We start from the raw sequence: 142104 nt of genomic DNA on the forward strand, positions 1-142104 counted from the left end.
ACTGGGCTGGGGCAGAGGCAGAGGCTGGGTATGGGCTGGGGATGAAGCAGGAGCAGGGGTTGGACTGGGGCAGAGGTTGCTCAGTCTGTGTTTATTATGCTTTCCCGGTGCCTCGGGCAGAAAAGGACCAGAACTTTGGAGACCACCCAGCTTTTTCCTCCGCAGAGAGCTCTCACACTCTCCTGCCCTCCCCACCAAAGCCCGAGCCTGGGGCTGTCCAGCTGCAGGAAGGTGGGGTGGAGGGGCTCTGTGCAGAGCTGCAGTGGGAAGAGGCTTCTCTGCCAGGAGCTCCTTCATTCGAATCAGCACCTGATAACACAACCTGGTGTCCTGGGGTGACCTGCCCGGCCCACACTCCCACCCCCGACCAAACAGCATCTTCCCTTAATTGATAAGTCAGATGGGGCCTCCTGTGGGGAAGGCACATTCCATGAGGAGGGGATGCTGGTGGCACAATTCAGAGAGGCCTCACCCTCTTGATGTTTCCTGTAGGGTCTGCACAGCACGCCCTCTCCCCGAACCGCCCCATGCCCCACTCCCACTCCACAGGCAGGGCTCACGGGTGTGCAGGAGCTTTGGACAAGAAGCGTGAGGTACAAGGGCTAGTTCCAGCAGAGCCTCTCTTCTGCGGGGTGACCTGGAGTAAGCTTCCTAACTTCCAAGCCCGAAGTCCAATGCTCCGAAAATTCTTGAGAGTGAACACGTGTGAGGACCAAAATAAGCGCAAAAAGTCCCAACGATGCTCATACAAAGTTTGCATGTTGACCCAACCATCCGCTTCCTTAGCCTAAGAAAATAATTTATCAAAGGTGCTAAATGCACAAAGGTATTCATTGTAGCATAAAATATAAAAAACATAGAAACTTCCAGATCTAGCAGCCAACAAATCTAGTTAAATCATGATACACTGTGCAGCCATTTGAAAAATGGCATTTGGAAGGCTGCACAATGTGGGAATGTGTTTACCTTGTCACGTTAAGCGAAAGAGGCAGTGCGCCATATTACGTGCATGCTCGTTTCCACTCTGCAAGTGTAGGTATGTGTGTGGAGGAGGATCAGAGGCGAGAAGAGAAACTGGAAACAGTTGTGGGAGAGCGGGAGGCTCGGGGGGTGACGGACGATGCTTTTCTTTCACAAAATGTCCTTTAATGTTCTTAAAGAGCTGTTTGAACAATAAATAAATGTCAGAAAAACAAACCAAACTTTTTTTTAGAAAGCAAAGCCAAATGTAAGATCCAAAGTGTTTTCACTCTTCTGCGCTCAGATGTCTCCAGTTCCTTGGCTCCACCTTCACCCCAGCACCCCACAGCCCAGACACATACACGTGAGGTCATGTGCCGGTCCATCCCAGGCCTGTCTGGCCTGGCACACAGCCTACAGGGCCTCACCTCATCCTCTCCTCTTCCTCTGTCCCTTTTCCTTCACGTGTCTCAGAAAGCAGTTTCCATCTATCTCTGCTGGCCATTGGACTCTGGCTGGAGCTTCTGCATCCTCTGCTATGAAAGTTCCTTCACTCACAGCTGCACTGAGTCCCTGGCCAAGGAAGGCGAATATGTTTCCTCATGGGTGCCAGCTCCAACTAATTGGTTGTAGCTGCCAAAAGTATAAGAAGCGGAGCTGAAATCGACTAGTTATGTCTGCGATGGGCCCCGGATAGAGGGTAGTGGTATGTGTCTCAGGTATTTGCCATCCCAGAGTAGTCTGGTACTAAAAATAGGGCTCTGACATCTGGGTTTCATCTCAACCCTGCTTAGTGGTTCTCTGGAGCATGGCAGCTGCTGTATGTACACCTTTGTCCTGTGTAAGGAAGAGTGGAAGCACCCAATGCTCCAGGCAGTACGCTGGTGTGGAAAGAGGATGGGCTTTGCAGTCTGACAGACCCAGATGGGAATCCCAGCTCCACCATTTATTAGCTATTTGACCTTAGACAATCAACTTACCTTTATAGAACCTTCAAATCTGCCCCATAAGTGAACATATTTGCAGAAAGGTTGTGTTATAAAAATTAGAAATCATGACTAGAAAGTACCCAGTCTGCTGCCCGACACACAGTAGGCGTTTCTGTGGCTATGATGGGGTTCAGGGTTGTGGTGGGGCTGTTCAGGCAGGCGGTGTGCCAGAAGGGCCACTCAGGAGCTCTGGGCTGCTGCCCCTGGGTCCATGTATTTCTTTATGGCTCCCTCGTCCACAGCTATGCATGCACACACGCATGCATGCACGCTTTAACCACGGCCTTGTGGGCAAATAACACAGCTGCTTAAGACATAACTCATTGAGAGACAAAGGCAACCAAATTTTTCACTTGATTATGCTATTATAAATGAAAACACTCTGTATTCTGAGCCAAGCGTTAACATTTATTAATGACTAATCATGGTACATGTTTTTAATTGTGTATAATTTAAAGTAAGATTTAAGAAAAATAGATAGCCAGGGGCAGTTAGGTTCCTAACTGATTGTTAATATATCCCAACCACTCCTCCACATAACCCAGCTTCCCCTCCAGGCCTGAGTAAAGCTCCGCTGTCTTACTCACCTGACATCCTGAGGTTTGAGCCTTCTTTGTTGCTGGTCTTCAGCTCTGGGCTTCCATGCCTAGTGCAAGGAGAGGGCCAGAGGGGAGAGAGGTAAGCGCTCTCGAAGGTGACATAACCAAACAACTCTGCACAGGGTTAAAGCTCATGCTCAAACACAAGTCAGTTTCCAAGCACTGTGATGGCATTGTTTTTTCATAGATCCTTAGTTCAGGTGTCAGCCAATGGACCTGCCCACACGCTCATTCATGAATTCAGCAAGGATTTACCGAGCACACCTTCTGTGGAATTGGAACATGTCGGGCCTGGAAGGCCTCCCCCAGAGACTGTGTATTATGAGGTCATATTATGAGGACTGCATATTATTGGCGACTTGCGGTCCAAATACACCTCCTTTTTCGCTTGCAGAGTAGCTTTTTTCTATTTCTTAAATAATTCATAAATGTTCAGCATGGTTTGAAAGTTATCTAAGTTTGTAGGACCAGATAAAACGAGGACCCCTCCTCTTCCACTATCTTGCCTCCTCCTCCCTCTATTTTCTTAAATTAATATCAACATTTAGAAACTAGAAAATTTTGCATAAAATATCCCATTTTTCTGGAATATTTTCAAGATCTGACAATAGTGAGTCGCCTTCCCACCCTGGCAGTATCTGGTTGGAGCTGATGAGTGGTAATTCCATTGTAGGCACACAGGTTAGCCCTTAGAACTTTGCTACAGTTCCTATCCTGCCCTGTGGCACTACAGTTGGGCTGTTTCATTTATTTATTACTTATCTGGCTTCTTGCGGGCACTGGGGTTTGCAGCATCTAATCTCCCTCAGCTCTTCTTGGACTTGGGACTAAAAAATAAATGAGCACACCCATCAGAAATCTTACATTCTAGGGATCCCTGGATGGCGCAGCGGTTTGGCGCCTGCCTTTGGCCCAGGGCGCGATCCTGGAGACCCAGGATCGAATCCCACATCGGGTTCCTGGTGCATGGAGCCTGCTTCTCCCTCTGCCTATGTCTCTGCCTCTCTCTCTCTCTGTGACTATAATAAATAAATAAATAAATAAATAAATAAATAAATAAATAAGAAATCTTACATTCTAACAGAAAAGGCAAGGAAGGAAAACAGAATTGGCATCTGTACATAGAAATGAGAACAACAACTAACTGAATATTTGGAGGGCTTGGGAGAGAATTGAGCATGGGACCACGGGGTCTTGGTAAATCAAAGCCATGGTAAATCAAAGCCAACTGCTTGGAAGAGGTGGTGTGCAGCTGCCGTGTTTATGCTGCGGCCTTTGCTGGAGAACTGGTTGTGAGTTTTAGATGTGGCAAGGGAGCAACATTTGCTCAACTGCTGACTTCCTCAGCTGCTCACTTCCTGGGAAGGACCTGAGGAAAGGCGTGGGGGTGGAGTGGGAAGTAACTCTCCTTGAGAGCTATCTCCAGGTCACTTGGGAGGACCTCACTGCTTCTTAGAGATACGGTGACAAACTTGTCAAAGGTGACAAGTTCAAGTGAGACTCCAGATCCTTATTGAAATAGGGTCGAGGGGGGGGGAGGTAGAGCCAGCAGAGCTTGATGGGCACCCCGTCCTTGATTGCTTTCCACCCCGACTACACAGGGGGTGCCTTGATGGGGACTCTCTCTCCAGCACCCGGCCCACTGTCCGCAAGGGTCTTCAGGCAGCTCAGCCCCTCTGCCCTGAGCCCGAGGCTGTTCTGGGAAACGGGCCACGGAGAACAATGCTGGCGGCCCTTGGCCCAAATCTGCAGAATTGGGCCTGTAATCTCCACCAGCAAGACCTGCCCCCCAGACTTCCTCACTCAGGACTTCTGATTCTGACCCCAACTTGGAAGTGTCAGGGGCCCAAGGAAGTGAGAAAATGCGTAATTTGTCCCACTGGTTCAAAGCTGGCGACTGTCATCTGTACTATTTTAGTCAAACGGTCACCCAGCCCCATCCTGCTCTACTGATCTCAGCTTGCTCTGACCCCTGCCTGTTTGGTCTCCCTGGTTTCCAGGGATTCAGGGGCTCATCAGGGAGGCAGTCCAGGAGAGAGATGAACAGCCAGGACCCTGCAGCCTGTGGCCCCGAGCAAGGGGATGCACCGCACTGCGCCTCTACTTACTCATCTATAGAATGAAAGCGATAAAGGTGCCACCTGATAAGGCTTAGGAAGGGTTGAATAAGGTAGTGTCTCTAAATCACAAAGAACGACGCTGGGCACATGGAAAGAGCTGAGTATCAGTTGTCCTTCTGGTTAGAACACAGAGGAAGGGGATCCCTGGGTGGTGCAGCGGTTTGGCACCTGCCTTTGGCCCAGGGCGCGATCCTGGAGACCTGGGATCGAATCCCACTTCGGGCTCCCGGTACATGGAGCCTGCTTCTCCCTCTGCCTGTCTCTCTGTCTCTCTCTGTGTGACTGTCATAAATAAATAAAAATTTATTAAAAAAAAAAAAAAGAACACAGAGGAAGGTAGCACGTCCTTCTGGGACAGGACATCGTATTCAGAACCAGAATAACCATCAGACCTATCATCTGCTGAGCGCTCGCTCTAAGCCAGGAACCGTGCTAAACCCTTTACCAGTATTCTCTCATCTGCTCCCTGTAACCCAATGAGGTTGATACTCTTGTCACCCTGTTTTACAGAAAAGGACACTGGACCTCAGAGAAGTTAAGCAACTTGCTCAAGGTCACACAGCCAGCAAGCAGCAAAATTGGGATTTGAACCAGTGGCTGTCTCGCCCAAACTGATGCTCTTACCCATGGTTCTGGGCCAGAGCCCCATGTGATGTGCAAAAGTCCCAAGTTGTCAAGTCACATTTCTATTCCGTTACTTCTGCATAAAGGAAAGGATGAATGGTTCTCAATGAAACCATGAGACCATGTATGCATGTGGCTGGCTGGAGCTCCTGCTCAGATGCGCCCCTGTCCGTGTGGGGTTAGCAGCCAGTCCTCAGTGGGGGCTCTCGGGGCGCTCACTGCAAGAAAGAGATGAAGGCAGTCTGAAGTGAGCCCATAGATGAGGTCTCGCAGTCCTCAAAGGGACAAAAAAAACATACGCAGATTTTCTTTCTCTACAGTCTGACCCCCTTGCCCCACCATCTAAGCTTTGTTGACTCTTACTGGCTTCCACAGTTGAAGCAATTAATGCACAGGTTAAAAAGAAAAGCTTTTGGGAGTAGCTAATTTTGAATGCCAGCTCTGTCCCTTACCAGCTGTTTGACCTTGGAAAAATTATGTGACTTCTCTGGGCCTCAAGAGCCCCATCTGTAAAATGGAACAGTAATAGGACTGCACCTGCCTGCCAGGATTGTGGTGTGGCTCTTGGGTGAGGTACTGCCTCGCTCTGGGGCTAAGGATATGCTTGTGTGCCCCCGTCTGACTGTGGGCCTGTAACTTTGCCTGTGTGCCTCAGTTCCCGTCTCTGTTGGGTGTGGATGATAGTAGTGTGACCTGTAGGACTAGTGTAGACGAGACGATGTGTAGCACACCTGGCCCTTGCTGGAGGTTGGGGAGTACTCAGTACCTGTTAGTGTTTACAACCATGCGGAAACAGAAGACTCAGGATGCCAGCCCCTCCTGGGTCATCAATAAATGTGACTTGAAAATAAAAAGCCCTTCCCCTGGAGGTAGAGGCCTGTTTGTAAAGATAAGGCGACAAAGCCTAGGGCCTGTCCTAGGGCCTGAGGGATAATGTCCTGTGTGGGTCTGCCCAGGGCCGCGACCCCTGGCTGCCCGCCCCCACCCCCTCTCCTTCTAGCGCTTGCCCGGTGGGGCCCTGCCAGCAGAGAGGTGACGTGTGAGCTGCCCCAGGCAGGGCCTTCCACGGGAACATCGGATACGGCGGCAAGGCGGCAAGATCCGGTGTCAGGAAGGACAGGGTCAGACGTTGGTGTCTCGGAGGCTTATCGTCCTGCAGGGACCGATGTGACAGCCTGCGGAAGAAAGTGAAGCCTGGCTGGGGGCTGGGAGTGGCAGTGGAGGGTCTCATGGGGACCCCCTGCCCCTGCGGTGCTGTCTCAACACGGGTCTGCAGGGGGGGACCAGGGGAGAGTTTCGCTGGCTGGGCAGCCCCAAGAGGCTGTGGGCAACACGTCCCCTGCCTCTAGCCTATTTCGCCACCCATAGTGGGGCTGCTTTTACCTGCTCCCACCTATTGGGGATTTTTTTGGTGGGTCAAATGAAGAAATATAAAACAAGAGCCTTGAAAAGGCAGGATCCAGCCCCATAGCACCCCAGGTGGGAGCTTGAAGGCCGTGAGGGGGAGGGGACAGCTTCACTGCAAGACCCACAGCAAACCTGGCCCAGATGGCGCTCAGGGTCTGGGGCTGAACCCGGGGGTCAGGGTGGGGGCCCCGGGCTGACTGGGGTGTCTGGGAGGACTGTGGGAGGCAGTAGGTAGGGTGACTAGCAGCTGAGCTTTGCTGGAGGGAGAAGCTGGTTGGAAGCTCAAGCCCAGGGACAGAGTGTCGGGGGGTCACTTGGGGGTGGGGAGGCATCCCCTGAGCTGGAGAAGCAGCCCCTCAAGAACAGCCACGGTGCCTGATTTTCACCCCATCCAGCACAGCTGGCCACATGGCTGGCATCGAGCAGATGTTCGCAATAAGAAACATGTGCACAGTGAGCATGCTGGGGACGCAGCTAAGGATGCCAGGACACACTCTTCCCCCTCCTAGTGCTGCGCTCGGGGCCGCCCTCAAGCCCCTGCCTCCGCCGAGGGCGGCCAGCTGACTCAGCCGCTGCCTGCCTGCTACTCAGCCTTCCAGGCCCCCTGTTGCCCCAGGCTGCCGGGGCTGCAGCTGAGGGGACACGGGGGTGGCGGGTGGCCACCTCTGGTCTGAACTGTTGTCCATCCTGCGGGGCCTGGGCCTGGCCCTCTGTCCCCTGGGTAGGGCCCCCACGGCCAGGTCCCCAGGCTCCTTCTCCTCCCTGCCTGTGGCCTCCTGCAGCCTCCCAGTGGCTTCCCGGGGCCTCAGGGCTGCTTCCCCGGGGACAGGGTGTGGTGGAGAGAGCTGCGGTCATTCCCTGGGGAACAGATCCCCCGTCCCTTGGTGTCCTCAGCTGCAGGCTTTCCCCCGGGCCTGCTCAAGCTGACCCCACCAGGGCCATCTCCACCAGCATCCCGGCCCTGGGCACTTCACCCTCACCCCTTCCTAGCTCGGTGTGGGGGGAGGGGGGCTTCCCTGCAGACATGGGGCCACGTGGAGCACAGTGGAGACCTGAATAGAATCGGGGTCACATTAGGAAGGATGCGAGGAGAACCAGGTGCCGGGGAGGCAGCCGAGGAGAATCTGCTACCCCGGCATGCCCTCTGTATCCATAAACACCAGGCAAGGTGTCGAGCCTCCCCTTGTCCCACCACCCTCTGCCTATCCCCGGGAACTCCCCAGGAAGATGGAAAGCAAGGACACAAAAGGGGATTATCTCCAGATTGAAGGGAAGGGTTTGCCAGGGGCAGAGTGCTCCAGAACCCACTGGAACTGGCCCCAGCCCCACCCCCACCCCCCCAGGGACAAAGGCCACTTCCATGGTGTTTGCAGGAAGGTGGCCACTTGAGTTGTTCTGATGACCCCAGATGGGGCAGCGATAGGTCCCCTAAGGACCTCCTGTGGCCAGAGCAAGAAGGGAACTGGAGGGGCATCTTGATAGCTGCTCCCTTCCCTGCTCACGCCTCCCATGCCCTCTGCCATTCTAGACAGCTGGATGGGGATGGGGGAGAGGCCTGCCGTGAATGTTAATCTCTACCCCTGGTGTGAGATGGTGTATCTGGGGGGTCCTGGGTACCCAGCCTCCCCCCCTCCGTCTCTGCTGTGCCCCAAGGCTAGACCCAGCCCTCCTGATAAGTCAGAAAAGGACCCTCGTGCTTCTCCCACTTGTTTCCCCGTGTCTCAGCCCCCGGGTGGCTCTAGTTCTAAGATGACTAATAGGTTCCACCTCACATGCCAGTTCCTGCTGATTTATAGTGGCTGTGTTGGAAAGAATTATGAAGCCTTGTCAAGGCTCATTGGGGAAAGACTAGCTGTGATTGATTAGCAATGTCTGCAGTGAGTGCAGAAGGAGAGCATGTGGTGTGTGTGATTTTAACTGCTGCCCACTCCTCTCAGGACCTGTTACTCTCCACCAGCCCAAACTGGAAAGGTCTGTGGATGTCTCATGGCCAAGAGACATCATCATGGGACAGATCTAAGCTGCACCGTGCTGGGAAATGATTAACACATGGCTCCTGGGGTGGGGGTGGGGTGACTTTGTAGCTTTTGCCAATTTCTGTGGTGCGAATACTCCCATAATGGCTAATTTCCCGCTGCCAATGTGAAGTCACTGAACACAGAGCTGGAAAGAGATGCGTACAATCGACTCTCGCGAGGCTATGGACAAGCTGGCTTCAGCACACCACTCTCTGAGTAGTTGTGTATTTTTTTCTCAGAAATGTAAAGCCCCCATCCTCCCCTCAAATCTCTGCCAATGGGAGGCTGCTCTGGGAAGAGCACTGAACTAGGAATCGGAATCACGTACCAGCCATGGACCATAGGCAAGTGTGTCCCTTCTGAGCCTCAGTGTCCTCATCTATAAAATGGGAGTTGGGTTGTGGTGAAGCTCAATGAGGTCAGAAAGCTTGATTTGTCAGGTGGGCTCCCAGAGCACCACATCCAGGGGGTCTGCCCAGAAATCTGCCCTGGCCCTCCCTTCAGAGCAAGTGTTCCTGCCTCGGGGTGTAAGGGAGAAGGGCTTGTTGTTCTCTTTGATGTCAACCTCAAAGGACAGAGGCTGCCTGGGAGCTCATTTAGTTTCCCTTAAAAGGCCATCATGCCTGTCACTGATGAATTTCTCACGATGTTTTTTTTTTTTTTAAAGATTTCATTTATTTATTCGTGAGAGACACACAGAGAGAAAGAGAGAGAGGCAGAGACACAGGCAGAGGGAGAAGCAGGTTCCATGCAGGGAGCCCAATGTGGGACTCGATCCTGGGTCTCCAGGATCACGCCCTGAGCATTTTTTAAGCTACTCGTGGTTTTCTCCTTCACCGCTCCTTAGGAGAGAGGGGGCTCCATTTATTTCTCATGCACGTAACTTCTTCAAGCTTCAGGGACCCCCACAGTCCTGGAAGGCTGTGCCACGCTGTGTCCACGCCATGGTGGCGTCAAGGCAGATCTGGGTTCAAGTGCCAGCTCAGGCATGCATGAGCTCCCGACCATGAGCATATGTCTTAAACTCTTCCTGGGCCATGCCTTTCATCTGTAGAATGGGAATAACAATAATGATAGTAACTACTTCACCGGGCTTTCGGGTGGACTGAGTGACATAAAATACATTACGGTTCTTTGCATAGTGCCAGGCAGACTAGATACTCACTACATGAATTATTATTTGTCCTAACAGGGTCTTGAACGGAGGTAGGACAGGCCAACCTATAGAGGAATGGGATCCCCAATGTTGGCAAACCATAGGGTTGAGCGAAGGCTGGGGCCTCAACTCAAGGGCACAGGCAGGACTGTAGGTGCACGGGGAGCCCCAAGGCAGGACTGGTCCCATTAGTCTAGGGCAGGGCTTGTCACCCCCAGTAGAGTTGACATTTGGGACCACCCCATTCTTTGTTGTAGGAAGTGGTAGCCTGTGCATCACGGGACGTTTAGCAGCAACCTTGGCCTCTACCTACTGGAGACCAGAAGCAGCCTCCCAGTCATAACAATCAAAAGGTCTCCAGATATTGCCAACTAACAATCCCCTGGGGTGCAAAATTGCCCTCGCTTGAGAAACCGTGCTCCAGCAGGCACAGCATGACCAGCACTGTCCGTCACCCCAGCTCCAAGGAGAGCCGGAGGCAAAGCATTTGTCCCAGCAGAATGGGTGGGTCGGCACGTGGCAGAGCCAAGTGGCAGGTGGTCAGCTGCAGGCGACTGGCAGCAGGCACCAGGAGGCATGGGTCGAGGCTAGGACCCCAGCTGCTGGGAGCCCAGCGGTCAAGCAGGGTCAGATCGCAGCTCATATGACATTAAACCCTATGGCTCTTTGCTTCCCCCTCCAGGACCAGGACTGGATCCAGGGTCTAGGCAGGGCCAAACCCCCAGAGTGGGGCAGGAGGCTTACCTGCCCGCATCAGAAAGGTGTGAGGCTCAGGGCCAAGCCTCCCCTCCCACCCCTTATGACTTTCGTGACTTCTAGCTCAACAGCACAGGCTTCTGGGTAAGAGAGACCTGGTTCAAATCCAGGCTCTGCTGTATGGAAATTCAGCCTAACAAAAAACAAAACCTACACACATAAAACCCAGACTCAACCACTTAAGATAAGGAGACCACCTTAGGCTGGTTGCTTAATCTCTACACCTCAGGTCCTCGTGTTTGATGTGAGGATGAGGGTGGCGACCTCAGAGAGTTGTTGCAAGGGTTAAATGTGCTACTTTAATGACCGTCCTCAGTGGGATGCCTGCCACATAGTAGGCGCTCAGTTAATGCTGTTGATTGAATGGGTGCATCCTCCTGCGCAAGCCTTTCTCCCTAAATCCTTTTGTTCAGTTCATTCCCTTCTCTGGAAATTCTCCAGCTTTCTAACAGAGCAAAACTGTTGATTTCTCAAGGGGAGGAAATGAGTTATTCATCTCTGTGTCACTAGAGCTTAGCCTGGGGCCGGGTAGGTATTAGGTGCTTAAATAATGAAGTCTTCCTTTCTCGAAGGGCAACGACTGCGCCTTACGCTTCTCTGTATAGCCACAGCCTGGCACCGCGAATGACACACGGCAGGTGATCGTCAGGTGTATGTTGAATGAATGAATGAATGAATAAAAAGAATGGTTGAAGAAAAGTATGATCCAGAATGCTACCCCAAGATCCTTCCTAGAAGTCCATTCCTCCATGTCCATTCAGGAGGAACATCGCTGCTTCCCTGGAGGTCAGCCAAACCCTGGAGAAGACAGCAGCGTCCTCACTGAGATGACAGTTGACAGACAGACAGAGGGAGGAGGGTCTCAAGCAGAACCTCTGCTGTGGATGCTGCTACACCCTGCTCTGCTCGCCCCAGGGCACTGCTGGGCAGGCCAAGGGTGGAGTCAGGTGGCTTTCTCCTCTTTCCTCCTTCGGGCTGTGGCAGCATGGGCATGGGTTGGTTAGGAAGCCCCAGTAGCCCTGGGTTCTGACCCCATCCCTGTCACCCACCCACACCACGACAACATGGTCACTACCCTCCCTGGGCCTCTGTTTTCCCCTCTGTACAATGAGGACTTGGTGCTGCATTGGGGTGACCCTATCCTTCGGTGCCTGGCCGTGGGACAGGCTGGTCAGCGGTCGTGGTACTGAGGATGGCCAAGTGACCACATGGGAGACCCGTCTGCAACATCAAGGCACTGCTGGGTTTCACAAAGCCATGAGCTCCAAGCCACCTCTGAGCTGCTGGGCCTTGAATCCAGCGTTGTGGGTAAAGGAGTCCAGTGCTGACAGGGGTAGGGCAGCAGTTAGGGCCTGAGGATTTTCCAGGGGAACGCTTGAGGATCATCAGTGATGGGGAAACGTGTTTATGACAGAAAGTCTTTTTTTTTTTTTTTTTAAATAATTCCTCTAGCCTTCTTTCCCTTCCTAAGTTACAGAATCAAGTAACAAACCGGGGCTCTCCTCATTCCTCAAGTCTGGGTGGGGAAGTGGTGGCTGGAAGAGATTGACACAGCCAGATTCCCTTGCATAAGAAAAAGGAGCCCATAACAGAGAGAGACAGAGGGAAGGGAGGATCTAGAGAGAGGAGCCAGAGGCTGAAAAGCTGGGCATGCAGGCAAGGGAGCAGATCTGTGGGCAGTTTGGGGGTAGGCATGGAGGGAGGCATCGTAGCGAGGGCCTGGGGACGGTAGCCCAGGTTTGCTGTGCCCCAGAGTCTTCATCTGCAAAATGGGGATAATAGAACCTTCTCCATAATGAGAAACACTTAGAACGATGCCCAGCACCTGGTAAGGACCACGGAGGTGTGTGCAGTGACAATGGTGGTGATGATCATGTGGAAACCCTTGACATCTTCGGTAGAATTTTTTTCACTCTGGGGTGGACCCAACAAACGGCTCTCCTGGGAGCCGGCTAAGCGCCAGTCCGGTGTCAGCTGCCCAGCCCCATCCAGCTCACCCAGGCAGCGGGGACAGCTAACAGCAGGCCAGGCCATCGCCGAAGCAAGGCCATGTCACCAGAGGTTCCTCCAGAGCCACCGGCTCTGGCAGGCCCGGAGGGTGCAGGGCATCTGTCCTCCATGTGGCTCAACCGTCCCAAACTTGTCGTGTACTGAACTTTGTCACCAGCCTGTTTCTCATGAGGACGCTTCCCCGAGGCGGGAGGTATGGACTTTCCAGCTGGGCTGGCCCCTCTGGCAAGCTGCACTCAGGGGATATTTTCAGATTCTGGGTGACATTCCCCTGCCCCTCCACCTAATAGGTCCCAGATGCTCCCCTCCTCCGTCAAGCTCCCTCCCTCTCGCTGTTCTGCAACCGTGCCAGGCTGCCTCGGGCCTCCCTACCCAGTCACTACTCCTCTTGACTTATTATTTTCTTAATTTAAAACATTTTGTTCCCCCTTAACACTGATGGCTTGACAGGGGCCAGCATGAAAGGGGCTGTTTCCTCTTGGCCGGACGGAGAAGCAGGCAGGTGAAGGCAGAGAGAAGGAAGGCGGCCTGGGGAACGCGAGGAGTCAGGGGAACATGAGGAGTCTTTCTTGGCCGAGCATGAAAGAAGCAACAGGAGTAGCAGCTGTGTTAACGTGGCCAGGTCACCGGGGGCCCGGCAGACGCACCAGGCCCAGCTGGGAATCCCACGGGCCCTGGGGGTTTCATGACTCACGTGGGGGCAGAAATGCTTTCAGTTCACTCTCCTGCAGCCTCTGCTCCTTCGGCACCTTCCCTCTGCACCCATCGTCCTGCCGCCTTCACGGAGCATTTGAATCTGTGATTCTTGGCTGTCGTGGGCAATGAGATTGGGCGTTGCTGAGACCTAGAGGGGGGCAAGGTAGACAGAAATAAGAGAGGAGAAGGAGAGAAGCGCCCAGGGAGCGGGGAACCCCTGGGCACAGGAGGGCAGGGAGGAGGAGGAAGGAGTGAGTGGGCAGCAGACCCAGGGGGTAGAAACGCCTGACTCACCGCTCAACAGAAATCAGGACAGGCCAGAGACATGGGGGGAGCCTGGTGAGGAGTGTCCGGTCGCCCCTGCTGCTGGCCGGCGTTGGAAGCCTGGAGGGGACAAGTGAGCTAATAACCGCCCTCTCTTGAGGTTCTATCACACGGTTCACATTTTGCAAGGTGGCCTTGGTGCTCGGGACACCTGCGCTCTGGAAAGCAACCACCACCGTGTCCCTAAGTCGGGGCGGGGCCCCCCAAGGAGCCCATCTCCTGGGGCGGGAAGTGAGAAGGGACCATCCTCGGGCAGTTAGGGCCCTAGCCGGGCTCCGCCTGGGGCCCAGACCTCTGGATTTCTCATCCAATAATGGAAATATGGAGATGAAATAAAGGGGAAGAGATTATATTGGGGAAAGTGGGCCAGGAAAATACAAACTTCGAAGACCAGATGGAAACCCCTCAGCCGAGGAATTCTTGGACTCAGTTTCTAAGGCAGCTCTGCGTGTCCTCCCCGCGGTGACACTGACCCTGGCATTTTCTCTGTCTCTTTCAGGACCTCCTGTAAGTAACTCCGGCCGCAGCCCAGGCTCACACCTCTGAAAGGCCTTGCTCCCTGCTGGTAACCGGGCCCCGGGTGGGGGTCTTCCGGGGGAGCCCCTGTACTCTCTGCAGAAGTTCTGCGGGGTCCCTCCAGGATGTTGACACAGGGGAGGAGACTTCCATTTTGCTTTCCAACCACCTCTGTGCCTCTCCTCTCTTGGAAGGGGACAAGACAATGACTAATGACTGCCCCCGGGGCACAGCAGGTCCCAATTTCAATCTGAAAGGCTGGCTTGCCCCATTGTCAGGCCAGCTCCTGTGTCCCCAGAGGAAGCAACTGGACTCACAGAAGCTCCAGGTATTAGAAAGAAGAAAGAGATCATCTCTACTCACTTCTGGTCCCGAAAGGTCTCCTGGCCTTTCAGTAAACAGGTCGGCCAGTGCGCTGCTCTGAGTGAGGGCTGCTCCCAAGGCCGTGCTGTCCACACGGCTGTGTGCGCAGCTCCATTCCAGCCAACCTACTTGAGGCCGGTGGTCGTGGCTGGTGGTGGTAGTGGGGGGGGGGTGGTAGTGGGGGGGGGTATTGATGTGAGGGATCGGTTTCAGTGGGCTAGACAGCGGGAGACAGCACAGATTAGAGCAGGTCAGGCTCCTTCCCCGGCCCAGGGCGGGGCACGGGAGCCCAGTCAGTTCCAGAGAACCTGAGAAGAGCCCACGGAGACTGTCTCCCCGAAGTAATGGATCCAGAGAATAGGAGCTCGTCTTCTTTGAGGACAGCATTTGATACCCCAACAAAAGGCCCCAGAGGTTGCCAGGAGGGCTGGGGATGGGAGTGGGAAGGGCGGAGCGCTCACAGCAGATCTTGCCAGAGTTCCTGACAGCAGCGCTATCCCAAGCCTTGCTCAGAGCTGCCATCGCACGGCGGGTCCCCTCTTGGCCTGTCCTTCGAGAGCAGCCGGCCCAGTTTGCCGTCAGATCAGTACTTACCACTCGGTCTGGTCCTGAGAGGCTCACTGAGGCCGTGCAGCCGGCCCAGCCCAGCTCTCTGGCCGCCCGGTTACAGGGAGAGGAAAATCGTGTCAGTCCCTGAAAGCAGGGGGATGATTTATCGTGGCATGTTTTAGATGTCAGATTTCAATTCCTGTCATCAATCTTCCAAAATAAACTCCGCCATAGGAGAGATTTCAACAGACCACCTGCTGGAAATGGGCTGCTTTTCCCCTTCTTTCCTGACAAAGCCAAAAAGAGCCCTCCTCACTTCCTCCCACGCCTGGGATCTCCCCCATACGCCCGGCCCCCCCACGGCCAGGCTGCTGGGCCAACCTGCCCCGGTCGGCCTGACCAGGGCCTGCCCCCCACCCCCGGAATGTAGCCTTCTGAGAGCCTCCACCGGCCTCACCCCCAGGGGGTTCCCAGCCCGAGAAGGTGCTGCTGCCTCTGGGGGCTGTGCAGTGCAGGAGCGAGTGAGGGGGATGGATATGGGTCTCCCTCGGTGTCCCTGCCCACCTGGCTACCACCTGAGCCCAGCGTAAGGGGGAGAGCCCAGGTGGCTCCCCGACACAGCCTCCGTATGTGTCCTGCACTCTCACCTTACCCTGGTTGAAACCACAGGGAGGAAAGGGGAAGCTGGCTGGGGTGGGAGTCACCTCCTAGCCCCGTTCTATCAGCTTCCTGCAAAGGAACAATGCTGCGGAGGGAGGCCAGGGATAGAGAGATGGCAGCTGGTGGCAAGGCCTGTCCCCACCCCTGAGTGTCTCTTAGGAAACCCTCCTGGGGTAGCTCTGTAGTCCAGTTGGAAGACCCAGGTTCCCATGGATACAGGATGGCCACTGCCCAGGAGGATGGATTTAAGTAGCAGCAGGAATCACCACTGCCCCACATACTGCACCCGTGGCAGACATTGCTAATCAATCAGGAGGCTTCTTGCCATAATGCTTTACTCAGCGGCTACCAACCCATTGGAGTCTGTGCATTGGCGGTGGCACCTGCGGCCCATGTCTGCCTTAGATTTCAGAGAGAACTTCTTTAAAAAAAAAAAAAAAAGATTTTATTTATTTATTTGAGACACACAGAGAGAAAGGCAGAAACACAGGCAGAAGGAAAAGCAGGCTCCATGCAAGGAGCCCGATGTGGGACTCGAACCCAGGAATCCGGGATCACACCCTGAGCCAAAAGCAGGTGCTCAACCACTGAGCCACTCAGGCGTCCCCAGAGAAAACTTAATGGGAAATGTAAGGCTGAAACAGATGGCGGAGGGAGGTGGGGAAGCATCTTTCTCCGGAGGAATACAAGGGAAAACGTGATGTCCAGCTGCCACTGTGGCTGAAGGTGATCCTTACTGAAATCCTAGCTCGCACTCGCTGTGTGTTAGGCACTGTTGTGTCTGCGTGGAGGCAGTGTAGCATAGTGACTCCAAGCTCGGGCTGTGGAGCCAGGCTGCCTGGGTCCGAATCCCGGCCCTGCCACTTCTAGCTGTGTCAGCTTGGGCAGGTTGCTTTGCCTCTCTATACCTCGGTTGCCTCATCTGTAAAATGGGGATAGTAATACTGTCTGCCTGTTGTTGTTTTTTTTTTTTAAGATGCTCTTTATTTGAGAGAGAGAAAGTGAGCATGAGCAGGGGCAGAAGCAGAGGGAGAGGGAGAAGCAGACTTTCAACCGAGCAGGGAGCCCGATGTGGGGCTGGATCCCTCTGGGATCACAATCTGAGTCAAAGGCAGATGCTTAACCGACTAGCCACCAGGTGCCCCTAGCGTCTGTCTTTTCCAAGAGTTGTGAGAAATATATAAATATGTAATTATATGCATATATGAGTGTATATCTCTGCATTTATATACATAAACACACAAATGTGTGTTAGAACACATTTCCGGTTAGAATATATTAATCCATTTAAATCCTAGATTTAAAAGATTCTGATAAGCCTTTAATTTTAAGGAGGAAATTATGATTCTGTGCGTTTTCATTAATTTATTATTTCATCTATTTCTACCCACCTTATTTTAAAATACATTGTGGGGTGATTTACAAACTAGATATGGAAACAGTGGAGGAGAGTGGAGAGCAGAGGCAGGAAAGCAGAGGGATCCAGAGCTGATGACATTACAACATTCCATGCAAGACGAGCCACTGACTTGGCTCCGAGCTTCTTGGTGGTCGGAGCAAAAAGGAAAGCAGAGTTGTTCAAGTCAGGCTGCGGTAGGGTAGGAGCACCCCTGCCACTTGAGTGGAACACAGCTTTTCCTGGTACTGAGACCCAAGAGAAGTCCCTCCTGGGTGCAGATGAGGTAGGATGAGTATAGGTGGTTGGTCCACAGGAGCTGTAGGTAATCTGTCCCTCTGTCCCTCTTTGGGGCAGACCCACTGTGTGCGTCTCCCTTCCCGGGGATGTGGAGAAGGTGGCTGCCCTACCTCTTACCCCACTCCTTGGTGGCATCAGGGCCAGGCAATGTAGAAGTGACAGAAGGCGGCATTGGCTCGGTGCTAAAAGCTCTGGGTTAAGGAGGATGCTTGGTGCCTGAGCTGTCTTTGTGGGGACCTGGGAAAGGAGGCTGAGCTCCCAGGCTCAGGGCATCCGCCCTCAGGTTCATTTATGCACAAATAGGAATTAAGAACCCACTAATTGCTCAGCACTCTGCAAGGCACGGGAGGCACATTCATGAGCAAAACCCAAACAATCCCTGCCGTGGGAGCTCACAGTTTAGTGCCGTGGAGGCAAAATCAAGCAGAGTGAAGAGACGGGGACCAGTCATGTACCCATGAGAGCCATTACCCCGCATTCCCCAAGGACTCCCTCCCTGGGCCCGACCTGGGCTCTCTGCGCCACCGTCTCCGGGATGTCCTCAGGGATAAGGGACAGAGGGGGCGACTTATTCCGGTGCTGCCTGGGTTTGTCCGAGCAGCCTTGCCGCAGACGGCCTTGTCTTCCAGTGAGCACCTTGGACCCGCTCCTGGTTCTGCCTTGGGTTTTACAGGAAGAGCAGGAAGTCTGGAAGGAGAGAAACCACATCCGCTGGCAAAGTCTCCGAAGGGAGAAACCGAGGCCAGCTCCACACACCTCCAGCCAGTGCTCTTCTCCAACAACCCTAACAGCTAGCATTTATGTGGCGTTTGCCGTATGCCAGCCCCCGCTCCGTGTGGCCCACATACGCTGTCTCACGGGATCCTCAGGGACAGCTCTAACTGTTCTCCCATTTACGAGATGAGGAAACTGAGATACAGGGAGGCCTAGCAGCTTGTTAAGGTACCAAGGAGGAAGTGACAGAGCTGGGAACGAGCACAGGCAGGCTGACTCCGAGCCCGTGTTTGTCACTAAATCCTTCCTGCTGTCTCTGTTACCATGTCCCCGGGACCCGTGCCCCAGCCCTGCCAGTGCAGCATCTCTGCGCCAAAAGCTCTCTCCAGGTGTTTCCTCCCCTTCACCAGGTGCTCCCTGATGCCCCCAAGGCCCCTTCTGAGCAGTTTCTCAGCCACCCTCTTGTAGCAGAGCCACCTGGAAGTTGAGTGCCAGACCTAAAAAGACATGATTTTCTTGGGATTTGCTTGGTTCTCAAGCCATCGGCTCTGCACGTTGCTCCGTGGTCGTTACCAGCACTAACGTACATTTTGTTAAAGGTCTTCCTTTTCCACTGGGATTTCAGATCCATCACACGGAGCCTTTAGTCTGTGCCCAGAACTGTGCCAGGCAAGAGTACTGGGATAATGGGGATAGGGCTGAAAGACACTGCTGTGGTCCATGAAGACAGGCTTCTGGAACCACACAGGGCCGGGCCCCACATATGATGGGAACCAGGTTCCTGCCTCGTGCCCAGCACTGGCTCATCGTGGAGAGGTCTGAAGCTGGTTGGAGGCATTAGAGGAGGGACGTCCCACTGCCTCCCTCACCAACCCAAGAAAGGGGAAGAGGCCCTCTGGGGTGCCCCCCTTCCCCTGGCCCCACAGCCATGTTCCAAGGGCACAGCTTGTCCAGCAGAAGCATCTCCTGGCAGATGTGCTTCGCCAGAGTGGGCATCTGACTTCTGCATGGTAGGACAGGGAAGACCCAGCCCCCTCAGGCCCTTTCCAGGCCAGCGCCAGCATGCACGCATGGTGGACAGACTATCGCACTGACTGAGACGGACAGGCTTCAAGGAAGGGGAGGTGTTGGTGAGGCCCACGGCCCTAGTGATCCTTGAGTTATGAGGAGCAGAGACATGGGAGGGGACATTCTTGTCTTTCTTTTCCTTGCACCTTCCCTGGGTCTGACACAGAGGAGACCCCCCACTAACTGCTTTTCTGAATGAATAAATGAATGAGTGAATGCTAAAACTGAAAGGAAGCTTAGTGATCAAGGTCCTGCCTTCTTTTCATTCATAAAATAACAGAGGCTCCTAGAGCACAAGTGACATCAGGCCACATAGCTAGTTGGGCAGTGTGGAATGCTCAGGTGTTAATACCTTGACCTTCATAAATCTCTCTCTCTCTCCCTCAATTTCAGGGTCCCGCTGGAAGACCTGGCCTCCCAGTAAGTAGCTTTCGTTTCTTCCTTCCTTCGTGTCTCTCTTGTCTGCTCTCCTCAACCCCAGGGCTGGCTAGGTTGGGTGGCTGCTTTCCTTCAGGCGTGTCTGGGTGAAAGGCCTCGCTCTAGCACCTCTAACCTCCAGCTGAGAGGGAAGCTCCTGGGTAGCCCCTCTGGGGCCCCAGGCAGGCAGATGACAGCACACAGGCCCTTCCAAGGCTGGACCTGACCTCTAGACTGAAGGTCCTCTAAGGGGGGGCTGGAAGGGGAGGCAGCCCACTGACCTTCACTGGCTATCCTCCTACCTACCAGCTTAGCCTAAGACCACTGTCCTTCCTTTGTCCTATGACATCTGGTAAGAAGAGACACAAAAACTTTGTCATCCCCCCAACCACCCGGCCTAGTTACCATTTCTGGATGCTAGAGAGGCTGAGTCCAGTAACCATGGAGACTTTGGATTGAAAGTAGAAGTAATACTAATAGACTAAGAGCCACCTCTTATTGCAACCCTACGATAGGCCAGGCACTATGCTAATCGCTCTTCATATATTTGATTTGTTTGACGACTCAGTGAAATGGCTATTATCATACCCATTTTATGGATGAGGACACTGAGGCCCACAGAGGTAAAATACCTTGTCCAATTGTCCAAGCTTCAGTTTAGACCTATGGAGGGGCCCATGCTGTCACACACATTTCGTACCTCTGTTTCCTGTGGTCCGTGCTTGACACCTGAGAACAGTCTTTAAAGTCTTCAAAGACATGGCTCTGTGGGATGTAGCCTGGGGCATAGATGCACTGAGTGCTAGATACTGTGGGCCCTGGGATGGCTGGCGAGTCAGGCAAGATGTGGTAGCCAGGCTGAGGGCGAGGCCAGGTATGGAGCGTGAGCCAGGACTGGCACCGGGCTACCCTTCCGGCACCCAGGGCCACATCCACTGGATGCCAGACCCTTCTGGGCATCCCAGCTACTCTTCTTTTAGACATGAATTATACCGTAACCTCTTGACTAATCTAGCAGCTTCTAGAATTCATGTCCAGCAGTGACTTTCTTAATGAAATGCATGTGGGAGGGTGTTTAGCCTCGAAACTGGAAACTCTCCCGGTAAGGATGAGCCCCGGAGCAAAGGAGGATGGGCAAATCGGTCCCATGAAATCCAAGGAGGGGAAAAATCAGATGACTGGGGAGAACGTGGGCAGACTTTGGGGTTTTTTTTGTTTTTTGTTTTTTGTTTTTTGTTTGTTTTTTTTGTTTTGTTTTGTTTTTCTGACAACGTCCACCTTTTAAAAGCATTTGGGGGCAATTCACAGAGCAGGGGCTGCTGCACAGAGTTCCCAGTCTCTGGCCATTCCATGCCTGTCCCTAACCCGAGCATTTTACGGCCAGGACTGCAAAGAACATTAGTTTTTAAAAAGAACCCAAAGAGAAACCAAAACACACATGCTGCAATATCATTCAAAAGCCCAAGAGTGCGTGGGCCGTTGGGGGTGTCACAGCCAGTGTGCGGCAGGCCTGGTGTCCCCAGCAGGAAGGGCAGACCACTGGTCCACAGGTCATGGTCCCGTCCCCCTTGTGCTTCTACGTGGGGGGACCTGGGAGTGACCTGCAAGATCTGCTGCTGGCAGCCCCTTGTGAAGTGCAAAACGTGTGAAGTACAAACATGCTTGTAAAATTCACTTGCCCGTGGCCGTGCTGGGCTCACTACCTGTAGACACAGTTTATGCAACACTCACCAGGTGCCAAGCCCCAGGAGAAGGCTTTCCAGGCCCACCTTCTCATAGCATCCTCCCAGCTGCCCCTTGAGAGAGACGTGGGGGCTCAGCAAGGTACAGAAACAGATGTGGGCTTACGATCAACGCTGCTACCCCCGTTTACTTTTTTGCAAAGGGTGAACTAGAGACACCACTGACTGGCCTGTGTGTGTAACAAGAACCTAATTTCAAAGCTACTTGCTGTTCTCGCGTACATCTACGTACATCTTGAGATGCTAACTGTCCCTCAAGGTTGCTTCAGTGGGGTCAGCAGTCACAGAATTGCCCCCCAGAAATGCCCACACCCTTCAGGGGAACCCACAAGCCCATCTCCCTCCTGCCCAGGAAGCCGGGACAAACACTGTCTGATTTTTGGCCCCGTTTGCTTTCCGTCCTTCTAGACTCCTAGCAAACCCCAGACCCCACCCCAGATTTTATGATGTCTGCACACGTATGATTGCAAAAAAATATTTTCTACCAAAAGCGAGAGGAACAAAACTTACTAAACAGATTTCCAGAGTGAGAAAATGTAACCCCTGGCTACAAAACAAAGTGGTTCCCTCTGAGCAGCTGAACCTCATGATGCAGCCGCATCCACATGGCTCCCCATCCTTCCTGTCGGTGCAGGGGGGTGGCCGAGAGGAGGGCCGGGGAAAAGGACTGTCGTAGCCTTCTCAGACGGAGGGCCTGGCGAGGAGCAGGGGGACATGGGCACTGCACCTCGGCTCTGGCACACATAGACCACTCGCCTGTCACGTGGGGCCACCACACCCCCGGCTCTGCCTCGGAGTTGAGCCGGTTGAGGATCCAGCACATCCTGGCGACAGCTGGCCTAGACTGTGACAGCAGAAGTCTAAGGAAGGAAGGGCCTTGGACCCCGTATGAAACACACAGGACAACCGAGGCTCAGGCTGGGGACCAGACTCCTATGTTAGTGCATTTTCCTCAGCACCACTGAGTGCAGGTCGTCACAGGGTGGCTGCTTGCCTAACAGTCCTTGGGGGCTGAGTGGGCAGCTTCTTCCACACGACACCTGGGCTCCGTCCCGACTGCCCACGCAAAGCAGGTCTTGGGTACGTAGCCAGCCCATGGGGTCCTTCACGTGCTGGCCCTGCTCCTGCCACATCTAATTGTTTCTGCCTCCTTCATCAGGGGGACAAAGGTGCCATTGGGATGCCTGGACGTGTGGTGAGTTGGTACATTTGCACCTGCTTGGGTGACCACTGCTTGCTTCTTCGTGCTGGCTTGTCCTCCAAACTATGGCAACCTCCCCAGCCCCAAGGAGTGGTCAGACCTCTCTCTTCCCCCTACCCAAGTCAGCTTCAGAGAGGGACAGGAGGGAAGAAGCTTTATTCCGGTCCTTCAGATCTTGCAGTATGACTTTACTCTCCAGACAGCTGCCATGGCAGAGGGAAAATCCAAGAAATGGCACTGAGAAAGTTCTTTGTCGATCACCCACCGGGTGACAGGATGAGGCCCAAGCCGCTCCTGACGTCAGGAGGACTCCCACCCCCTCCATCCCCCCCACCCCCGCCCCCATCACCCTCAGATCTCCAGCTGCTCTGCAACCACCACCACCACCCCCCAGCAAGGGCAGCAACAGATGGTGAGAAATGCAGCCTCAAGATGCCCTATGGAAGCTGCAGTGGGGCTGGCTTCCAGAAACATCCTCCGTAGGCAGAGGCCAGAAGCTTCTGGAGACAGGGCTGGCTCCCAGGTGGTGCCTCCAAATCCTCACCAAGAGGCTGGAAGTTAGACACTGAATGTTTCCTGCTGAAAACTTAAGATGAAGACAGGGAAACAGGAATGTTCCACAGGGAGGGTACAGCTCAGAAATGGGGAGGCTGGCACTCGGCCTTGGGGCCCCAGCACCAGGCGTGTCCCGGGGTGGCTGCTAGCCCTCCAAGGAACTAGAAAGGGCAGCCCAGGCACTGATGGTGGCCCAATGGAGTGCTGGCCACACACTGGCCTCACCAGCACCCAGTGAGTCTAGGATGTGCCCAAGCTACTCTCCCCGTCTACCCCTGACACCCTGCCAGCCATCAGCCTCATCCTGCACCCTGGCTCCCGGGTGGCCCGAATACCCCCCACATCATCCTTCCATGCCACTCACATGTCTTGCCTCTTGACCTCACCTCCTCATGGGTTGGCCTTAAACCTGGTGTGGGTTTGCTTGCCTGGGGTGAGCCCCGTGCTTGGAGAGAAGGCACCCAGATCTCAGCTAACACTGGAGAGCGCTCACTACATGCTGGGTGTTGTGCTCAGAGCCTCACATGCATTAGATTAGCGGGTTCAGGGTCCCCAGAACTGCCCGCAGCAGGCACAGCTTCCACCCCCATTTTTCAGATGGGACCCCCGAGGCTCAGATGCTAAGTGACCCTGTCCCTCTGCTTCAGGTCTCTAATTCCAAACCCCGGGTCTCCCAAGCCATCCCTGGTCCTTTCCCATGTGGAGCAGAGAGAAAGCAGCCAGCCAGCCCTTCTCAGGGGCTCGCCGTGCTGCGGCCTGGGCCGGGCACGTTCTCCACTGTAGCCTTCCATGTTGAGACTCAGTCGGCCTGGGTTGGGGGCGAGTTGTGGAGCTGGACGTTGTACCCAAGCTGACTGTCAGAGGCCAAGGTCCTGGTTCCTAACAAGTAGGCTCCGGGACTCTCCACCCTGAGCGTCGCTGCCAGCCCACAGGGACAGCTGCAAAATGCAAAGGCCTGCCCCCTCCTGCCCTCCTTCTTGGACTCTTGTGGACGTGGGTCTTCGGGAAGTGTCCATCTGAGCTGAGTTCTCACCCTCAGCGGTGGGGGCATGGGGTGGGAGCACAGGAGGTCCCCCATTTTTTGACACAAGGCTGTTTTCAAGCCACTTGGGGGTTTTCACGCTGCTTGTGCTATTTTAAATGTGACAATGGACCCATTTGGCTGCCCAGCAGGAGTCCTGGCCCTGAGCCTTCTGATAAGGCCTAGGGTGGTCAGTGGGTGTGAAATGCATGAATTGCTCCTGTGGTTCAGCAGAGTTGGCCCCACTGGCTTCAGTGGATTCGGGTAGATTGGAGCTGTCTGTCTGCTGATTGCACCCCAGACCCATCCCCCCATCCTCCATCCTCCCAAGTGTCTATGCCCTACTGTCCATCCCGTATTCCTGTCTTCCCTCCCCTACCACCTTGCCTGGCCCACCCCGATGTCTCCCGGCGTGTGTAGCTCGGCAAAACTTTGTGCTTGGCTCTCAGCTGGACCTTCAAACCAACTAAACTCCACCTCACAGCACAGTCCTTGGGCAAGTGCCCCTTACCCTCACCACCCCCAACACCTCAAGTGACCCAGTCAGCTGGCAACATGGCTTCTCAGGAAGATTTTCTGACCTGGGTGGGTCTCTCTCTCTCTCTCTCTCTCACACACACACACACACACACACACACACACACACACTTCGAGAGGGTCTCTTAAGGCTCCTGCCACTGTTTCTCTCTGTTATCTGGGACAGCTGGTGGCTGGGGCCAGGCCCCAGGGAGAGGCAACAGCCATCGTGCACTGTGCTTGTCGGACATGGGACCTGTCACGTGTCAACACCTATGTTGTGTTTTGTTCTGTTTCTTATCTCACGGCGATTTCTTTCGTTTGGTCACTGTGCCATGAGCACAGACTCCTGTGTGTGTGCCTCTCTCTTACCCTTTCTTTTTTCTCTCCCCCTCTCTCCTCTACACTCTGTGTTGCATGTGGCTGCCCCAGGGAGTAAAGGGCCAACCAGGCGAGAAGGTGAGTCCTCACTCTGCCCACCACCCTTCGGCCCCAGTGTCTTCCCCTTGGACTCTTGGGGGTGCTTTCAGAGGCCCCCATTTCAGCCTTCCCCCAGCCGGCAGGCCCCAGCACTCTGCCCTCACAGGCTCTCCTGGCCCAGCGTCCAGGCCCCTGACTCCTGGCCAAGGCCCCAGCTTCCCTGCTGCATGGGTCTAACCAGTTCACTTTACAGAGAAGGAAACTGAGGCCAAGAGAGGAGGTGGGGCTTGCTGGAGATCCCACAACAATAATGACGGCAAGCACGGGCTGGAAGCCAGGCCTCCTGATGCCCAGCTGGGTACTTCCTTGCCTGTACGTGGCAGTGCGTGTTTCTTGAGCGTCTCCCTATCTCCCAAATAATGACAGTGGCGGTGAAACACTAGCACTATGATGTACTAAGCACAAACTGCCAGGTGCAGAGGTTTTGCCTCTGTTCTCCCAACTAACACAGATACAGCCCGTCTACGGAGGCTTTGATATTCTTCTTCACATGAGGGAGAACTGAAGCACAGAGAGGCAGCTTCACAGATCCAGGGTCACACAGCAGCAAGTGACAGAGCCAGAGAAGAGCCCCGGCGTGTCTGACTCCAAGGCTGGGGTTCCTCACCATTGCACTATGCTGTCCTCCAAACGGGACAAAGGCTGTCGCTCGGTCCCACCCCAGAGGGTTCCCTCCTGGGGCTCCAGGCTGCCTGGGAGAAAGACGAGGGACATGATCGATCGATCATTGCAAAGGGATAATTGCAAACATTTGCTGGCCCCATCATGCGCCAGGCACAGTCTGAAGCTCTTTACAACATTATCTCGTGAAACTTGCACAGCCATCCTATGAGACAGGTGCTATTATCCCTCTCCTTGCACAGATAAGGAAACTGAGGCAGAAGGAGGTTAAGTAGCCCAAGGTGACATAGCGGGAGGGAGCAGAGCTAGGCTTCATTACACTATCCTGCCTTGTGTAACAATTGCTGTATCATTGCCGTGGTACAGACAGTTACAAATTCGAGATCACTGCTCACCTACGTGTGAGGCATGACAGTCACAAATGCATTTAGGTCCTTTGCTTCCAAAGGTAGCAGCAGAGCAGCCCTCAGCACCCAGTTCACAGAGGACGGCTGGGGGCTGGGAGAGGGTTTGGGACTTGCCTGGGAGACCTGGGAGTGAGGTCCCGGGCGTTTCCTCTGCCAGGAGGGGGGATTCCTGGTGGGAAGCAGCATCCAGCCCTCCTCCCAGCAGGGCCGGGTCCAGGTCCTTCCGCCAGAGCATCATCTCCGACCCCCATCTGCATCCCATACACCTTCATCTTTGTGTCGCCCCTCCTGCCCCCAGCACCCACATGCGTGCCTGCACACGGTGTAGATATCTGGGCAGCTCGGCCACCCTCGGATGGCACTGGGAGCTCCCAGCTCAGCAGTGGCCGCCATCCTCTCGGGGCTGAAAGTGTGTGTCTTGCCCCCCCCCCTCTGTTCTGAGCAATGCCATCCACGGGGCAGCCGGGTTCACCTGTTGCCTGGTGTGCGCCACACAGGCATTTGGGGGCTGGGGTGGAGACAAAGGCCTCAGGGGCTCTGAGCTTGGGTGGGGCCGGGGCAGGTTGGAGGGCGCAGGGCAGGGCAAGGGGGAGGCCTCTGGGGCCCGAGCGGTGTGGCTGAGCTGCGTGCCTCCCCCTCCCTGTGCTACCTGTTGCTCATCCCTGCGCTGCACCCCTTCCTCCCTCCTCTGCCTGGGGTCTCACCTCCCTCTGTCCCTGGTCCCGCATCTTATGCTACCGCTCACTGCTCTTCCCTCTTCATTCCTCCTGCTTCCTGCTGCCCTTCTCTCTCCCTCCCGGATGCTCCATGCACCCTGTGCCTCCTCTCCTCGGATCCTCCCACCTCCCTCCATACCCTCTGCCCCCCTGTTCACCTTGCCTCTGGCTGGGTACCCCACCCACCCTGCGCCCCTTCCCCACCTGCCAGCTCCTTCCTCTCCCCTCCCATCCCTACCCCTCTCCCTCTCCCTCTCCTGTCTCTCTCTCTCCCACAGGGGGCCCCAGGAGATGCCGGCATGTCCATCATCGGCCCCCGCGGCCCCCCTGTAAGTGGTTTTTCTCTTCTTCAGGGTGGGGGATGGGCCAGTTAATGACAAGGGCTCGGGTGGAGGGGCAAGTCCTGGCTGTGCCTCTGGGCCTGGTGGCCACCGCCTGTGATGTGGTCAGCCAGGCCAGGCCTGCCTAAATAGACCTAAATTACACCCTCTCAGGAGGGTTCGCGAGGGCCACCCTTTGGCCAGGAAACCGGCAGCTATGAGGTGGCCTTGCTGTTTACAGGCAGGGGAGAAAGCACTTGTTCCTCCCCAGATGGCGTGCTCCAGCTTTCCAGGGGACAAGTCTTGCTTCCAGAAGCCCCTGGAGCAGATATCCAGCATCCAGATCCGTTGCCCCAAGCACCCACTCCTGGTGTCAGCAGAGGCCCGACCCACCACTCGTCTTCAAAGTCTCCTTCCTATGTACACTGCTGGGTCCTGATTCTTAGTAGCCTCTATCCAGTGGCCCAGAAATCAGAGGCTTCCCCTCAGATAGGTTTCCTTAGGGACCAAAAGGGAACATAGGTGATGATGTGGGAAGATATCATGACTATGGGAAGAGCCCAAACCACAGGGCTTCGGTACAATCACCAAATGTCAGGTAGAAAGGACCTCAGTGATGATCTAGCACAGCCCCCTCAGAAGGGGAAACTGAGGCCCAGAGAGGGGCCAGAGGCTCACACACAGAGACTGGGGCAGGACTAGAACCTAAATGCTTGACATCCAGGGCTTCCACCATAGATCAGGCCATCATCACCATGCTCTGCTGTGCACTTTTCCTTCCCTACACAGTGAGAGGGTGAGGGAAGCAGACAGTTATCCTCTGGGAGTGTGAGGCTAGCCCAACGGAAGTGTGGAGTCCAGCCTGCCCATTCCCCTGCCTTCACCAGAGGGAGCCAGTGGGAAGCAGGAGCATCTCCTACCCCTAGTCTAGGGATAGGGTTCAGAGAGCACATTGCTAAGTCACACCCAAAAGAGGGGCTGTGCTGAGAGCGAGGAGCAGAGGGTCAACCCTTCAGGGCTGCTTGGAGGTGGAGGGCGGGTCAAAGCAGAGAGCCAAAGGGCAGGGCTAGGGGCTGGGGAGCAGGGCTGGCAGGCAGGTCAAGGGCAAAGGCTGGAGGCAGGCTTGGAAGGGCTGTGAGCTGCAGAGATCCAGCCTCCTAGGCAAGATTTCCTCTGATTAGGGTCACCCTTGGCAGTGAATCTGGCAGGCAGCATCCTAAGACCATTACACACTGCAACTCACTGAATCCTCACACCAACCCCACCAGTAGGTATGATCAGCACCTCTGTTTCATGGATGAGAAAAGCCCGGCACAGAGAGGCTGAGTGACTTGCCCAGGATCCTTCACTAGAGTGTGGCCACGCTGAGATTCAGTGATTCAGCCAGGCCGTGTGGTTCAGAGTCTGCCCCTTGGGCCCTCACTGCCGTAGCAGACCCCCAGGCCGCTTGCTTACCAGCATCTGTGTTTCTGAGCCCATGTGGCCACTGCACCGATGGGCTGTAGCTTCTGTGTGTATTAGAGGAGCCACCCTGTGGATGCCCCAAGCCCAGCCATTCCGGACAACGGTGGTACTCAGCCAGGGGGCCGCTAGAGAGGAGCAGGTCTCAGAGAAGGTCTCAGAGAAGGTCACAGAGAGAGCCAGTCCCCAGGTTCTAAAGGCCAGGACCAAGTGTGGGCAGGCCTGTTGGGTGAACAGAAGAGCAGCAGAACATAGGCCCTACCCCCTTGGCCACCGCCTCTGATTGCCGCCCAGGCTGACCCCAGATTCCATTGTGTGGCTCACGCTGGTCCTCCAATACCCTCTCGGTGGTATGATGCCAATGAGCTACCTAAGAGTTGTTGGAAAGGCCCCCCGTGGAGAACATACTCAGGGGCAGCGGTCTGCCTCAGTGCCCTTGGCTCCAGCCCAGTGGGCCCAATCAGGAACCATAGCCCCTCCACTGGGTTTGACTCTAGTGGTGAAAAGTACCTTCTGTTTAGATACTGGTGATAAATTCCATCCCCTGGGCACCCGTCCTGCGCTGAGAGCCCACCTGTGCCCGGGCCTCCATCAGCCCTCCCAACAAAGCTGTGGGGCAGGCCCACCAACCCATCTCCCAGAGAAGGAGATGAGAGTTTCATAACTCACCTGAGCTCACTCAGCTAGCCAATGCTGGAGCTGGGGTTGGGCCAGGTCCATCTCATTCCAAAGCCAGCATTCTTGCTGCAACCCTTCCTTCCAGGTTTCAAGCTCTACTGTTTAAAAGAGATATTTACCTTCAGGAGAAGAAACAGTTCTCCATGTGGGTACAGACTTGGTGGTAGGAGAAGTGTATAGGGCTGGGTTAAGCCCAGCCTGCTTCTACTTTGGCCTTTGTGGGTGACCATCACCCAGGTGACTGGGGCGTCCCTGCTGAGTCCTCTCGAAAGACCAGGGAGACCACCTCAACTCCTCCCGGGAAGCCACCCAGAGCTGGTGAAAACAGAGGGTGAGGGGAAGACAAAGGGGACGTCTGTCACTAAGGGAGAGAGGTCAAGTGGGCAAGCCCTCTGTGGCCAAGGATTATAGGGAACATGTGGCTTTCCATTCAGCCAGAAGGGGCTCAGAATAAATGCAATGGGTGTTATTTGCAACTAATGAATTATTGAAAACTACATCTGAAATTAATGATGTACTATATGTTGGCCAATTGAATTTAAATTTTAAAAAATCAAAATTAAAAAAAAAGAAGAAATGCTCCTAATAAGAACCAGCCTTGCCACTCTCAGGGGCCACCTGCCTCCTCTCTTGGAGCTTCTTCTGAAATAGTCTGAGCCAAGGGGGAACCAGCCAGGAACTTTGGAAAAGGATAGTTCACATTCCAATGAGGCAAGATGCTAGAGTGGTGTGCCACATTAAAGCAAGGGGAGGCCGGAACACTGGCTGGCCCAGCAGACACTGGGCAGGTCATCTTCCAAGCTAGGAAACACCCCCCCCCATCTCAAGGGGAGCTCACTCCCTCCCTGAGCCCCCCAGCTTGTCTTCAGGGTCTGGGAGGAGCCATCTGAACTTCCAGCCCTCATTCACAAGGAGGTGCTCCATGCTGGGTTGATATATCTGTTGAATGTTTCTTCATTTTTTCATCCCATTAATATTTTTTAGGCACCAACTGGAGGCTAGGTGCTGAGTAGACAATGAAAATCGGACCACAGCCTGCTTGTCCCTGTGCAGAGAGACGAGCAATCCCATAGTGATTATAATATAGACCATGCTCAGCCGTGATGGTTAGGGATCTGGGCAGACAGGGAAGAGGGACCTGAGTTGGAGTGGAGGTGACAGAGAAGGCTTCCAGGAAGGCAGGATAACTAAACTGTGATCAAGAATGAGTAGAAGTGCCCAGTTAGTAAGGCGAGGGAGGAGACCCTGAGGTAAGAGAGTTCCTTATAAGTTATCGGGTGAGGCCAACGAGGTGAGCAAGGGCCCAGTTGGAAAGTACTTGGACAGGGTCTTCAGGAGTCGGGACTTTATCCTGAGGGCAGGGGAGAACACTTGGCTTGTGTTCAGCTGAGGATGGACATGATCAGATTTGTAGTTTATTTATTTTTTTAAGATTTTATTTATTTATTCATGAGAGACACACAGGGAGAGATAGAGACAAAGGCAGAGGGAGAAGCAGGCTCCAGGCAGGGAGCCCAGTGCAGGACTCAATCTCAGGACCCCGGGATCATGACCTGAGCCAAAGGCAGATGTTCAACCACTGAACCACTCAGGCATCCCGCAGATTTGCAGTTTAAAAAGATCTCCTGCCCCTCCCTGCTCGGGCGTGAAACATGTTTAGAAGCGGCTGCAGGTCAGGGACTGGCTGGTAGGCACATGCATTTAGCAAGGGCTGGTCTGGTAGGACCTCTCGTAGGTGGAATTGGCCAATTAACTGCCCTTCTCCAGAGAGGGGAGCAGATTTTGCTGGGGAACATGAGTCTAGCTGGAACATGATGAATTGGATGTCCTTGTAATGTCCAAAGGGACATCCCATTTGCTGCTGGAGGTCAGAGCTGGAGCTGGCTCACTCAGCTCACAAGAACACCCCCTACCAACTCTGTGTTCGGTGGCATCATGTTGATAGCTTAAAATCACCCAGGGTAGGAGATATATTTACACCCCAGAGACTGGCAAATGCTGTACAAATCAAGACTCTTCTCTCCCTCTCACTGTCACCTCAGCTGGCGATTAAACACTGACCGGCATGGGGTCTTGTTTGAAAGATAGTCAGCATTGACTTGGAATGGGAGGCCGGGGGAATGGGATATATCTGTTGAATGTTTCTTCATTTTTTACCATTTATCCCAGCATTGACTTGGAATGGGCAGATGGGGAGTCCAACTGAATAATATTCATTTCATTTGGGAAAAAAGTTAGCTTTCATAAGGATGTCAGGAAAATTCTGAAAAATAGAGCAAGGGGAAGAGGGGAGGACAGGACCAATTGTTCTACTAGATATCAAATGTAAAATAATAAATGTAATAAATATAAATGTATTATAAAAACAGAGCAGCTCTATGGAACAGAACGAGGAGGCCAGATATAAAACCAAACTCATCTGGGAAGTTAGTCCATGGCAAAGTTTTGTTTCACAGGAGGAAGAAAAAAATAGATTGTTTAGGAGATGATGCTGGGATAGGGGACAAGCCATTCACCAAAAGGTAAAGCCAAAAAAAAAAAAAAAAGCTGCATCTGTGCCTCACTTGTTATATCAGAATAAATATCAAATGGATGTAAAACATGAAACCATAAAATATGAGGACAAAGCGTGAGCAAACATTTATGAAGTCTGCACCAGGGAAGGCCCTCGGAAACATGGCATAAGACCCAGGAGCCTTAGGAAAAATCGATAAGTCTGTCGACATAAACGTAAAACTTCCATCAGGCAGGAAATACAGCATGAAAAAGACAAATGCCAAAGTGGAAGGAATATTGGCGACACACGCGACTCTCAAAGAGTTACCAACCTGGACAAAGAGCTCTGTCCTCAGGTTAGTGGGAGACAAACAAGCGAGGGCAGATTGTCGGTAAGGAACACAAACAGGCGGTTCGCAAGTAAATGACGGGCCCATAAACACTGGCAGAGATGTCCAGCTTCAGCGTGTGATTGAAGAGATGTAAATTAAAATCCAGTTCCAGGCCTCCGAGAGTGCCTTCCGCAGCCCAGCATCTCCAGGAAGCAGAGTCCCAGTTTCCACTCGGTCAATGACAGCATTCTTCCCAAGATCCCGAAAAAGCCCTGGTTGGCTCTGGATTTGGCTCTGAGCCGGGGAGATGCATTCTGCTCCCGGGCAGGCTCTGTAATTAGTAAACCATGTGATTATCCCTACTGTGTAAACATTATCCGGAGTGGGACTTGAAGATGTTTCTTGGAATCCTCTCCTGCTGACCTTTTTCCTCAGGCCTCTCGGCAGAGTAGTTGGAAGTTTACACTGCGAGGTTCCAGAGGCCACATCGCACGGTTTCAGGGTTCTCTCCTTAGTTCTATTCTTAGCATCACTTACCTTTGAGAAGAGCGAAGCCCGGGGCCCTCTGACATGTGAGTGGCATCTCCTCCCTCCCCCCCCCCCGGGCTGCTGCCACAAGCCCATCCCGACCCCGTGGGCCACCACGGCTCGCTCCCCACTTCGATCCCCCCACCCGGACGGCAGAGTCCCCGGCCCACTCAGCCATGTCCCCTGAGCAGAGGCTTTGGGACACTGCCTGCTTGGGCCTCAAGGAAGACCCCTCCGGATGGGCAGGGACAATCGTCCATAGGTTCAATGGTGACAGCTGCCACTGAGGGAGCCTTTACAAGTACGATCGGATGTGATGGAATGACCCTGTGTGGGTACGCTGTTGTCCCCATCCCGTAGGGATCAGTAGAGGGAAGCCTAAGGACTTAGCCCCCAGCCACGGCTGCAGGAGGTGGGACTGCAGCTCCGCCTGCCAGACTTGGAGGCCCAAGCTTGGGAGGACGTTGTGACCGTCTCCGTCAAAGCCAGACTCCAAGCTGAGGGCTGACCATGGGGAAGATGGGGTGTGTGTCCAGGGAAAGCAGGGGAGCCATGTGCACGAGCAAGGCATGGGGGAGATGCGGCGGGATCAGGGCTTACACGGTGAATGACCCATGAGGCGAGGGGACCACCAGCCTGACCTCCCGCTCAGCCCCGCCAGCCCTGGGTCCCCACGGCCCCACCCTTCTTCTGACGTCTCAGCACATCTCTGTTGTCCCGAGGCTGGAGCAGAGGCCACCGGGGTGTGACCAGCGGCGTCTAGCCTCCAGCCTAAACTCCTACTGCGTGGCACTCTGCACCTGCAGGAGAACAGGTGTTAGTGGGCACAGAGATTGTCCAACCCAAGGGGCTGGCCAGGGTGAGAAAAAAACAAGCCATCTGACCCGTGTGGCCTGCGAACGCACACTGTGCAGGTCGGCTTCTGCGTCAATATAAAGGACTCAGGAGATCGCAGCCCAGGAGCTCAGGGTGCAGCAGGCCAGTCCCCGCTGTCCTGCTGTCCAGCCACCTGTTCACACGTGGGGTTCAGGGCAGGGAGGCAGGCAGGAGCTCTTGGGGCTACTTCCCAAGAAGACCTGAAGGATGCTGGGCCCCTCCTCCCTTTCTCCCCCCCACCCCCCAGCCCCTGGAGGACGTTTCCCTGGTGTTCGTGTCCATCCTTCTCCATCCTCCCTGCTAGCCAGCTCGCCGTGCGAAGTATCTCCCATGGAGGACCCCAGGAGAGGGGGACAGAAACCACCTGCCCGCTGGGGGCAGAGGCGAACCTGGGGACTCAGATTCGCTTCATCCCCTCTTCACCCATCCTCACTCTTCTCCCGCTCTTTCCAGGGTCAGCCGGGCACTCGAGGTTTTCCTGGATTTCCGGTAAGTCGGGAGGGCTGAGGTTAGCTGTGTCCCCGGTGACCCCTGGGCCTGACTGGGTTAAACTTCATGTGGGGCCAGCTCTTGACCTTCCAAACTCGGGTCAGTAAGGACCCTTTCCTGCAGCCTCTCACAGAGAGCAACTGAGAGTAGCTGGCACTTGGCCCAGAGTGCAAGAGAGGACAGGGAAACCCTTAGGGAAATGAAGAGACAGTAGGACGGGGACAAGTGAGCAAAGTCACAGGCTAGGTAAACCCAGCAGGACACTGGAACGTGAAAGAGATGATGCACCTCCGGGAAGCAACCCCCAAGCTGGTCTGGAGAGATCCACCTACAGGAGACAATGAGGTGGCCACCTGGATGTCCTGTGACCCCTGCCCCAGGGATCTAAACCCGGCTCTGAGAGGGAAGGCAGGGGAGCGGCTAGCTCTCCTTTTCTGCAGGCCCTGGTGCTGGCCAGCCCCAGGCTTTCTAGAAACATCCAGCTCACTTGCCACTCGGAATGAGGAGGAGGTCTGTGATTGCCACAGTGACTCTCATCCATCAGCTTGTCTCTCGTGCCGGGCACTGGACAGGTGGCATTTCGTTCACTCCTCACAAAGACACTCTCCCTTCATGGAAGACTCTATTTTCCCCATTTTAGGATAAGAAATTGAGGCCTAAGTTTACCCGTGGTCACATAACCAGTAAGTGGTCAAGCAGACACTTGAACTTTTCTTGGGAGTCCAGAGCCTGTGTCCTTGACCACTGCCCAGGCTGCCTCTACGGCAGGACACCTGTGATGCTGTCTTTAATGTGGCTTCTTTCCTCTTTCAGGGTCCCATTGGGCTAGACGGCAAACCGGTGAGTAGACCCTCTGGGGCTGTAAGCTCTTCTCCCTGACTTAACCCAGGTCACTAACCCTGGGTCCTTAGCCCTCTGCAAGACCCTAACTCCATGAGAGAAGCTCCAGATGGAATGACAAGTTCCTGGGGTGGGATATAGTCATCAGTGGGAGGCGGGAAGGGCCCCCCAACCCCAGTGGGCCTCCCCTGGGCACAAGTCCATGACCGTCAAGCTGGGCTCTCAACATCCTGGGCAAGAGACACCCCTAGAAGCTGGTGTTTCTGAGGTGCCCTTGGAAGGGGCTATGTTAGGGAGTGAGGCAAGGACGCAGCCTGGAGGGAAGAGGGGTGGAGGGCTCAGGCTGCTGGCTCTAACTGGAGCCTGAGCACCCGCTCACACCTGCCCCCTAGCACCACCAGGTCGCCTGCCCCTCCCTGTCTCCTCGGGTCTCCCATCCCTGTTGGGACCCATGTACACCCAAGTCCACATGGAGTCTGGGTCCCCATCCACAGCTCCTGTCTCTGTCCATTTTAATCCTTTGGACTTGGACCCTAGACCCCAATGTTCATGGGGGAAAGGAGACCCCTGCCCACTCCTAGGAAAGAGTGAGCTGGGGAGAGCTCGACCCCTCTGATGCCCTCAGAGATTACAAGGGAAGGCAGGGGGTGCCAAGCCCAGCTCTATGCACTCACTTCTCCCCCCAAGCAGCTGGCATCCTCCAGATGAGGGCCTGGTCACCCGTCTGGTCCATCCCCCACTGCAGACCAGAGCTAAGCACCACGAGGGGTCTGGAGGCCATTTGCACTCAGCTCCCAGGCCCCGGCATCCCTCCACCTCCCCCGGGTGTGCGCCTGGGGCAGGGGCTCTGCAGGGGCTGGCAGCTGCTAGTAAGACCCAGCAAAGGGCAACAAGCAGATGCCCCACCTGAGCCAGCGGGCCCAGGACTGGGAGCCAGAGAACTGGGGAGGAGGAAAGATGTGTGCACAATGAGCGGCGGGTGAGGGAGGGGGCAGGCAGGGGCTTCTGGGCTGCAGCCTACCTGGCTCTCACGCTCTTCTCCTTCCAGGGCCACCCCGGACCCAAAGGGGAGATGGTAAGACCCCAGCTTTCCTGCCTTCCCTTAAGGGGTGGAGAGGTCAGCCTGGCCCTCGTGGGCCATGGCCAATCGCCACCCGGCACAGGGGACCCACAGGGACGGTCCTATGGCTGCCCCCATCGTCACTCCCTAGCGTCCTCACATCAACACAGGGAGGAGAGGTGGGCAGGGGGCTTTTCCACCTGAAAAATGAGGAAAAGGAGGTCCAGAGAGAGTTCAGTACCACCAGTGCTCCACAGAGGAAGAGGCTGGTGCTCCCAAACTGCCATAGGTCTCTGCCTCTGCCTTGGGGTTGAGTTTACATTCGGTCGCCCGTCCTCGCATTGGGGGTGTGAGGAGCCCATTGAGCACTTTCTCTACACCCGCACCCCGCTCTGGGCGGCCCCAGGGCTCCAGGCACTCCTGTCCCTGCTGGGCATCAAGCAGACTTGGAGAAGGGGACGGTTGCCCCCACCTTCCCCCTAACCCCTTTCACCTCTGCAAAGCCTTTTAAAGAAATTTTCTGTCCCTACAACTCCTCCAGGCTACTCCTTCCAGAAGGGAAAGCCTCCCCTTGTCAGGGGCCACCCACTGCAGGGGAGGCGGCCAGTTCTCTGGGGACGGGGACAGATGGGCCATTAGGAGTAGATGGGCCAGCTCCCTGGGCTGCCTTCCAGGGTGGTCACCTCTACAGTGTGAGGTCCCACCTCCTGCAGAAGGGTCTGGAATGTGCAGGGCGGTGAGACTGGCATGGCAGGCTCCCCGGCTCCCCGTCCAGCCCGGCTCAGTGCCTGTCCTGCTCCAAGGGCAGACATGAGGACACTCTCCACTCACAAGTGGGGCACAGCCACAGCGCAGGAGGCCAGAACCCTGCCTGCTGCAAGAGGTGGCCAACTTTGTGGATGGGAAGGGAGCCCCGGCCTTCACCCTAGCTCCCCCTAAATTGTGTGGGACCCTTGGAAGCTCAGCTCCCTCTGGGCTTCCACCTGTCCCATCGACTCAGGCCCAGCTAATATAATTGAGGGTTTTCTATGTGGTGGGCACGGGGCTGGGCACTATGCATGTCTAACCTCCTCTATGCTCAGCCTAAGCCTGGGCCCCAGGTCCTACTAGTAGTAGCCACTTGACAGCTGCGGAAACGAAAGTTCAGAGAGTCTAAGTAACTTGCCTGAAGTCACACAGCTAGAGAGCATCAGAAACAGAATCCGAACCCAATTCTCTAGGTACTTCCCTCCACATTTCATTGCCTTTCTCCCTCCTTCTTTCCCCTCTCTCCTGCCCTATTTCCCTGCCTCCTGCCTTCCCCTTAACACATTCTTAGGGAGTATCTGCGCTATGCTGGGCACTGAGCCAGGTGCCAGGGGTAGAGACAGGAGTCAGAAAGACACTGTCCTTGCCGTCCTGTAGCTCACCGTCTACTGGGGGAGCAGGTATTAAATAACCACTCACATAATTAACAAACCGCCTTGGCAATCAGTGCTGTGCCGGTTAGCCTGAGAAACCTCCGTGTAACAGCACCTCACCCAGGCTGAGGGTCAGAGAGGCTTTCTGACAAAGGCTTCAACTGGGGCCCGAGGGATGAGGGTTTCACAAAGAGAAAAAGGAATGGGAAGGAGCATTCTGGACATGGGAGAGCAGCATGTGCAAAGGCCCTGGGGCAGGCAAGTGCTGAAAACATCCACAGAACTGGGAAAAGGGTAGTGGGGTTCTGGAGGCCGTGGGCAGAAGAGCTGGCTTTGGAATCCAGGTGCCCAGCCAGCTTTCCTGCCTGTCACAGCCACCACCACTGCAGGTGCATGTCCTGCTGCCCCTCCCCTGTTCCCAGCATGGCAGTGCACATGCACGAAGCGGTGGAGACTAAGACAGGAACACTTCCATGCTGCCATTGTTCTAGAGGCACAGGGGTTTAGATGCCAGGAGTTTGGGGCCCTTGTTCCCTCAACCCCTCCCTGCCACCTTCTTCCCCTTCCTAGTGGCCTGGCCCTGCCATAACACAGTCCGTGGCAACCCAGAAGTAATAGTAACGGTCAGCTAGGCACTCTTGTGTAATCCTCACAGCAGCTTATTATCTCCACTCGACGAAAGGGGAGATGGAGGCACAGAGTGGTTGAGTATGTTGCCCAAGGCTACCCAGCTTCTAAATGACGGAGCTGGGATTGAGCCCCATGTGGTGGGATCGCACCACACCTCCTTTCTGCTGCAGAGCCCTTTGTCCTGAAGGAGAGGAACGCTTCTACGGGGCCTCCTCTGCCATCTGTCTGCCCCACCCCACTGAACGACCCATGTGTCCCCCTGTCCGGAGCTAACCCAGGGGGGAAAGGGAGAGGCCATCCCTTGTCCCGTGAGCCCGCATCAGTGTGATAGATCCTCTGTCTGCCTCTCAGTCATCCGTCAAAATCTGACAGGCCACGGAACCATTAGGCTTCTGTTTGGCTTGGCGCAGGGACCCCGCGCTATTAATTCAACACACTGTCTAGTGTAATTATCTTGGCCTGCTTATCATCTGTCTTTCTCCCACTCACCTCCATCCCCAGATGGCTCCCCCTCTGCTAGGCATCCAACATGGGGGGCTGGGGCTCACTCTCACATGCTTACCCTCTGTCCTCACTTCCAAAGGGGATCACCCCCAGCCCACCCACCCCATAGGAGCCCCCAGAACCCAAGGAAAGGTGTGGACAGGATTGGGGATCCCACAAGTGCCATCAAGGAGAGCCGGGACCCTGAATGCACATCTTCTCCCACTGCTCAGGGCTGCCCTAAGGGTGGGAGGAGTTCATTCACACCAAGTGCTCACAACAGTGCCCAGCAGAGCAGACGGGAGGCAGGACAAGCGCCCTAGCGCATCACCCGTGACCTATCTTAAAGGGGCAGCCACTATTCAGCAAGAGCTAATTGGTGCCATGTGTGGTTGGGCCTTGAAATATTTAAGAGAAACTTGAAATCCAGACTCGTGTCATACTCTCCTTGCTCTTAAATGTTGGCAATTCATTGAAATAAAACTGTGTGGCAGCAACACAATAATACCTCTGGGGACCACTGTTGTGACACGGGCCACCATCTGGGACATCTGGATTGCACCCTGCAAGTCCCTGCAGCCCCAAACCTTTGTATGGCTTTCTTCAGCCGCGGGCCCTCCCCTCCTCATCATATGCCTCTGTTCATCATGAGAGGGGGTGGCCAGTCACCTGCAGGCTGCTTCCCTGCCATGCATCACACTCTGCTGGCCTTGCGCTGAACACATGGTCAGCCACATGGGCTGTGATGCCCCATGGATTGTCCCAAAGGCCACTTGTCCCCTCCCATCGTGAGAATTTCCCAGGTTGTTGGTTGGTCCCATTGACAAGTCAGGGACAAGAGAGGCTCTTTTCCCACCCACATGGGCCCTTCCCAGGAGATCCTGAGTTCTTTCAACCCCAAAGAGGATGGTGCAGCAGATGGATCCTCACAGGAGCCCAGGATGGTGGCTGGAAGGGACCTCTGGGCCCCAGGGGCAGAGCACTGCCCGTGGCTCCAGCCAAGTCTAGAAGCCCTGCCTTCAGGGGCCCAGTTCAGAGAGTGTGGCTGAGAGGAAACAGCTGGGCCTTTGCAGTCAGCAAACCTGGGCTCTCGTCCCAGCGCCACCGCTCACTGGGCTGCAGGGCCCTGTCTCCATCACCTCGTCTGGGAAGCGGAGCTGACGCGAGCGTCTTCTCCATGGGCCAGTGCGGGTGTGGGTTCGGCTCATACTGAAAGCCTGCCTCAGAGCGCGTCCTCAAAGTATCCCCTCTTCCTCCACACCAGCCTTGGGTCAGCTCCTGAGACAGCCAGCTGAACCCTGTGTCCTCCTCAAAGGACTAGGGTCCACCCTGACCCCAGGCTTCTTTCTCAGCCCTACAAACTTGACAAGACACCCCAGAGGGTGCCCCAAGGCCCCTTGTGTTCCTCTCAGGGGCCCAGAACGTGGCTTAGGTCACCAGCTCCCTGCTCCCTCTCTTCACCAAAGGTTTCTCCAAAGGCCCCATGTGTCAGCAGCATCACTCCCAGCACCCCCCTCCACTGCGCATACCCCAAAGCCCTTCTGGCTCGGTGGGTTTCCTGCTGAGGCAGTGCTAGGCAGAAGATAGAATGGGCCAGGGTCTCCTAGAGGCTTTCGACCTCTACTTCTTGGCCCCATGAGGGGAGGAGATGGACATGCATGAGGCAGGGCAGCCCACAGCAGCAGAGCACCACTTGATGTGTACATGCAGCCCCCTTCACAGCCAGCCCATGAGAGGGTGATGGAGAGGAGGAAGAGGAGGGAAGGCCCCTGGGCTTCCCCACAGGGGCCCAGGGCACCCTGAGTCACACCCATTGACGGAGGAAGAAGCTGAGACTTGGTGTACAGGCCACATCACCTAGAACATCCTGGGCACAGGAGCACAGGCCATGGGTGGTAGGAGCCCAGCCTTCAGGACTCCGTGCATTCCCTGCAAGCCCCGGCCCCCAGCACGCCCCGCGCATCTCTGATCCTGCCTGCCCTCTGCGCGCCCACTGACCTCTGTGTGTTTCCTCCCTGCAGGGCCTGACGGGTCCCCGAGGACAGCCGGTTGGTACCTCGCCCTAATGTTCCTCAGCAGGGAGGTTTTGGGCCCCTGTGGCCTTAGCTTCACTTTCTAACTGCCTTTTCTGTCTCTTCATAGGGACCTCCAGGACAAAAAGGAGAAAAGGTAAGCCTGATGGAGGTTTTCTAGAATTTTCATCATAGGAAACCGCCTCCCTAAATGTAGAAAGCAGTCCAAAGCGATGGTTTTCGGATGTTAGTATTCATTAACAGGACCAGGGCATCCCTGGTGATGCTGCGGTGGATGAGAGACAAGAGGGAGGGTGTTCTGGGTGATGTTCTCTCCTCGGGAGGAGGGGAGGCTAGGAGCCTGGCCCCTCAGACTCCTTCTCTGCCCCTCCTGCACGTACACCCAGGGTGCTCCCTGATGCATCCCCACGGGCCTCTAGGATTTTGAGGTGTCCATTTGTAAACCACTCACCTGGTTCCCTTCTTGGCCTCATACATTTGCCATCTCCTTAAATTTCTCATGGACACTCTGCTGGGCTCACCCTGCACACTCTGCTGGGTGCACCTGGCACCCCCAACCTCAGAGAAGGCATCTCCGAGGGGTCCATGCCCACAGCCCCCCTTCGTGTCTGCACTTCCCATCCAGAGGCTCCTGCTTGGGGCAGTGCGATGGACCCACCCAGAGGTTTGACCTTTTCTGGAAGATACCGCCAGCCAGGCATGGAACATAACTCCTGAATGCGGTCATGGCAAGTGGGATATGGCAGGAGAATCCTGCCCTGTGTCCCACGTCCCACGGGACCATGTCCAGGCAGGCCTCAGGGGTCTTCCCCGCAGCCAGCCAGCGGGAGGGAGTGAGTTTGATCTCCTGCCTCAGAGAGTTTAGTCCAGGACCAGAGCAGGGCTGGTGGGTGGGGGTGGGGGTGGGGGGGATGAGTACGTGTGGTATGTCCCCAGGTCCTGAGGATGCCTCTGAGGCACAATTTCTCCAGAGTGCCTAACACGGTCCTCTGCTTCCCTCCCTTCCCCAGGGGCAGTGTGGAGAGTACCCACATCGGGTAAGTGAACCCCTGACACTGATCCATCCCCTGGGCACAGCCCCCAGCTCAGCCTCGTCTCCCTGGGGCCCCCAGCACCCACAGAGGTTGGCCAGAGCAGTGGCCGTGGGGGTGGCCGTCCCCCAGCCCTGGAGTGTGCCTGGTGGTCAGCAGCGCGCTTGTGCAGGGCTGGTCTCCAGGGCTCACGTCCGCCCGCCCGTGCACGTCTCTGTGCATGTGCCCCTGTGCTGGCTGGCCCGCAAGCCTCCCAGCGTGTGCGTACTGGAACTCCGGGTATCTGGTCCTGCGACTCTCTGCACACCGCGCCCTCTGTAGGGCTGTGCAGCTTGTGTGAGTCTGTGAGTCTGACTCCCTGCCCCGCGTGTGTGTGTGTGTGTGTGTGTGTGTGTGTGTGTGACCGGGTGTGCATGCCTGGCTTCCTGCCCCGGCTGAATCAGAGGGACTTTCAGCTTAGTCATTGTTGCAGATGACCCAGACCTCAATGGTGGGAGATAACTGGGGGCTGGCTCTATCAGTTCAAGGATAAAGTCTCTGCTTTGCCTCCTTAGGAATAGAGGAGGCCTTCTCCAAGCAGAGTGGGGACTCTCTGGGCTGGGATAGCCTCCCAGTCACCCCCATGCCCTAGCTCCTTCCTTTTCCTTGCTTTGCCCCAGGATATAGGGCCCAAAGCCTGCTGTAGTCCTATTAGGAAGCTACAAACATAATAGCAGGAGGGCATTCTTGGAACACAGAGGGCAAAGATGTGGGCCTTCCAGTAAGACCTGGGACCAGAAAAATATTGCTCTCAGACCCTAGGATCTTTGGGTGCCCAGCCCTACACCATGGCCTCATTGTGCCCAGAAACACACGCACAGTGTGGCTTCCCTGGCTGCCACCCCCATCAGGCAAGGGGACTAGAGTCAGGCTTAGAGTCGACCTGGCTATAGAGGGCCACTGGGAGGGCCTTGCCAGCAGCATCCAGCCACTTGGACTCTGACCCCGGAGTTCCTGGGCTCCTGGGGAGAGGCTGCAGGCGGTCTTCAACATAAGCAGTGGGGATTGGGGGTTGAGGCCAAAGCTGGGTTGGGCTCTGGGCAGGGGGCGCAGGCCGGTGGCCACGCAGACAGAGCTAACCTGTCAGCGACATGTGCTCCAGGAACGCAGGGGCGCTGGTGTTCCGGCCAGCCTGATCCTGATACAATAATAGAAGGTCAGCTGTGTTTATTTGAAACGATGGACTCACAGGATTGTTATGTACCCGAAAGAAAGACAGCATCCCCCAGCACAAAAGACAACACGACAGCAGACATGTTGGCGGTGTGTCATCCGTCCTTAGTGAGTGCGGGGGAGGAGGAGTGGAGGTGGGGAGGCTCTCTGCCCCCTCGATTCAACGAGAGACAGAGAGAGAGAGAGAGCAGTGATGGAAGCCTCCAGAAGCATCTTGGCCACAGAGTGCAGCAAAGCTATGACTATGGCAGGGTTAGAGACCAAGTCAGGCAGAGGTGAGAGCCGATTTGGACAGGGCAAGGCAGCTGGCACCCCCTGTTGATCTGGAAGTGGGTAGGAAAGCAGGGAGCATCTAGGGAGAATGGTCTGTTGGTGTTCTGAGGGGTCTGCAGGCATGACGGGGGTGGCAGGCCTCCAGGATCCTGCCTCTGCTCCAAGAGCTAACCAGAGATCCTGCCTCTGCTCCAGCCTGTAGCATCCCAGGGAGGGGGTGAGAGAAGGGGGGAGTGGGGCGTGGAGTACCCCGGGACAGGGAACAGGCAGCTGGTGTCTGTGGGCTCTGGCACTCACGCCCCGGTCGCCCTGTCTCTGCCACCTCCGTCCCCTCCCATGCCAGGAGCACCTGAGCAGCACCCTTTCGGCTCTGCGCTCCAACCAGATCATTACCTTGAAGGTTTGTGGCTTCTGGAAGGTCTGCGGGCCCCTCTCTGCTGAGAGGCTCCCTGGACACAGAACCCAACATTGCACGTCCCCAGGCCCCACGGCGGGAAGCAGTGGGGCTCTCGGGGCAGCCGCTGCCCCTCAAGGCAGCAGGACCCGGAAAGGCCACAGCAGGCTCCCAGGTCTCAGTCCAGGTGGGCCCCCGGGTCCTAACACTCATCCCAGGGGCCTCGTGTGAGGTAAAATGCTTTCGAAAACAAGGGGTCAATGATACGCCACCCTTGTCACACAGCCTCCAACTGCTTCCTGAAGCCCTGGGGTGCTCAGAGAGGCTGGAAGCAACGAGAATGTCCAGAAATGAAGATCACAGTAGCTAATGTGATTGAAAGTTGCCTGCCCCAAAAAAGTGGTTGAACATGCTGGAGACATCTTTGCCCAGCCTTTATTTTCCAAACCCACCAGCCCCGGGGAGGGGGGGTGGCGGGGGGGTGCACGGAGAGACCTCAGAAGCACTTAGCTCGTGCCCACACTGGCCACACCCTCGGCCGGCTCAGCCCCCGGGAGCCCGACTTGGCACTGCCCGTGACCATCCTCCCCAGATTCGCTGACGCTAGCCTTTCTCGTTCAACCAAAAAAGAGCCCAGAGTTTGCCACACACCAGCCTGGCCTCAAGTCCCAATTTAGCTGGTCCTGTGGGTCCCTCCGAGCCTCTGCCTCTGCTGCCCCCGTCCACCGCCAGGGACAGACGAGGGGCCGACAGCGCAATGGTGGGCTGTGTGCCAGGGGCCTCTGTGGCCCAGCCGAGGGGGGCCACTCTCCCAGTCGGGGGTGCTGCTGGCCAACACCCCAGGGGACCGTGTGCCGTCCAAGGGCAGGCTCGGCGCTGCGCCCCTAGACGGCGAGAGGGCCCACCCACACCTTCCCTCCCTGCGCCTCATGCTCGCTAATCACTCTTTTCTCTTCCTCTCCTCCCCTCCCACTTGGCCACCCTGCCTTCCTGGCGACATTCGGCATCCTTCTGAGCATCTGCGATCTTTGGCCTTTGCCCTCTGGCCTTCCAACTCATCTTTCTCCTCAGCTGCTGCCTCTCCTCAATTCTGTGCGACTGGCTCCACCCCCAGTCATAAAAAGACGGACCTTCCAGGTAGACACCGTCCCTTTGTCGGGACCACGCGTGGCTTCCCCGGGGGCTTGGCAGGGCTCCGGGCCCCGACGGGCCAGCTGGGGCTGGAGAGAAAGCCAGGACCTCACTCTACTTCAGTTCGATTCAATTAGACAAAACTGGCCCCGTGAATGGCACAGATGTGGAAACACACGAGGCCTGAGCCCAGGAGGTCCCCCCACTGGCACACGCCACGGCTCCCCAGAGCCGTCAGCAGCAACAGCAGCGCAGGGTGCCGGGTCTCACAGGGCCGAGCTCGCCTCATTCCTCCGACCACTTTATGGCTTAGGCACGATCATGCTCATTTCGCAGATGAGAAAGGCAAGGTTCAGAGACACCCAGTCGGTTGCCCGAGGTCACACACCCAATAGATTGCAGAGCACCCAGCTTCTGTGACTCTCATTAGCTGCGGGGTTGGGAGCAAATTGCCTAACCTCTCTGTGCCTCCGCTTTTTCATTTGTCAAATGGGGACATTAAGGGTCCCTGCTGCGAAGAGCTACAGTGTGTGCAAAGCACTTGGGATAGCTCCTGCTATTATTAAATTGAGGCTCAGAGGAGTGAATTTGTGCCCAAGGTCACACAAGCAGCGAGAGGCAGAATGGGAACCCGGCAACCAGGTCTTCAGACCCCACATTTGTGGTCTCCATTGGACTACACCCTTTATATTTAGAAATGGATTGCTTAGCACTTGATCACTTGTAATCTGAGTTTGAGGAGTGAGGGAATTTGCCGAGGGAATGTAGCCCACAACCAACAGGTGTAATCGTTGTGAGCAACTGCTTCCTTCTCCCTGCCTTACGAACCCAAGGAGGCTAGGGTAGGGCCAGGTTACAAAGAACAGAAAACAAGAGACCGCAGAGCCAGGGACCCAGGCACAGGCATTGCAGCTTGATTCTGGGCCGGGCAGCCCACGGCCGCCACTTACACCCCAGCCTTCCTCACGCTGTGCGGGAGTTAGGTGACCCCCAGGGCCGAGGGGATGCTGGAAGGGGCAGGGCTCCGAGATGCTCTCTGAAAGCCCGACGGCAGGGCCCGGAGCCACCATCTGGCCACACTCAGGAGTCAGGAGCCCAGGGGCCAGCGGTTCAGGCACCTGATTGAACAAGGCTGAAGAATCACTCCAATTAACAGCTAAAAATACAGAGGGCCACGTGACGCGTGTGCCACCCGAGCCTGCATATCCCATTACAGCAGCCAAATCCTCGAGAGCCTCCATGTGCTCCCAAGGCTTACTCCAGGCACGGCTCTTCAGGGGGCCCACCGGCAGCTCAGAGAAGCACCAGCACCCCCCTGTCACCCCCCCTACCTGTGTCAGACCCCATTCCAGAAGAGCTGCCCTTGCCCTCACACTGGCCATTCACCTCGGCCCCCAGGAGCCACCTCCTGGCCTTAGTTACGTTAGATGCTGTTCGTTAAGCCTCGCTGGGCTCCAGGCGCTGCGGTAAGAATGCCACATGGATTATCTGGTGTCATGTCACACCGGCCAGCGGGCGGCGCAGGTGCCATCATAATCACGCCCACCTTACGGATGAAGAAATCGAGAGGGTGCCCAGGATCCCATCCAGGCCACTGCACGTCACTGTCTCCCTTTTCAAGGGCAGGGCGTGGGAGCGCCAGAACTTTCTGTGCTGCCCTGATCTGGTTTCCAAAGTAGAGAGGGAAGCATAGGGGCCCCTTCCCCACCCGCCGTGGATCGTGCCTGGAGAAAAGGGTTTTTCTGCGGTCGCCCATCACAGGACGTAAAAAGGCCTGCCCATTTCCTATCAATAAAGCAATATTGATTTTACAGGCTCTGTAAGGTGCTTAAACACTGGCTTAACATTTGCTGAAAGAGGAAACTATATGAAATATGATGTACTTAGCAGATGGTGTTGGAGGCCATTTCCAAAGTGCAGAAAGTTGGACAGTGAGTAGTTTTTTCTGGGGGCTTATTTGGAACGAGTAGGAACAGTGTGGAGTTCCGGGTTTGGGACCTGGCTCCCCACAAATTCTCCACGTGACCTCAGTCAGGGAGCTCACCTTCTCTGAGCCCGTTTTCTCTTCTGTGAAATGGGACTCGTGACCCAGGCTGCCCCTGCCTCCTCCACCACGGGCACCCTGTGCCCTCCCTCGCGTGGCTTCTCAGAGGGTACGGCAGGATGAAGCCCGGGACCCAGCATGACCGTGCTGGGTGCCATCCGGGCGAGGATGTCCCGGCCCAGGGAGGCTCAGGCAGCAGCTGCTGGAACCCGACAGTTCTCGTTCTGAGGTTGCCCACCCCTGTTTCTCCTCATCTTTTCCTCCCGTGGGGTTGCAGCAGGCATCCTCGGCTCCTCCGTTCCTACAGACGGTAGGAGGGTCACAGAGGGTCACTGGGAGCACACCGAGAAGGCTGGCCGGCCTGCAGCTCCGGCCGCCTGTGTCCCCCCACATCCCAGCCCGGAGCTCGCATGCCTGCCAGGTGGTTCTGCCTCAGTCTGTCTGCAGGGATGGGCCTCTTCTCATAGGAGCTGAGCCCAGACGGTCCCCGGAGAGGTCACTTAGAAAGTAACATGACAGCTTTGGTCCAGATCTATCTAGGATGACTCCGGTTGGCCCCCGGCCCCACAATGTGGGTCACATGGACCAGGCTCTCTCCTCTTCCTGAGGGAACCCCTAGCTCTCTGGGCCCTCGGCCCTTCCTGGACACGGCACGGTGGGTGACAGGGGCTGGGCTCAGAGCAGCTGCCTGAGGAGTGGGGGCAGGGCACAAGAATGCTAATGGGGACCCCCGACAGGCATACAGCCCTTTATAGTTCCCAAAACTCAATCAGCTCAGGGTTGCCAACTCAATTTTTGTCTGAGGCCAAGCACAGATGACGTAAGTGACAGAAGCGGGCGGCCTGCAGAGAGGATGGGGAAGCGGGGAGTCAGCCTGCCTCTGTCACTTACGGGGAAGGGGGGTGGCCCCCGCCAGAATGCAGGCCTCGAGTGCCAGGGCTCCCAGTGTGACATCAGAAGCCCCCAGTCCAAATGTTTTTACACAAGAGCTCTTGCCCAATTGTCTAGTGAGCCAGACCAACTTCTGTGGCCTCTGACCCAAGGGCCTCCTTTGACACTCGGGGCCAGAGAATCAGACAGCAAAATGCTGCGGCTGGAAATAGGGGACCGCTGCTCTCACTCAAAGCCTGGGAGGCCCGGCCCAGAGAGAGGATGTGACTGGCCACGCGGAGGGAGGGGCCGAGGCAGGCCAGGCTGAGGACCACGTGGACTGGACCCCGGCTATCTGACCAGGCCCGGAGCATGCCCACGGTCGGGCAGGGTCATCTTGCTCACTCCTCTACCCCTGCCCCCTGCAGGGTTCTTGCTCTAGGGCCAGCTGCTTGTGCAGCAGGTCCTCCCTGGACCCTTCCTCTCGGGGGCCTCATGTCTTGGCCGTCTCCTTGCTGCCACTGGTCCCTGCATGCAGTCACCACCACAGCATCATCACCATCACGCCACACCGCCTTCCCACCAGAGCCCCTGATGGGGCCTTCACTGGGTGCATGGCACTGGGGTGGGAGCCGCTCCCCAGCCCTGGGGCTCTCCCTCTAACTCTCGTTTTCACCAACATCAGGGTGAACAGGGCCAGGCCGGTATCCAAGGCCCACCAGGGCCACCAGGCCCCCCTGGACCAAGCGGACCTCTGGGGTACCCGGGACTGCCAGGGCCCATGGGGCCACCCGTAAGTTTTCCCTTTCTCTCTCTACCACCTCCTCTCCCAAGAGTTATCCAAAAATTCTCTGGAAGCATCCAAACCGTGCATAACTGATAAGAACCTGGGTCCCCACTAAAGGGTCCACACCTTGGCAAGGCCACTGGACATGGGTGGCTCCTGTAAGAAGTTACTGGGCCCCGTTCACCTGTTATGCTCTGGTTCTGAAAACCCAGCTTCTGGGGCCAGGCCTCAAGTCCAGTCATTGCCTTTCAGAGGCCGCCCCGTTCTCAGCCTCAGCAGAAAGGAGTTCGGAAAGAACGTTCCCAGGGCCCACCCTTTGATGGGTGTCCCCTGACCCCTGAGCTGGAGGAGAACCTGAGCTGGGGGCAGTGGGTTCTGAGGCAGATAGCAAGGGCACACCTGACCACCTGGCATCCTAACGAACATGCCTTTGCTGCTGTATGTGCGCTTTACAGTCTTGGGCCACCTTCCAGCCAATCTGCATGTCTAGTAAGCCAGGGAGATACCGGATCAAGCCTGAGGATCGGATGGCTACTGTGGGCCAAGGGGGGCGGACAGGTGCCCCCTCCAGGCGAGACCACACTCAGGCAATAGTAGGTCAGGTCGGGTGTCCATTAAGCCATCGGGTTTCCAAGCTCTGGCCAAGACCCACGCTCTCGGCCTACTTGGTGCAACAGAGCAGGGGAATCACTCAGCAGGCACCTGGACCTCTTTGCCGAAAATGGGTTCTATCAGTCTTAGAGCCAAGACCAATGTCCTATGTTCCTGAAGGAAGCCGACCTTGCTCAGCAGAGCGTCGGTTTTGTCCTTGGCCCTGCCAGCCTTCGAGGGAGCCTTCTGTCTCCTTCGGCCCAGGGTGCTGCGACCACAGCACTCAGCCATGGTGGGGGGATTGGGGGCAGGGGTGGGGGTGGCCCAGGGCCTGCGGGAGCCCAACGGAGAGGCCAGGGCAGGCTGGCTCCACCGTGCTCTGGGGCAGAGGTCTGGGCAGCAAACACGGGCAGGGACAGGGTTAAGGGGGAAGTCTGTTTAATAGTGTTTATTTCACTGGGCTGAAAAAAAACCCTATTTTTCCTTTTTTTTAAGATTTTATTTATTTATTCATAAGAGACAAAAAGAGAGAGGCAGAGGGAGAAGCAGGCTCCCTCGGGGGAGCCCGATGCAGGATTCAATCTCAGGATCCTGGGATCACGACCTGAGCCAAAGGCAGACACTGAGCCACACAGGCGCCCCCTGTTTTTCTTTCTTAGGACAAAAGCATCATCCACGCATTATGAAAAATTTGGAACACAGACAAAGAAAAAGCTTTAAATTGTCTGTTTTGCCATATCCAGAGTTCACCATCATTAACATTTTGGAGGGCCCCCTTCCATTTTTCTCCTTAGACACATCCACATGTAAACATCTTCCAGGTTGGTAACAGTCTGAAAAAGGTAACAGGTTGTGTCCCGTTATGTTTTTCACTCAACACCATAAACCACACCCTTTCCTAGAGCAGGAGTCTCCCATGGTGTGGATTGTAGGGCTGCTGGGCCCATTTACAAGTAGGTAATGAGCTCCCTTCTGTAATATATATCCTTGAACGTAGATGTTTGTGTGCATCTCTGATGCCTTCACTGCAGTAGATTCCCAGAGGTGGAATGGCCAGGTCAGCGATGTCACTGCCAGGCAGCCCTCCACGAGGATGGCCACCTTCCAGGTCACTCGGCCTCGCACCTGGGCCCATCAGCTGCTCCAGCTGCCAATGCTGAGGCTCGGTGCGGGGACCCTCCAGGCTGGCCCACAGCTCTGGCCACCCGGGGCACCCAGCTTGGCAGCTCAGCTCGGTGTGAAACCTGACTTGCCAGCCCTCCTGCCCAGCTTGACTTCCGTGATAGATGTTAACTATCGCTGTGTCGTGGGATCCCAGGAGGAAGATTAGTCTCACTTCCATGGGTTTGTGGATGGGAAAGTGGAAAACCTGAAAGGAAGTGAAATTTAGGGAATGAAACCAAACCAAACCAAGAGAACCAAAAAAACTCCTCAAAATCCACTTCTTTGAGGACCCTTACCACCCAGACATGTTGGGTTCCCACGCACTGAACCCAAGCCAGGTGGTTTTCTTTGTTAGGTTGTTTATAAAGAAAAAAACCAGCAAGCATGTTTTGAAGCCGGCTGAAACAGCCCAGACTTGGGCATCTTGCTTTTCTCCTGCCCGTGTTTGCTGCCCAGACCTCTGCCCCAGAGCACGGTGGAGCCAGCCTGCCCTGGCCTCTCCCTTGGGCTCCCGCAGGCCCTGGGCCACCCCCACCCCTGCCCCCAACCCCCCCACCATGGCTGAGTGCTGTGGTCGCAGCACCCTGGGCCGAAGGAGACAGAAGGCTCCCTCGAAGGCTGGCAGGGCCAAAGGCAAAACCGACGCTCTGCTGAGCAAGGTCGGCTTCCCAGGGAGGGGTCCCAATCAGGAGGTGGGAGGGTGGGGACCCGGACCAAACCACACTGTCAGTTTAACAGGCTGCCGCTGACCTATTTTCCAGCGGGTGAGCACAGCAGAGATGCCCACAGCGCCTGCATGGCTCCAGAGGGAGCTGTGAGCCTGTTGTCCCCACATGTCCTCAGCAGATTTCAGATACCGTTCCAGAATCTTCTAGATCTAATCTCTAGCATATCCAGAACTCATTATAGCTACTCGAGCACTCCTCTGCTCCCAGCCTCCACAGTAAACACACCTAACCACACTGTTTGCCAGAACTTTCCATCTCCACTCACCTTCTTCTTGCCTCCACAGGGCTTACCCGGGCCTCCTGGACCAAAGGTGAGGGCCCTTCGGGTGATGCGCTGCATGGGCGGGAGAGCTGTCTGCGGAAGGAGGGGAGACAGCACTGCAGGCTACTGGATGAGGAGCTGAGAGTGACCTCAGTGAGAGATGGGTCACATTTGACTCAATTCCAAAGTGCCATTGTCCTCTGGGGAACCACCTGGGTCCCCCAGAGATTGCACTTTGGTGTCCCCAGGCACACTTCCATATGACCAGTATGGAAGCCATGGTCCCATCCTCCAAGGAGCTTAAGGTCTGGTTGGAGACTCCAAGGAGCTTAAGGTCTGGTTGGAGACTCCAGGTTGATGCCCAGGACACTGTCACAACATCTCAATGAAAGGGTGTATCATACAGAGTCAGAGCTAGAAGGGCGACCTTTGGGATCATCTGGTCTCTTGTGAGACCTTGTTTGTAAGCCCACCGTGTTAACCTGACTGTCTCTCTGAAGCTGGGGGCCCTGAGGCCCTGGGGACACAAAGTTGCAAAGCACTGCCCCTACCCAACCATTTTATACATGTGGAGGCTGAGAGCCCTCAGGAAGAGTGACTTGTCCAGGCTCGACAGAGAGTCATTGATGGAATCAAAACCAACATTCGGGTCTCCTGGGCCCCTGCCAAGTTGACCCTGTCCACCTCCCTCTGCCTCTGCAAGCTGGCGACTTGTTCTGAAGAGAATGGTCTCTGCTGGCCACACAGGAAGCAGAGCTATTGTTCCAGGGAGGGCCAGAAGTCGGCGGGGCGGGGGGGGGGGGGGGGGGGGGGGGATTTGCAGTCATTGAGAAGAGGAATGGCGATGTGAGGGGAAGAGTGCGAGCCAAAATTTGGCATTTGGAAAATCCCACTAATGGTCTTCTCTTTGTTCCCCCAGGGAGACCCAGGAATCCAAGGCTACCACGGCCGGAAGGTAAGCAAGAAGGGGAGGGGAGGACCCTACCCCCCAGTAGTAACCCACATGGGGCTTCACCACAGTGCATACAGGGTCAGGACTTGGTCATGCACATGTATTTTTGCACACACACTTACTTGCCCAGTGTGAGCCTCACATTTGTGAGGTTGACCAGACAAGAGTTCATGTCTCCACTTGGGGAAGGAGAAGGCTCAGAGGGGCAGGGCCTTAGGCAATCAGGGGCCCAGTCAGACCTCAGGACCAGGTGAGTCTCCTACCTCCAACCTGGGTCGCTATATCTATACTGAGGCAGGCCAGGTTGTCACTGGCCACCGAGGGCCTGGTAAATGGGAGCAGATTACCAGGCCCCGCCCTAGGCAGAGATCCATGCTAAGCACGGTGAAGGATTCCGAGATAGGGATCCCAGGCCTGCTTTCTGGCAACTCATGGTCCAGAGAGACAGATTCCTATGAAGGCAGATCGTGCTAAGCTCTCATCACAAAGCATCATGTGAATATGGGTGGCGGAAGGTAGACAGATTAATTCCAGGTTGGGAGGAGTTTGGGAAGTCTTCTGGGAGAAGACAACCTGTGAGCTCAATCCTGGCAAATGGGTGGGTGTATCAGTTATCTAAAGCTGTGTAACAAACCATCCCAAACTTCCTGGCTTAAAACGAGGATTTATTTCCATTCTGGTTCTGTGGATGGGCCATCCGGGAGTGCTGCTACTCTCCTCTGGACTCACTCATGCAGTTGCATTAGATGACAGATGGAGAAGCCTCCAGATGTTGGGTGGCTGGTGCAGGCTGTGGGCTGGGTGGCTCTGTTCTCCCCAACATGGCCCTCTCAGCGCCCCCCAGTAGGCTGTACAGGGTTTCCTACAGTATGGTAGGCCCAGGGCAATGTTCAAACCTGCCAAGTCTGAGTGCAACAGGAGCTTTTCCAGATTGGTCATGGGCATCATGCTTTCTGATGTCCTATCGGTCAAAACAAGTCACATGGCCAAGTCATGCACGTCGGTGGGGGGAGGAGAGGGGACTCAGCCTCCCCTTCTTGAAGGAGGAATAGCAAAACATTAGTGGCCTTTGCCAAGCCACCACTGTGGTCCTTCAACCAGCAAATCTGAGGGGACCTGGCCTTTCAGACAGGGAAACAGTGTGAGCAAAGCCCAGAGGTGGTCATTACAGTAACAGTAACATGCAAATCATCTCAACAGTAGTCACCACTTACTAAATGCCTACCGTGTCCCGGGCTGTCCTTCGATGTGACCGAGCTGTGGGGCTGTGGGGCCAGTACTGTTCTCCTATTCAACAATTGAGGAACTTGAGGCTTGCCTAAAGTCTCGAGGCTCTTAAGTGGCAGAGCAGGAACTCAAGCCCAGGCCTGGGTCCTTCCCGCGGTACCACCCACTGCAGGGAGCCTGTGCAGACCTCCAGACCCCAGCACCAGGAGAAGAAAGGAGGCAGGAAGGAAAGGGAGGACAAGAAGGGGGAGGGATTTGGGAAAGGGAGAGATTGCTCCGGAGAAGCACATTCCTCGGACTCTATAATCCGGGGCTGCCATCACCGCATTGTTTTATGGGTGCTTGGGGGGTGAATGGCAAGCCCGGAGAGACCTTTAATTAGTCCTGCATAAACTGAGAAGTTTGTATGGTGTCAGGAAGTGGAAATTATAGCCTTTGTGGTTGCTTCCATCCACGCACACAGACTCAAAATGTACTGCCTCCTGGTGCAGTGCAGGCACAGAGGTTCCCCCAGTGGCTGGCCACCCTACTGTGGTGGGCATCTGCATTCGAGGGCCAACTGGAAATCTGGTTCATCCAGAAAGGAGCTTGGGGGTCTGTTGTCCTGAGGATGGGAGGTCTCAGCTTGAGGCTGGAGTGTCATGTGACTCTCCGGAGGCTACAAGTACCCGTCCCACTGTCCCAGCCCCCCTGGAGCTGTGGGTGTCTTGAGCCAGTGACCGCTATATGCAGGCAAACGTTTGCTTCCCATCGGAGCTCTGAGATAGAGGCTCATGCCCAGGGGCAAGTGCAGCAATACTTCTCATCTCTGGTTCAGCCAAAGTTCACTCACTCCCGGTCCCACCTGGTCCTTACCACGGCCCATTAGAGCTCATTATCCCCCTGGTACAGATGAGAAGTTCAGAGAAGTTAATGCTTTGCCCAAGGTTGTACAGCTGGCGAATGTTCATGCTGGAACTGGAAGCCAGGTCTCGCGAGCCCAAGCCCAGAGGCCAGTCTTCTTGTCCAAGCACAGAAGTGAGCGTCTACTCAGAGGGTCTCAGCCCAGCCTGAGCTAACTGTGCACAGACCATCCTCTCTGTGCCTTGGCCAGGATGTGGGGGCCTGTCTCCCAAGCTCCTTCTCTGTCCGTCAGTTCTTTTTCTCTCGCTTCCTCTCTCTGCTCGGGATGGGGCACTGGGGTGGGGACAGCTAGAGACAGCTGGAGGCTGGGCAGATGGGTTTGCCCCCACCCCACCACCCAGGGAGGAGGGAGGGCTGGCGGTGAGGACACCAAGCTGGGACAGAAGCCATGGGACCGTCGCCTGTGTTTAGGGTGTAAGGGGAGCTCATGGGGTAACCAACAGACCCTCCACATCTGCTTCAATTGCTCTGTCCCAGCGACTTGATACACATGCAGGGAGGCCTTTCTTTCAGCATCGGTGGAATTTTACTCTTAGCAAAGATGTTTCCTGGCCTGCAAAGTTTGCTAATGATTAGTTCCGTCCATCACCACCCCCACCCCCAGGCAGCTGGACCCAGCCTAGCATCCTCTCAAAGGCCAGCCAGGCCAGCAGGAGCTTCTTCTCTAGATCCTTAGGATCAAAGCCCGGTGTGGCCAGCAGGCCCCATGCCGCCCCCCAGCCCTGCTTGGGACCAGCCCTTCTGCCTAGACACTGCAAGTAGTGTTGCACACCCATGTGGTACCAATTTGATCCAAATTTATGGCCACCGATCTACTTTAAATATGTTGTAAGATGCAAAGTGTGTTTAAAACATTACAACCTTGGCTCTCTTTCAAGGGGATGGATGGGTATTGTCAGACTATATGTGGATCACAAAACCTGGTGAGAGCTTATCTGCAAGCGTGTCGGAGCTGGTCCATCTGACATGGCAGCGGGGGGGTGCATTGACGCACGGGCGGTCTGGGTGGTAAGGCTTGGGGTTCGCATGAAGGACCGTGACTGAAGCACACAGTCCCTTCCCGCAGGCTGGGGACTATGCGTTTTCAGGCCAGGGGAGGCAGGATGTGAGAGCCTCACGCCAGAGCTGCTTATAGCTGCGGTTACTTCTGCTGTTACTTACTGGAGGCTATGGGGCTCCCAGGGGAGAAGGTCAGATGGGCCCTAAGGTCAGATGTCTAGGGCACCAGGGTGAGGGCGAGAGGACCAGAAGCTTGCCCACCCAGCCCAAGTAGGCCCCCCTGACTCTACAGCCATGCCGGTCCTTCTCACCCCTCCCCAATCCTTCTACAAAGGAGCATGATCATTCCTAAACCTAATTTACAGATGAGTAAACTGAGGCCCAGAGAGGTGAGTCCAGGAAGTAGCAAAACCAAGTCCTTACCCCAAGGGACTTTACTCTGTGGGCCTTATGAGCGAGGAGAAGGGGCAGATGCCATCATTTCCAATTTCCGGGAGGCCCCTCCTCCCCTAGAAAGAAAGAAGGTGGAAGCTGAGCTGATGTTCCTGAGAGAAAAGAGGCTGTAGCTGGATTCGGGCCTTTCTCAGAGCTTCCTAGCCTCTCTGCGAGCAGACCTTGGGGCCCTTGATGCATTTCAGTCAAGGAATCTGGAAAGTGGAGTGTTTTGTTCATTGGCACTGATCCCCCAAATTATTCCCCCAAGGAGTTTGCATAGTCCCGCGACTTCCATTAAAGGCAGGAGAAGACAGCCTGAATCAGGCCCCCACCACTGCCATTCCTGAGGCCCCCGTACCCCTCTGGCTCTCAGAGGGCCTGAGGAACCCCAAGCCGCACGCAGCATTCACGTGCATGCAGCAGAGCACTCCATGCAGACGGAAGCCATAGATGCAGGAGCCTTCTGGGGTGCGGACGGCACTTTCTTTCAAAACCATGAAATCCCACCGGGGACATGCAGACCATTTCAATTAAAGCAGATCAGGGATCTGAGACATGGGCCTCAGATCGGAGGCCTCGTGGGGGCTGAGAGTCTCACCCTGCCGGCCTCCAGCCCCCAGCTTGTGCTCTCTGGGCCCTGTTTCTCCCACACTCCAAAGCCCACGGATTAATTAGAGCTGACTTTTCTTTTTGGAGCTAACTACAAAATCAACCGATCTCAAATCGAGATTACAAGCCAGCCGCCCTTCCAAAGCCCCGGCCTTCGATGGGGCGCCTGACCCCGGTAATTCCCCAGTTTACTTCCTGCCGGTCCTAATTACCAGAGGACCTGGCATCTCCCTGGTTCCAGTCCTCTCCTGTCTGAAGCTGGCTAGGGCAGCGAGGAAGGAAATGAGCTGCCTTTTCCTGGAAGGGAGTCCTAGGAACCCTTTAGGGCAGAAGGAGACGTGAGCCCGCCTTGCCCGCTTTCCCAGCCCAGGGAAGGGCCCTGGTCCAGGCAGAGGCCAGAGCCGCCCGCTGGCCTCCCCCTGCAGCCCTGCGCGCCCAGCTCTCAGACAGGCCTTCCTCCTCCCTGCAGAGAACAAAGAGTCTGTGTGTGGAGCTGCTTCATCCGGGCCCTCCCCTGGTGCAGGGCTGCAGCGGGAGCTCCACACGAGGGAGGTCCATTCATCTCCCCACACTCCCCTGGCCTGACCCCTGCTTAGCTGGGGAGCTGACCTTGAAGCCCCCCACCTTCCTCCAGACTACGTCTTCTTGCCAAGTCCCTGCCCTGCTCATTCAACAAACAGTAAATCACCAATTAAGAGGCCACTCCCGCAGGACAGGAGTGTGGCCATTTTGTGCTCCAAGGAGCTGGCTTTCATCCTGTGGTCTTGGTAAGCGGTGGGTCCCTCCACGGAAGCGGGGACCAGAATAGCCAACGTACTGAGGCCGCAAGGCGCTCCTGTGCCAGGCTCAGCTGGAGAGGCCCCGGCATGGTACAAGTCAGGACTGGGAGGGGCCTTCCAGGTCATGGGAGGCAGCCCCCTCCCTACCCACCTGTGCTCACCCAGTGCTCTCTGAGCCACAATGACTGGAATCTACCCCTTCCTGGCCAGCAGCGAGGCACAGGTTCTTGGCAGCCTCTTGGCTAAAGAGCCAGGCTCCTCGGTGGTGGGATGTCCCAGCCTGGGGTCGCCGGCTTGATTCCACTGCAGCCTGTGCCAGCCATGCTCTGAGCACCGTGCAGGTGCACAGAGTGCCCACCTCCCCAGCTGCAGAGTGGCCCAGATAGCATCACTGGGGGCCCACTGGGGGAGCCCCAGAGTCCTACTGGGAGGATAAGGAAAGGCAAAGATAGAGGGGAAAAATAGGAGACTTCAGACTTGGACTGACTAGGAGAACGCCCTCTGTACCTAAGACGAAGACACTTGACAGTTAGTGAATCTAAATTCAGCACAATTCCAAACTTAGACCTTTCTTTTTAAGATTTTATTTATGTATTCATGAGAGACAGACAGAGGAGAGACATAGGCAGAGGGAGAAGCAGGGTCCCCTCGGAGTGGGGAGCCTGATGCAGGACTCAATGCTAGGACCCCAGGATCATGCCCTGATCCGAAGGCAGACAGTCAACCACTGAGCCACCCAGGTGCCCCTCCAAACTTAAAACTTTTAAACAGGAACAATTTTAAGAAGGGAAATGTGGAAAAAGGAGCCTGTACATATGCCCTCACAAAGACAAACCGAGGGGAACCTGTACAACAGAAGTATCATGGACCCCCTTTTAGCAATAACCACCAGAAAGCCCCTTCTCGTTCCCTGCAGACAGGTGCCCTTGCCCACGCCACCCTCAAGTCCTTGACAATGACTCTGCTCTGTCTCACCTCACAAATCCAGGCATTGGCGCTTCCTGGCGTAGAACCGGGCCGGTCCCCAGGTCAGAGGTCAGGCTGGGGTAAGCCCAGCCTGATGAGAGTGGAATGAGCCTGCAGAGTGGGGTCAGCCTGGGGCACCCCTGCTTCCTGCCCGACAGAGGGCTGGGAGTGACGGAGGCCTGGGACGGGATCAAGAGAGCCTGGGTCATCTGCAGAATTAAGAGACTTGACCCAGAGGGCAAGGAAAGGGCAAAGGTCAGCCACACTAACGAGGAGGGCTGCCTGCTTAGGAGGCTCCAAGGGGCCCCGATTTCCCTGGGGCGGGTAGTTTTGTCTTTACACACAAGCCAGCGGCCCGGACTGAGGACAACCCCAATTAGCGGGGAAACCCTCACTCCCGGGGTTCGCTCTGCACTGCTCCTGCTGAGACTGGAGACAGAAGCCCAGAGATGGGGCTCCAGCAGACTCCACCACCCCCCTTGCCAAAGCATCTGTGGCCATCCCTGGGTGAAGGGGAGGAAAGCAGAGACCCACTGAGACCCCCTCCTACACCAGCATTTTCCCCACAAGCTCAACTCCCACCTCAGTGGCCTCGCTCTGGAGCTGCCCACAGACCCAGGGTCCCCTCCCCAGCTCTGACCTCTCTTCCCACTAAAGGCCTCAGGTAGGCGGGGCTGGGGGTGGCTGGAGAGAGGGTCGGAGCAGAGGTCTCTCGTCTGGGTGGGTGGGAGCTCTCTGGTCTCCACCCAGAGAGGGAAAGAGGCTTACCTAGGGTCACAGGGCCTCTCCTGACTCCCAGCCAGGTCCCCCAGCTGGAGGCGAGAAGAGGAAGGCGGGCACCGAGAGAAGGCTAAGGGGAAGAGGAAGGGCCAGGCTGAGCTCCCCCCTGCACCCCCCACCTCAGGGGACTCTGTCCTGGGGCTAAGTCAGTTGGGTTGGGCCAGCTGGAATGGCAGCAGGAGATCCTGGTCCTCTGAAGGAGAGAGTGGCCCTCAGCTGGCGCCTCTGAGGAGGGGGCTCTAAGGGATCCGCTACACTGGCCAGACTTCTGCCGAGGTCCTGTGGCACCCTCTGCTGGCCACAGAGAGACCTGGGCTGGCAGGCGGAGCCCTGCCCGGCTCCTTCCTCCTGGCACAGGGCACGCTTGTGGTTAAAGACTCAGTCTGCCCAAGAGCTGCCCTCCTATGCTGATCCCTTCACCCTCGTGGGGCACGGACCTGAGGGCCCTCCAGCAGAGAGGGGCTTTAGAATCAGCCCATCCGATGCTTGGGGTCGGCTTAGAGAAATGGGTACTTGGGCTTTGGCAAAGACCTGTGTTCAAATCCCTGCTCTGCATGTCCTTGGCCGTTGTACCTGGCCCCTCTGAGCCAGTTTGCTCACCTGTGAAACAGATAAAATCCATGGCCACATTGGAGAGGAGTCTTGGAGACTGAATAGAAGAGAGATGTAAAGGCTTTAGCCCTGTGCCAGGCCCCTGGCAGACACAGTAAATGGCCTATAAGAGGCATTTCCCAGAATTTGGCGGCTGGGCCAGACCTCAGGCCCTGACTTGTCTGCTGCACTCACTTCCTGAGGGCGGCTCCACTAACCTTGCCTGTGGCTCAGGGGTCCTGGTGGGCCAGGGTGAGGAAGGGCTCCTGTGTTTGGAGCTAAAGCTTCTGGGCCTTTTTGCAGAATTAAGAGACTTAGCCCAAGGAGGATGGAGGTGAACCATCCCAGGCAGGCATTAGTTCGTGCCTGCAGATCACAAATGCCAAGTGGTCCCTGCTGCGCCCCGGAACCAGCACTGGTTATGGAGCACAGCAAAAGGCTTCACAGAGGGGATGATATTTGACCAGGGCCCCCAACAATGAACAGGGTGTTGAGTTGAGGGAACATCAGAAAGGCATAGAATTCTGGGGCACCTGCGTGGCCCAGTGGGTCGAGCATCCAACTCTTGGTTTCAGTTCAGCTCGTGATCTGAGGGTCGTGAGGTCCAGCCCCCCATCAGGGCGTGGAGCTTACTTGAGATTTTTTTCTTCCTTTCCCTCTGCCCTCCATCAAAAAGCACAATCATCCTGAAAATGAGTGGTGTTTCCAGGGAAACAGGGAATAGGTATCAGGATGTGAGGAAGGCTGGGAAGGAAGCGAGGACGGAATGCCTGGCCCCCTTTCTAGAGTCAATGCCAAGGAGCGGTTGTTTTGAAATAAGGGAATGTTATTGTCCGGCCTGGGGAGCTTACCCGGGTGCCAGCGTGGAGACCCAGTCATGGAGGAGAGAGGTTGGGAGAAGTTCCAGCTTTGGCCAGCAGAAGGGTGGATAGGACTTCCCATAAGATGGCAGAGAAGGGATGAGGACAGCGGAAAAGATGCAGGCCGGGTGGGACCTGTCTCGCCCTCTGCCTGTGAGCCTGCGGCAACTGCAGCCTGGCCTGAGGCCACCGCTCTTGGGTCCTGAGTGGGGAGGCCGGTCTGGGACACGTTCTGTCAGGACCCCATGTTGCCAACCCCAGCCTTCAGATGCCTTCAGAGGCCTTCAGATGCTGGGAGCTGCAGCAGCGGATGGCAGCCACCTGTCGCTGCAGGGCATTCAGAGCCCTGGCTGGGGCTTATCTGGGGTTCAGCTCATGGAGACGGGGGCTGCCCTCCTTCCTCTCCTGCGCACCACCCCCTTCTCTGACACAGTAGGTTAGTCTGGACTCGACTTGACCTCCATTTGTCACCAGCTGTCCTTCCTGAGCTCACACCTCCGCCCCACAGATTTGGCATTTTCACGAGGAGGTAAAAGAGGTCAAGGAGAAAGATGGGACACTGCTGAGGTTGAGAGCAAAGGCCACAATGTCCTGAAGCCCAGCTCTCTTGGTATCTCTGGATGAGTTCCAGGCAGCGCCCTGCCTCCACCCCTCACCCCCCACCCCGCAAAGCACCGGCTGGCCTTCTGCCACATAGGGCCAAGACCCACATGCCCTCAGAAGGAGTTAGATCCAAGGAAGCTGGGAGGAAGAGGAGCCCAGATGAAGAGGCAGGGGGGCAATCTGCCCTGTGGCCCCACCAGCAGGTACCACTAGAGCAAAGCTACTGGAGTGATAATGGAGCAAGAGGTGCTAGGTGGCAATGAGAAGGAGGGGTGCACAGCTGAGCAGTCACGTGCACCCAGACCAAGGCCTCGGGCAAGTAGGGTCCTCTTCTCAGCGTTTCTTTTCTTTCTTCCTTCAGGGAGAACGAGGCATGCCAGGGATGCCGGGCAAACAAGGAGCGAAGGTACCTGCCCCTCACCCCATCCCCCGCAGCCCCTCCCTGAGCCCCAGCCAAGTTCTGGAAGCCCAGCTCCTTCTCCTTCCCATGTCGCTGCGAAGCCATGAAGACAGGGCACACATTTCCTCCCCCGCCCTCTCCCCTTGCCGTGCCAGCCTGCTCTTCCAGGCAGGGGTGCGTCTGTCTGGCTCACCAGTGACATTCACCGGCGCCCCCCTGGTGGCCAGACCTCCTCCTCCTGGGCACCTCTGGGTCATCCAATAGTTTCTCCAGTAAAGCCTAGGTCTGGCTGCAGTCCCCTGCGGGGAGTAGGGACTCCCTACAAATCACCTCCACTTGGGATTTATTAAGTGGTGCGTTTGGCAGCCTCAAAGTGGTTGGTTTGAGCTCAAGATGTGAAAATCGGGTTCACTCCCAGCTGCTCCCTAGTGCATGAGGGCACAGGTCCGGAGAATTCTCTATAAGAAGAATCCCACCTGCACACCCAGAAGTCAGCCATCTCCCATTCTCCCCGTCCACGCGGCTCTCCCTTCCACCCCCTTCCCTTCCCATCTCCTCCTCCACCTTTCCTATCCCACTGAAGCCCTCCCCACATTGCACCCCAGAGATGCACCCCCACCTGGACACGCATGGGCTCCCCGCCAGGAGGGCCTGGATGCTGAGGATGTGGGCAGGGAGCCTGAGGGACTCACCTGTGCTGCTCAGAGCCTCTTCCTTCCTCGGGGCCCACGCTCCCTGTGCCAGACTCAGCCACCCACCTTTGCTGAGGGATTGCACCTCACATCCCCTTGAGGGGAGCCTGGGACGCTGGCCGCTCCCTCTGGTGCTTTGCCCCAACTGCACAAAGTCGCCATGCCTTTTTCTTCTCTTGTCCAGGGAGCTCCTGGAATTGCTGTGGCCGGGATGAAGGTTAGTGGAACGTTATCACTCAACACATTAGGGGCAGGATAGGAGGAAGGGGAGAGGAAGACAGAGTTGGGGCTTCAGGGACTCAGTGGGGTGGTCACTGGACCAAGGAGGGGACAGGATTCAGAAACCTTCCTCTTAAGGCATTATGCACAACTTGAACAAGAGACATTTAACTAAGCCTCGCAGAGTAAGTAGGAAAGATTTATGAGCCTCAACGAAAGGGCTCACCACCCTGCCAGTGTGCAAGGGAACCCAGCCCTTTCCTTTATGCTTCGGAATTTGGCAGCTCTGTGCTTGCAAAGCTCCCAAGAAGAGAGCAGGAGTCCTGCCCCTGAACCCCACCCTAACCGCCCATTTGGTTGGCAAGCAGATGGGTGAGGACCCCCAGAAGCACAAATGTAGATCTCCCGGCAGGTCCGTGGACAGGGGCCACTGTACTGTGCCCAAAGCAGATGGCCATTCCTTCCTCTCCCTCCTTGTGGGGTACCTCACTGGCCCTCACCCTTGCCATATCCCTCACTATAGGGAATTGAGGCCCAGAGGCCTCCTCTGGCCTGGGACCTGAAGCCTAGGCAGAGGGAAGCCCTGGGCTGGCCAGATGCTTCACCCACCCCGTGAGGACCTTTGCTCATTTACTCCTGCACTGGCTCTTACTCCCTCTCCCTCACCTCTTTATCTGAGTTTTCTTTTTTTCCACACAGGGTGAGCCAGGGACCCCAGGAGCCAAGGTACGATACAGAGGGAATGTTCTGGGCTACACGGAGCATCACGCATGGGGTGGAGGTGGCAGTGGCTGCTGTCGTTATGCTCTCCGTCCCCCTGAGGCTGGCCCGGAGCTGGGGACCTGACTGAGCAGAGGAGGGCCCACGCAGGCAGGGCTTGCTTGTCAGGAATGCCTTCCCCTCCCCAGATCCTGGCCTGGAGCTCGCTCAGTTTGCCTGCACACCAGCTCCAGCACGTAACTATTGCCCCCTGTGCCTGCAGGGCTCTCTCTCTTGTCTAGTTTTATAAGGGATGTCACATGAAAAAAGTTTTCATGCCAACTATGTTTGGGAAATACAGAGATAAAAATATTTCACAGGGTTGTTTTTCCCCCTCTCCCCCCCCCCCCCCCACTGCAAGCCTTTTTAGAGCCTTTAAGATGCTCTGTGTACATTGGGAAGCTCTAAAACTGTTATCTCTGACGCAGCATTTTCAAACTACTTGACTAGAGCATCCTTTTTTTAAGAGGAACATTTCATGGGGCCAGTATTCTGGAAATGCTGGTTTACAATCACTGTCCACCGTACTCTTCACCACCACCACCCCTAATCCTCTTATCAGTGACTCTCTCTTCTTACCCCAAAGGGAGACCCAGGAGCAGCAGGGAAGCCGGGGCCCCCAGGTTTGCCAGGAAAGAGGGGGCAGAGGGTAGGATACTGTGTCTCTGATTGTGTGTCCCCTTCATACGGGCCTCTGCTGGTCCTCCCACCCCCTGCCCTACCCCCAAGGTTGGAGTGCCACCTGCAGTGTGTCCCTGGGAAGGGGGGAGTGCCGAGATGGCCTAGCACAGCTTCAGAAAGTCTGCGCTCGGGAGCACACCCTCCCTCCTCTGAAGCATTGCTTTCCAGGAGGAAAGAACAGCAGAAGGAAGGCCTTCCTTCCCTCCATCCCCACTCCCTGGGGGCCTCTGTAGGGCAGCACCTGCATCCCTTCCCTTTAGACTTGGCCTGTTTCAGGGCGTGCCCAGCTAAGGCACAGCAGGCACAGTCCAGGCACAGCCCAGGCAGGCCTGCTGGGGCCCCAGGACCCACTTCCCTCCAGTCACCTGGGCCTCCCCTAGCTTCCTCCCCTCCCTTGACGAGCTTCAGGCTATTTTGTCATTCAGCTTCTACCCAAGGGCAGGTGGCAAGGGGATGACACTTAAAGACCTGGTGTGGCACCCTCTGTGTCTCCAGGTGGCAAATTATGCCCCGGAGCCCTCAATTTATAATATTACCTACAAGAACCAGCAGCCATCAGGCTGTAGGGAGAGGGGCTCTAGCGCTGACCTGGTGGGGTACTCTTGGAGCGCTCTCCTGATATGGGACACTGTGAGTGCACATGCCATCTTCACGGTGTTGAAGATGGAGCTTCAGGAGGCTTGGGAAGCAGACCTGCCTCTAACACTTGAGGCGATGAGGGGGGCTCATAGCCACAGAGCCTCTTCATCTGTACAGTGAGAGCAGGGCTCCATGATGCATGTCATGGTGGGGAAAGTTCTTCAGGGCAGAAGAGGATAGTTGGGGGGGGGGGGTATTAGTTTACTGGAGCTTCCATAACAAAGGACCACAGAGGATGTGGCTCAAACAGAATCTGGAGGCTGGAAACCTGAGATCAAGGTGTGGGCAGGGTCGGTTCCTTCTGCAGGTTATGAAAGAGCAGCTGTTCCACGCCTCTCTTCTCGTGTCTGGTGGTTTGCTGGCATCCTTGGTGCCCTGTGGCTTGTAGAACTGCCACCCCAATCTCTGCCTTCATCTTAACATGGTGTTCTCTCCGTATCCATGTCCTTGTCCAAATTTCTCCTTTATGAGGACACCAATCCTCTGGGATTAAGGGCCCACCCTACTCCAGTAGGACCTCATGACTCCGCTGATTACAACTGTAATGACCTTATTTCCCAAGAAGGTCACACTCTGAGATACTGGAAGTTAGAACTTCAACATACGAATTTTGGGAGGACATAAGTTAACCCATCACAAGAAGCAAACTCCTCAAAATAGTCCTCCAAAGGAGAAGTCTAGCTAGATGGGTTTTGTCTTCCCTGGAGGCGGGGAGGAGGTAGGCAGAGACCGGGAGCCTCTAAATGCTGGACATTTAAAAAAATGAAAAGAGCAAAGCGGTTAAAAAGAAAAGCTTCCCCCAGCTACTGGCCTTCTAAACTGCTCGCCTCTCTCCAGGAGATCCCCAAAAGGAGCTAAATGCTCTTGCCGCCTCTCGCTTCGTAAATGATGAGGATATGGAAGCAGAACAATGATACAGGTCCTCCCTCATCAGTGTGAAGTGGCTCAAGGAAGGAGTCGGGTGCAGGTGGGGGTCTGGGGGGAAACGGAGTCTTTCAGGAAATGGCCCACATAGGGGCAGGGAGGCAGCAGAGAGGAAGCCAAGGCTAGATGCTGGTGGGGCTGGTGCCTTCCCAGTCGGCCTGGAGAAACCCTTCCTCACCTTGCACCATCTGCATTTCCCCCACAGGGCGAGAAGGGGGCTGCAGGCCCCCCCGGGCTACTCGGCCTCCTGGGGCAGAAGGTGGGTATTGGCAAGCTCTGAATGGTGGCTTCTATGCAAAGGCCTTGTGTTCATCTGCACCCACATTCCCGACCCTGAACATTCACATGGGCCCCAGCACTGGAGGTGTCCCTTCCAGACTGGGGGGAAGCAGCTAGAACACAGCCGGATTAGTGTCTGGGGTACCACATGGGAGGCCCAGATGGGCAAAAATGCTCATATGCAAAGACCAGTAGCTGTACCTTGTCAGATTTCTTTGCACTAACTCTGAAAATGTGCTCCCTAGTACCTGAGTTCCATAAGACATTCCATTAAAAAAAGAGAGAAAAGAAAACACTTGAGGTCAAATTAACGTGGGGAGAGCTGCATGAGGCAGGCCCCCTTGCAAGGTCCCAGGGCACTTTAGCCAGGCAGAGGCTCAGAGCACCCTGCGGTGAAGGAGCCTGTCCTGCCTCATTTTACTGCGTCTTCCTTAACAGTCCTTTGGCCACCAAACCCTTTTTGTCACATTTCAAATGTTCCCCACCCACTGAAGGAGGGGTTCTGTGGACACACTTTGAGAAACAGAGTCTAGACCCAAGGCATGATGGGTCTCTGGTTTCAGTTCCATTCCTGTTCCCCAGCGACAGCCAGAGGTCCATTCTCTCCTCAGTGCCCATAGCCAATGAGACCAGGCCGGGCTTCTGAGTGCCTCTGTGCCCAGCCTGGGCTGAGGGGCGGTCTGCTGCCCCCACTCCTTGGAACTGGGAGGGGAGAGAAGACAGGGATCGGCCATCCCCCTCTGGAGCTAGGCAGACCAAAGTGACGGTTACTCTCCCACTCTCCCACACTTCCACCCCCAGGGAGAAAAAGGTGATGCTGGCAACTCCATTGGAGGAAGCAGAGGGGAGCCGGGCCCCCCAGGGCTCCCGGGGCCCCCAGGCCCAAAGGTGAGTTTCCCTGGGGTCTGCGCTCAAGGGGGACGCTGACTGTGGCCTTTATCTTCAGCCCATTCTTGGGGACTCTGTTCTGGGTACCTTGTCTTCTATTCTGCTCCAGATGTGTGGTTTTCCCGTGGATTCTAGAAAGGCGATTTGGGCTGAGCTCCTGATTTTTTTTTTTTTTTTAAGATTTATTTATTTATTTATGATAGAGATAGACCCAGAGAGAGAGAGGCAGAGACACAGGAGGAGGGAGAAGCAGGCTCCATGCTGGGAGCCTGATGTGGGAATCGATCCAGGGACTCCAGGATCACGCCCTGGGCCAAAGGCAAGAGCTAAACTGCTGAGCCACCCAGGGATCCCTGAGCTCCTGATTTTAAGTGGTGACAGTTTGACTATCCAAGAGAAACAGTCAGAGGGCAGATGGATGGTCCCAATGATTCAAACAGCTACAAGGTAACCAAGTCAGGGACAGATGGCCGCAGGGCCTTAGGACAGCCACAAGGGCCTCCCACCCAGGCTCTGAATACAAGATCAGTGATCAGCTGGGCCCCACCTGGTGCTGGCACACGGGGGAGGGGGCTGGTAGCCGCAGGGGGTCAGCTGCCCTCACAGTCCTTAAACTGGGGGAAACTGCTGGGATGAGACGTGGGTTTCCCGAAGCAGACGCCTCCTGCGCTGCTTGGTTTTATTCCAGGAAGTGAGGAGGGCCTCCTTCTTAGCTTATAAGGAAAGGACTCGTTATAAGATCGCAGACAATACACACATTCATTGCACCGACATATATCAAGGGGCTGCTGTGGGCTGGGCCCCACCGGGGCAGTGAGGCCGTAGAGAATCTGCTCTCAGCTTGCTCACCAAGCAGCAGGAGAAACAGGCCCACAATTCATAGTGGCAGGAGCCAGAAGGAAGCCCACAGGACGCAAGCTGACGTGGCAGGAGGGTCTCGAGCTAACCCCCACGTGCCCACCTCTCTGACAGTGGTGGGAACAGAGCCTCCCTGGCTTGAGCACCAGCTTGGCCACAGGGTGGGCCTGCCAGCCGGGCTCTGGGCCATCCCCAGGGTTGGAGTCCGTCCCCGCAGGGCATGGGTACCTTGGCACATCTTGGGTCTTGATTTGGGGTTGGGGAAGCCTGGTCACTACTATCCCTGCTCCCTGGGACACAAGAGAGGAAAGCTAGAAGGCCGTTCCCAAGTGCGTGTCCTCCTTCAGGGCCACGGGCAGTGCTGACTAAGGGGAGTATGTGCAGGGGACCTGCTACCCTCCTAGGCTTCCCAGGGCCCCTCCCTACTCGCCCAGAGCCTGCACGGTCCCCTCCGTCTCCCAGGCAGGACCTGATGAGGTGTCCCTTCCCAAGTGTTCCTGCCTCCCTGTAGCTAGGGATGGGGGGCAGTCCACACCGGGGGGGCCGCAACAGGGTTGACATGTGGGTGAATCAACTGAGGAGGGCCTGGCCCTGCAGGTGAACCCCAACAAGTGGGGCAGAACACAGAGGAGGAAAGGGGCAGACAGGGAAGGCTTCCAGGAGGAGGTGAGACCCAGGCTGGGCCCACAGGTAGGTCAGATGAGTAGAATGAGGTGAGGTAGTAGAAGCCTGTGCAGACGAGGACGGAGACCCAAAGACACCTACCGCCCGGGACGACAACAGCAAAGCCATTCCCCGGCCCCTCAGACAGCTGGCCGAGCTGCCCTGCATGCCCTCAGCCCGTGTCTCTCCTCTTCCCCAGGGAGAAGCTGGTGTTGATGGCCAGGCCGGCCCCCCAGGACAGCAAGGAGACAAGGTACAGGGGCTCCCAGTTCTGAGATGAGGGTCGGCTTGGGAGTTCAAGCCGCAGCTCAGGGTGCTCAAGAGTGGTGGCCGTCCCTGCAGCGGGACCCCCAGGGCGCAGAGCTGACGGGCCATGGCTCCTGGTGGCCGTCGCTCCTGCCGGCTGGGGAGAGCCTTCCACTGAGTCAGCTGTCATGCAAACGCTGGCCCAGGGACAGACCCAGAGCCCCTGCTTCTGGTAGCTTCCACACCACTGGAAAAGGTGGGGCTCCGACTCCTCTCCAGCTACTTCCCGTGGGAGGGTCAGGCTGGTGCTGCCCTGGCTTTCGGAGGTGCAGTGGGGGCAGGGAGGTGAGGGGCAGGTTACCTGCAGGTGGCAGTGGCTCGACACTCCCTGAGCAGGCCAGCCATGGGTCCTGAGGAGTTATATTAAAGGGTCTCTTGGGGCGCCTGGGGGCTCAGTGGTTGAGCAACTGCCTTCGGCTCAGGGTGTGATCCTGAGGCCCTGGGATCGAGTCCCGCATCGCGCTCCTTGCAGGAAGCCTGCTTCTCCCTCTGCCTGTGTCTGTCTCTTTCTGTATGTCTCATGAATAAATAAATAAAATCTTTAAAAAAGACAAACAAAACTTTAAGGGTCTCTTGACCCTTTACATTTACTTTCTGTCTTGATTTTTAAAATTTGTCTTTACTGTTAACATTGCCCCAAAACAACTGCACTGTGGTTTGTTTTCATTTATTCCCCCGAGCTCTGTCCTGCTTCCAGCAGGAGCAACCCCCGCCCCGCCCTGTGGGGAGGTCGAGGTCTCCTACTGCCTTATGCAGCCGCATCCCTCCTTCCTTCCTGCGGTTTGGGGCTGTCACACGCAGAGAGGCCCCTGAGGAGCCCGTGGTCCCTCCATGGCAATTATTGAACATTCAGGCGATTGGCAAAAAGCTCCTGAGCTCTTCTTGCTCCTTGCGCTGAATGGAAATAAAGAGAAGCAAAGGGCCTGGTCCCTGTGCCCAAAGAGGAGGCTGCGGTAGGGACTGGGGAGAGGTGGCCAGGCAGACACAGTGGAGTCCCGCACAAGGAACCCAGGACAGAGGAATGTCCTTCAGCGAGAAGCCAGAGGAGCCCAGAGGTGCTGGGAGGCACAGAGGAGGGCAAGCAGGGGGAGATGCTTCCCGAAGGGGAGGTCATGCCCAAGAAGGTCTGCAGCCTCTGGGCCTGAGCTAAGATGAGCCTCGCGGGCCCATCTGGGGACATCAGGCTCTCTCGTACCCAGCTGTGTCCCCGTTTCACTCCAATTTTGTCGTGCAACAGGGGGAGCCCGGAGCAGCTGGAGAACAGGGACCAGCTGGCCCCAAGGTACGTGCGTCTCACCTGGAGTCAGAGCACACAGCGTGAAGTGGCTGGACTCCAGGTCTTAGGGGGAGGAAGGGAAAGAGTCTTCTTCCTGCAGACGTGGCGGCTGTGACGGGACTCAGCCATCACATCTAGTCCAGAGTTGTCTCGTAGAGTCTCTGTGTTGGTTCTAGAACCTCTGGGCATCCCCTCTGGGTGTGGGGAATCCCCGGCCAGGCCCCCATCCCGCAGCTCTAGGTGCACCTGCGTGCGGCTGGGTGCAGCACCCCCTTGCCTACAGCCCCGTCTAGCTGAGAGCGGGCACCTGTTGCCCTCCCGGCCCTACAGGCCCTGGCCCGGAGTTAAGACCGCCCTTGTCTTGCAGGGCACCAAGGGGGAGCCAGGGAAAGGAGAGATGGTGGACTACAACGGGAACATCAATGAGGCCCTCCAGGTGAGCGGGAGCCAGCCCAGAGACGGGAGATTGGGAGGTGCTCTAGGGGGCGCTGCACCACGGCCCTGATGAGGGGCCGCTTCAACACCCCAACTAGTGTCCTTGAGGGCAGGCTATTGGACAGAGCTTCCAGGAGAGCGATCCCCTTGCTCTCTCTCCCTCGACCTCTGCTTCCAGCTTCCAGACAAATGCTGCGCCCCCCACCCCTCTTTTGGCAGCCAGGTGGCCTGGCTCTTGGTCTGGCCGGGCTAGCAGGTTATCCTGGCTCTGGGGAGCTGGGCACCATCACTGGAACATCCTGTCGCCCTGTGGGGTGCTGGCCCATCCAGGGTTCTGGAGCCCCATGTCTTCAATACCCCTTTCGCAGATGGAATCTGTCTTTCTGAAACATGTCTCCCTTTCATGTCAGTTCAGTCATGTTCCAAGTTCGTATGATGCCCACCCTTTACGACAAGGCTACTCCATGCCAGCACTGTTGCCAGTTAAGGCTGGGTCATCTTGTTGGGAGTTGTAGGGGAAGGGTGCCCTGTGTGCTGTAGGGTGCCTCACAGCATACCTAGTCTCTACCCACCAGTTGCCAGTAGCTCCCCAACCCCGGTTATGACAACCAAAACATGTCTCCAGGCATCACCAAATGTCCCCTGGGGGCCAACCCCCACCCCTGGGTTGAGAACCTCCCATTTAAGGAAACTTTGTACCTCCATGAATCCCTTTACACAGTGTGCGATCCTGTCTGCGTGACATGGTCCCTCCGGTTTCTTGTGTGGCTCCGTATCCTCCTATTCCACATTTGTTATTTACAAGGAAGAACATCAGAGCCTTGGAATCTGGGTTCGGGGGGAAGAGGGAAGAACAGGGGAGGGTCCCGGTCAGTGATTAGAGAGAAGAAGAGCTGTTGTGTCCTCTTTGGCCAAGTGAAGGGAAGTTAGCGGTCCATTTCAGGGCTTGCCTGAGTCTGTTGTAGGACAGCCTTGGTGAGCTGTAGGGAGTCCTTAGTCCAGTGACTGTAAGCCTGGGGAGAGGTGGAGGCGGCATGGGGTTGGGAGGCAAGGAGCCCACCAAGAGGACCTACCCCTACTGTGCTCCTAAGGGGGGGCCCAGCTCCCATGTTTCCACGCCTGGGCCAAGGGGACCCTCCAGATGGTTCTTGACTTGTTCTTCAACTGATTGCATGGCATTGGTTTTTAGGAGATCCGAACGCTGGCCTTGATGGTAAGTCTTCCTCCTTCCCTTGGGCATTGGGCTGAGGGCTGGAGGGCTGGGGCTGGGGGCCGGAAGCAGGAGGCTGGGGCTGGGCAAGGACTTGAGGTCCGGCCTCCAGAAGCAGGTGCAGGGCTGCTGAGTTAGGACTGACCCTGAAGTGCCAGGGCAAAGGGTGATCCGAGCCTGAGCAGGGGCTCTCTGGAGCCTCCCCAACCCGGGGTCCTGGCTGTCCCCTGGAGCAGCTCTTCACCCACTCCACTGCAGACTCTTGTCGCAGCGTAAATGCTGGTTCTCCACACAGCTGCAGCAAGAAGATGGAGGTACAGAGGAGGACACTTCTGTGTTTCTCCTTATACTCAACCTTCATCTAATAAAATCCATAACCCTAAAAAATTAGTAACTACTTAACCTGCACTTTTCACCTTTCCTGGAAAGCAGTCTCCTCTTCTGCACTTGGAAAACCAATGAATTCCAAGCCCAGATTTTGCATGTGTACCTACTCCCAGTGACAGGCCTATGGATATTTGTAGTGAATATTTATGATTAAAACCACTACCATGAGGTTTAGCTTCCAGGAAGAGAGCAGAAAGGAGATCTCAAGGTTCTCAAAACTATTGGAAGTTCATTTCACTTAATATTTTTATTTTCATTTTTTAAAAGATTTTATTTAGGGGCACCCGGGTGGCTCAGTGGTTGAGCATCTGCCTTTGGCTCAGGTCATGATCCCAGGGTCCCGGGATCGATTACCACATCAGGCTCCCTATGCACAGCCTGCTTCTCCCTCTGCCTGTGTATCTGCCTCTCTCTCTCTGTGTCTCTCATGAATAAATAAATAAAATATTTAAAAATAAAAGTACAAAATAAAGAGGTTATTTATTCATTTGAGAGAGAGAGAGAGAGAGAGCAAGAGCAGGGGGGAGAGGCAGAGGGAGAGGGAGAAGCAGACTCCCCGCTGAGCAGGGAGCCTTACCCAGAGCTCCATCCCAGGACCCTGGGATCATGACCCGAGCCGAAGGCAGACCCTTAACCCACTGAACCACCCAGGTGCCCCTCATTTCACTTAATATTTTTAGTGGCCATGTGCCACAGAACACTCAGGAGGTACAAACCCAGACTCAAATGCCGGTCACATCATGCCCCAACCCCAGAGGCTGATATTAACATCACATGATTCTGGAATCAATGAACTTCATTGGGGGTCATTAAAATATATTATTTGAAATAGCTATGTGAAGCAAAACTTTGATGGAATTTTCTTTCTTTTAAAATCAACCTCCAAATTAATTAATTAATTAATTAGAAATCAACCTCCAGGTATAATTTACATACAGTAAAATGTACATACTTTAGCTGCTGTAAGTAAAACCTACTTTGATGAGCTTAGACAAATGTATATACCCATGTATCCACGACCCCGGGCACTCCAGAAAGTTCCCATATGTGCATCAGGAGTCCATCCCACCCCTATCCTCGGCCCCTGGACACCACTGATCTTTCTGTCCTGGTGGATTAGATCTGCATTTTCTGGAGTGTCCTCTGAGTGGAATCATGCAGTGTAGTCATCTGTGTCTGGCCTCTTTTGCTCAGCATAGAATATCTGGGTTCCATCCGTGGCAGGTCATGCACGTGTGCTTGGTTCATTTTTGTACTGCTGAGTAATATTCCATATAGCCAACCTGCACCTGTTTTGGTTTTTTCTTTTACATTTTTTAAATTTAAATTCAATTTGCCAGCATATAGTATAACACCCAGTGCTCATCCCATCAAGTCAACCTGCACCCGTTGATGGATATTTGCATTGTTTCCCGGAGGCATTTTTAAGTCCCTGTCAGGGAAGGTGAGATTTATCTTCTTGGAGCCCAGGGGTGCTCAGAGGGAGGTGGAGGGAGAGGCTGGTAGGCATGGCTCCAGGAGCCCCCCTGCCCCCTGCACTCTAACCCAGACACCTCAGTGCTTCTCCGCTTTACATTGTGGGGACCCCGTGCTATTTCCTTTGTAAAAAAAAAAAAATGTTTCTGCCACTGATGAGATGTTCGAAAATTATCAACTTCCATAAAGCAGCCTCCACTTACACCCCTCTGGCAATAGGCCGCCCCTCCTTGGTTGGAAAATTCTTCCACAGGACTTTTTTTTTTATTATTTTGTAGGGGCCCCCTGGTCTTCCCGGGCAAATCGGCCCACCCGGAGTCCCAGGGATCCCAGGCCAGAAGGTAACACTTGTCTTGACAAGGATGCAGACCCTGCAGAGGCACTGCGTGTGTCCCCAAGTGCGGGCGCCAGCGGGTGACCCTCCCATTGTCCCTGCAGAGCCATCACTGCCACCTGGCCTCTGATTTCTCCTCCTGCTCTGTCCTGCCCGTGTCCCAGCCGCCCCCACTCCTGCTGCCTCAGCTTTGCCATTTTTCCCTCTGCTGTCTGACTTGGGCTCCTGTCACTCACAGGCTCTTCTGAGGTGGTGGAGCTTGGGTCTAGACAAGCCGGTGCTTGTGGAGACCCCAAGCCGCCCATCAGGGAACATAGCACTTGAGCTCTTCCCTCTGGCTTCCTGTCCCTGCTCCCCTTTACACTCTGACCCACCCCAGGGATTTTCTCAGAAGGTCCTGCATGTTTGCACCTTTGTCCTCTGCTCACGAGGGCCCCTGCCCTGAAGTTCCTTTCCCCCTTCCCTACTTTTCCAAGTCCTGATATTTCAAGCCCAAGTCAAAGGCCACCTCTTCCATGAAGCCTCCGCTGATCTACCAGGCAGGACTCACTGCCCTTTCGTCTCTGCTACTCTCATAGCATCATCTTGCCTTGATGGTGTGGCTCGCTGTTTACTGGCCTCAAAGACAGAGGACAGGCCTCCTTTATCTCCCGCCCTGACCTCAAGAAGGGGATTGGGTTGATGCTACGATGCAGGAAGCTCCCTGTGGGGCAGGCAGGACAGGAGGGCAGGGGCGTGGAGGTGGACTGGGAGGCAACACCCTTCACCTGGCATACCCAGAGTCCTCAGAGCCAGCGTGTGGACTGGGAAATGTGGACTGGGAAACCAGGAGGCCCCTACTCGGATCCAGCTGCCCGCTGCACTGACCACAGGCCTTGGGCACACAGCTCTGCCTTGGGGTGCTCACCTGAAATGGAGCCAGTGCAACTACACAGCTCCTGGGTGACCCTGGCATGTAGAAAGTGTGCCAGGAGGGACAGTTATTCTTCTCTGCTCTGAGACTGACCTTCGGTCCTTCTGGCCACAGGGCGAGATCGGACTCCCAGGCCCTCCAGGACACGATGGGGAAAAGGTAAGAACAGATGCTCCCCCGAGACGAGCCTCCGAAGGTGGACCTTGACCTGGGCTGACCGGGGATGATGGGGGGAGTGGGGGCAGAAGGTTCTGGAAGAGGCCTAGATGTGAGCCTTGTGGGGAAAGGAGTGCGGAAGTGTGGGGGCAAACCCTGCAGAAGCCTGAGCCCCACCCACACTGCTGGCCCCAAAGGAGCCAGGAAGACCCGACTGGGATGGGCTGGGGGGGCTTCTCCGATTCCGAGGGAGGTGCACAGGCTCTTCACCCGGGCCAGGTGAGCACAGAAGAGCCATGTCCTTTGGACCTCCCATTCTTTCATGCTCTCTCTCTCTTTCCTCCATTGGTGTATACAGTAAGTGTTGCTAATGTTTTCTAAAGGGACCTCGAGGCAAACCAGGAGACATGGGCCCCCCCGGCCCCCAAGGCCCCCCAGGAAAGTCTGGACCGGCAGGAATGAAGGGAGAAGACGGACACACAGGGAGCCCAGGAGAGAAGGGGGAGAAAGGGGAGACGGGACAGGCAGGCGCACCGGTGAGTGCCAGGGTGGGCTGTCCAGGACTCCACCCTAGGGTGCATGCACGCTTGCGCGGGGGCACCCCCAGCATGGCTTCTGCGGGGTGCTTGCTGCAGCTTGAGCTAGAAGCCTGGAGCCTGGAGCTGGGGGCAGGAGACTCACCCGGGTTTCCCTCAAGCCCCTTGCTTTATGGAGGCCAATTGCCCTCCTCAAGAGAACTGGGCCTGCTCTGTCATCTCCTGTGTCCTTCGGAAAGTCACTGGGCCTTGCAGGACCTCTGTTTTCTCATCTCTAAGATGTGGGTGGTAATGCCCTCCCTGGATACTTCACTGGCTTGTTGGGAAGGAGATGAGGTCATAGGTGTAAAACTGCCTCTTTAGAAAGTATGCAAAAGCCCTACACCCAGGAGAGGCTGCATGTACAAAAAAAGGCGGGGAGACCTTACCCAGTCCAACAAGGCTGCTGACTTGACCTGGGAGTCTTCTCTGGACTTCAGTGGCATGTCATCTGTGAAATGGGCACCATCCTAGACACCCGCCCTTGGACGAAGGGAGCCACGCGTGCATGCCACAGTTGGTCACAGATGCTCAAATGATGACCTCGCTCTTGACTAACAGAGATCTTTGTCGATCTGTAGGGTCTAGACGGCCCAACTGGGGAGAAAGGAGAACCAGGTGGCCAAGGGAGACCCGGAGCAACAGGATTGCCCGGCCCTATCGGGCTCCCGGGATTTACAGTAAGGCGAGAGGGCGGGGTATCAAGGTTGTCAGCAGGCCCCTGTGAATGAGGGCACACAAGCAAGGGTGCCCTCACGGTGGTCACCAGCCTAGCGGATGCCTGGCACTGCAACGAGGCTGCACTAACCCCCCCGGCATGCCTGACCTCTTGGGGGGAGGGTCCTCTTGATGAACAGCCAGTCTGTGAGGAGCACTGGAGTGTGAATCTTGGCCTCAGAATCCTCCTCTTAGAATAATAAAGAACCTCAGAGTCAACCAGTCCCACCTCTGACCCAGTGCAGGAGTCCCTCAGGAGCCACTAACGGGGGCTGCCCCATGCAGCCCGGACAGACTGGCAGCTCCCGGCCTCCTGATGTGTCCCCTCCAAGGAGGAGCAGCTCCAGGCTGGAGGACGTGCTCCTGGATGTGTTGTGGAAGCTTCCTCGTCCACCTCCCACCGCTGGCCCTCGCCCTGTTCCCAGAGCCATAGTCATTTCTGTAGCTACATAACAAATGGCAAATTCAGCAGCTTAAAATGATGTGCACATGTGATCTCACCATTTCTGAGGGTCGGGGGTCCAGGCTCAGTCGGCATCACGGGGTCCTCTGCCCGGGGGCTCGTGAGGCTGCAGGCAGGCTGTTGACTCACCTGGATCGTCTTCCAAACTCACTGCTGTTGGCGTGACTTAGTGCCTGGCCATAGCAGGACGGCGTCCCTCGGCTCCTAGGGGCTGCCCACGGTTCCTTGCCAAAGGGCTCTTCCCCAAGTCAGGCAGGTCACATGCTTGTCCAAAGCCAAGGCCGGCAGGAGCCTCTGAGTGCCTGCTGCCAACACAGGGCCGTGTGTGTGTGTGTGTGTGTGTGTGTGTGTGTGTGTGTGTGTGTTACGTAACCTTAACACATGCATGTTGTAATTTGTAATATAAGCTTGTAACAATCACAAGAGTGACCTCCCATCACCTCTGCCATGTGCCATATTCTACTGGGTAGAAACAGGTCACAGGTCGCCCTAGGGTCTGTGCAGCGTGGGCTCCATACACAATATCAGCCTCTCCTCCCACAGGCTGGGCCCACAGGTTCCTAAATACTGACCTTGGGTCCCTTGTCCAGTCTTCATACTGCAGGCTGACTGCCCCCTCAGCCTCCCAGGTGGTCCCTGACCACACCTCGGCCCAGTGGAGTCCCTGTCTGGTCTGCCACAGCTGTGAGGGGGTCCCTGTGCCCAGCCTTCCCTGAGCGCCGGCATCCACAGCCTGGTGTTTTGTGCCCACAGGGAGAGAAAGGAGAGCCCGGGGAGAAGGGTGAGCCAGGACTGGAGGTAGGTGCCCGTTCGGCCTTCTGTGTCATGGGGGAGGGAGTTGACAGGGACCTCATCAGCCCACAGTCCCTCGGGACATGCAGCACTTCTGTGTTCTAGAAGGAAACTCATGGTTGCCTGATGTGGGGAGCGAGCAAGAAGCTGAGCACAGTAGCTCGGCCTCAGAGCCCCAGTTCACGGTCTCCCCACTGGTGTTCACAGAGCACCCACCACGTTTCGTTCCCGGTGCTAGAAGGAAAATAAACAGAAGCACCTCTGTGCAGCGAACAGCCCCCAGCAGCGAGCACCAGAGTAGTTAGCGGCTCGAGAAGCTGGGTGGGCATCCTAGAAGATGGGCCCTTTGAGCAGGATCTGGAAGCCTTTGTAGGAGTTTGCCTAGAAGCTCCAGAAGTAGGCTTTCCAGAGAGACACATTATACCCTGGAGGTGCGGTGGTGAAGAGAAGAGGAGAGACGCTGGGGAGAGAGGTACTCGGGACGGAGGCCAGGTTCTCATAAGGTCAGAGGGCATCGGGGTATGTGTCGGCTCAGGGAAAGAGCCAAGAAAGCAAAAGAGCTCAGCAGCATGTGAGGGAGAGGATGTCTGGTGGGAGGGCCTGTGCCACCCAGACAGAGCCAAGGGAGGGCCCGCCAAGCCTTCTCAGCCCCCCAGAGAGGTCTCCAGGCCCCTGTCGCCTTCGGTGCCACCAGGGCCCATCCGCTCTGGGGGAAGTGATGAGACGGCATGTATGTTCCTGAGTTAGAGACGGGTGGCCTCCTGATGAAATGCTCCAAGATTCAGGAAAACCACTACACACAGCAATGTTCCCTCCAGAAGTATTTAAAGTAAAAATTGGAAACAGCCTACGTTTCTAACAAGAAGGAAATGATTCAATAACTTATGGTAATAATACTAATGGTATAATAGTCCCCATGTTTGGGAGCGTTCCTTGTGCCAAGCGCCGCTCCGAGCCCTGGCCCGGGAGGAACTCATTTCATGCCGCTCAGTCGACACGGAAAGGAGGCTTGTGGGGAACATACAAAAAAAAATTAGAAAACCGGTTTCGGGTTAAATGAAAAACAGCAGAGAAACAAATTATATATATATAATCATCATTAAGTATGGACATACATTCAAGTACATTTTATGCGTCCAAAAAGAGTGGAAGGAAACAAAGCAAAATATTAGGAGTAATCACATACTTATTCTTTTCATTCTTTCAGCTCCCTTTAATTTATAAAAATTTTTAATGGGTCTGTTATTTAATTTTTTTATTTCCAAAATTATCATACAGTAAAATTGACTTTTTTGGGGGGGAGTGTGTATAGTTCTGTGGATTTTATTTAATACATTCATAGGTTTGCGTAGCTACCACCACAATTAGGATTCATGAATCACTTATTTATAATAAGAGGGGAGAAAGTAGTAAACTTAAAAAAAAAAAAAAAAGAATATAGAGTTTCCAAGAGATGGAGCTGAGGAGTCCACGGATTCTAGAGGTACCGGGTCAACCTGGTGCAGGGGCTCCTCTTTGTTGGCCTTGCAGAGGGGTCGCCATCCTGGCCACATTCCGTGGGATTCTAACCTGGGAAGGCGAGAAGAGCCCCAAAGTTGAGATGGGGTGACCAGCTCAGGCATCCCTCCTGCCTCTTGGGTGGCTGAGTGTAAGCAGATGGATGCCCACCCTCACCAGAAACAGAATCTGCAATGAACACCGTCCTCCAGAAAGGGGAAGACCCCCTGAGTCCCTCTGCCTTCCCCGTCCTGCGTGAATCTGTTCCACTTCACTCTGCCTTTAAGGGAAGCAGAGACCAAGCAGTCTTGTCACAAACCTGAGGGGACTTGAGGGATAGTCTTCAAAAGCTGCCCAGCCTCCCCGCCTCTTCCACATAGCCAATCTCTGCTCCTGTGAGCCAAAGGTCTCAAGTTCAAACGCCTCCAAGGGCCAGGCCTGTAACAAATGAACACAAAGTTCCAGGTCAAAGACGATAGGGAGTGGTGGGGACTGGGGTAATCTGAAGATCTCGTGTCCCACCTGGAGGGGAAAGCTTTTATTCAGCTCCAGGCAATTACTGCCATGCATGAACAAGAGCCTCGGGCTGCCAGGTTTTTCTTCTTTCTTTTTTTTTTTTTTTTTTTTCCAAGAAAATCTGGAAGTCTGGACATTTTGACAGCATTTCCTGGCAATGTTTGGGGTTTCTTTTTCTTTCAACATTGTGTGGAGTAATGAGTTGCTATGAGTTTCTGCCCTATTCTCAGCCTCCTTTCGGGAGACCACATGCTGGGCAGTTCTGTCCCCCTCTGGCTTTGCTGTCCCCACCTGGACCCGGGGCCATGTCAGAAGGGGAGCCCTCTTGGAGTGTACCAGCGGGTAGGCTAATCATCTCCCTTTGGATTCTAGGTTCCTGGGCCTCCAGGGCCAGAGGGGCCCCCCGGACCCCAGGTAAGTTTGGAGGGCTTGTCAGCATTTCAGTCCACTGTGACTGGGTCCCTAACATCCCCTGCCCCTGGTGGTCACTGGGGTTGATCTCAGCGCAGGTCACTGTCACCTCCTCCTCCCAGGGTGGGATCTCTTACGCACAAACCCCTCCCTACTCCTTTTCCCTCCCGTGTGAAACAGGCACCATCTCAGTGACACCAAGGAGCCTGGGCATTGCCAGCTTTCATGGAAACAGTTGACTGGCACAGCAGCCCTGGGGTCTGGTCCCATTGCCCTGCAGGAGTCCCTCTGCCACTAAGCTTTGTCCTTTGCCATCAGATGTCTGCTCTCCCCCTTCCTCCTTCCTACTCATCAGCTAGCCAAAAGATCTGGATTAAGATGGAAAGTGCTTTAAAACCAGCCCCAGTGGATTGGCCTTTCCAGGTTACAGGCAATAAGATGAAACCTTTATAGGGCTCCCATGCATGCTGCTAAACCAATAGGTGCTGGTCCTTCCTCTGTGGGATTCCCAGAACTCATGGCACTGTGTCAACTATTGTCTTTGGCAGAACAGGAGTTAATAATGATGGTAGCCAGCATTTACCAAGACTTATCACGTATCAGACACTGCTCCAAGAACTTTGCATATAGTAATTTAATCAACTTTTGCTGTGTTCCTTCTGAAGCTTCCCTTCCTGAGACTCTAGGTCAGCCGTGGGGGTCACAGAGAGACTCTCTGTCAGTCCCTGGCTGGGGAGGCCTGGCTCAGACCCCACCCCAGGGAGCCCCCAGCACAAACACTCTTAGCACTCCCTCCACCTTCCCTGGGCAGGGACCCCAGGCCCTTGCTCTTTTGTGGTCCAACCTGCAGACAAGGTGTTTTTGACTTAACTAGAAATGCAGTTCTGAGGTGCTGTGTTTTGATTCCAAATGCAGGGGCTCCAAGGTGTTCCTGGACCAAAGGTAAGAAGAGGTCCTGGGACAGGTGCTGGGGTGGGGGGAAGGGCGGTGTCAATGAGGACCAAAAAGAAAGTCCTTCAGAGACAGGTACTCCAGGCCCCTTCCCTACATGGAATCATGTGACACGCTGGCCACTGGTTACACCCAGGAGATAATGAAGCCCTGCAGTGCTCTTAACACCCATCACTGATACTGGGCAGGCTTCAGATTTAGAATTTCCCCCATCCATTAATCCACCCTATGAGTAACAGGTTGGATTCTTAGCAAATGATGAAATCCTTTTCCAAGTACCCTGCCCCAGTCCTCTCACTCACCCTGAAGTATAAGATGGGACACAGAGAGGATGTAGTGTGGGCCCCCTCCCCAGGTCCAAGCCCTCTGGTCTCTGGCAGGAGGGGGGGGATGTCTCCCAATCTCCCCCTTCAAAACCATTTCAACTGGGTAAGAAGGGCTGAGGGCTGATGGCATATAGGCCTGTACCTCCCGCTCCAGTATTCTTCAGGGGACTGTTGGGCACTTTTTGTCCCAATTAGCTCGGGACCCCCCCTGCTGGCATTTCAGGCACCTGCCAGCCAGTCTCTGCAGGCCCGTTTTCCAGCTCTGCAAATGCCTGAGCCTGACCTGGAACCGCCCTGTGGGTTTGTCTCCGCTCCACCCATCCCCTTTTCCTCTGGGGACCTCACAGTAACTATGGCGATACTGAGAACTCTAACAGAGGAAGAAACTGGCTAGGAATTCCAGGATTTGTGGACCAGCCTGCCATCCATGGGCCAGCCACCTCCCCCCACCCCTCCTTCATCCTCTACCTGCCCCTGTCTCCCCAACCCATCCTCAACTCCAGGACCCCAGAACGCAAGAACAAGTGGTCTGAGACATGCCTTTCTGTGATCTTCCCCCTCCCTTTCCTTCAGGGGGAAGCAGGACTTGATGGAGCAAAAGGAGAGAAGGGTGCCCAGGGAGAGAAAGGAGATCGGGGGCCACTGGGATTACCCGTAAGTATCTCAGAGCCAGCAAACCTCGGAGGAGCCCAGCTGGGTGGTCACGAGGAGGCTAGGGTAGGGTGCAGGACCCTGGGAGAAGGCTGCTGCCAAACTGGAGATTCTAAAGTTCTGAGCATTCCAGAACTCCGTGCAGTTTGCCTTCCCACCTGGGCAAGAACATAGGCTCTAATTCCCTTACCAAGGGCTTCCTCTGGGCCAAGTCCTGGCCTGGGTGTGGGGAGGATGCAGAGCTAAATCTAAATCAGACAGGGCCCCCTGCAAGGAGCACCCAGCTGGAGAGCCACACGTGGCTGAGAACAGCCTTAGGCCCTACATGTGCCTGATTCAGAGGCAGTAAAATCTGCCCTTATGGGAGCCAACCTTGGAAGACCTGGGAGCAATGAGAGGGTCAAATGTTCTCCATCTCCCTCCTATTTTCCCACTGAGACCCAGCAGAGCCCCTGATCTCTGCTCCTAAGCACTGGCCACAGCAGAAAAGCTTGCATAAAGGCAGGTTCTCTGGTCCCAGCAGGCTAAGGCCACTCAGATCTCTCATCTCAGCCAGCCCTGAGATCAGACCCCAGGTCAGGGCGAGGGCCTGCTCAGGAGGCATCTACATTTCCAGATGTGGGGCCTGGCCTGGGCGAATCTTTTGCCCCAAGCTCCAGTGGGCTCACGGCCTCATCACTGCCTCGCCTGTGTCCAGGTGAGTGCCCTCTAACACCACCCTGGAGCCCTGGGCTTCATCCTCCTTCACACCCCGGTGGGGCTGGCACTCTGTGGTTTGGCATTCGAGAGCTGGAAGGGACATTAGTGATCCATCTACTCATTTTACTGATGGGCCCAGAGAAGAAAGAGTCACTTGAGGTCACACATGAAGTCAGTGGTTAGGCCATGCCAGAGGCCGCTCCTTCGCTAAGACCACAGCCTTGCAAAGGGGCTCATTCCAGCCATGAGGGCTTCCTCTGTCCTGGGCGCAAGGCCAGTTCCCACCCTGGGAAGCCATAAAGAGCAGGAGAACAAAGAGAAGCCCAATTACCCCAGCTTGGCAGAGCTTGAAGGTCTGGTTAATATAATCACAGCAACCAAACAGCAAGAGCAAAAGGTATGATTACACCCTCATTAGTGCATCAAATGTAGGACATTTAAGGAGCTGATGTGCCTTACAGACTATAGAAAACTGATGACTTTAGCAGACATTTTCCCGTGTCTCAAGCTGTGTCCAGCATGTTTAAGTCCTCCTTACTAGAAAAGGGCCTTCCTGCCCCGACTCAACCACGAGTCTCTCCTTGTCCGCCTTCATGGCCCCAGTGCCCTAGAGAACACCAGAGAATTTAGTCAGGGGGTCGAGATGCAAATGGCACAGAGACCAACCAGGTTATATAAAACAAAGAAAGTGCCAGAGGAAAGACCAAGTGCCCGGTCTATCTTTAACGTGTCAACATTCAAGTAGGGACATGGGTACAGAGAAATTCTTTTGCTAGCTTAAGAAAACCACACAGCAAGCATATCTATCAATGGCAATGAACGAGGACCTGAGAGACAAGAGAGAGTAGTGAGGACTATGGCACACTGGAGATCATGTGTCCCTTCTTGAGGAAAGCAGTCCCTCTCCCTCTCGGCAGACGGTTGTCTCAGAGGAATGAAGGCCCAGTATTTCTGGATAGTCTCATTTTTCCAAGGAAGCTGGACAATCTGGAAATTTATGCAATATCTCCCCATTTTCTAATGTTAGATCAAAATTACTTGCAACCCGTAGACCATGCAAGATACGTCAGTGGCCCACATATGGCCTGGAAACTGCCAGTCTGTGCCCTCTGCTCCAGATCCCTCAAGATAACTCGCCATTGTTACTGCATAGACAAAGGTTGTGGATATTTAGTTAAAGTTCTGATTTTCAGCTTCACCCCAATACTTTATGTCATATAGTAACAGCCTGTTTTTCCAGGCTATACTATGGAGTCCCTCCTGTTTGCCCTATGGGAGCAGTTCTCAGTGCTGACTGCACATTGGAGTTGCCTGGAGCTTTTCAAACATGCCATTACCCTGGCCTCACTCATGGAGACTCTGGTTGAATTGGGGTGGGGTAGGGCCCAAGCATCTCTATTATTTTACGTGTCCCCCAGGAAATTCTGATGTCGCCGTGGGGTTGAGAACCACAGCTCTCTAGGCCATGAGTCAAGATCATCCCAGAACTTTGTGATCCTAAAACGGAGAAGGAAGGCCCTGTAGGATCCTACTACCCATTACTTTATTCCCTACCCTTCCTTGCTCGGGGGCATTCCCCCACCTTTAAAATCCTGAGGCCTAGGCTCATTTCTGAGGCTCAGCTGGAAGCAGTTCTTAAGAACTCAATCCTTACTGGGCTAGAGTGTCTCCACTGCCTTCCCTCTGGTTTGATACATTGGAATCACTAGATAAATTTCCCTCTGGTTCCCCTAGGTGGGCCCTGGGGGCAGCTTCCCAGCCCAGCATTAGAGCAAGAGCACCTATCCCCACCTCATATATCACTGGACCCTGCATAGCAAGTGGGTCTTAATAGCATCCTACCTGCCAGCCAGTTTATTCCAGAGCATACACGGCCTTAGACCTCTGTCCCCATCAGCAGCCCCCAAAGCCTTTTTCTATAAAAGGGCCCTTGTCTGGGAGAACAGGAATGAATTGAGTTTGTGCTGAGCTTTGCAAACCACACAGTGCCAGAGAAAGGTCAGGCATCGTGAGTACGAACACCCGAGGGCCTATCCCCACCACCGCCACCACCACCCCGCTGGAGCAGAAGCGGGCCAGCATCTATCCACGTTCCCAGGCCAGGTCCCGTACCCCAGTACCGAGGTTCTCCGGCCTGGCCAGGTCTCAACGGTTGTGCCAGAGAGGCTGGGAAGACAACCCACCTTCCACGGAGGCTAGTCCCTCGGCAGTGAGACTGGTCCTGGGAAGGATGCACCCCCTCTGGTTCCAGACACCTTTCCGTGACCTCTCTTTCGTGTGTCCCGGAGCGCTGCGACCCCCTGGGAGAAGGATTCCTGAGAGGGGCTACCAGGAGGGAGGGGGCGGGGCACAGAGGATCAGAAGGGCCGTCTGCACTGCTCTCCACCGGCCTGCTCGCCGCTGGCCACACTGCACTCAGTGTCCGTTTTTGTTGGTTTCCGTGTGAATACCATCACCTGTCCTCCCAAGCTTATTTCTCCCGTTTTGTTTGATGACCAGCATTTGTGTCTGTCCGGAGCCACTGCTTCACTCACCTCTTCCCTCCCCGGTCCCTTTCTCTCCCTCCCGTTCCTCCCCTTCCCTTCTCTTGGTCAAACTGTTCCCTTCGTCCAGGGAGCTTCAGGTTTGGACGGCAGGCCTGGGCCACCGGTGAGTGTCACATCTCTGTTACCCTTCAGCGCCCCCCCTCCATCCCCCACCCCCCGGCCTGTGACCCTTCTCGTCTGTCCTTGTCCTGCTGTGGCCTCGTTTTCCCAGTGAGTCATGCCTCATCCCAGCACCAGCACCAGAAAGGTACCGTCTATGCTCAGGTCAGAAGTGCTCATCCAGGCCTCTTGGCCAAAGATGGATGGCCTTCATCTGAATTCCCCTGGCCATCGTATGAACCAAGGGGCCTCAAATCTGAATCTCCTGACCGCTGGCCATGGGGTGGAAGGCTGCTCCAGCAGCACAGACTCTGTTCCCAACAGAAGGTGGAGTGGGGCCCGGGAGTTCAACCCCAGGGGTTGGGCCCATGACTCATGCCCACCAAACACGACAGTGTCTGTATGTGCCCGTCATGCTGTGTTGTCTTCATGCTGTGAGCTCTGTCCATCTCCTGTCTGCCCACAAGGGCTTCCTAGTCCTGTGTAGCCCCCTCTGGTGTGTATGGGGGTGAGAGCGGGTGTAGCATCTAGGATCACACGGGACAGGCCCAGCTCAGGGTTCTGTGGGCATGTTACAGCCACCTCCTGTGGTGCCATGGCCGCCCTGCCACTCAACAGGAGTTCATACAGAACAAAGGAGGAAGGGTCCCCTCTTCCTCCATTCTTTCTGATTCCAGAAAACAGGCATCACCTACTCATGACTAGAAGGCATCTGGCTCTTCTTGTGACAAACAACTAAAGCATCAGAAAGAGAGTGTCTCCTCTCCTCTCCACCTTCCAGGCCCCTCCCAGAGTGCCCCATGAGGTCTTTAGAGAAGTGGCATTCCCACTGGGTCTAAGGATCACTGACCATCAGGGGCCAGGAGGCTGAACTCCCCTGCCCACGAGCCATAACCAGAGCTGTGTATGTGCCCAGACCCTTGCAGCCAGGGAGTCCCAGCTCGGCCCTTGCAGGATGTTTTTGAGGCTACAGATGCATGATCTGCCTAGAAGACCAGGTTCTACTGAACTGGCTGGAATGACATTCGGTGGGGAAGATAAATTTGCAGGGTTTCATTTGTGGAAGGGAGGTCGTGCCCTTGGGGTACGGGGAGATGTCAAAGCACAAGGCCAGCAGGCCTTCCCTGGGCCCTGGGGGTGGACCTCACCACTGAAGCCAGCGGGAGCCTAGAGCTTTCAGAGTGGGAAGACCAAGAGCAACCCCACTCAGAGTCTCACTCTATTGCAGGTGCCCTCCTAAAGCAGAGGAGAGGACGTGGCTCCCCCAAGACCCCATCCTTTCCCGAGTGCCCCCCACCAACTTGCGTGTGTGGAGGCCACACCATAGATCTCCCATTCGGAGACTAGACCTCTTTTCTGGGAATTATTATGGCTTTGCTCCTCCTCAACCCCTCCCTTAGCACCCTCCCCACACCTAGTGTGCCTTCCCCAGGTGGCCAGTCAGGGCGAGGGGGATGACCTGTGGCTGGAATCAGAGAAACCAAAACTATCTTCTCCACTACATGCTCCATTCTTACTGGACAGAGGGGAGCAGTGCAAATTCATAGAATTTGCCCCCCTTAGGACCTCAGCTTTTATTTTTCTCATTGAATCAATATCACATCCTTAAAGGGAAAGTTTTACAGGAAGAATAACCCTGCCCTGCCAATACTAACTTTTGTTGGTGCCAAATATGTGATGTGCGTTCATCCATTTTAACCAGGCAGCGGCCTCGAAAGCACTCATGTCATCATCCCCATTTTACAGGGGGGGAAATGAACCCTCAGAGAGCCAAGAAGCTTCTCCAATATCTCAGTGTTGATTGGCCTTCAAGGCTTGACTTGAAGCTGGCCAGTGACTCTGGAGTTCTCAGCCATGGCCTTGATCAAGCCTCTTTCATTTTTGACAGGCTCTTGTCACACATGCCCATAGTCTTCCCTCGTAGCTGCAAAGGGGGCATGGAGGATGTCTTATTGCTTTTTTTCCCTTGTAAAGTAAATCAGCACTTCCCCACTTGCTCGTGCCCCAGAGCAGCACCAGGGACTGCCCATGACCCAGCCCCACATCCCCAGGTCCTCGTCTGTGCAGAAAATGTAGCCACTGAAGCAGAGCAGTGGAAGCTCTGAAACATAGACACTATCTAGTCCAGGGGGAAATCGGGAACCTGGGGAAGGTGTTTATGGTGTCATAGCAAGCCTGGGCTCTGGCCCCAAGGCTCCAGCTACCCTGACTCCCCCAGAGCCCTGAGTCAGGAGCCAGTAGGACACAGGAGCCTCCAGGCCAGTGCCAGCAGACCCCCAAAGCTCAGTCGGCCACTGTCCAGGCCAGCCTGCCCCATAGGGCCGGGGAGTGGGACTGGAGGCTGAAGGGACCGCAGTGGGGTGGGGGGTGGGACCACAGGGGGAGCGGCGGCTGGCTGACCCCCTGTGCCTGCCTCTGTGTGTGTGCATCTGCATCGGTCTCTGTGGCATGAAGGCCCCCCTCTCCCCGCTGCATGTGAAGCTGCAACAGCAAACAGGTGCCAGCCCCTGCCCCCACCCCGGGATGGCATCCACCCCTCCCAAGCGCTTCAGGGAGCCAACGAAGCAGCAGTTCTCCTACCGTTTTCAGCCTTGGCAAGCTTGGTTGTGAAGCAAAAGGGTTTCCCTCCTCAAATCTGGCTCTGAGGCAGGGGGAGGCCTCTCCGCCCGAGGCCCCCACCCCAAACAGGAACTCACCCCAGTCCAATGACTGCCCTGAACGAGCCTGGCCTCGCCAACCCTGAAAATGGGCCTCTGGACCTTGCTCATCTGCAGCGCCGGGCGGGGCTCCGGGGCTCCCCACCCCAGTTCCGGCAGCAGGCCCCTCACCTCTGCTTTCTTTCACCTCCCCAGGGTACTCCAGGACCAATCGGAGTTCCAGGCCCAGCAGGACCAAAGGGCGAGAGGGTGAGTGCTCGGTCACCAAGGAGCCTGCACACCCGGAGCAGGGCCGGGGCCCCGGCCCAGCCGAAGGCCCTCAGCCCCAACCCGTTCCCCCTAAATAAGCCAGTGCCCCATCCGTGTCCTCTCCTGTTGACCCTCACAGCAGCCTGGGGGGAAGCTGGCCGCCTGGGGTGCTCGCTCTATCGCTATGACCAGACAGAAGACTTCTTGTGTTCAGCTCCTGGTCGCCTGGCTCAGGCTGGCCAGGCCCCAGGTGCTACTGGGGACAGACACACCTAAGCCTTGCGACGATTTAGGGAGGCAGCATAGAATGCAGTGACAGTAGTGTAAGAAAATCCTGGCATCATCGAGAAGTCGGGAGGCCAGGGTGTTAGGCCATGTCCCACGGCGGCAGCCCAGGGAGTGAATGTGTGTGTGCGGTGCTGGTGGGGGCCTGGCTCAGTGAAGGAGGAGAGCTTCCCGTCCCATCCGGGTCCACTCTTCCCAGCCAGACCTCGGTTTCCACACGTTTGGGGCATAGACCACCAGAGGGCTGCTGGGGGCGCTGGACCTCTTCGGGGCACCTGTCGAGCTCTCTGCCTCAGGGGAGGCCCTGACCCCCTGGCTCACAGCCCACACCCCTGCGGAATGGGTGCTAGGGAGCTCCTGAAGAGGGGCACGGGCTTCCCTCCCTAAGATGACAGCCACTTTGGGGACCAGGATGGCTGCTCTCAGGGGTGACAGTTGTGCTTCAACGAAGTTCTCTTGCTCTCGTCCTCACCTTCCCTGTCCCTGCTCATTTCCTGCTCCTTGTCTCCCGCTCTGCTCCTGCTTGAGGCCAGCTTGTACCTTCGGGGCGCTGTCCGGTCTTTCCAGGGGGCCTTGGTGGAGGGAGGGTGAGGGGCCTCCCGGCCCCCTCGACATGGTGGCGCCCACACCAGCCACACCCTCTGCTGAGCCCTTGCATCATAGAGGGCTCTTTGGAGGGACCAGAGAGCTTTCCCGGGGCTTCGTACAAAAACAGACAACAGTGGGTGGGAGGTGGTCACCACGTCAGGGAGGCCTCATGGGTTTCTTTCTCCTGTTTCAGGGCAGCAAAGGTGACCTTGGGATGACAGGACCAACAGGAGCAGCTGGGCTTCCTGTAAGTGCCATGCGACCGGAGCTTTCTCTCCACCTATCCCCCCACCCCCCAGAAACCCTGTCAAAACAGAATACCCAGAGCCTGGAGCAAACATCCAGAGCCAAGTGAGAATGCTGATCCCCAGGACAGAGGAAGCTGCCAACAGCCAACTGGTGGTGGGGCTTCCCTGCTGGGCACTGCCCGAGGCAAACGTCAGGACACATGGTCCCCTTGGGGTACCGGGTCCTCAGCCATGAGGACCATCTGATGGGATGTAGCAGAGGCATATGGGCCCCTCCCACCGCAGTGGGGGTCACACAGATGAATGTGCTATGGCCCCTGCCATCAAGGAGACGCAGAAGGAAATCCGGATCATTAAAACGCAAGAAGGAGATGTTTCATGAGAGGGGAAGCCTTCCCAAGACACTGCCTCCCCGTTACAGCAGACTTTCTGTTGTGTTGTTATAAAAGCTGATGGCCTAAGAGAGCCAAGACCTTTGTCTCCCACCCACTTGGAGGTTGTACATCTGTTCACCAGTCCCATGCTTGGCTGCCCAAGCAGCTTTGCCCCAGCCAACCCAGGCCAGTCTTTGCCTTGTGCCATTCCCCCAGCAGAAGACAGGGAGAATAGCCCGTACCTTACAAAGAGGGTATGAACAGCTTTGGGGTTACTTTTCTAGCAAGAGCCTGGCGGGAGAGCCAAGCAAACACCTCTTCTGGCAGGAGACTTTTCTGCACCCAGACCATGTCCTCCGCACCTGCTGCTCACTGGCATCCGTGAGCTAGAACGGGGTTGCGGTCCAGGGCCTTGGCTGCAGAGCGAGAAAACCAGAACCGTGTTCTGAGCAAAGCCCAGATGTGTCTTGAGGTCAAGTCCCTTTGTCCCCCTTCAGTACAGTGGGGATATCGAAGCCTGTCTCTGGTGAATTAGGCATCGGTGAAGACCTTATGAGCCTGGAAGGAAGGCCTGGACGGCCATCCTGTCTTTCCTCATTAATGTGTCTTCATTTCTGGGATTTATTGCAGGGTTTACACGGACCACCCGGGGACAAAGGAAACCGGGTGAGTCTGAGCCCTTGCACTTTGGCTCTGCTTACTAATGCCTTCATGATGTGGTGGAATGATCAATTGGGGATTCCTGACCCAACATTGGCAAATACACTTCTTCCTGGTAAATCATCCTAAATTACAAGGTTTTATAGTGAGGAGCTTACTCTGTAGCGTGCAGGCAGCCCGGGGCCTAATCCTGAAATGGAAGCATGGATTTTTCCACACGACAAGCGGAGATCAAATCCCACGGTTGCCATAAGATTAGCGTTGCCATCCAGCAACGGGAGTCACGTGCCCACTCTCTCTACAGTGCCCTGCTAATGGATCCCTGAATGGTATTTTTTTAGACCCCTCATTGCCTAGTCGTAGCCTTCTGAGACTTCATTTCGCCAGGCAGCCCAGGCCACTGGTGAGAGAGAAATAAATTCCAGTTCCAAGCACAAGCAGACAGCTGTTGTAAGCAGCCAACCCTTTAAAAAAGTGTCACAGCCCTCATTTCTCTTGGAAAGGGTCCGCAGGACCATGAAATGAATTGCACCTTCTGAGGTCCTTGGCTGTCCCTTTGATTTCTGCTGTCATCACCAGGACACAGCTGTTGAATGTCCACAGCACCCATGGCCATGTGGTAGGATGTGACACACGCCATGTATATGACACATGCCACATCTGGGCCCTGCAGGGACCTTTTAACTGCATTTGACCAAGAGATGAGCTGTGGGTCGGTTCACAGAATGTCTCATCTGCTGCTTCATCACAGTAGTCCCCAGAGTGTGACCCACAGTGCCTAGACACCCCAGTGCATCTACTAGCAGGTCATGGTGTCCCGGGGTCTTAGAGGGAGAAGAGAACAAGTGGAAGACCAGATGGAGAGGCAGGCCAGAACCACGACAAAATATACTGAGCTCACACAGAGCATTAGAGGCAGAGCAAGTAGCTCCTAGATCCCAGGTCTTCCAGATGATCTTTGAACACTGATAGCCATGATCATGAATAGAAAGTGCCAGAATCTGTATGCTTATATCTTGCACCAATTCTAGGCTTTTCCATTTAAGATATTTATTGAACTCCTTTATATCCCTAAATTCTCCTTTTTTTGGCAGCTGGTGGAAAGTAACTCAATATGTTCCATATATTCTATAAATAAGAAGCAGGCAGAGTGACCCCTCCCAAACTTTCAATGGAAGACCAAGTCTAGAAACCACCAGAATTATCAGACCTATTTCCAGGAAGGTGCTGGCTAGGAAGGGAGGCTGGGAAGCTCACCTTCCTTACTGTGCCATCAAAGAATTGAGGCCACTAAAAAAAATTGATCATTCCACCTCTTAACTGGCATACTAATCTCCTTTCTAATCTATTTCTAAAGTGTTCTGGTTGTCTTTATCACATTCAATTAATATTTTTAAACTATTTCTTAAGACTTTTTCAGTTGGCTTATGGCAGAGAGTCATTGGAAAGCTGAGAAACTAGTCCTTGGGTGGCGGTGATCATGTTGCCCTAGAGGTGGAGGCAGGGCAGGCAAATGCCCTTGTCACAGGTAGAGGGGTGGCAAGGGCCTGGAGGCTCTGAGGTAGGCATCTGGGGTTATCAAATAAGCCAGTAAGGTCCCAGGAATCAGTGGAAGAATGCTGCTTCTCCACATCTCCTTCCTAAGGAAGTTTTACAACCCTTCCCCCGCCCCACTATAAATTGGCCAATATGTCACTTAGTAAAACTCAAGTCCAGAAAACAGTCAAGTTGCATGAACCTACTTTCGAGTAAGCCATAAAGAATAATTGACTTACTCCAAAGAGCAGGTTTCCGAACCAAGGAACAGTTTGTGTCCTCCACCCAAGAGATCTGACTCTCGGGTTGTTAGAATGTCCTGGAAGACCCCCCATCCTGCATCTCGCCTCCTTAAACAGACCTCTTTATACCGCTGGCCCTAACAGACCTTTTGCAGGGAGATGCGACGGCTTAGTAATAAAGCCTTCCCGACAAAGGAAGTTCCAAAGCGCAGAGTCGGCGCTTTGCCATGGACAGGTCATTTTTCTGAGGCCTGGAAGCTCATGACACTTTGGTCAAGGGAGAAGGCCAGAAGGGCTTAGATGCCATTCTAGGTAGAAGCCTCACTGTGACTTGTGAAGGCAAAGCTGCAGGTGTCCCAATCCCCAACCCCAACCCACCACCATGTGTGAGAAGGTGGCTGCCTGAGACAGCTCTCATACTTCACCGGGTGTCACACCTGGGCCTGTTGTCGTCATCGTCAGAGAGGCCCTGGTGGGTGCACCACAAGCCTATAGCTCCATATTACAGTGAATGGGGACACCATCTCAAAATGACCCTTCTCTGTGTCCCACCAGGCAACAGAAGGCGGGACATGAAAAGAAGAAGGTCCTTGTAGTAGCCCACAAGGCCCAGAGCTCCAAACAGGCCGTTTTTCTAAGAGGATACACACAGCAGTGGAAAGAATGTCCTGTCCTTATCACAAGGGATACTCTGACCCCTAACAGCCCTGGGATTTTGGCCCGGAAGCCATGTTTAGGATAAAAAAGTTCATCACCCGATAAAGGATGGCCCTGGGCTCCTGGGGGTCCCAGTGGGTTAAGCATCAGACTCTTGATCTCAGCTCAGGTCTCGATCTCGAGGTCGTGAGTTCAAGCACAGAGCCTACTTTTAAAAAGGGGAAGGGAGAGGGAAAAAATAAAGGGTGGCATGAATTTGACGCATGGCATCGGGAAGTTAGGGTGCAGCGGTGGAGCTGCCTGCAAGCCAGCCAACTGGAAGGTCTGCATGCATGCAGGGCGGTTGCTGTCACTCTGTGAGACGCCTCGTCTGGGGTGCCTGTGCATGGGGTGCATGTATGAGTCGCCTGCTCAGCCAGGCCCCCATGGCCTCCTTACCTCTCCTCCCTCCGTTATCTCCTTTGGCCGAGGCTGGACTCTTCCTTCCTTCACTCCTTCAATACTTCTCCCTGCAGACGCGCTCACCCCACTGCCAGACCCCAAGCCTCCCATCTTCCCCCTCCACTCTCCCAGCTTCAACTTAAAATCAATATATCTCTATTTTTTAAAGAAACCTCTGCTGCTTGACTTTCATCTGCCCTTTCCCTACCTAGAACCCCTCTCTGCAGGGCCTCTTTCATGCCACTCTTCGGGGCTGGGAGGTAGGGAGGATGTAGGTGAAGCTAGGACCCCCACTTTAGAGCCACTTCCTGGGCCCTTAGAACATGGGCCCATGGTGCCAGCTACCCACCCTGAAAGTCAGGACCACCGCCTCCCCTCTGTTGCCCATAGGCAAATCATCCAGGACCTGAAACCTCATCTCCACCAATTCCTTGCTCAGGATCCTTGCCCACCCTCTGGACGTGGAAAACTGTGTTCACTCCTACACTGGCCTGACCCAAGGAGAACGAGGGACCACATTGCTAGGAAGGTTTACATGGGGCTTCCCAGCCCAACAGCTAGGGGTTTTGCTGGCCCACCTACTCGGAGGCTATTCATGCCATCACGTTCCCCTTGGTAGGTGTTGCTCAGAGCCTCACACCTAATATGCATATACACATTTCCTCTTGAATGCATCATTTTCCAAGTCAGCGTTTGCACTTTAGAAAATTCACTCAGAACAAGCCACTGGCAATTACAGAAAACCTCTGGAATCAAGACATTTGAGGAGTTTCCAAAGGTTCAGAGAAACATAAAAAATATTCTTGTCCTTGGCCTCCCCCTCAGGAACTGTGCAGCCTTCCACTACGGGAACACAGTAGTCATGCCAGCTCATACGGCTGGCGGCAGCCTCGCTCCAGCACTGGCTCGTGAGAAGTAGTCATCACTACTGTAATCATCATGAAGCAGCTCTCATTACGAGCACATACTCTATGCCACTAGTAAGTCCTTAACGTGCACAAAGACATCACAACAAAGTTTTGAGGCAGGTGTTATTATCCACATTCTATAGGTGAAGAAAATAAGGCTCAGAGAGGTTTAGTAACTTCCCAAAGACACACTGCTGGTAAGAGGCAGGACCCGCTCTGGCTCCAAGGCTTTCTTCTGATCACTGTGCCACCTGCCTTCAAGGCCTCGTCCACCTCGAGTAGCACGAGGAACCCCCCAACATTAGACAGTCAGCCTCCTGTAGTAGAGGAGAACCATTCCCAAGAAGACGCCCCATGGGCACATTTGGCCCCTTTACAAGGAGACCCAACATGAAAATCCAAACTCAAATTCATCACGAACAATTCCCCACAGCCCTTCTTGAAATAGAGAGTGATCCTGACATGTACAAAATGGGGTTCGATTTAGAAAGATGATGCTTACCAAGTTTCTCAGAAACAGAAGAGTTCCTTGAAGCAGCTTCTGTATATACAAATAGCTGCCTCGGATTCAGACCAGGGTGGACCAGAGACACATATACGATGAGAGGACCTGATTGAGAGCCAGGGGTCACCCAGTACACTTGTACACTCATGCACATGCATACACTTGTAGACACCTGCCCAAGCACACAATCACACACCCATATGTGCAGACGTGTATGTGCACACATTCACATGGACCGTGTTCACACACACTTGTGTACGCACGCACACACACACACACACACACACACCACGGCTCTAAATAAAATGATCTTGCCTCCTAATAGAATATCAAAGAGAAAAAACCTATTGGGACAAAAGTTGTCAGTTCAAAGTCTTTCAAAAATGAATCCTTCCAAGAGAAGGAAATCGGTCCCTCTGTTGATCACAGGCCCACTTTGGGCTCCAAATAAGCAAAACTGGCCCCAAATAACTTCCACTGCATTTCCCTCCTCTTCCAGCTCTGAACCCCCAGGTCCGATTTCCTCCTCTCCCCACCCCCACCAGCTTTAGCCAAAGTTCCCAGTTTCTAGAGAGATGGGGAGGGGTGCTGGCCTCAAATCCAATTGGGAAGAATATCCTAATTAAGAGATGCTATTTTTTTTTCCTTTTTCTGTTTCTAACCATAACACGTGAATGATCCTAAAGTTTTGATGTTATTTTTTTCTCTCGGACTAAACCATTATTTGCAGGGGGAGAGGGGGAAGAAAGGCTCTAGAGGGCCCAAAGGGGATAAGGGAGACCAAGGAGCGCCTGGATTAGATGCCCCCTGCCCGTTGGTATGTCTTCATTTATCACTTGCATTGTTCTGGTGTTCTTCCTTGAGGTTTGCAAGTTCGAAACGAAGAAGGCAAATAAGCTAAGACGACAAGTGACTGTCTACACTGATGCTACCAAGTCTGTTCACTTGGCCAAGGAGAATCTGCGCTGTTGGTGGTACCCTCCAACCACAGCTGCAAGTCATTCTGGCTAAATCCCTTTCCTTTGAAGATGCAGAACAATTGGTGTATGGAAATAAGAACTTTCTCCCCAAGGAAAGGGATTTTGGAGCAGGCTTCAACATTTTGCTCCAGGATGGCTTTGGAAGCCAGTGTAGCATTTGTGAGCCAAACATTTGCCTTCTTCGTTTTGTGACCACCTCTGTGGCCAACAGTTCAAGCTGTCGGAATCCTCTGTCAGGATGCAGGACACTCGGACCTGGGTGTCCATCTATGCCCCTGGGGTAGAACAAGGCCAGAAAGGATGCCTTTAATATACGGCCTCCCAATGCCCACTAGCCAGCAGACCAAAGTCAGTAGATGGACTACCCCCCAGGAAGCACCCCCAAACATGCTTATTAGGAATGATCTGGGGCTCATGAGCTGGGTTTCTCAACTGCCTTCACAATCCATTTGAAGGTTCTGCAAATTATGATGCACTAAATTTGAAGTTCATCTGTGATTATTCCAAGTGAATCTTTAAACGGAGAGGGGGCTGGTTGTACATGTTCCAAAGCTCAGCTCGTGAGGAAGCCAAAGAATGCACAAAAGCTGAGTTTGGAAACTGGGAGTCAGTTGAGATTTGGGCCCTACTTGTAGATACCTGCAGGGTCCTGCATCCTGGCTGGGATAGGACTTAGGCCTCTCCACTCCACAGTCGGAGCTGGCCAGCCTTCACCTAAATAATCATCGTGGTTGGTTTTGTGAACAGGGACACCGAGGTTTTAAAGGAGAGAAAGGGGAGCCGGGGTTACCAGGGCTGGACGGACTGGATGCCCCATGCCCATTGGTATGGCATCACCATCCCCTGCCTGCATGGCCGATTCGGGCTTCCCCACGTGTGTGGTTCTTGCCTGCATGTCTCCCCAGACGCCTACCCCCACCCCCACCATCACCGCATGCCTCCTGCCCCTTTTCTCTAAGGGTCACCCTGCCCTGGCTCGTCCTCCAGGGCTCTTGCCATGCCCCCTTGAGCATGCAAAGTTTGCCAGGATGGTTTTTTGGCTTCTTCCTGCAGCTGCTTCAAAAGCACATCCTCTGAATGCAAGCCATCCTACTCGACCCCAAAGCCAGCTTTGGCTGCACCTGATAAAGAGGATGTGATATACATCACATTATATATATAATGGAATATTAGCTCCTTTCACAGCTGCTTCCAGCCAAACCTGCCCCCAGAAAGAAACCTAGGGAAGCGGATTCTCTGGACAGGTTCTTAGCAACTGTGACTTCTCTTCCTTCACACGCTGCGGTTGGTTCGGCAAGCATCAGCTGAGCACCTGGCAAAACCTTTGAATGAGATACCTGAGCCGATCCCACCCCCCTTCCGCTCCACCATCTCTCAGGAGGTGGCACAGGACAGACGAGCATATTCATAAACACAGGTGGACTGAGAAGTTCTAGAACTAAAGTAGGGGACGGGGCCACCCTGCCTGTTCTTCCAGGCTGGGTCTGGGGTCGCTGCCCCAGTGATACCCCCAGAACCAGGGGATGGTCCAAGATCAGGATTTTTAGATGCTAAAGGGTTCATCCCTTTTGCTGAAACCCTGGAAGACACTAGAAGATCCTCCCTTGGTTTCCCTTTCTTTCATCTTTAAATGGTTCACCACTGGCAAGTCTGGAAGAGAATAGAAAGTTTGGGGGTGTCATTGAGGAAAAGAAGGGAGGAGATGGGGAGGCACTTAGGAACCCTCTCCATGCATGTCCCCAGATGAGGACTCTGGGTCCCACATCCCGCCCCAAGGTCACATGGGAATTCTCTCTAAAGACAAGAGGGCAAGTTATGAGAAACTATGCTGTGTGACCCTGCGACGTGACCACAGAGCTCCCTGAAGAGAATTTTAGGACCAGTATACACAACACAAGAAGAGCGCAGAGTAGCTTGCTCTCTGTTTCCCCATCTCTGAAATCCCTGATCGCCACCCCGCTTCCCCATCGCCCGGCCAGATGAACCCAAGCATGCAACCCGAGCATGCAACCCGAGCATGCAACCACAGGACTCCCGGTCCCTCCAAAGCACCTCCACTAACCACCAGCCAGGTCTCCCGTCTGCCACATGCCTTCCGTGAGTTCTGCTTGCTGCAGCCCCAGCACCTGCTCCTCTTTCCCACCCTCCCTCTGCCTGCCTCACACCCCTCCGTGCCCCTGTCACCATCATGTGCCAATGGGAATGCCGCCGTGGCCCTCGGAGGCTCCTCTCCCTTCCAGAGTCCATGTGAAGTGCTGCACCGTGGCGGGCTGGGGAAAGGGGCAGAAGGTCTTCATGAAGCCCTGGAATGTACCACCTCCCCCTGCGGACCCTCCCTGACCCAGAGGGGACAATGAAGGTCATCTTTATTTGGTCCTTCATGCAAACGGGGTTTTCTCCAGTAACATCCCATATCGATGTGTCCTTCGTCTATTAATTTTGCTGTAGAAGTGTCTATATCTTCCCTGTCATGTTTCTCATTGTTGGTCTTCTCCCGGTCTCCTGCGCTGTGTTATCGTGGACTTGGGGGGCGGGGGGATCTATCTCAGTACAAGATAACCAGGCTTCTTCGGCCTCTGGGTCAGGCCGGCTGCCTGCGGAATGCCAGGTGAGAGGTTTAGGCACCTGCCATGGTGATGAAATCAGCCTGGGGCACAGAGGGCTCCCATTCAACCTGCTCTGGGCTGACCACTGGCTCCGGTCCCCTGAAACCCTGTGTCCATCCTTTCTGTGCCCTGGAGTGTGAGTTCTAGAATCTGGGCTGCGATTCGAGTAGACACACACTGAGAACCAGATCTTTGTCCCGGTTCAGCTCCATTTTCCCCATTTTGTATCTCAGGACCACGTTGCAATACCTGTGAGGATGCTTGCCCCTTCATGTCCCGTCTTCCTCCTTATTGATTATCAGAGGGGACCTGCCTACACGTCCTCCTCCTACTGCTAAGGAAGAGAGGCAACCAAGACTGGGGGCATCTTAGCTACCATTTCATACCACCATGCCTTCCCCAGGTTTTGCAGAGGAAGAGACAGGCCACCAAGTGCTGAGCGACTTACCCGAGAGCACCTGGCGTTCAGTCCAGCCCGAGCAGAGACCCGCAGGGCTTAGGGCTGTCCTTAACAGGGCACTCGGGTCACCCTGCCCGCTGACCCCACAGGCTGGGGCAGCCCCTCCTGGCCTTGCACTGTAACTACAGGTGACCCTAGTCAACGGGAAGTCCGCCTGGCTTGCTTCCCCCCTTCCGAGGCTCTGCCCTGGAGCAGAGAAGTAGACAACAGATGGGCTGTGTCCTGATCTGCTGCCACAGTATCTGTGGCCCTTGTCTCCCCACCCCACACCGTCCCACTTGCCTGGGGAGCTGTGTCAGAGTCTGAGCCGTCTGCCTTCCTTCCTCACTGCAGGGTGAAGACGGCTTACCGGTCCAGGGCTGTTGGAACAAGGTAAGGCTGCCCAGCGGTTTGCGGCTTCTTGGGGGCACAGGTGTACCTGCGGCTCCATTCTCAAGTGTGATTAAGCACATGCAATTTCCGTCCTGGGCCTCTCTGCAAATGACATAGGTCGAGAAAGAAACGATCCCAAAGGAACAATCACCACTTACCCTTCCCCTTGAACGATCCCAAAGGTGCCCATTAGACATCCCACACACTGCACTCAGAGAACTTTTAAAAAATGCCTTTTAAGGCCTCAGCAGACCCTCGAGTATGAAATTTCCATGTAGCCACACAACTGACGTCTTTATGCGTGATGTGGTTAATCTGCTCAGCACCTTTCCTCCAAGGACTACTGGACCAACTAATTTGAAAATTAGTTACCAGTAGCAATTCTCACAGCGTTCATATGTGGTCACTGAAGCCATTAAGCCACATGGTGACATTTATCCAGATGTAGGAAATCTGTGTTGCTTAACCTGTACCCTCACACAGCTTCTCTACCTCCTCGTAGAGACTGGCCGGTCCATTACTCTACCCTTCTCCCTTGAACTTAAGCTGCCAGAGCTTCATGCTTGCACACACAAGTCCTACAGCCCAGCCTCTCCTGAGGTCCCAGAATTCCTACCAGTAGTGAGTTTCATTTCTTTGCCCCTGGCTTCACCATTATTAAAGCTGACAACACAGGGCTTTGCCCCCGCATGAAATCACCCCACTCAGTCAGAGCCCCCAAAGCACAGGGGGGCTCTGACTGAGTGGGACCTCAGGAGGGGCTGGGCTGTAGGACTTGTGTGTCAACTTGACAAGGGCCATCAGTTTGCTAATCCAGAAGCCCAGTCAGGTCCGAAGCAAAGGTAGCAGCTGCCGTGCTGCTCACCCTCCCTCTGCGGCCTCCCTCCACCCTGCTCCCGCTGAGATTGCTCACAATCCTACGTGGTCTCAAGGTGTTGCTTTGTCCTCATGAAAGGGCTGGAGACTCCAGCATGTCCAAGAGTTTGTGCTTAGCTAATCTAGCCCTGTCTCAGTGACAGCAGAGCACACTAACAGTCAGACGAAGAGCTCCTCTGTGCTAAATGCCCAGAGTCTCATCAGTTCACAGGACTGAGTTAAAAGTAGTGAAGCCACCAGGATGGCTCCACCAGGCCCAAGGCGGAGTCCCTACGCACCCAGGTACCCAACACATCCTTGACCAGAGAAAGGGAAAGCTCAGTCTCAAGGGAGATGGCGCCCTGAGAACCCACCCCTCCAGCCATGCCTCATCCCCTTGGTGGGTTCCCCTAGACCTGGCTAAAACTCCACCAACACAGGGAAGAAGCTCATCGAATGAGGTGTTTCCAAGATTTCCTTCTTCACAATTGCTGCTGATGGTTAGGAGATGGAAGTGGTTGAGCTTAGGAGGGGAAGAAGAGCCACTATCGAGAGCTACAGTGTCTTGGGGGAGCAACCAGAGAGCCTCCTGTCTGTTGGTTCACGCCATAGGTTCAGTCTGTGAAGATGCAATAATTCATCAAGAGGCACCTTCAAAGGCCACATGGGGAGCAGGTGCCCTCTAGTGTCCAAGAAGGGGGTGACAGGAAGGCGAAAATGATTTTCTGCTTTGGGGGTGCAGACAGCTCCAGGATCTTCCCCCCGGGGGGCCGTGGTTCCCCCATCCAGAGCTGCCCTCCACCCCAAACCTGCAAAGAGCACCCTCCTTTCCCACAAGGGAAATAGACACCCACAGACCCATGAACACTAACTCTACATCGTTTTGTGTGTTTTTGTTTTGCAGTGATGCCTCTAACCTGGGATTGGCCTGTGTGTGTGTTTGTACATAGAATATTTATTTTTATACAGTTTTCACTTTTTGAAAATGCCAGAAGTATGATGCATCTTACAGATTATCAAAAAAAAGAAAAAGAAAAACCTGCATATTTTGTACAGAAAATGCCAACCTCTTTCCTTTTGTTTACAAGATGTTTTGTATAAGTCTACGACTCTAATACACTTTTTGTTTGTGAGTATGGGCATATGTTTGCATGATATTTGTGCACACTTATTAAGTATTGAAGCTTAATAAATTATTGTGTTCTGGTGCCAAAGGGGGCCAGCCGGCACCCAGGTGCTGGCTAGCTTATGTGTGAACTCACGGGGAAGTGGACGTCAGTGGTGTTTGCCAACTAGGTGTGTCTAAGAATATTTTAAACTCTTATTATTAAAAAAAAATGAAACGTGGCAACTCATGATCCTGATCAATCATTACATTAAATACATTCTTTCTTGTGAAAGCAGGAAGTCCCAGAAGCAAAGGTCTTCAGAGGTATAGGGGAATGTATGGAAATGTGAGATCCAACAGAGGGAAGGGGGGTCACTTAAGCAAGGCCTCTTGTATGTAACACATCCCAAGTTCATTATGGTGCCTTTGGAGCATTTCAAGTTCCAGTTCAGCTCTGCTGAAATCCGCTGGGTCTCCAGAATCCCAAAGGGCTATTTGTTACTGCGTTCAGTGTTGTGTTCTTCTCTCTTTTAAGAGGCAGTTGGTAGTAACAGCCGTTGCTGCTGGTGGCTGTTCATTTAATGCAAATTTGCAAGGCCCACTCCCCCCTAGCTGCTGAGAGGTGTGCCTCTAGTCCCATTCCACTCCAACAAGAGTATTCAGAACATACTCACAGATCTGGGCCAGATTGGCAATCCGAAGTTGTGTTATTTTTTAATAAATAGGGTTTTAGGGCACCTGGGTGGCTCAGTGGTCGAGCATCTGCCTTTAGCTCAGGTTGTGATCCAAGGCCCTGGGATCAAGTCCTGCATGGGGCTCCACAAAATCTTTAAAAAAAATTTTTTTTAAATAAATAAATAGAGTCTTATAGAGTTCTATTCATAGCACGCAGCTTAGTAAAGGTCTCAGGAAACCTGCCTTAAAGTCTACATGAGTACTACCTGTGGTGTGGCACACAGGTTTACTGTTCAATGGTTTTTTTGTTTGGGTTTTTTTTTTTTAAGATTTGATTTATTTATTCATGAGAGACACACAGAGAGAAGCAGAGACATAGGCAGAGGGAGAAGCAGGCTCCCTATGGTGAGCCTGTTGTGGGACTCGATCCCAGGACCCCGGGATCACAACCTGAGCCAAAGGCAGATGCTCAACTGCTGAGCCACCCAGGTGCCCCTGTTTGATGTTTTAAAACATAAGTTGGTGCTGCTTCAGGACTTGAAAATAACAAACTGCTTGAGTATTATAAACATCCCCCCTTTTTATTTAATTTTAGTTTTAATTTTTCTTAATATATCCTTTCTTCATAGACAGGACAATGGCAAACTTAAGCTCAGACTCTGTACACACAGTCACACGAACTCTATATGAGGGGCCTTCACGTTCGTGAGACCCTTGCCACATTGCAGTAATGGGACCACGGGCTGCCCAGACCCCATGGACCAACCATCCCAACATTCCCACTCTAGATGGCCGACCCTCCATGTTTGGGGAATCAGATGGCTTTCTCCTCTGGGTCTCGGCTTCCTCGTCTGACAAGCAAAGTGGAGCTGGCCTCTCTGGTCATTGGACAGAGTTCACCTGTCCCCTCCCTCACAGGGCAGAAGCTGCCAGCTGGCATGCTTGCTATTCCAATGCTGGGAGGTCGCTAGGATGTGGCCTTTTCCAAGTAATCCTGAGTCCAGGGATGCTTCTCACCCCGAGGCAGGGCCGATTCATCAGACAAAGTGCCACAGGCCCGGGCCCATAGTATTTTCAGGGGCTAAGAAAATACTTCCATTTTCATTTCTTTTAAATTCAGGGGAGAAAAAAATGAGTCTCTAATAATGAATCCAACCAGGGTTATATCCATCTTTCTACCAGAGCAGTCCTAAAATCTAATTTTTGCCACAAAGGCAAAAGTGTCTATAGCCCACGAAAGTCACAATGCAGCCCTGCCCACACCTGCTCCCCGAGATTTGCCCATTTCCACCATTTGCAGGGCCGCCTCCTCATCCCTTCCTTTTGCTTCCATCTACCCCAATGGAGGTCCTGAAGAATCAGGGTACCTGGGTCTCGTAGACCTGCTCCCTTTCAGCCTCTCATTGGAGTGATCCGAGCCCACTGATGGCCTCAGACTAGAGTCAAACATTAGCTGGAAGGCTCCAGAGCCCGGGCACTGTGCAAGCTGAATGCCCAGGTAAACTGGCCAAGTAGAAGGCTCTTGTACTTGATTTCAGTCCTGGTGTTAATTCATTTCCTTATTACCCGCCCCCCAGCTAGCACCTCAGGGATCCAAGGCCCCTCGCAGGAATGCAGAGAATAGCACAGAAATACATTTGAGGAAAAATTTAAAAGCCAGTGCCAAGGAGAAATAAGTACAGAGGAGGTGACAGGCCCAGATGGGCTCGGGAGGGTCCTCCACACATGTCACTTCAAGCTGCCTAGTGGTTGGAGACTAAAAGAGGGCCTGGTTTCAGTGACCACGAGGCCCTGCCCAGTGGGTGGCCGTTCATTGGGGCAGACTCTGCGTATGCAGCCTCGTTGTCTCTCCATGAGCTTTGGTGCCTGGTGTATCCTCGGCCAGGACCTCGCCTCTGCAGGGGCCGAGAGCGTGTACCTGAGGACTCCTGACTTCAGGACTCCTCTTGGGCCTCTCCAACTGGGACCTTCACTCAGCTTGTCCCTGTGTCAAATGGAATGCAGGGAGATTAGAAGTAGGGAACCCTGGGATCCCTGGGTGGCTCAGCAGTTTGGGGCCTGCCTTTGGCCCCGGACGCGATCCTGGAGTCCCGAGATCGAGTCCCGCGTCGGGCTCCTGGTGCATGGAGCCTGCTTCTCCCTCTGCCTGTGTCTCTGCCCCCCTCCGTGTCTATCATAAATAAATAAATAAATAAATAAATAAATAAATAAATAAATAAATAAATATTAAAAAAAAAAAGAAGTAGGGAACCCAATGGTCAAGAAGTCTGCAGAGTCGCTGGGGATCAGTACTAATGCCAGCAGACCAGAAGCACAAGGAGTACCAGGTGCCAGGGGCTGGTACCAGAGAGCATTCACAGAGGTTAGGGACCCTCACTGCCTCCCTGGGACTTTGCAGCCCCTTCTACTGAGAACTGCTCGCCCAGGAAGCCAATGATGCACCCAAGCCCCACCCCTGTAACCTGTGGCTCACTGCCCTGTCCAGCCCTGCGCTCTGCCTCAGGTACCATGTTATGGCCCAGCACTGCCTACCTGGAGGCTTGCGAACACCTGGCTGAACAAAAGACTGAGCCAGTGCCCCAACGGGGACAGTGGATCGAAGTGGTCTAGGCCCAAATAATTGCTCCCACCAAGGTCAGTGACTTGTGTCTCTGAAGTCATGTGGGCCAAAGGAAGACTCCCTAGGAAGGAATGGCTCCCTCCACACGTGTCCACACCGCCACGCCTCTGCCCCGTGCACTGCTTCCTCCCTGCCAGGCTGAGGGCCGGCCTCCCTTCCAGGGCCCCTCACTTCACCTGGCAGACTGAGGTGCCACAGATGTGGGGGGACTTCTGGTGAGTCCACGGTGGGGGGGGGGGGCGCTCGCCATCAAGTCAGGAGGCTCAGCTTCCAGTCTGCCTCCGTTGTCAACTATGTGGCATGGGACAACTTATTCCAGCTCTCAGTTTCCCCAGATGTCAAATGAGGAAGTGACCTCGTTTGCCTACCTGGAGGCTTGCAAACCTCCAGGGTGACCTCTAACGACCCGAAACCCTCTGATTCTGCTGACCAGGAGGCATCCGGGAGGACCAGGACACTGGAGCATTCGTTCCCTGCCCCTCTAGCTAGAGCTACCTGGCTGTGACAGTATGATGCATGGAGTTGGCATTGCAAAACCGTGTGCTGCATGTGCGTGCTCCGTAACCCCAAAGGACAGAACTCCAAGTAGCCGGAGCCGACGGGCTCAATGAGTGGGGTCAGCTCTCCTAGGGCAGGATGGTGGCCTTTCTCTCATTGGTGTCTATACTGCTAAATTCATCAGTGAAAAGTGATACAGGTTTAACCACCTGGCACACAGAGGGAGTCCCTAGAGCCTCACAAGTGTTCAGGGACACTGTGCTGCCGTGGTGAGGTTCACCCCACCCTCCCACATCTCCAGCTCCCTGCACCCCTGCCCATGCACCATCCTCACAGCACAGCCTGGCTGGCCACCCACCCTGGCCCGGCCCCTGGACACCCCTCAGACACCCCAAGAGTCAAGCAGCCTCGGCTCCGCACCACTGAAAAGAAGGGAAGGGTGGGCCAGTGTGAGTGAATCTGGAAAGAAGGTGCTCACAAAGGGGAAGAGCAGGGAAAGAAGAACCAGGGAGGGACAAGCTGCCCATTTCTTCAAGGAGTGCATTTTCGAGGTGGAGTTTCCTTGAGGCATGCTCCCACTGTGGTGGAGGACAGGGAGATCGCACAGGGAAAGGGAGTTGCTGTGGTTTTTTTCTTAACATTTTATGTATTTATTCATGAGAAACACAGAGAGAGAGGCAGAGACACAGGCAGAGGGAGAAGCAGGCTCCCCACAGGGAGCCCAATGTGGGACTCGATCTCAGGACCCAGGATCACGCCCTGAACCAAAGGCAGATCCTCAACCTCTGAGCCACCCAGGTGCCCAGAAAAGGGGTTTTATATGCTGAGGCACAGCAACCACCACCCTACTCCACCCCCCGTCCCTGGGGAAGCCCTGCCTCTTGGGGACAGCCAAGCATCCGCAAAGAACAGCGTAGACAGAGGCAGAGCTGGACTGAGGCCGAGCCTGGGCACCGCGGGGCCTTTTCCTGCCCGGGTCTGCTCACAGGTCCCAACACACACCCTCCACTTCCCCTCCACACCTTGGCCCATGCCAGGCCCTTAGCCTCCCAGGCTCTTCTTTCTCACCTGTCAAAACTCTACCCTGCTTTCAAGGCTCACCTCAGACCACCGGGGCCCTGGGAAGACTTTTCTGGGTTCCTAAGTTGAGTGAGTCTCCCTCCTTGGAACAACCTGGAACTCTGAGTTCTTTTCTTCCTCCATCTTCTAATAGAGGAGGAAATGTCTGTCTTCCACACCAGACAGTGAGCTCTTGAGGGGAAGGGACTTACTGATCCATTAGGCACTTGGAGGGGCACCTGGGTGGCTCAGCAGTTGAGCGTCTGCCTTTGGCTCAGGGCTTGATCCTGGGGTCTTGAGATCGAGTCCCACTTCAGGCTCCCTGCATGGAGACTCCTTCTCCCTCTGCCTGTGTCTCTGCCTCTATCTCTCTGTGTGTGTCTCTCTCATGAATAAATAAATAAAATCTTTAAAAAAAAAAAAATAGGCACCTGGAGACCTAGCTCAGTGTCTCCTTCCCATGGTCAAGGCTCAGAAACATCCACCACCTGATGAGTCATCAGGCTACTTGATCAAAGCACTGCTACAAGCAGGCAGTGGGCAAGGAGGCTGGGGCTACTGTGGACTATGAGGCCCAGTCTGCCCTCTAAGAGGGAGCAGGGATGCTAAGTGCTAAGTGAAGGCACAGTGGGGGGGACTCTGTGGTGACCAGTGTGGCCAGAATGAAGGGACAGAGTTTGCCCGGAAGGGGTTACAGAGGAAAGAGGGAGTAGCTGGCTGCTGTGGACACAGTCTCCCCCTTGCCCGGTCCTCCGTCCCCTGGTACAGTCTTCCATGGAGCATCCGCCTGGGCCACGCTTGCTTCTCCAATCAGGGATGGGCCGATGAGATTTCTGCAAAAGAAGGGGGGCAGGGAGGATGGGGTCCATGCTGGGAGTCCGCCAGGGTTGGCCAGATCTGGGGGATCCCGCGGCCCACGGAGGTGACCCCGCAAGCCAATCCTCCGTGAGCCTCCTTCTCAAACATCCCCTTCTCTATGCCTCCTCAAGGGCCAGAGTCCATGGTTGGTGGCCAAGAAGTGAAGCCAGCCAGCCCCGAGTCTCAGGGAAAAGCACTTTGGCCCGGAGGAGGGAGAAGACAGAGCTGCCCCTGGACAGAGGCTCACAGGCCAAACCCTTCCCAGGGGACCAGCTCGAGGGCTGATGAGGTCTCCACAAGGACCATGGGCCCTGGGCCCTCCCTGAGGGCCAGAGCCCAACCAGAAGATTCACCGGGCGAGCCGTCTCCTCCAGCTCTCGGCTGGGCGTTGGCTTAGCCCGCAGCCAGACCCGCTGCTGCTCCTGCATCTCCTGCACCTCGCAGGGCCCTCGGGCCCCCCTTTCTCCCGGGCACTCGCAGTTCCGTGAGCAGCCTCTCCGCAGAGGCGCTGCCCGCTTGTCATGCTCCGACCTCGGAAAGCCTCCCCAGGAGGCCGGGGCCAGAGGCCGTCCGCTTCCTAGCTCTTTCTCATCACATTTCCTTTAAGCTCCTTCGCTGCACACTGTGAACCCTCACACTTCCTGGGTTCTGTCCAATGCCATAAGCTGAGGAGCACGCCAGGCCGGCAACGCAGAGAGCATCTGTCTTCGAGAGGAAAGGGCAATGATGTCAGAGGGCAGAGGAGCCCCTGAGCAAGACCGGGCGATGCGGTTGGACGCCTGGGCTGGCCCTCAGAGCCAAGGGCCCCACACAGCCAGCCCAGTGACCTGAGACGCTCCGGCAGGTACCAAGCTGACAGTGACGGAGAGGGACAGCAATCTACACAGTTTCAAGAAGATCTGGAACAAGGCCTCTTCCTTTCACCAGACTGTGGAAGGACAGTACTCGGAAAGTACCCACCTGCTGCCTTCCTTCTCCCTCGGTCACCCGTGCGCAGACCACCTTTGCCTCCTGCCTCTCCCGTGAACAGGGTGGCTGTGTTCTCTCATTTAGTCGAGGACCTTCTACAAGTAAAGCAGAGCGCTGCTGATGATCCTGCCGTGACAGCAGAGTCTACCTGGCCGACCAGGACGTGGGGCCACACGAACCGTCACCCAACATGCGAGTCACCCCCTAGCCCTCCCAGGGAAAGCTCTGACAAGGACTGCACCCTTCCTGTTTCCTTAGAGCTGCAACCAGACACCAGGGCTTCAGGGGTCGGGGCCAGGTGGACCCCTGGGTGCAGAGCACCAGGATACCACCCAGTTCTCACCTCCGCTCACCCCTGGTTTGAGGTAAGCACAGAACTGAAAGGACATCCACACCAGAAGGGGAGGCAGGCCAGAGAAGGGCGGTGGGCCCTCAAAGCAAAGCGAAGTCTTCTTGAATAAACCAACAGCTCCAAGGGATTCCTTCCCAAGGCATTTCCAAGATGGAACGACTGGGTCACCAGGCACACACATTCTGACCTTAATTCCGTAACCTCATTCCTCAGCCCCGCGGATAAAAAAAAAAAAAAAAAAAAAATACATTAGAACAAGTGTATGGTTTTCCCATTCACAGTGTCTGGCCCACAAAGCTGTCAGTCCTGCCCCTTTGGATCCTAAGTGGGCACAGCAGCCTCTTTACCCGAGTGGGAGGAGCACACCCAGGGTTACAGACAGACGGCATGGGCCAGGCACAGAGCACTTTGGGGTCAGGGGCCCTTGTGCACAACTGAATGTGGCAAAAGTCAAAGCTGATGGACCCGGGCGGTGATCTAGACATGACGTGGGTCTCGGCGGGTACTGCTGGGTGTTTATAGCCAGGTGAACCAGCCACCCAACACTCCTGCCATCCTGAGGGCAGGCGGGGGCATGGGAGAAATAAAAAGCATCCCCAATAGGACATGACACACAAGTGAATGGGTTCGAGGAACTTTTGATGACTCACAGGATCCTGGATGCGTGTAGATGGTCAAGTGGGTGTCAGCACCTGCCCGCAAACCGCTCTGAGCCAGTGTCGTGGAGGAAGACTCCTCCTCACGGCCACCTTGGAAGAGTGGACACTGCCAGTCCCTGGGCTCTCTTCACTGTAGGAAAGACCGCGAAACCGCCTGCTCACAGACGTTTTCCTTGCACTCCGCTCATTCCAAAGACCAAGTGTTTTATTGCACGCGCCCGCCAAAATAAACACGCCTGCAAGTCCACGGCCGGAGGGATCGCGCCACGGCCGAGGAAGGAGGTGCGCGTGCCGGGCCACCTGCCACCTGCCAGCAGGGCCGTGGGCAAGGCCGGCCTCTGGCCCTCGGCTGTGACCCCGATGGGTTGCGCCTGTCGGGAAGAAGGATCGGGAAACACACGGCAAAGCGCCCTGTAAAGGTTAGACAATGCACTGGTTGGTGTTCACTGGTTTTTTGTTTTTTGTTTTTTAAATCTTGCTTTTTGTAGTCAGACCTCAATCAACTAGAGTCACTTGAAAAAGGATGCATTAAAATTTCCGACAAAATCAGATTCAAAGCAGGCCCTCTTGCGTCCACCCAGAAGGCCTGGAGGACAAACCCAGGGTGCTGAATCTGGGTCGGAGACATGGTGGCTGATGATGGGGGGTCTGGGGGGACAGGGCCGTGGCTGCAGACGGTCCCCTGGGAAGTTGCTTTTTAAAAACTAAATGCCATAAATCCTCCTAGGGTTTCATTTTTCTTTTCCCTTTCAGGGAAAAATCGGTCGTTTTTTTTTTAATCCTTCTTTAAAATTCCTGTTACCCATATTCCTGGTTGAACGAGGATTCTCCTCTTTTTTGGACCCCAACAGAAGATGTTTTATTGGTGCCGGGCCTCTCCCCACCCCAGCGGCCTCCTGCCCTCCCTCTGCTCCCCACCAGGGCCCTCTTGCACACAGTGGGCAAGACTCCCTGGCCATCAACCTGTTGTCTTAAGTTTAACAATCATACCTCACTAATTCAGGAGAAGTTCTATTGCCGGACTCCTCAGTGCAGTTATAATTGAGCTTTAGTGCATTTTTTCAAAGTGAGTCAGAATGTAATTTTCAGAATTGCCTAATGAAGGTCAACAGCTTTTTTGACCACTGTATAGATTTAGACAGTAGGGGGAAAAAAACAACTTTTCAAGAGTAATCCTTAGATGATAAAAGCACTAATTCATTACTATTTTTTCTTGTACTTTCTTTTGGTAAGGACCTATCCATACTGCAGGCAGTGGGTCTTTTCTTTGGAAGAAAACATTTACCTGTATATAGTTTGCTAATGATTGAACTTTTTCTATCATTTCTGTTTTCATGTTAAAGCAAGATGTCTTCTTTTTACTAATTGTATTTTTCCTATGACTTTCAAAAAGTTATTTCCCCTGAGCTCTCCTTTGGGTCAAAAGCGCCTCCTGTGAAGGCAAAGTGGTGCTAAGCCCCCTGGAGTGAGCCACCCTCGCCCACGCCCTCACCCCCCTCATCCCAAGTGTCCCCAACAATGTGCACAGCTGTCCCATCCTGACCCCTGCAGGAATCCCTTTCACACACCAGTGTCTTATACCAAAAAGAAGTCATTTTTCAACAAGCAAGACCTTTCCTGGGCTGCAGGTGGGTCCCTGGTTTCCAGGGGGCCCCATTATTACCTCCATACGGTGCCTAGGGGCTTGTTCCTCCTCACCAGGTAAAGCAATTGGTGGGAGCCTCAGAGGTTTTTACCTGCTTGAGGTTTGTGGCACTTTGCCCAACAGTTGCCAAAGCCCCTTACTAATCTCTGACCCTCCCTCTGGGGCTAAGACCCCCTGCCCGTCAGCTCAGGTGGTCTCCTGGCACCCTCTGTGGATCTCTCACCTCCTTATCTGCCATCTGCCCTCAGTCTGTTTTCTTTTGTTTTCAGATCTCTCTCCATTCACCTCTCCCCCTCAGCTCCCTTGGCTCTCCACCCACCACCCCTCCACCCCCTCCCCGTGTCCCTGCCCTCAGCCCTTTGTGTCTGCATTCCCATCCTGTCCCCCAGAACTCCCCCCATTCTAGCTCACCTTCACAAAACTAAGTCTCCTGGGAGAAAGATCTGCCTTCTTGTCAGGTTGTGTGACAGTTTTGTTTGCCTACCAAACACTCCTGGTGCCTTTCAATCCAGTTGTCTTTGACAGATGTATCTTCCTATGTCCCCCTTAAGTAGGGGAAATATATGCTTTTACTTCATTTCAGGTGTTTTTTTTTTTTCAGGTGTTTATTCTGATAAAACATTGTTATTAGGACCTACGGGTGAAAAAATGCTTTGTTTTCTCTGTTGTTTGGTCAGGGTCATAAGCAAATCTCTGGGGTTTTCTATTGGTTTTAAGTTCAATATGTTACAGTGAACTTGTCAGTACAGACCTGTGGCGCTCCACACCTCCAGGGGAAGGCAGCAGGCTACAGAGCAAAGATTTTCAGCTTCCCCATCCTCGAAAGGGTGAATCTCGATGTAATATTTTGCCATTCTAGAATTCGATCGCTTTTTTGCTGATTTCATCGGGTCAAATGATTTGTCTTTAAGCCTATCAGGGATTGGTTTGGTTTGGTTTGGTTTTTAGTGACAAAAGTGTCTATTTTTTTTCTAAATGTGAAGAGGTTTTCTGGCTCCAGCCTGAGCTGATAAATGCTTCCTCCTCACCAAGCCTGGATGCAGAGCTGCGGTGAACAAAGGAAGGCTACAATTCCCTGTGTGGTTCCTTCCTTGTCCTGTGGGAACTCACTGGGTTTCCTTCTGTGCATGGACTGTTGGAATCTGGGATGAGGTTTCTAATATGTGATGAGAAGTTCAGAAAAACCCAGTGCCAGGTATTTGTGGCAGAAAATAGAAGAGCTAATCCTTTTCGTAAAAACCAACTCTTTGTTCTATAGCTTAACAGAGAAAGCAAGCCAATTCCATGGCCATCCAAGTCCCTCCATGAGAGACCATCAGGATATCCCATGAAGGAGCAGGGGGTCTGCAGGGTTCCCATCACCATGGCCATTAGAGTTCAATGCGTACACTCTAGAATGATCAATATAAATCTCTAAGGGGTTTTGTTGCTGTCATGGGTTTGTAATAACTGTGTTTAAGAGGAAATTAGCTCCTGTGTTGTATGTGCTACTGGACGGCATCACTGCAGAGAAAGAGATGGTTCTGGGAATATGACTGGGCATAGACCACGTAAAACCGTAAGTCATACAAGCCTTACCCAGTAGGGGAAAAGGCAGAACAGAGCAACATTCCACGATACCAGTTGGCCAAGAAATATGCTATCACCTGACATACAGACTCAGAAGAATGGACTGGTTCTGTGTTGGGGTGCAACCTCTAATCCCCCTGTCCAAACACTGACCTAATCATAAATGGAGGACATCTGCTGCTGAAGGAAATGTGGTTTCTCCATCAAGGTTTTCTCTTCTGAAAAAGCCACTTTGTGCAAGTCTCCCTCACCAAGTCCTGGGGTAGTCATGTCATGCTCTTCACAATGAGTGGGGTTCTGAAGAGTGGTGCTCACAGCTCTCTGAGTGTCCACACCAAGCTGCTGGCCACAGGAAGAGGCAGCCTTTCTGGGGCGCCTGGAGATCTGGTGCTCCTGGGGCCTCTATTTGTGGCGTCAGAAAGGCATTCCACTGGATGGTGGTGCCCCCAAGAGCACAATGGCCTTTGTGGGCCTCTCAAGGCCTTACCCTCAAACTTGGCCTCTTGTTACTGATCAAAGGGACCCCTTCTGGACAGAATCCCGTCCCCTCAGACCACAGCTTTTCTCCAGTAACTGGTCCATTATCCCAGACTCCACTGAGCACTGTAGCTTCTCCCATTAATGATTTTAAGAGGGGCTCCAAATAATTTTAATTACTCCATAAATCGGAGGGCTTCCTTTATAAGAAAAGGTATAGAATCTCATAGCCTATTACCAGCGAGTTTGTAAAAATGCCATCTACTTGGACAGCAATGCTAAGGGCAAAGGCACCTGATTCCTTTATTGCCAGCAGCCCCCTCTTCAGCCCAACTGGACACTGCAAGTCTCCATAGCAATCCCGGGTTGATCTTTTCATTGAAGCAATTGGACTTCATGCATTTGTTACTTTTACTTTTTTTTATTATTTTATTTATTTAAGTAATCTCTACAACTATGTGTGGGGCTCAAACTCACGACCCTGAGATCAAGAGTCACATGCTCTTCCAACTGAGCCAACCAGGAGCCCCACTTTTCCTTTTCTTTATGTTTTTTTTTTTCTTGTTATTTGGTACATTTGGTGTACAATGTTTAACTGCACAGTGTTTTATTTCTATGATGAGCTTGATAATGGAACAGTTTCTCTTGCTTCCCACAGCCTTCAGGTAATTTCAGAAATGTTTCAATTTTTTAGACCCATTTTATACGTTGTGCTGTCACTAACTTCTTATATGTAAGATCTTGATATTTTAAGAACTGTCTCTTATGGCGATCATTATTGCTATTATTCTATTATCATTCATAATTTTGAGTATTTTTTCTGATGGAATTTCTTTTTCTAACCACTTTTGATAACTTGGAAGTCTGTTAGTTATTTGTATAAGTAGACAGAGGAAAGGACTTCGCTTAAGCAGTGAGCAAGCTTTTTGATAAGCAGGTATGGATGTTAGAAGATTGGTCCTTTTAGATGCCACCTATATGGTTTTATTCCCATTTTCAGGTGCTATTTCAACAACACTTGTTTCTCTGCTGGAGAAATTTGTTATTCTGTCCTTCCAGTTTCTGACTTTGATTCTCAGCTGGCCATGATTCAATTTCCCAACGCCTGAACATACAGGCCAAAAAGAGCTTCCCTCGCTCCCTCTGGCAGAGTTTTTGCTCCATGTCAGTAACATCCAGGCCAAACGTGAACTGAGGGAGACCATCCCAAGTGGTTGGGGTCTGCCTAAGGATCTCTGGGTTTTCACAAGTGCCTTCTTAAGTGTTTCTGAGGTAGACGCAGAGCTCAGAGCTAACCCATACCCACATCTCTTTGAAACTTCTGGCCCCCTACTTCAACACATCTAGGTAGACTACAATCTGGAATACTGAAGAACTCTACCCCAGCCAGTGTGACAGTGTGACCAGGGCGCTGCGTGGGGGTCAGAAGACCCAGGCTCGAGTCTCATTTCTGCCGCTGGTGCACTAAATGACAGTCCCTTATAGTGCTCAGCCCCATAAAATATAGGGATGGACAATTTTTTTGAAATGTGAATATTCTGTAGAAGACATAGCTGAAAAAAAAAATGACTATTCCTTGAAAAATAGCCTGTTCCTCTCAGATGGGGAGAAGTTTAGCAAATGGGTATAGCTGCTGTTTTAAGTGGAAAGCTCTATGCCCTTGGGAACCCCACAAGAAGCCAGTGGCCGGAACCACAGTGATAGAATAGGTATCCTAAGGATGAAACCCAAAAGAGTGGTGCGGAGACTCTGTTTAACTGCGCTGGGAAAAGGCTGTTTAGGAGAGGCTACCAAGCTACAAAAAAAAAAAAACAAAAACAAAAAAACCCACAGGCAAAATAGTAACTGGCTAAATTAGCAAAAGAGTTAGGCAACAGTTAGCTTAATACTTCCTCTTGTTAAGGAAAAAAGTAGCCAGAAAATTCTCTCCTGAAACTATGGTCTTGACTGTCTGTATCATCCTGGATTTTCTATATCATTTTGTACTTGATGTCTAAGGTGTAAATACTTTCTGCTGTAAAAAATGTAAATATAAATTATATATTTTATTTCTGTCTTTTCTAAAATGGAAGTTGATCTAAGTAATAAATTATAAATCATGTATGTCATGGTATTTTATCTTTTTTCTTTTAGAAATTATATACCTTTACTTTAATAACTTTCAGAAGGAAAAGAGAGTTTCATGATGAAAGGGAGCCTTCATTCCTAACTAATGAAAGGAAGATGGTGCTGCACAAAAAGGAAGATTAGGGGTCAGGAGAGTGGGTTTTAGTTCTGACTCTGTTGTTAACAGATGTGAGACTAAGTTACTTAAGACCAGAGCTTCAACTACACATAAAAACAGCTGCCACAGTTGTCTTAAAATTCAAAAGATGCACATGGAATGACTTAAGTTTTAATTTTCATTATGTTGATTAGTTGGAGGATGGACATTTTATGTAAGGGAAACTTCTGTTTGATATTTCATTTTGCTTGAATTCTACTTTAGAATAAAACCAAAAAGAAATTGAGTGTGAAGTTAACTTCTCCCACTGAGACTTCTAAAGACCCATGATTAATAACCGTAATTATCGTATTAGCTTCAAGAGTATCGAGGGAAGAAATTGTTTTCAACAGTTTTTTTTTTTTTTTTAGAATGAGAGCAGGGGGAGGGGTTGGGAGAAGGGGCAGAGGGAGAGAGAGGATCTTAAGCAGGCTCCATGCTCAGTGCAGAGTCTGAGGAGGGGCTCAGACTCACAACCCTGAGATCATGACCTGAGCTGACATCAAGAGTCGGACACTTAATGGCCTGAGCCACCCAGGAGCCTCAATTTTCAATAATTTTTAATGAAATACTTTGAATATGTTCTTGGTTTGACCAAAATTTCTTCATTGGTGTCTAACATCCCATGAAGAAAATTTGTACTGAGACAGAAATGTAATCAAATGACCCGGAGCTGACAATCCATCCAAAGTGGGCAGGAATCACAAGGAATATCTCAGGCAGGCTCCACCGTGGAGCCAAAGAAATCCTGCAGTAACCTCACTGAACTGAGAAATGCCATTTTATCCTTTCTGGATGACCAATATGAAGCTATGGAATTCAAGAGAAAGCCTTGATGAATAGCAGATTGCTTCCCTCTTCAATAGACCGCAAGGCTTGACCTTGGCTTCCTACCATGTCAGAGTAGAAATGAGCCTTCGAGATCATCAGCATCCCACTTGTCTCTACAAGAGGGACTGAGAATATTTGTGACCCCTCCAAAGCCACTGGACACCATGGTCTTTCCAGCTCTTGAGAAAAATAGCTAGGGATAAGGGAACCATCAAGACCCTTCTCCAGAGCTGTGGTCCTTCCCTCTCTGCCTGCTGTTCAAGAAGGGCAAGCAGAGGGGAACTTGCTGTGTTCACTTTTCAGTTATCCATGGGCCCTCTGTCTTCAGATTGGGGCATCAGAAATCCAGTCATTGCATTGTACAGTGTGCAGGTCTGAGTGTGGGAGGAGGGGGCTTCTAGAAATACAAGCTTCCACTTCTCTTTTTCTAAAGAACAGTGCAGACCTGCAAGGAGATAACAGGTTCCAGATCTGGGTCTGTTGTTAGATGTGACCAGAAGCCCTTCCTGCTCTAAAATGATAGCACTGGGATGAAGCATATAAAAGCATCTCTTCTGTTTTCTGTTTCTTGACATTTCCTTTCCCACTGTCCTCCCCAATTCTCCATCAACTTCTTTCAGCTGCTTTGAAGCAAAATTGGTAAAACAGATAAGTATTTTAGATACATAGTTTTCTGATTTCAGCTGTGTGTTGTTTTAAAATACTGATTTTCAGGGGCACCTGGATGGCTCAGTGGTTGAGTGTCTGCCTTGGCTCAGGTCGTAATCCTGGGGCCCTGGGATCGAGTTCCACATTGGGATCCCTGCAGGGAGCCTGCCTCTCTCCCTCTGCCTATGTCTCTGCCTCTCTCTGTGTGTCTCTCATGAATAAATAAATACAATCTTTAAAATAAATAAAATACTGATGTTTAAAATTTCCAGTAAAGAAGTCTCCAGAGACCTGGTCTGCATAACCAAATCTTAGAGAGCCAGGGAAGAGGAGAGTCACTGAACTTCTTCACAAGCCATCAGCCTCCAGAAGGATTTTGTGTTAAAAGACAATATTCAGAAAAAGATAAAATCATGATTCTCATATAGATGTAAAAATGAATGCCTGTTAAGGATGTTGACCCATGTGATGAGGAAACAAGACAGTGTTTTAACCAGCCCAGCATAAAAGTCAAAAAAGCATAAATTTATATGGAGTATTGAAATGCTGAGATGAATTGTAAAGAGGTGGTGGCCAATTTTCACTATCAGACACAACAGAATTTATATATGGCTCGAAGACACATGTAAAGATCTAGAATCCGCTAACCTAGGAAGGATATACCGCAGATGGAGCACACCTTTTTGTTGAAACACAAAAATGTTTTCTTTAAAATTTTTTCTTTAAAAAAATATTTGCTTTATTTCCTGCTCACACCTATTTCACGGTCATTAAAACCTATCATCATTTTCAACTCCTACATGACACTGGTAAGCGCATAATCAGGAAAACCCTTGAGCACATCCTGATGGAGCCCAGTATTTGAGTATTAACCTTCTGATCCCTGTGAGTTCTGTGCCCTTCCTCTCCTCTGCTCACTGTCTCTCCATCCCACCCCACCCCCACTCTGCTTGGGGCTAAGAACTCTTGACATAAATAACTAACTCTGCAGAGCTTATCAAAAGCAGATGTAGGGAAGGATTTTGACCCTGTATCTCATAACACTCATCGCTGGGTGAGCAATAAATCTCCACGTTTATATGGCTGGAGTCTTTCCTCTGAATTAAAGACCCCTGACCCTTCACATGTGTGGCTGTTAACTGGGAAGGACCTCTTTGCTAGCGCCCTCTTTAATTCAATGTGCTGACAGTGAAGATGCTCTTAGAATAATGAATCACAGTCTCTCCTTTTTGACTTCATAGAGCCCCATCCAATGACACTTTATGCATATTATCCACCTGACCTTTTTAATCGGGCTGGCAAATGCACAGCATATTAGTCCTGGAGTTATGAACTATATCCACCCCCCTTCTTCCCAGTATTCATGCAATTAATGTGGCCACTGTATTCTTGCCGCTGCTGAACAGTGGTTTCCTTAGGACTGCTGGGTCATTTCAAGTTTAAATAATAAATCAGAATATTAACTCAAGATGTGGCTGTGGCACTAACAAGCTATGTGGCCATCCCCAGTGCTTCATCTCCCAAGGCCCTACTTCTTCATAAAATGATGTCATTGGACTCTAAATCTCTTCTGATACTATCACAGCCTATAGTGACAGCTGGAGATACATTGTAACCATTGGTATTTTCAATACAATATGGCTAAAGCTGCTGTTGACAGCTGTACATGTGCTTGAACAAAGTCAGTGTACAGCCTCCTGGAGAGTAGATTTGTAATGTGGAAACTGGCGAGACATTGGTTTGGATACTGCCAACCTACAGAGATCTCTTCTCCAACTCATGCTCCATTTCAGAGAGCAGTAAATTCCCAAAAATGAGCTATTAGGTGGCATCTGCAGGTATTCTGAGCTTTAATAGGCCTTGAGGAGTTTGGGTAGTTTGGGTATTGAATATTTCCAAAATAGACTATGCATCTCCCTAGCTTTTCAAGAGTAAGGGTGAGTTATGCTGAGTTAAATACACTCTCATTCAGGTTCTCTACCTCCAGGTGCCTGGGTGGCTCAGTCAGTAAAGTGTCCTACTCTTGATCTCGGGGTCATGAGTTCAAGCCCCATATTGAGCTCTGTCCTGGGCATGGAACTTACTTAAAAAAAAAAAAAAAAAAAAAAAAAGTAGCAAAACGGTTTCTCTCCCTCCAAATTCTAGTAAGATTGGGTGTAAGAATACAATGTAATGGAGGGAGATTCAACAAAAACACTGGCCTGTACTCTTCTAAAATATCAATGTCAGAAAAGACAAAGAAAGACTGAGGAACTGATCCAGATTAACAAAGAATAAATATTAAAGAGACATGAGAACTAAATGAATCCTGGGCCAGGATACTGGGCCATAAACAATACTATCAAGTTTATGATAAGGCAACTGGAAACACTTGAGTATAGTTTGAGGATTAGCCAGTACGATTGTGCCAATATTAGATTTCCCACATTTATAATGGTATTATAGCTATATATATATGAATGTTCTTGCCCTTAGAAAATACACACTTAAGTATTTAGAAGTAAAGGGTTTGGATATCTACAACTTGCTCTCAAATAGTTCAGAAAAAAGTAGAAAGACATAAAGACAAAAATAAGATAATAAAACATATGTGACAAAATGTGAACAATTGGTAAATCTGGGTGAAGATTAGGCAGGAGTTCTTTATACTATTATAATTTTTCTTTGTTTGAAATTATTTTTAAAAATAAATTTACATTTAAAAGTAATGTAAAAATAACTTCAAAGTTGAGACAAAATAATTATGAAACTAAATTCTATATCTAATTAGTGTCCAATTATTAATACAAAATAAAGATATATTCAGATATGCAGGACTCAATCTTTCTTAGACTGTGAATTCTCACCAAAATTGTTACTAAAAACTGTACTCCAGTAAAAAGGAAACCATGGGATATAAGAAACTGGTATGTGCATAGAAATCAGGAAAATGTATAGTTAAGCCAAAATAGTTGTTGTTGTTTTATGGATAGCAATCTGGAACAAAGAAAATTCTCAATTTTGAGAGTTTCTCTCTCAACAAAGAAAATGGTAGAGACCGGGGGAGAGAGGAAATAAACTCATCCCCACGTTATTCTTTATCCTGAATAAGAGGAAAATAAAAATACTAATTAACCGTGGACATACAAAGGAGATGTGGAATGCTAAAAACTAAAAGTTATCCGATGCCCAGGGACCACCAGTAAGAATGGTAGACTAAGAAGTTCTGAAAATCCTCTCCCCCATAAAAGCAACTAGAACAATGGCAAAAATGTCAGAATCAACTTTTTCAGAACTCTAGAAATTAATGATATGTTTGCAGCAATCCACAAAGCATTTATTCAAGAAAACTGGCTGACATTTGATTTGCCTTGTTTCCATACATCCCTCCACAGCTCATCAGTGGACGGCCTGAAATTAGTGAAAACCAGAAGCCTAGTAGAAATTTGGGGTGAGGTTGGGAGATTGGCAGACAGAACCAGACTGGAAATCATTCAAGGCCACATTTCGAGAGACTTGTCATTACCGACCTGCCTGGTATTCTCAAGAAGCCCCTATTCACAGATTTATCTTTAATTGACATGGTTCAGAGTTATCCCAATGTTTGCAATCTCTTCTCAAGGGGCTTTTTTTCAAAAACCATTGGCGGTGGTTGTTTAACATTGTGGCTGCATGACTGTGGATAACAGTCAGGACAAACAACAGTCTAACCAAAAAGTCTGAAAGGAAAAATTGGGAAATGAAATGTCCATGGGGGACTTTTAAAAGCTCCAACATATTTCTAGTAATCTAAAAAGCCAAATGCGTGCATGGGGCTGTGCATATGCTCAGGAAAGAGCTGAGAAGGTATTGGCTGTTACCTCTGGTTGACCATGAGACCCTGTAAAAGCAGTAAGTGAGGTCTAGGGCTGCTCCAACACATACACAGGGACTTTTGGCAAAGAATAAAAGACGAATTGGTTCTAGCCATTTGAGCAATCTCTGTCTAATCATTAGCTGATGTCTAAGCTAATTGAGCACAGACTTCAGTAGCTACACAGAGCAAATACAAATCCTGGGGTTAAAAAATACAACCAAAATGAAAAATTCACTAGAGTGATTCAGTAGTAGATTTGAACATATAGAAAATAGAATTAGCCAATGTGAAGATAGTTCCATTGAGATTATCCCATATGAAAAACAGAAAAGAAAAACAAGGAATAAAGTAAACAAGCCTCAGGGACATGTGTGATACCATCTACCATACTAACATGTGCATAATAGGAGTCTCAGAAGGAGAAGACAGAGTGAAAGGGACAGAAAGAATATTTAAAGAAATATTGACAAATGAGCAGACATAAATAGTACCTTACCAATAATTTTATTAAATGTTAATTAAACTTACCATTCAAAATACAAAAGTTGCCAGAATGAATGAATGAAAAGAAAGAATGATCTAAATATATGCTATCTATAAGAGACACATTTTTCAATTCAAAGACATAAATACAAAAAAAAAAAAACAAAGACATAAATACATTGAAAGTAAAAAAAAATGGAAAAAATATACTATGCAAACAGTAATCAAGAGTACTGGAGTGACTATACTAATATCAGACAAAATAAATTTTAAGACAAAAATTGCTACTAGAAACAGAAAAGGGCATTTTTTAAAGCTTTTATTTATTCACGAGAGACACAGAGAGGCAGAGACATAAGCAGAGGGAGAAAAGCAGGCTCCCTGAGGGGAGCCTGATGCAGGACTCGGTCCCAGGACCCCAGAATCATGCCCTGAGATGACACTCAACCAGTGAACCACCCAGGTGCCCCAGAAAAGGACATTTTATAATGACAAAAGGGTCAATTCATCAAGAAGATATAAAAATTATAAACATGTATGCCCCTAAAACAGATCCCAGAATATATAAAGTAAAACCTGACAGAACTGAAGAGAAAAACAGACTATTAAAAAGTAATAGTTGGATACATCAACACCCTCTTTCAATAATGCTTAAAACAAGGTAACTGGTCAATAAGAAAATAGAAGACTTGAACAATACTATAAACAAATTAGATCTGACAGATGCCTATGGAAAACTCTATCCAAAACCAATAGAATGCACATTCTTCTCCAATGCACATGAAACATTCTTGAGAATAGACCGTAAGTGAGAGCATAAAATGAAAACAAGAATCAGTAAACTTAAAAAAAAATTGAAATGATACAAATTATGTTCTCTGACTGCAATGAAATTAAATTAGAGATGAATAACAGAAGGAAATTTGGAAAATTCACAAATATGAGGTAATTAAACAACACACTCTTCAATAAACAATGCATCAAAGAAGAAATTACAAGAAAATTAGAAAATACTTTGAGTGAATGAAAATGAAAACACAACATAACAGCTAAAGCAGTGCTTGAAGAAAAGTGTATAGTTGAAAATGCCTATACTTTAAAGAAGGGAAAGAAGGAAGGAAAGAAGGAAAAGAGGGAGGGAGGGAAGGAGAGAGAGAGAAAAAAAGAAAGAAAAACAGAAAAGGAAAAAATCTCAAAATATTAACCTAAATTTTGCATTAAGAAAATAGAACAAGAAGACAAACGAAACCCCAAGAAAGCAGAAGAAAGGAAATAATAAACACTCAGTACAAAATCAATGCAACAGAGAAGACAAAATTGATAAAATCATTGAAAACAAAATTCTGTTCCTTTAAAAAAATTTAAATTGATTTGACTAGACTGAAAAAGAAAGACAACTAAAATTAGCAAAATCAGAATGAAAGGGGGTATTATTAACAACCTTATAGAAATAAGAGATTATCAAAAAGAAAAGGGATCACAACACAAAAGGAATATTTATGAGCTATTGTATGCCAACAAATTAGATTCCCTAAATTAAATGGACAAATCTAGAAGCATAAACTATCAAAACTGACAAAATAAGAAATAAAAAATCTGAATATACTTACAAGAGAGTAAATTAGTAATTTTAAAACTACCCACAAGGAACAGTCCAGAACCAGACAGCTTCACTGGTGTATTCTATCAGATTTTTATTTTATTTTTATCCAACCCTGTTTTTTAAATTAAGCTCTCCGCCCAATCAATGTAGGGCTGAAACTCACAATCCTGAGATCAAGAGTCACACGCTCAACCGACTGAGCTATCCAGGCATCCCTCTATCAGATTTTTCAACTAAAACTGACACCAATCCTTAAGAAACTCTTCCTTCTGAGACATAGAAGAAGAAGGAACACTTCCCAAGCTCATTTTATGACACCAGTATTACCCTGATACCTAAATCCAACAGAAATATCACTGGAAAAGAAAACCAATATCCCTTATAAATACTGATGTAAAAATCCTCAACAAGATACTAGCAAAATGAATCCAGCAACATGTGAAAAGGACTATATAACATGACCAGGGAGGATTTATCCCAGAAATACAAGATTGGTTTAACATATGAAAATCAATCAATGTAATACACTATGTTAATATAGATAAAGACCAAAAAAGAAAAAAAATGAGCATCTCAATAGACACAGAAAAAGCAATTTACAAAGCCCAACACCTTTCCATGGTAAAAACACTCAAAACCTAATAAGAAGGGAACTTCCTCAATCTAATAAAGAGCTTCTATGAAAAGCTCACAGTTAAATCATACTTAATGATGAAAGACTGAAAGCTTTCTCCCTAAGATCAAGAACAAAGATTACTGCTCTCACCACCTCTATTCAACATTATTGTGGGAGTTCTTGCCAGAACAGCTAGACAGGAAAAGAAATGAAAGGGAAGAAGTGTAAGAGGAAATGACTTATATTCAGAAAATAGTTATTAGAGTTAAAAACTGACTTAAAAATAAGTTCAGGGACACCTGGGTGGCTCAGCGTTTCAGCGCCTGCCTTCAGCCCCAGAGCGCGATCCTGGATCCATGGAGTCCCGCATCAGGCTCCCTGCATGGAGCCTGCTTCTCTCTCTGCCTATGTCTCTGTCTCTCTCTCTCTGTGTATCTCATGAATAAATAAATAAAATCTTAAAAAAAAAAATGAGTTCATTGAGTTTGTTCAAGACAGATATAAAATATCAATTGTATTTCTATACACTAGCAATGAATACATCCCAAAAAATAAAATTAAGAAAACAACTACATTTACAATACCCTTAAAAACAATAAAATACTTAGGAATAAATATAACAAAAGAAATGCAAGATTTCTGCTTCTCCCTCTGCTTGTCTCTGCCTCTCTCTCTCCTATGTCTATCATAAATAAATAAAAAATTTAAAAAAAAAGAAATGCAAGATTTGTGCGTTGAAAACTGCAAAACAAGATGCCTGAGTGGCTCAGTCAGTTAAACATCTGCCTTCGGCTCGAGTCATGATCCTGAGTCCTGGACTCCATCCCCACATTGGGCTCCCTGCTCAGTGGGATGTCTGCTTCTCCCCCTTCCTCTGCCCTTCTCCCTTGCTTGTGCTCTCTCTCTCTCAAATAAATAAGTAAAATCTTAAAAAAAAAAAAAAAAAAAAAAGAAAACTGCAAAATATCATTGAAAAAAATTAAAGACCTACATAAATGGAAAAGTATCCCATGTTCATAGATTAGAAGGCTTAATATTGTCAAAATAGCAATACTCCCCCCAAATTGATCAGTGTATTCAGTGTAATCTTTGTCAAAATTTCAGTTGCTTTTCTTTTACAGAAATTCAGAAATGGATACTAAAATTCATATGGAAATCCAAGGGATACAGAATAACAAAAAAATAATTGGTTGAACAAAGTTGAACTCATCCTTCTAATTTCAGAATTCACCACAAAACTAAAATAATAAAGACTATATGGTACTGGCATAAAGATTGACATATCAGTGTAAGAGTCAGAAATAAAACCTCACATAAACTGATTTTCAGCAAAGATATCAAGGCAATTCCATGGGGAAAATAATCTTTTTTAACAAATAATGTTGCAATAATGGATATATACACATGAAAAATGAATTTGAACATCTACTTCACACCATCTACAAAATTTAATTGAAAAATGGATCATAAAAAAAGAAAAATGGATCATAGAATATAAATCTCTTAGAAGAAAATATAGGATTAAATCATCATGACTTTGGGTTAAGTAAAACCTTTTAGATTCCTATCTAAAAGCACACTAAAAGCACAAGCAACACAATTTTAAAAATAGATATATTGGACTCTAACAAAATTGAAAACTTTTGTGCTTCAAACATCCCCATCAAGAAAGTTAAAGGGCAACCAACAGAATGGAAGGAAATATTTGCAAATTATACATCTGATAAAGGACTTGTATCTCCACAATAAAAAGACAAATAACCCAGTTTAAAAATGGTTATAAAAAAATAAATTACAAAAAAAAATAAAAATGGTTATAGAATTTTAATAGACATTACTCCAAAGATGATATACAAATGGCCAATCAGCACAAAAAGATGATCAACAAGTTATGACAAAAAAGATGATCAACGGTGAGATAGCAGTTCACATCCACCAGGGTAGCTATAATGAAAAAGACAAAAAAAAAAGAAAAAGATAATTGTAAGTGTTGACAAGGATGTGGAAACACTGAATCCCTAATAAACTGCTGATGGGAATGTAAAATGGTATCATCACTTAGTAATACAGTTTTGCTGAAAAATGTAAGCATAGAGTTTCCATAGACCCAGCAATTCCACTCCCAGGATCATAACCAAGAAAACTGCAAATATGGGGATCCCTGGGTGGATCAGCAGTTTAGCGCCTGCCTTTGGGCCGGGGGCATGATCCTGGAGACCCGAGATCGAGTCCCATGTCGGGCTCCCTGCATGGAGCCTGCTTCTCCCTCTGCCTGTGTCTCTGCCTCTCTCTGTGGGTCTCTCGTGAATAAATAAATAAAATCTTTAAAAAAAAAAAACTGAAAATATCATACAAACACTCGTATGTTAATATTCATAGCAGCTTTATTCATAACAGTAAAAAAGGATAACCAACCCAAATGTCCATCAACTGATGAATAATGGATAAATAAAATATAGTATATCCATACACTAGAACACTATCCAGCCAAAAAACAAAACAAAAAAAGAAATAAATTACTGGTCCATGTTAGAGTATCAATGAATATGGAAAACATTACACTAAATCAAAGAAGCCTAATCTATCATAATACAAAGAAATACAAATTAAGACAATATAAAGCATTCCCAAGTTATGAAAAAATTGTTTTATAATGTGAAATTTGATAAGAATAAAAGAAACAGACACCTCAGTATACTATTAGAAAGGTGTAAATTCAACTCAGTTTGGCAAAACTCTCAAAATTTTAATGTGTCTGCTTTGTGAAGCTGAAACTCAACTTAAAGGAATCCACCACATAGAAATTCTCACACACACACACACACACACACAAAGAAATTCTCACACATTGTTCCAAAAAAAGGTACAAGAATATCCACTGTAACTTTGTTACAGAAGAAAATTGAACAAACCTATATGTCCATCAATAAAAGCAACATTTTAAAATTCTGATATAATCCCTTCTATAGAATATGAAACAGCTGTTAAAGAGAATATAGAAGAATAATGTGAAACTAATTCTAAGATACCTTGTAAACTGAAAAAGCAAGATACAAAGTAATAGCTGTATATAGACTTGTGTATATGCAGCTACAACAGAATAAAACCGGAATCAGGCTCACCAAATACTGAATAGAAATTTACCTCCAAAAGGAGGGGAGATTAGAATGTTAGAATGAAAGGGAACTTCCTCTCCACTTAATAATTATTTTCATCTTTTACAGTAAGAATGTACTCATATATTCTGTATTTCTTTTTTAAGGCAAAAGACAAAGAATGAAAAAAAAATTGGGGGGCAGAGAATGTACTAATACAAAACAAAAATGGAAGGAAATACTACTCTGGTAGTATCAATGATGGAATTAAGGCTGGTTTTTCGTTTTCTTTTTTCCCTTTCTACGTTTTTTGTACAAGATCGATTTGCTTTTGTAATGTAAAATTTTTTAAGATTTATTTGTTTATTTTTGAGAGAGAGCTTGCACAGCTGCCCACGCTCTTGCAATCATGTCAGCCAGAGCCAGGGACAGAGGGAGAGGGAGAGAGAATCAAGCAGACTCCCCGCTAAGTGGGGACCGGGAGGCCAGCTGGCTCTCATGACCCTGAGATCACCACCACATAATGAAAAACTTTTAAAAACTTGTTTCTGAGCTGGACTGTAGATTACCTGAGTATCTGGAATTTCTCTGACTGGGATCCCCAAAATAACCTAGCACTTCTGAATGCAGGCCAAAAACCCTGGCATCTTTGAAGGGAGAGGGAGGACTCTCTCTATTGCAACAGGAACTAAATCTATTGCACCTTTCCATCAAAACAGTTCAGTAAAGTGCTATTTCATCTTTTCACATTATCATGCAATCATAAAACTACATGATAAAGATCATGATGTAACTAGGGAAATGTGTTTGACAGTTGTAAGTGGAATAAAAATATGCAGAAAACAAGACTGTAAACTCTAATTAAGTAAGGACAAAACTAACAAATGAAACTCACACAAAAAAAGTACCTTCTGTGGGGTGATAAGATTGGATTTTTTTTCAATATTTCTTTTAAAATCATTCTGTGAAAGTGCACCTGGGTGGCTCAGTGGGTTGAGCTTGAGCGTCTGGCTCTTGGTTTCTGCAGGTTATGACCAGGTCTCAGCATCAGCCCTGCCTCAGGCTCTGCACTCAGCTGGTGTCTGCTTCTCCCTCTCCTTCTGCCCCTCCCTCCACTCACACACACTCTCTCTCTCAAATAAATAAATATATCTTAAAAAATAAAAACAAAAGTTAAAAAATAAAATTGTTCTATCAATAGATAAAAACCAAAGAGAAGAAAAGGAAACAGGAAGAAAATCAATGGGAAACCATTTTTCTGAAAGACAAGTATTGTCTATTACAAGTAAACACAAAAACTTCAGTGGTTCCAGAAATTGCCCTTTGCACAACTTCAAAATATTTTTCAATATACTCTGTATATCTTATATATGTGTGTATATACGAGATATATAATTATTTTTATCAGAAATGTGGAGTTGGGAGGCACTTTCTTGGAATAAAATTTAGAGGCATGAGATCTGTTATGGACTGAATGTTTGTGTCATCTCAAAATTCTTAGATTGAAGCTCTATCCTAGAATGTGACGGTATTAAAAAAAAAAAAAAAAAAGAACGTGATGGTATTGGAGGTAGGGCCTTGGGAGGTAATAACGTTTAGATTAAGTCATGAGGGTGGGACCCCCATGACAGGGGTGAGGGTTCTTGCAAAAAGAAGAGAGCTCTCTCTCCCCTCTGTCTTCTGCCATGTAAGGACCCTCCAAGAAGGAAGCTGACCGCAAGTCAGGAAGAGGTTCCTACCAGGAACTAAATCTGCCATTTTGTTGATCTTGGCTTTCCAGCCTTCAGACTATGAGAAATAAAAATCTATTATTTAAGGCAGCCAGTCTATGGCATTTTGTTACAGTAGCCCAAGACAAAGATCTAAAAAAGCTTTGTAATCTCCTTCTATAACACACTAAGATTAACTAGATATTTGCATTCCCAAAAGGAACCTGCATTTCCATTTCCAGGAGAAATTACAAACAGAAGACAGTCCACTCCTGAATAACAAAATCTCAGTTTTTAAAAGATTTTATTTATTTATTTATTTATTTATTTATTTGAGAAAGAGAGAGCATGAGTGGCCGGGAGGGGCCGAGGAAGAAGGAGAAGCAGACTCCCAGCTGAGCAGGGACCCCAATGTGGAGATTGATCCCAGGACCCTGGGACCATGACCTGAACAGAAAGCATATACTTAACTAACTGACTGAGCCACCCAGGTGCCCAAAAATCTCATTTTTTTTTTAATCCTTGAAAATAACATCAGTACAACAGGCAAACAATCCCAAAGGTTATCCAAGAAAATGGATGTAATAAATTTTATAAAATAAACCATAAGGATTTGGAACTTATAGAAAAATCTTTCTGAATCCCTACAACACTTAGAGCAGAAAACATCCACCACCACAAAGAGAATAAATTCTTGGGCCACGTGGGTTGCCACAGCCAGTCAACATAAAATGCCTATTTCCAAAAGGTGCTGTACATCCTTGTCACCTTGTTGAAAAGTCAATTCTTCCAGTAAGGGGGGAGAATTGAAATGACCTCCTCTTCATATCCTGCTCCAAACTTCAGAAATTCCTTGACATTATTTTTAAGAATTAGAGTTTCCAGCAATAATTTTCAGACTCTATAACCTCTGTTAGACTTCCCAACCAACTACTAAACAATACCATTTGTAATTTACAGTCTTTCAAGCAGATTGCAAGCCACGTGACTGTGTTTCTCATTCCAAGGCATCTTAAATTTTACTAGCAAAATTTTCAAACACTGAAATGTGTTGCTAACATTTATGCATATAACATCTACTGCATCTCTTCTAGTTTAAAAACTATCAAAATAAGCTGCAAAATGTTGCCCGATAAAACTTTTTTTTCCTAATAAACCCTTTGTGCTTAAAACTCACAGCTTTACTATCATACTGGTCATCAGCCAGTTCTATTTCCTTGCCATTCATATAAAACTACCAAAGTCAGGGGCACCTGAGTGGCTCAGTCAGTTGAATGTCTGACTCTTGATTTTGGCTCAGGTCATGATCTTCAGGGTTGTGAGATGAAGCCCCGCATCAGGCTCTGAGCTTAGTAGGGATTGAGATTCTCTCTCTCCTCTCCCTGTCTCTCCCCACCCCTGCTTTCTAAATAAATAAATAAATAAATAAATAAATAAATAAATAAATAAATAAATCTTTAGAAAAAAATAAATTAAAATGTCAGCGTCAGTTGTATATATGATTATTAAGATAGCATTCATCTTCTCCATAACTCCCAATGCTATCTTCCATGATAGCAAAAGAAGTCCAAGTTTCAGTGACTAGATGGCTATTTTATTCCAACTTCAGCCCATCACAGGTGGGCCACGGGTGGATCTTAGGAGTGGCTGAGGGAGGATATGCAGATACAGTCAAGAGGGTCAAAATCTGGGAGAGAAGAAGAAAGCCAGCATCCTGGAAGAGAGAGTCTTAAGCCTAAGTCAGAAAGAACAACTGCCAAAGTGAATCCCTTAGGGCATAAAAATTGAGAGGTGAACCCAAAAAGTAAGACTGAACAAAACTGAAGTTTCAGTAACTCCAGACCAAGTGAGCAGATGCTAGAACCACTTTATCAGGAGCGTGGGAATTGTCTTTATGGGCCAGTTGGTGCTTGGTGTATGATTTAAAAGCTTATGATTTAAAAGATGGACATGCTTAATCTTTTTTTAAAGATTTATTTATTTATTTATTTATTTATTTATTTATTTATGATAGACATAGAGAGAGAGAGAGAGAGAGAGGCAGAGACACAGGAGGAGGGAGAAGCAGGCTCCATGCGGGGAGCCCGAAGTGGGACTCGATCCCGGGACTCCAGGATCGCGCCCTGGGCCAAAGGCAGGCGCTAAACCTCTGAGCCACCCAGGGATCCCGGACATGCTTAATCTTTAGTATGAATTATACCTTCCACAACTGATAAGATCTGCTTCATACACTTCACACATTTTCTCTCTCTCTCTTTGCAAAATTAATTATTCAAACAAGCACCTGCCCTGTTAAAAGCCATCCAACATATCCTTCCAAAGATAGAGGCATCCTCTCCATCTCCTCCACCTCTGCCTCCCATACACTCCATGGAAGCTTACTTCAGTTAAGGTTCCTCAAAGCTCCTTTTCATGCCAAGCTGGGGAGGCTGCTGTGCCTTCTGCAGCCCTAGCTAGGGTGGTCTTACACATCACTGGTGGGAGTGAAGATTCTCCAGCATCCCTTAAAAGTTATCTGGCAGTAGCTATGGATATTCAAAATGAACATACACTTGACATGTAAGGGCGGACCACCCCCAGTGTGGGCCATTTTGGCATGGGGATTATTTCAAATTAGAAAGCATCAAAACTCAGCATATTCAGGAAAAACTCATTACCTTTCCTTCAACCTCCTAAACAGAATTTAGATGGAGAATCTGCTCCAGGAAGAAGCTATCACCATAGATAATTAGATTATAATATCAAGTATGTATGGCAGAAAGGGAGGCCACAGAGAGAGACCTGTTTGAGCCAAGTCCTCTATGTCTCATTGTTCTCAGGGAAAGGGGGCAGGAAATATTTGTTTACCAAACACATACCCTTTTTCATCTTCTTGAGAACTGCATTTCTTCCCTTTGAAGTCCCAGGACCTTACCCCTTCTCCTTAGTTCAGAATGACACATATACCCCATTTCGCCTGACTCTTTGGAATTTCCAAATTTTCCAAAGACTGCCTATGTGGATTCCTCATATGTACAAAATTAAATTTTGATTTTTCTCCTATTAATCTGTCTCGTGTCAATTTAATTCTTAGTCTGGCTAGGAGAACTTTAAATAGCAAAGAAAATCTTCCTCCCCAACAAAGGCAACAGCTCCTTATCACCTTACATAAACTAAAAGAATCACCTCATAAGAATATACATACAAGAATGCTTCTTGTAGTGTTATACATAGCAGCAAAAATGGGGCAAGTGCTAAAAGCCATGTTTTATAGTGACATGACAATACATTAACCAACTTTTCAAAATAATTAGCTAACCTAAAGCAGGAGAAAAAAAAAATCCCCAGGCCCAAAAATGAAAAAAGAATTCAAATTAGGATGGTAAGAAGAAAGAAAATCCTGGTGACTTACAGAGGTATTAAATTTAAGACATAAAAGTTTGAGGTTGGGATTTTAATACCCACCAGAGGCAGGAACAAGGCCTAAGGCTTATATGAGGCAACAGCTAGAATAAAAACCCCTTGAACTGCTGCTCTGTCTTTAAATAAAGACTAAAAAAACACTCTTCATAGGCCCAAGGATGCAGCAAAATTTCTTGTCTACCTGGACCTCAGTGGGAATGTGTAGTCTGAATTTATATTACTTGCATGTACAAAAATGTGGATTTTTTTAGAAGTAGATGTTTATTTATTTATTTATTTGGGAGAGAGAGTACAAGCAGGAGGAGGGGCAGAGGGAGAGGGAGAAGCAGATTCCTCGCTGAGCAGGGACCTTGACATGGGGCTCAATCCCAGGATTCCAGGACCACGACCCCAGCCAAAGGCAGATGCTTAACCAACTGAGCCACCCAGGTGCCCCTGAAATTTGGATTTTTTTGCACGTTTTTATTGTACATTTCACATGAGTAAAATTCACACCACTTTATAGTATACAGCTCAGTGGCTTTCATGTATTCACAAAGTTATGTAAATATCATCACTTTCTCTTCCAGAACATTTCTGCCACCCAAAAAGACACCCCTTTATTAGAAGTAGTAATTCCCATTCCCCCTTCCACCTATAAACCTAAAATTAACATTATAATTGACCAGAGATTATGAAACCCCTAGAGTATAATGCAAGCTTTTCCATGAGGAAACTACTGCAAACCTTACCAGAACTCCAATAGAAATGACTCTTGGTGGAGATTAGCTCACAATCAAAAAATACAGAACATGTGAGGCAGAAAGCTCCATAAAAGAGAAAGAATATCCTAAGAACCAAAGACACAAGGTCACTGAAAGGTGAAACAAAAGCATAGGCTTCAAATGCTTAGATATTTTTAAGTGCAGAAAGTATGGTGAAAGTATAAGACACTACAAAACAAATCAGACTATTTTTTTCAAATAAGCCGTTAGAAATACTATAAATGTAGTTTAAAGATTCACCAAAATTCCAACTCAGAAAAGTGGGTTCTGTTCTGAAAATAATAAGCTATCTTGTTTTCTTCTACTGAAAACAGCTATGAAAGCGAGGCTGGGGCACCTGGGTGGCACAGTGGGGTAAGCTCCAACTCTTGATTTCCGCTCAGGTTGTGATATCGCGATGGTGCGATCTCACCCTGCATTGGGCCCCTCGCTCAGCAAAGAGTCTGCTTAGAATTCTCTCCCTCCCTCTCCCTCTGCCCCTCCCCCTAACTCATGCTTACTCATGCTCTCTTTCTCTTTTTCTCTCTCAAATAAATAAATAAATCTTTTTTACAAAAAAAAAAAAAAAGCTAGCCTAATATTTTTTAATCTACTTGAAGGTGTTGGAGAGCTATCAAAGTTGTCAGCACTTAGAGCACCTGGGTGGCTCAGTGGTTGAGTGTCTGCCTTTGGCTCAAGTCATGATCCCAGAATCCTGGGATCGAGTCCTGCATCAGGCTCCCTGCAGAGAGCCTGCTTCTCCCTCTGCCTATGTATCTGTCTCTGTCTCTGTGTGTGTGTGTGTGTGTCTCTGACAAATAAATAAATAAAATCTTTAAAAAATAAAATAAAATCTTTTTTAAAATGTCAGCACTTATAGAGCCAACAACTCAGAACAAAAGAAAGCCCAGAAAGGGAAATATGACCCTGGGGCCCATCTTTCCCTACTTCCATATTTACCGATTTGAAAACAGTAGCTGAGAATTGGAGCAGAGTTTTCAGGCCCACCAAGGAAATAAGACCTTTCAAATGAGACTCTAAGGTGCCAATGGAAGAGCAAACCCCCAAAACTGAAAATACAGACAAGTGGATACAGAGAATCAAAATGTACCAGAGCAGAAACTTCTGTGGAAACCAGCCAGGGCAGGAAAGTGTGAACGATGACTGATAAATTGGTGAAGGCTCAGGGTGGACAAATCTGAGAATTAGTAACCCCAGGGGGACCCGGTCACAGAGCAACCCCTACACATTTGTGCATTTTACCTCCTCCAGGAGCCTGAGAAGCTCCTCAAAGTGAGTATCAGGGAAAAGCCCCTTCATGCTTCTGGCAGGGGAGGGGGCAAAGAACCTTTTTTTAAAAAGATTTATTTATTTATTTATTTATTTATTTATTTATTTATTTATTTATTCATGAGAGATGCAGAGACATAGGCAGAGGGAGAAGCAGGCTCCCTCTGGGGACCCCGATATGGGACCCGATTCCAGGACCCTGGGATCATGACCTGAGCCAAAGGCAGACGCTCAACCACTGAGCCACCCAGGCACCCTGGAAAAGAATCATTTTAAAATATGCCAGAGCACTCTGTTCTTAATAAGGCCCGCCCTCAGGAGAAAGCACTCTGCCAAAGCCTAACTAACTGGAGTTTTATAACACCAAACCAGCCTGGAGGAAAGGAAATACCCAACTCCCAGCCCTGTCCAGCCATCCTGTCCCACCTAGAGGGGATGAGGTTACCAAGGAGCACTAGTAAAGTTCACAGTTCAGGGACATCGCTCACCAAAGGACTGGGACTTAGTCATAAGATGAGAGAACACTTCCCTTCCTGCTCCATCTCCCCACCAAATCAGTAAAGACCCTCTTAATGCACTTTCTTTTACTCAATAGTACATCATGTTCCCTTTACAGCAAAAAACTGCAAGCCATATTAAAAGGTAAAACACTTGGTTTAAAGAGATTGTGTCTGCACCCCAATGTTCATAGCAGCAATGTCCACAGTAGCCAAACTATGGAAGGAGCCACAATGTCCTTCGACTGATGAATGGATAAAGATCACAATGAAATATTACTCACCCATCAGAAAGGATGAATACCTACCATTTGCTTCCATATGGATAGAACCAGAGGGTGTTATGCTGAGTAAAATAAGTCAATCAGAGAAAGACAATTACCATATGGTTTCACTCATATGTAGAATATAAGAAACAGTGAAAGGGACCATAAGGGAAAGGAGGGAAACTGAGTGGGGAAAAATTAGAGAGGGAGACAAACCATGAGAGACTCCAAACTCTGGGAAATGAACAAAGGGTTGCAGAAGGGGAGTTTGGTGGGGATAGGGTAACTGGGTGACAGGCACTGGGATGGCACTTGATGGGATGAGCACTGGGTGTTATACTATATGTTGGCAAATTGAATTTAAATAAAATATTTAAACAATAAAGAGATTGAGCAAGCATCAGAACCAGAATCAGATCGGACAGAACTGTTGGAATTATCAAACAAGGAATTTTTTAAAGCTATAGCATAGTAGCCTGCCACTATGTCACAATGCCTACGTCATTCACTTCACATCATTTCATCACATGGGCATTTTATCATCTCACATCATCACAAGAAGAATGAGTACAGTACAATAAGATCTTTTGAGAGAGAAACCACATTCATGTAACATTGTTGTTTTTAAGCTTCTTTAGTGAATAGAGCTAAATTGTAACTCTGTTACAATTGTTCTATTTTATTATTAGTTATTGTTGTTAACCTCTTTCTGTGCCTAATTTATAAATTACACCTTATCATAAGTATGTATACACAGGAAAAAACATAGTATAGATAGGGTGTGATACTATCCATGGTTTCAGACATACACTGGGGGTCTTTGAACATATCCTCTGTGGATAAGAGGTGAATGTTGTATAGGTAAAGAAGATTCAGTATGTGAATAATAGAAGTCTCCAAGGAAGAAAACTAAAACAAGGGACTAGAGTAAAATTTCTTGAAATAAAAAAAGATTCCAAAACTACATTTGAAAAGAACATATTCCATGTACTTAAGATTATTGACTCAGAATGACCCAGATCACAAAATACTGTAATGCAATTACTAAACTTTAAAGAAAAAGAAAAACTATTTTGGGCATCTAGTCAAAACAGCAGATGAATTATAAGAGAAAGAAAATTAGATTATCATGAAACACTTCTACACTAATAATTCTCCAGAAGCAAACGTAGGATAATTTTAAGATACTCAGAGAAAGAAAAGATGAGTCAAAGATCTGAGAGTCAGCAAAAGTGACATTCAAGTGTAAAGGGGCAAAAAAATGTTATCAACGTGCAAAAACATGAGGATACAGGTCCCATAAGCCCTCCCTGAAAAATATACTAAAGAATGAACTTCAGGTAACACCAATGTACAGAAATAAAATAAGAAAAATGAATCAACTTTAGTCCAGCAAAATGACAAAAGAAACACTGAACATAAGGAATGGTGATCATAGTAAACATGTAGTTATTTGTAAACATAACACTAAATGAGGCCTAAAAGAGAGAGGGTTATAGTATGCAGTGGCTGAAGTTCAAACAAGATACAATTAATTATTTTTAAATGCAGGTAGAATGGCGAGACTGGGCAAAAAAAAAGTATTTTTGCTACGTTTGGTAATAACACTAGTGTCTATAAAAGCATCACAATCACTTTTCTGAAGATGTTTGGTTTGAGTGCAGGATAAAACAAATGAGTAATTGTAGAATGTTCTAATTCTATCACCTCTTGTGTCCTTGAGAATCAGGATCCATGGTGTGAAAGAGAGGAGAAACAGATGTAATGCAGAAGAGGTTAAATTTCACAACCCTGTGGTTATGAACTAGAAGTATCAGTAGGAATCCGGGAGATGTTTGGAAACAATCTAAATCTCCTAAAGGCATACACACACACACACACACACACACACACACAATTTAGCTCTATTCACTAAAGAAGCTTAAAAACAATGACCTAATAGCAATGACCATCCCTACACCCAGATTGTTGGAAACACCATTTTCCACAAAAAGAAGTATGTACTTCTTGGGTTGCTTTTCTTGGTTTGGGGCAAGATTTGGCCCGAACATCTCCTCACACTTGCTGGTGAGGCGGTTTCCAGGCTACTAAGGTGTTAAAAGGCCTGAGAGCCAACTTGAAGAGGCTTCCCCTGGCAAAAGATGGGACAATTTAAGCTTCAGAAAGGATAATAATTGCAATTGATTAAAACCCATCAATCAATGAGTTAATAATGTTATTAAAAATGATTTTTAAAAAACTAATGGGTCATCTTGAGAGAATGATATGAAACCAATTCATTATCCTAAATGAATCATTTATTCAGCCTTCCCGTATAAACTGTACCATGGGTAATCAAATAGTAATGAGGCTATGAGTCTCTTCATAAAGGTACTCCATCTAAAAAATGAAAAAGAAATTAAAGAATTAGAATATCACCATTTTGCAATCCTCAGTGAGTGAATAAATTCAGGCATTAAGCATTAATGTAACATCACAAAAAGAGAGACAACCAGACATTATGTACCTCCTGGTGAAAGAGAGTGGCACTGTGATCTTGCCAAAGGCACTGAGCTCAAATCTGACCAGACCTCTGGATCTGCTGCCCATTTGCAGGAAATGCAAAAGACCAGAGCGATGTGTTGAACTGCACCACCATTAAGCACCAGTAACATCCACAGCATGAGACAGTATAGGTCAAATAGTCCAGTTCTTCCACAGATAAAATGAAAGGGGGAAGAAAAAGGCATGGAGAAAGGTTCTCTATATTAAAAGGACTTAAAAGATATCTGATAATTTTTTGATGAGGAAGACTAGCGTATAGTTTCTAGAGATATACACGAGTGATAAAACTACAAAGTAGCATAAGGAAGCAATCACTGTGCAAGTCAGGATAGGGACTTCTGCTTCCCATCAAGCTGAAGTCACAGGGACTAGATTTACCCTCCTGCCTGAAATAACTAAAATATGAGACAAAATATAGAGAAAAACCTGGTTTTAGACATCAGCTGTCTGGCTGCACAACAGTGATTCCCTGAGAGAGGGAAACAAATGAGATGAGCTTTACCATTCCCCAGCCTCCTGCCTGGAGAAAAGATCCAGTCCAGAATGCAGAGAGGAGGAGCCCCAGTCAGTCTTCCTGAGTTGAGCAGACCAAGCGAGAAGTTCAAGGAGGCCAGGTGGAAAGTGCAGGGGAAGAGAGGAACACCCAGAGAGAGCTCCAGAAGTCTGCAGAGGCAACCTTTGTGAACTGATCAGCACATGGACATAGGAAACTACCCAAATCTGGTGAAAGAATCACTCAAAAGTACCAAGGTGAACAATTTCTGGAGCTCACATAGGAAAAAAAGTCCATGGTCTTACCAAACAGCGTGGAAAAACCCTGGAATTCACGAGGCGTTAAGTAGCACCCTAAGATCAGCCCTAAAACAAAAGCTGCTCTGATCCCACCTGACAACACTTAAAAGCAAGCCTCAAAGTGATCAAACTGTTTCCAAGTAACTTTACTGGATCGCACAAGTAAACTCAAGAATATTTGCAGGCATGCAAAATGTCCAGCACCCCACATGCTAAAATGTCTGGAGCCAGTTTCCGCAGCAAATAAAAAAAAAAAAATTACCAGGCATGAAAAGGGACAGGAAAATATGACCCATGATGGAGATGCAGCAATGATACAAGTAGAATTTGTAGACGAGACCATAAAGCAATTATAATTACAGCCCTTCTGTTCAGTAAAGTAGCATAAAGACCCAAATGAACTTCTAGAGATGAAAACTGCAACATCAGACATTTTTAAAAACACACCGGACAGGAGGAACAGCAGATTAGACATTGCAGGAAAAAAAGAGCTTCAAGTCATAGCAATAGAAATTATCCAAAATGAGGGCAGCCCCGGTGGCCCAGCGGTTTAGCGCCACCTTCAGCCCAGGGTGTGATCCTGGGGATCCAGGATCGAGTCCCACGTCGGGCTCCCAGCATGGAGCCTGCTTCTCCCTCCGCCTGTGTCTCTGCCTCTCTCTCTTTGTGTCTTTCATTAATAAATAAATAAAATCCTTTAAAAAAGAAAAGAAATTACCCAAAATGAAACATGTAAAGAAAAGACTGATAAAAAAAAAAAAACTCCAGAGCATCAGTGAGCAGTGGGACGACTTCCCACAGCATAAAATAAGCCATTGAAGCCCCTAAAGGAGGAGGGGAACAAAAAGTAATTGAAGAAATATGGCTGAAGTTTTTTCCAAATTTTATCAGAATTATTAAACCCGTAGATCCAAGAAATTCAATGAACTTAAACTCAAGCAACAAGAAGAAAATTACCAAAGCATATCATAATCAAATTGCTTAAAACCAGTGATTAAGATAAAAATCTTATAAACAGCCAGAAGAATGAAGATAAGAACAAAACTGACTCCTGAATGAAAACAATGCAAGCCAGAGAAAAATGGAGCAACACTTTTAAACATCAGTCATCATCCTATAAAATCGCACCCAGAAAAAAAAAAAAAAAAAGTCTTTCAAAAACAAAAGTGAAGTAAAGATATTTTCAAACGTAAAATGATTAAAAGAATGCATTGGCTACAGACGTGCACTTGAGGAAGTGTTTAAGGAAGTTCTGCAGACTGAAGGACGATTACAACAGATGGAAATCTGCCTCAAGACAAAGGAATGAAGAGCGCCAGACATGGTAAAATACCTAGGCAAAAAGAAGTGTTTTTTTCTTCCTTTTTAAAATCTCTTAAAGAGATCATTGAGCGTTTGATGGAAAAATAGTAACAATATATTATGGGGTTTATAACATATGTACAAGCTATAAATGGTAAAATGTCATACATGATAAAAACTAGAATAGTAGTTACTTTAGCAAGTGAGAGGATTAAGATGGTGATAGGGTGGAGATAGGGACTCCTGGCGGTGTGGGCAAAGGTCTATTTCTTTATTGGATACTGGTTCCAAGAATGTTCACCTTGTGATAACTGATACTGAACCTATACATTCGTGTCATCTTCTAAATATCGGTTTTCTGTTATAACAAGACGTTTTTTAAAACAACATAATTTTTTTATTTTTTTAAAGATATATTTATTTATTTGAGAGAGAGCGAGCTGGTGGGGGTACAGAGGGAGAGAATCTCAAGCAGGCTCCCCACTGAGGGCACGGCCCCCACGATGGGCTCAGTCCCACAACCCATGAGATTGTGACCTGAGCTGAAACCAAGAGTCAGATACTCAACCAACTGAGCCACCCGGGTGCCCCTAAAGTAAATTTTTTAATAAACGATATAAACATGCTTAGAAAAAAGACAGGAAAGATAGGAAATAATGTGTCAGCGATGGTTGTTTTATGAATGTTAAGATGAAAGATTATGACTATTTTTCTGTTTTTTCCAAAATGCTGAAAATAAATATGATTTACCTTTGTAATTGGGGGAAAAAACTGGGGTGCCTGGGTGGCTCAGTCAGGTAAACGACTGCCTTAGGCTCTGGTCATGATCCCAGGGTCCTGGGATCGAGCCCCATGTTGGGCTCTCTGCTCAGTGGGGAATCTACCTCTCCTTCTACCCTTCCCCTCTGCTTGTGCTCTCTCTCTCTCTCTCAAAATAAATAAATAAAATCTTTTTTTAAAAAGGAAAAAAATAAAATTAATAAACACTTAGAATGGAAATCCTTAATCCGCAAATTATGTATATTGTCCTTAGGACCAAGATTCATACCTTCAGACTCCCTTCGCTATCTTTGCTTCTTTGTTTAAATTACATCAGCCCTCCCCATTCCTACCCAGACTGCACTGTGCTGTGTGCTAACAACCAGAATCTAGTGAAAGGTAGGCTTTCCAAACCGTTCAGGGACAGAACTGAATTAAAGATAGTTAAAAATCACATGTTTATGAATCTGTTATTCTAATTAATAATAGTATTTGGCTGAGAGACAAGGGATGAGGGACAGTTATTCCAAAACCAGAGTTGACCATCAGTTCCCTGGGGTGGGCGGGCGGGCGAGGGTTCTCTGGGAGGTGCTGGCATTGATCTTGTGGTGAAAGCTCTTGTGGTGGTGTGGTGAACAAGGAGACTGCATATCACATTTACAAATTCTCTGGAAAGATTCTGCGTTTTCGGCATTTTAAACAGAAATACAGGGTGCCTTTAAATTTCGCCTGACAGAAACCTAATGCCTGACTTAGTTGTACCCCAAAATAAGAACAAACCTAAAGGAAGACTACCGCAAGCCTCTAACCTCAGCAAAACACTGTATCCTGAGGGAGGAAAAAATCAGCAAGAGGAAAATACCAGGTTTGTCTAGAAATCTGAGGACCTGACAAAGGCACAGCCTACTATAAACTTAATTGCTCACAGAGCAAGCAGGAAAGTGAAAAATATACCATGAACATCTGTTGTTTGTGAATGACTAGGGTTGAGTCAAGTAAGATTAGCCACATAAAATATCAGCCTCATAGCATTTCCCAGGGAAACTCCTCACGCATTCAAAAGACCAGCAAAGGGACTACAGTGCACTTTGTTTTTAAACGATGCCCAGTTTGATTATGGATTTAAAAAAGAGAAAGACGTTCACAAATTGTGAAGAGGAATGTGGGATGGCACATGGGTTGTCATGTGCTCTCACTACACATAACACAGAATTTGTTTCAAAAATTGGGATTTGGGGGCGCCTGGCTCAGTCGGTCAAGGGTCTGCCTTTGGCTCGGGTCATGATCTCAAGGTCCTGAGATCAAACCCCATATGGGGCTCCCTGCTGAGTGAGGAGCTTGCTTCTTCCTCTGACCCGCCCCTTGCTTGACTTTCTCTCTCTCTCTCTCTCTCAAATAAATAAATAAATAAAATATTTTTTAATTGGGATTTTTATCTAACCTTGGACAATATAAGAAATCTTTAAATAGTTCCCAAAGAGGCATTGGGGGCTACACATTCAATTGAATCATTAATACACGTAACCCTTTGAAGGGTCTAAAAGCGTGAGCTAAGGTGATCTGCACACTTGTTCTGCTGGGAAAGTAGAAACATTGGCTTTTTTGGTTTAGTCTATAGAATTTATTCTAAGAAAAAAACCTAAGAGCATCTGGTGCCTGAACGTTTGCTTCCTTGGGTTATGTACAACGATGTCCTCAACATAATTCTCATTACAAAGGACTATATGGGTTACCAGAGCAAACATACACATCACTCTATGGTAACACATGCAGTCCTTTGAGCAAACTCAAAAATGCATAATGTAGAACTGGAGTCATTTCCTAGACAGAGGACCACTAGCAATAACCCTTAATAACCCAGGGTCCCCGGTGGCACATTTAAAGCAGGATTCCTAGAGCCTGCATTTCAGCAGCCACCGTGGAAAGAAATAAACATTTTGGAATAGAGCAGGAAACCCTGCTGTTCGGAACTGGCTGGTTCTGCGCCAATGGTTTCTCATCTCAACCAGCAGCAGCTGTCAAATCCACTCTGCAGGGACGTCTTTTTTGAAAGTTCTTAAAGATCTTAATTGTGACCATCCCCTCTGGCTCCAAATAAGGCTCTTCCTAGTCATTTGTCATATTATTTGGGAGCACTCAATTTCATGATCATCAAACAGAACATAGAGAATGCTCCCCATCTAATGAGCCAGATGCAAGGAACCACCACCAGACAGAGGGCCAGCGCGGTGTGCTGGAAGGAAAACTGGTCCTCCCGACAAAACTGGGCTCAAAGGCCAGGCTGCTGCGAAACCACGTGCAGGTAAGATCATTTCTTCGGGAAAATGGGTGACAACGCACCTGTCAGCCTATGTCTGTGACCATCCTAGAAGAGTCTCAGATCTATTGTCTGCTGCTTTGAAAAATCCCTTTTTGTGAAAATAAGCAGGAGTAAAGAGATTGGGCTGTTTTCATTCCTCCGCATAAAACCCAACTGCAGAAATTCTTATGTTGAATTATTTTGAGTCTGTTCTAGCCTTTGATGTGGTAAGAAGATACTCGGTACATGTCGTACACACACGCAGATCATGATGGCTGGTGAGATTAAGCGGGGCATTAGGTGGAGTGGAAAGAACCTGGGAATCTATCAGAAAGCCCCAGTTCTGGCGCCTGCTGGACCACTATCTGGCTGTGTGACTTTGGACCACAAGACAAGGTTAGAAGACAGATCCTCTCCGAGGCTACGAACTCAGCTTGCCTCTTGCCAGAGAGATTCTCAGAGAAGGCAAGGCTGGAAGATGAAAGGAAGAAAGTACCGGAGATAAACTGCAATGAGTTGTTGAAAAGGCTGCTCTTCTTTCATTCAAAATGCTTGCTTTAATGTACACCCTTCGTTTTTAAAAATGTAATAAGCTGTCCTATAAGGTGGGAGGGAGGGTGTAGAAAATTCTGCTGTGCAAAAAGAGGTGAGAGGGTGGGGGTGGCACCTGCTGCAGCATGCCAGGAAGGGCCTGTCTTGGCTCCAGAGTCTCCCCACCAGGACATCCACTGTGGTGGTGGTGGTGGGGGGATATCCCCAAAGCATGGCTCTCAGACCATCCATTCCCTTATTCATAAGAAGCTTCAGGATCTCACTGCTTAGCACAGTAAGACCAAGCCCTCCCCCCGGTGTCCAAGGCTCCCTATATTAGAGCCTCCACCTGCCAATCCAGAGATCCCTTCTGGTGAAGCTGTGAGAGAACACCCAATGACCCACCAGCTGGGACGCTGGCCACATCCCACCTGGCCCATTTACCTCCAACGGCCTCTGATCCTCTGCCCCTCAGCTCTACCGGGTGACTTCCCATACAACCCTTCTCACTCAGCTCAAATGCCATTTTCATGAAATTCTTTACCAAAGCTGTTGGAGGAAAGGGGAAGGGAGGGAGATGAGAGCCAGAGAGAGATGGCCAGCACTCGATGGCTTTAGCATTGCAAAGGCAAGCATATGCAAACTCGCATTGTTGAGATTCTTGAACACTGGCAGAGGCAGCCTCATGAAGCGGTAAAAGTTCAGCCAGTGAGGTGTTACAACAGAGGCTGAGTGACCATCTGCCCCGTCTGTCACACTGGGAGTTCCTATGCTGGGCGGAAGGTTGGACTGCATGACCTCAAGTCCTCTTCTGTGACCCTAAACCGCGTTGTGGCCATGGGTTCAAGCCAGTTAAGTTTCAAGTTAGAGACCGGTTTTGCTTAAGGTCCAGTTGTGGTTCTCTAATCTCATCTGCTTGGTTTTAATTTTTTGTTTAAAAACCCAGACACAGGGGGTGCGCCAGGATGGCTCGGCTGGAGGAGCACGTGACTCTTGATGACCGGGGTTGTGAGTTGAAGCCCCAGATT

The 142104-nt window shown here is 51.3% G+C and overlaps 1 protein-coding gene and 1 long non-coding RNA gene across 8 annotated transcripts; one reads left to right on the forward strand and one right to left on the reverse strand.

Annotated features, from left to right (window-relative positions):
* The first annotated feature begins 19620 nt into the window (after positions 1-19620).
* Positions 19621-100215, forward strand: COL13A1 (collagen type XIII alpha 1 chain). Of its 7 annotated transcripts, none has more exons than XM_077894809.1 (38): positions 19621-19645; positions 22544-22579; positions 25110-25136; positions 27180-27230; positions 34046-34081; positions 34895-34921; positions 35970-35996; positions 40516-40542; positions 40637-40663; positions 41538-41564; positions 44509-44574; positions 48168-48275; positions 51037-51063; positions 51934-51969; positions 61080-61124; positions 61995-62027; positions 62729-62755; positions 65238-65291; positions 66113-66199; positions 67920-67973; positions 69264-69308; positions 69670-69738; positions 70927-70950; positions 73089-73151; positions 74172-74216; positions 74597-74749; positions 75370-75468; positions 76722-76766; positions 79146-79187; positions 80100-80126; positions 81035-81115; positions 84425-84460; positions 87309-87362; positions 88429-88482; positions 89488-89523; positions 94537-94623; positions 98186-98224; positions 99984-100215. In XM_077894809.1, exons 2-38 carry the CDS (start codon positions 22565-22567, stop codon positions 99984-99986), a joined length of 1803 nt encoding a protein of 600 aa, XP_077750935.1. In that variant the 5' UTR covers positions 19621-19645; positions 22544-22564; the 3' UTR covers positions 99987-100215. The 7 variants fall into 7 exon arrangements, with proteins under 7 accessions (XP_077750935.1, XP_077750938.1, XP_077750942.1 ...); XM_077894812.1 differs by lacking the exon at positions 94537-94623 and adding an exon at positions 95534-95611; XM_077894816.1 differs by lacking the exon at positions 94537-94623.
* On the reverse strand, positions 77834-87258 carry LOC144312301 (uncharacterized). The gene is made up of 3 exons (XR_013377788.1): positions 87037-87258; positions 78577-78695; positions 77834-78329 (listed from the first exon to the last, which is right to left on the reverse strand). It is a non-coding gene; the product is annotated as an uncharacterized LOC144312301 (long non-coding RNA).
* Positions 100216-142104: the final 41889 nt, after the last annotated feature.

Source organism: Canis aureus, chromosome 4 (assembly GCF_053574225.1).
Source record: "Canis aureus isolate CA01 chromosome 4, VMU_Caureus_v.1.0, whole genome shotgun sequence".
Taxonomy (NCBI): domain Eukaryota; kingdom Metazoa; phylum Chordata; class Mammalia; order Carnivora; family Canidae; genus Canis; species Canis aureus.

Excerpts from the sequence above, each read along its gene's own strand:
- COL13A1 (XM_077894809.1), top strand. Across the intron at positions 73,152-74,171 it reads CAGGGATCCCAGGCCAGAAG|GGCGAGATCGGACTCCCAGG; the intron begins GTAACACTTGTC and ends TTCTGGCCACAG. Across the intron at positions 76,767-79,145 it reads AGGGTGAGCCAGGACTGGAG|GTTCCTGGGCCTCCAGGGCC; the intron begins GTAGGTGCCCGT and ends TTTGGATTCTAG.